At 36.1% G+C, this 120,640-nt stretch overlaps 5 protein-coding genes across 8 annotated transcripts; 1 reads left to right on the forward strand and 4 right to left on the reverse strand.

Annotated features, from left to right (window-relative positions):
• Positions 1 to 10,446: 10,446 nt before the first annotated feature.
• On the reverse strand, positions 10,447 to 28,473 carry rtn4a (reticulon 4a). Of its 3 annotated transcripts, none has more exons than XM_065293778.2 (7): positions 27,914 to 28,473; positions 22,121 to 22,328; positions 20,332 to 20,470; positions 13,961 to 14,030; positions 13,810 to 13,856; positions 13,574 to 13,632; positions 10,447 to 11,316 (listed from the first exon to the last, which is right to left on the reverse strand). In XM_065293778.2, exons 1-7 carry the CDS (start codon positions 28,305 to 28,307, stop codon positions 11,274 to 11,276), a joined length of 960 nt encoding a protein of 319 aa, XP_065149850.1. In that variant the 5' UTR covers positions 28,308 to 28,473; the 3' UTR covers positions 10,447 to 11,273. The 3 variants fall into 3 exon arrangements, with proteins under 3 accessions (XP_065149850.1, XP_065149851.1, XP_065149852.1); XM_065293779.2 differs by lacking the exon at positions 27,914 to 28,473 and adding an exon at positions 26,191 to 26,362; XM_065293780.2 differs by lacking the exon at positions 27,914 to 28,473 and adding an exon at positions 24,602 to 24,708.
• A 5,088-nt stretch (positions 28,474 to 33,561) lies between these two features.
• On the forward strand, positions 33,562 to 35,555 carry rps27a (ribosomal protein S27a). The gene is made up of 6 exons (XM_065293777.2): positions 33,562 to 33,633; positions 33,737 to 33,801; positions 34,756 to 34,810; positions 34,890 to 34,975; positions 35,087 to 35,218; positions 35,312 to 35,555. Exons 2-6 carry the CDS (start codon positions 33,754 to 33,756, stop codon positions 35,459 to 35,461), a joined length of 471 nt encoding a protein of 156 aa, XP_065149849.1. The 5' UTR covers positions 33,562 to 33,633; positions 33,737 to 33,753; the 3' UTR covers positions 35,462 to 35,555.
• Positions 35,556 to 41,163: 5,608 nt separating this feature from the next.
• mtif2 (mitochondrial translational initiation factor 2) lies at positions 41,164 to 52,054 on the reverse strand. The gene is made up of 14 exons (XM_065293775.2): positions 51,906 to 52,054; positions 51,381 to 51,531; positions 50,843 to 50,972; positions 50,423 to 50,594; positions 48,809 to 48,969; positions 48,515 to 48,691; positions 47,903 to 48,042; positions 46,531 to 46,655; positions 44,548 to 44,752; positions 44,218 to 44,470; positions 43,757 to 43,897; positions 43,154 to 43,318; positions 42,469 to 42,609; positions 41,164 to 41,370 (listed from the first exon to the last, which is right to left on the reverse strand). Exons 2-14 carry the CDS (start codon positions 51,519 to 51,521, stop codon positions 41,198 to 41,200), a joined length of 2,124 nt encoding a protein of 707 aa, XP_065149847.1. The 5' UTR covers positions 51,522 to 51,531; positions 51,906 to 52,054; the 3' UTR covers positions 41,164 to 41,197.
• Positions 52,055 to 53,835: 1,781 nt separating this feature from the next.
• Positions 53,836 to 80,370, reverse strand: ccdc88aa (coiled-coil domain containing 88Aa). Its single transcript, XM_065293774.2, has 27 exons — positions 80,068 to 80,370; positions 79,645 to 79,745; positions 78,600 to 78,705; positions 76,120 to 76,189; positions 75,702 to 75,760; positions 74,809 to 74,892; positions 74,193 to 74,333; positions 73,116 to 73,282; positions 71,896 to 71,977; positions 71,146 to 71,304; positions 70,717 to 70,863; positions 70,485 to 70,635; positions 68,551 to 69,335; positions 68,343 to 68,470; positions 68,110 to 68,251; positions 67,802 to 67,957; positions 67,530 to 67,691; positions 66,000 to 66,277; positions 64,564 to 64,707; positions 64,245 to 64,431; positions 63,692 to 63,837; positions 61,836 to 61,928; positions 61,546 to 61,757; positions 60,916 to 60,999; positions 59,006 to 59,185; positions 58,650 to 58,703; positions 53,836 to 57,057 (listed from the first exon to the last, which is right to left on the reverse strand). Exons 1-27 carry the CDS (start codon positions 80,125 to 80,127, stop codon positions 56,417 to 56,419), a joined length of 4,719 nt encoding a protein of 1,572 aa, XP_065149846.1. The 5' UTR covers positions 80,128 to 80,370; the 3' UTR covers positions 53,836 to 56,416.
• A 1,861-nt stretch (positions 80,371 to 82,231) lies between these two features.
• pld5 (phospholipase D family member 5) lies at positions 82,232 to 114,418 on the reverse strand. 2 transcript variants are annotated; one of them, XM_065260317.2, is made up of 10 exons: positions 114,075 to 114,418; positions 94,781 to 94,917; positions 92,849 to 93,032; positions 92,497 to 92,605; positions 92,077 to 92,204; positions 88,467 to 88,664; positions 86,144 to 86,292; positions 84,673 to 84,838; positions 84,468 to 84,558; positions 82,232 to 83,849 (listed from the first exon to the last, which is right to left on the reverse strand). In XM_065260317.2, the coding sequence occupies exons 1-10, from the start codon at positions 114,237 to 114,239 to the stop codon at positions 83,596 to 83,598; spliced, it is 1,581 nt and encodes a 526-aa protein (XP_065116389.2). In that variant the 5' UTR covers positions 114,240 to 114,418; the 3' UTR covers positions 82,232 to 83,595. The 2 variants fall into 2 exon arrangements, with proteins under 2 accessions (XP_065116389.2, XP_065116390.2); XM_065260318.2 differs by lacking the exon at positions 114,075 to 114,418 and adding an exon at positions 102,146 to 102,685.
• Positions 114,419 to 120,640: the final 6,222 nt, after the last annotated feature.

Raw genomic sequence — 120,640 nt, forward strand, 5'->3', positions numbered from 1 at the left:
CTGAGTTGGAAAATTTGAACTTTAGCGGATTTTCTCGCCGCGGTAACCAATCAGGAGCCTGCTTGCTGCTGTGGTGACAGCCCCACCCGGAGTCACTCATTCAGCACGAAGGCTTGATATTGTCTGTGAGCAGTCACCGGGAGCTATACGACACAAGTTCTTATTTCTATAGAGACAGGAATAAAAAGGACCTAGCTTGGAAGAGCGTCAGTGAGGACATTGGGCAACCTGGTAAGTTGTAAATACACATTTTACTTTTGAGTCATGTGACGTTTATCGACCCGCGTCGTTTATATTCCCTCTATAGTAAGGTGACTAAATACAAACTGGTCTTCGATAAATGCACAATCAACATCAGCCATCCTGCAAACAGACAACCGTATAGCACTTGCCCCTCCCACAAGAAGAAGATTTTGCCTCTGATCCGCGTCAAATGCTTGCTTTTTCCGCGCGTCTACTTCGCTCTACACGCGCAAATGCATTCAAACTGTTCAAGCGGCAAACTTGGCGCAGTAGACGCGATTTTGATGCCTGAAACGCGGTTAGTGTAAACGCAGCATTAGGCATCAAGAAATTATCACAGACACAGGAATAAACTTTTATATGATGTTTTAATGCTCAAAGATGAGTTTTAAAGCATTAAATTATCGACTACAAGGGGACTTTAACTCTCTCTCTCTCTCTCACTCGATGTGGATGTGTGATAAACAGAGAGAGCACAAATGAATTTGCTGCTAGTTATAACATTGCAGTATGCTATTAGTGCCTGTACCCCAGAGGTGCTCCTCTAATTAACTCCTGTCTCCTGCCAAGTGACACTTCCTAAAAACCTCCCTTGGATTCCACAGACCACCTTTCATCCACATTTTCATTTCCTAGGGAAAAAGAGGCTAACAGAGACAACAACACGTCTATTTTTAATAATTGAGAAAATAACTAAAACTCTTTGGGAATTAGCTATTAAGTAATACGCAAACAAATAAGACAGGTAGGTAATGTTGGGTAAAAATGTAATGAGCTTGAATGTTGAATGTCTGCTTGTTTAGCAGTCTGGTTTAAGAGGGTTTTTTTATTATTTTATTTTGTAGCATAGCTGGTCAGACTAGTTTTCGCTGTTATTTTTTCAGCAGTAAGTCAGTACATCATTACGTAACGTTACGTTACGTGTGAAAAGGAGAACAAATTTGTTAACTTTTTGTAACTTTGTTAACAATATGTGCCTGCTAATGCGTAGCATTATCGATTATGTGAATAGTTTAAATCCGTGTACAGTTATTGTTGGTTGGATTAAAAATTATCTTTATCTATGTAACGTTAATCGTGCAGCTAGTACGCGAGCAGGTTTGAACTGATGACCTTCATCTCTGGCAATCGAAAAACATTCATATTTTGTTTCAGTAAATGCACAATTCATACGATGTATATTTTCTAAAACATACCGTTGTTGTTTCATGAAGTAAACACCGTTCCAATCTAGTCTGTGTGAGTGAGCTGTCTTGGCAAAATAGGGTTGTTATTCGACTTCATGCGGCGCCGCTAGAACTGTCTGGCGGATGACGTCAAAGTGCCGCGAGATCGAGACGAAATTACACTTCGTATGATTTCACGAATCGTTCTCGCGGTACTATGAAGTCATCAGGCTGTCGGTTCTTGCAGCGCCGCATGAAGTTGAAGAAGCCTATTGAATTACGAACTGAATGAAAAAGTGATTCATTCAAATCATCTTCATTGACTCGTGCCCACTGTAAAAAAGCATCGATTCACTGATACATCAATTTTGACAGCCCTAATTTTTACCTTTTCAAACCTGTTATGTTTACAGGTTTTTCACATAGAACGTTTTTCTTCCAATGCGACGTGAATATACATGCATTAATATATATTTATTTCAAAATATACAAAAATGGTGAAAATACATTTTTGTAAACATATTTCAAAATATATTTCAGCACATAGTTTTTGACCATTTTTTATATTTCTAGTTTGAAAAAATTGGACACTAAAATAAATTCAATTCTTTTAAGATTACAAATGTTACACCCCATCACTCGTCTTATATTTCTTCTCATCAGTGCACAGATATGAAATGACAGGAGAGATGAAGCAGACATACTCTTCCTCATGCAGAGTTGTTCTCACCTGAGGTCCAGACACTGACATTCAACAGCCTACAGCACCACCCGCTGGGCAGATAGTTCAGATAGTAGTTTATAATCCCAAAATATCAAATCAGTTTATTTATTTTTTTAATGAATCATGCCCACAGCAATACACCGAACCAAGATATATTAAAACTGAGTGCAAGTGTACAAAATTTACAGTGTAGTTAATAGAAGTTGATTGACATGTGTCAATGTTTCCCTGGTTCGGCCCAAGACAAACATTGAATAGTTGGAAGTTAGTTGATAAATAAAATCTATTCATCTATAAGTGCCTAAAACAGTATTGTAGTTTCCAGGTAAGATACTTCGAGGATTATGGAGATGTTGCTAAGGGTTTTTTTTTTTCTTTTATGCTATTGGAGATATTTTCTGCCTGTTCATGTACCCGCAGTCTGACTCAGTGATGTGAGATCAGATCTCTGTGTGGCCAATACCTCATTAATCACATATCTCACTTTATTATTACAATAAATGTCAAAAAATGTGTGGTAATCTAGATTTTCCAACTGACACAATAAAGCAAAAGAGATAAATCATATAAATCTTTGGCATATAATAATATAAATCACATAAATCAAAATGCATAGATATCTGTCGGTGAAGGTGTTTTCAATTGCAGGTTAGATAACACAACAGAGCAGAGGTGAAAAGGGTTCATTTTCACTGCTGATTATGAAGTACAGGCACTGCAACACATCCCAATAGCATGTAAAAGGTTTTAGAGAGAATGACATTACAGCCCTGGGTGAGAGTGTAATACAAGCATATAACTTAATAAATACTGTGCAGTTATCCTTCAAAAATAGCATTCAATTATGGAACACTGAAACATTGTAGTCCTTAGTGACCTTATTACTTAGCATGACTGAGCATTTATCTGAGCTAGTGGCATCCATTGTAAAACGAAATGAATTTACGAATTCTAAAAGTTATTAAATTTTTATTTAAACGATGCTTTGCTGTTGCATACTTCTCATTTTGGGAAATCTGGCAGGTCATCCAAATGTAACGTGTGTATACTTTACATACTACACATATTTTAGGCAACTGCAGTATGCATATAGTGAGCTTAGTTTACACACTAGGCATATTTTAGACAACTGCAGTATGCGTAGTGAGCTTAGTTTACGCACAGATATGCACTACGTATATTTTAGGCAACTACACTACGTGTAGTGAGCTTAGTTTATGCACTACGCATATTTTAGGCAACTGCGTTACGCGTACTGAGCTTAGTTTACGCACTACACATATTTTAGACAACTACACTACGCGTAGTGAGCTTAGTTTATGCACTACCCATATTTTTAGGCAACTGCAGTACGCGTACTGTGCTTAGTTTACGCACTACACATATTTTAGGCGACTGCCGTATGCGTAGTGAGCTTAGTTTACATACTACGCATATTTTAGGCAACTGCAGTATGCGTACTGAGCATAGTTTAAGTACTACGCATATTTTAGGTACCTACAGTATGCATACTGTGCTTCGTTTACATACTACACATATTTTAGGCAACTACAGTATGCATACTGTGCTTAGTTTACATACTACACATATTTTAGACAACCGCAGTATGCGTAGTGAGCTTAGTTCACGCACTACACATATTTTAGACAACTACACTACGCGTAGTGAGCTTAGTTTATGCACTACCCATATTTTTAGGCAACTGCAGTACGCGTACTGTGCTTAGTTTACGCACTACACATATTTTAGGCGACTTCCGTATGCGTAGTGAGCTTAGTTTACATACTACGCATATTTTAGGCAACTGCAGTATGCGTATTGAGCATAGTTTAAGTACTACGCATATTTTAGGTACCTACAGTATGCATACTGTGCTTAGTTTACATACTACACATATTTTAGGCAACTGCAGTATGCATACTGTGCTTATTTTACATACTACACATATTTTAGACAACCGCAGTATGCGTAGTGAGCTTAGTTCACGCACTATGCATATTTTAGGCAACTGCAGTATGCGTAGTGAGCTTAGTTCACGCACTATGCATATTTTAGGCAAAGTATGTGTACTGAGCTTAGTTTACATACTACACATATTTTAGGCAACTGCAGTATGCATATAGTGAGCTTAGTTTACACACTAGGCATATTTTAGACAACTGCAGTATGCGTAGTGAGCTTAGTTTACGCACTACGCATATTTAAAGCAACTGCAGTAAGTGTACTGAGCTTAGTTCACGCACTATGCATATTTTAAGCAACTGCAGTATGCGTAGTGAGCTTAGTTCACGCACTATGCATATTTTAGGCAACTGCAGTATGCGTAGTGAGCTTAGTTCACGCACTATGCATATTTTAGGCAACCGCAGTATGCGTAGTGAGCTTAGTTTACGCACTACGCATATTTTAGACAACCGCAGTATGCGTAGTGAGCTTAGTTCACGCACTATGCATATTTTAGGCAACTGCAGTATGCGTAGTGAGCTTAGTTCACGCACTATGCATATTTTAGGCAACTGCAGTATGCGTAGTGAGCTTAGTTTACGCACTAGGCATATTTTAGACAACTGCAGTATGCGTAGTGAGCTTAGTTTACGCACTACGCATATTTAAAGCAAAGTATGTGTACTGAGCTTAGTTTACATACTACACATATTTTAGGCAGCTACAGTATGTGTGCTGTGCTCAGATTATGCACTTATTAAAGTTATTAAATTTTTATTTAAACGATGCTTTGCTGTTGCATACTTCTCATTTTGGGAAATCTGGCAGGTCATCCAAATGTAACGTGTATACTTTACATATTACACATATTTTAGGCAACTGCAGTATGCATATAGTGAGCTTAGTTTACACACTAGGCATATTTTAGACAACTGCAGTATGCGTAGTGAGCTTAGTTTACGCACTACGCATATTTAAGGCAACTGCAGTAAGTGTACTGAGCTTAGTTCACGCACTATGCATATTTTAAGCAACTGCAGTATGCGTAGTGAGCTTAGTTCACGCACTATGCATATTTTAGGCAACTGCAGTATGCGTAGTGAGCTTAGTTCACGCACTATGCATATTTAAGGCAACCGCAGTATGCGTAGTGAGCTTAGTTTACGCACTAGGCATATTTTAGACAACTGCAGTATGCGTAGTGAGCTTAGTTCACGCACTATGCATATTTTAGGCAACTGCAGTATGCGTAGTGAGCTTGGTTTACGCACTACGCATATTTAAAGCAAAGTATGTGTACTGAGCTTAGTTTACATACTACACATATTTTAGGCAGCTACAGTATGTGTGCTGTGCTCAGATTATGCACTACGTATATTTTAGGCAACTACACTACGTGTAGTGAGCTTAGTTTATGCACTACGCATATTTTAGGCAACTGCGTTACGCGTACTGAGCTTAGTTTACGCACTACACATATTTTAGACAACTGCAGTACGCGTACTGTGCTTAGTTTACGCACTACACATATTTTAGGCGACTGCCGTATGCGTAGTGAGCTTAGTTTACATACTACGCATATTTTAGGCAACTGCAGTATGCGTACTGAGCATAGTTTAAGTACTACACATATTTTAGGTACCTACAGTATGCATACTGTGCTTAGTTTACATACTACACATATTTTAGGCAACTGCAGTATGCATACTGTGCTTAGTTTACGCCCTACGCATATTTTAGGAAACTAAAGTATGCGTACTGTGCTTAGTTTACGTACTATGCATATTTTAGGCAACTACAGTAAGTGTACTGTGCTTAATTTACGCACTACGCATATTTTAGGCAACTGCAGTATGCATACTGAGCTTAGTTTGCGTACCACATTTTATGTAACTTCAGTAGGCCTATGCACACTTTGCTTAGTTTATGTACTACGTAGATTTTAGGCAACTTTGGTGCTTAGTTTACGTACTATGCATATTTTAGGAAACTAAAATATGCGCACTGTGCTAAGTTTATGTACTACGCATATTTTAAGCAACTACAGTATGCATACTAAGCTTAGTTTACCAACTACACATATTTTAGGCAACTGCTGTATGCATAGTGAGCTTAGTTTACGCACTAGGCATATTTTAGGAAACTAAAGTGTGCGTACTATGCTTAGTTTACGCACCATGCATATTTTAGGCAACTACACTACGCGTAGTGAGCTTAGTTTATGTACTACGTAGATTTTAAGCAACTTTGGTGCTTAGTTTACGTACTATGCATATTTTAAGCAACTAAAGTATGCATACTGTGCTTAGTTTACGTACTACACATATTTTTGGAAACTAAAGTATGCACACTTTGCTTAGTTTATGCACTACGCATATTTTAAGCAACCACAGTACGTGTAATTTTTTACGCCCTATACATATTTTATGAAACTACAGTATGCTTACTGAGTTTAGTTTACATACCACATTTTATGTTACTTCAGTAGGCCTATGCATACTTTGTGTAGTTTATGTAATACATAGATTTTAGGCAACTGCAGTATGCATATTTGAGCTTAGTTAGGCAAATATGCGTACTGAATTTAGTTTACATGCCACATTTTATGCCTAACTAAGTTTACGTACTATGCATATTTTAGGCAACTAAAGTATGCATACTGTGCTTAGTTTACGTACTACGCATATTTTAGGCAACTACAGTATGCGTAGTTTACACACTATGCGTAGTTCAGGCAACTACAGTATGGTTACTGAGCTTGGTTTACATACTTCGTAAACTTTATGTAAATACAGTATGCATACTGTGCCTAGTTTACACACGATATTTTATGCAACTATTCACAATGTGCTTAGTTTATTTATTACAGTACGCTATGCAAAGTTTACGAAAAACTAAGTAGCATGGTAGTATGCTGTTCATACCCACACACACACTATAGGGCATACAGGAAAAGAACTGACTCTCAAGTGTAGCATTACCTTTTCCTGCAAGGGGAAATTCAATACAACACAAAGTGTGTGCATGTGAAAGTCTATTACCTTAGCATCATTTTCAATTATCTGTCAGCATTGTCACAGGGAAATTAAAAGAACCCAATTTCCGCTCCTAACGCACAACCTTAATCTACTCCTCTCTCTCTCTCTCTCTCTGTCTGTGCCTATCTGAAGCCCACATATCCAGACAGCAGTAATGCGATGTTATAGCGGTCTATTTTCTCTCCTAGTACATGAAGGATCCTATTTTGCAAGTGTGAGTCAGGGCCAGAACAAGTGGCAAAATCCGGGGGTCCCGCATGAAGCCTGTGACACAAATTTATTTAATTTATGGCTTCACGTTACAAGGATTGGACAGACGGATTCCTATTACAAGAATTATCACTTAGTGGTGACACTAACATAAAGTCCTTTGCGGCTGTGAGAAATGACGCAGTACACAGAGAGAAGTCTGTTTGTGTGTTTTTAGGGATGTGTGGTGGGCCGGCTGCTGTCTGTATTCGTTTCATCATTTCGGAGAGATGCTAATCACCTCTGACAGGGGCACGTACGAGGGGTCTGTGAGGTCATGTGTTTGAAAAAGCACTATAGGAAAATTATTCACAATCATTTTGACGATTCTCTGTCAAAATCAAATTTGACAGCACATTGCTCGTGTCCTATTTCTTTTGGTTTATTTTAAAAGTTTCGTTCATCTTTTTTATATACCCAGGTAATAGAAAACATCTCAGAATACAAGCTTATGGTCTATTTTTACTGAACGTGCCATGTGAATGCTCTCCTTTAGCCCCCTGGTATTTTTCATTCGGTGTAACTTTCTAATTCATCCTGAGTAAATAGCAATCGTAATGCGAAGGGAATGAAAAGCAGGTACGAGGCGTGTGCCAGGGATAGGAAAGCGACCCTCCATGCAGCAAATTATCTTCCCAGCACGGACGCATCTGTGCTCAGCTGAGACGAGGGAAAAACAAGGCTAAAAACCCAATCAATAGAAAGTTCATTTTAGAAAAAGCAGTATGGTAATCTATTTGGCTGCACACGCACCTGTCCCTAATGATCTTTCCAGTACATCACGATGACCAATCTTTATTCAAATGAATCTTTGTGTAACGTAAATGAGATGCACACAAACACACACGGATGCAGCAAAGACAAAGCAAAGGTAAGGTAAAAGCAGTGTTGGTCATCATGGTGCATTGCTTTTGTTTAAAGTCACATGTCACAAGAGAGGGCCATCGCTAGTAAAAATCATTCCTATATTTCATTCCAACACAAGTTTATATCTCAGCTGCATGGGGTGTGTCAATTTTATTCATAATATTAATATAATTAATATTAATTAATTCCCGCCAGCCATTTTTTGAAAAGTTGCCCAACAGCATTTTTTGGGATTTTCACAAAATGCCTTCCAGGAAATATATAAACATACAAATTTATTAAATTAAAGAACAGACCCTCTGATTTCAAATAAACAATAAATAAACAAATTGAGAAAAAAAGTTTCATCCTATCTATATTTTTTTTTTTTGCTTAAAAACTAAATAGATGGGTCTTTTTCTTTAAAAAAAATAAATAAATTAGCAAAAAGCTGAAATAATTGCATTTTTGTGAAGGAATTTTGTCAGAGATCAGATTTAGAACGATTATCAAAACATACATAAAGTTTAAAATTATTAAATAACGTTTTGGCTTTAGTTTTGTATAAATCGGTGTAATAAAAGTGTGCCATCTATTGGGTAATTGCGGTATTGCAGATTAACATAAATATTCTTCACACACACATTTTTATGTAAATGTTTTTTCTTAATTGATGAGATAACTCATCAGTGGCAGGGAAAGAGTTAATATATTATAGTATAATATAAAATAATAAATTAGATTGGAATAAAACAGCTCTAGTTTTGAATGTTGATTATTCAATACACTCTTTAAAATAAACAAGAGATAGACAGTAGTTACATATTTTCACACTGGTGAAGTTGGATATACTTAAAAAAATTACTTCAAAATGACTTCAATTGTTAAAAGTTAAAAACAACTTTTTTTCTCACTTTAAGTGAAAGATTTAAGATGAAAAAAAAACTACTTTCATTGGTAACATATACTGTCAAAAAGTTATGAATTGGTAACACCTTAAAACTTGAATTTTTCCTACTTTAAGTGGAAATTTTAAAATTAAAAGGCTTATTTTTTACACTGTAAAAGTTTACTTGTTACACTTGAATTTTTAAGTTTAATCAACTTGAAAGAACTATTAACCCCAACATAACATATATTATGGTTTCTTAAAGACTAGGGAAGACGATGATAATGGATCACTGCTGTGTACATTCATTTTACACAGTAACGTTAGCTAAATGTAGTTTTTGATACACTTTAGCTATATGAACTGAGGTTATCTGCTTGTTTTTTTTTTTTTTGCTTGTTACTATTTACTCCAAAATATTGTTATTGATTCTTTGGCCGTTTCTCAATCTGAAGGCTGCAGCCTGCGGAGTTCGCATATGCAGGCTGCATACTTCAATTGTTAAAAGTAAAAAAACAAACTTACATTTTCTAACTTTAAGTCAAAGATTTAAGGTGGAAAAAAAACTTTAAAAACTACTTTCATTGGTAACATAGCCTACTGTCAAAAAGTTATCAATTGGTAACACCTTAAAAATTGAATTTTTCCTCCTTTAAGTGGAAATTTTTTAATGAAAAGGCTCAGTTAAACCTAAATAAAATTAAATCCTAATTTCTAATATTAAAGAAATTAATCTTCATTATGCTCAAAAACGCTCAAGATGTGTTTAGTGCCAAGAGAGTTCACACTAAACACCGACGATGCCTAAAGACAACATTTACTCCTAAAAAATTTATTTTTTTGTACATATGTCCTGTTTTTATCTTAATAAAATATATTCAAAAATAAATATGGATGGACATAAAACTTCTAGCCCACTAGTGTGTTCTGTATAATTTATCCAGCATTTTTTAAGGGTATGTTTATTTTGTTTCTCTCTTTAAATCAAACCTTTGCATGTTCTACACAGGAATAGATAAAAATTTCCCATTTTTGTTCAAGCAAGTTCATTGTGCATTATTTTTATATGCTTTATAAATTTAAATAAGTAAATATTTATAACAAATGAAGCGTTATTTTAAAATGTTACAATTGTACTTTTTAGACTGCATTTCTTAATGTGTACACATGACGTATTTCTTGAAAGCATTCAGGTTTAGCAAAATAAAAAACATACATGAAGCTCACATAATCATGATTTAAAAATAATAAAATCACATGACATATCCATATACTACCACTGGATGGCGCCAAAGGCACATATAGACGACACTTATGCTGTGAAAAAGTTAAGCACAAACCCAAGAACCTCGTCTACAAGCTTTATTGATATTTTATTGGCTTATATTTTCACAATGCATTCCACAGACAGTCTTCAGCAAATTTTCATCAAAACTGAATTCTCATTTACAAATGACCTGCATGAAAAACAGTGCTTGAAGTTTGAGAGTTTAAGAGCGGTTGCCGTTTCGAGTGTTCGATCGACGATGGAGACGGCGAATTCTGCAAACGATGTCGACACAACAGAAAAGTGACGAGGTGATAGGCCAACTTTAGCAAACTGCTAAAAACATCAATGAATAAACAGGTGTAACAAGATGTAACGTCCCTTTGAAGTGCGAAATAAAACTGCTTTTAAACTCCGCTACAGAATTCTAGAAGCCTCTTCACCTTTAATACGATTTCATCAATTCATCAACAGTAACACCACCACACCACTGTGCTTTATCACGCAAAGTACAAACGAAAAAAAATGAAAGAAAAGCTAAAAACAAAGACTTGTTGTGAAGGAAATGATTCAAAATGGACTTGAAACAGGTGAATGATTCACTGGGCAAATAGTGAACCAAAAACTCAAATTCCTGCTTTCACCGACATCAGTTCCTCAGACAACGTTGTGTAATGGGGTTACATAGCAGTTTTATTTATATACACTGTGAACTAGCTCTGATACGAGGTTTAAAAGGTTTCAGATTCTTGGGTTATGCTAAGATTTCAAACACTGGGGTGAGGAGAAAGTTTACATTGCATCGTCTAAGGCCTTGTTCTCAAACCAAACACGACTCTGTCCGTCATCTCTTGTTCCACCATTAATCAGATCTCACACGCAGAAAACACACACATTCAGACTTTCTTCACTCCGTCTTTGGTTTGGCTCCGGGAATCTTGGCCTGGATCCTGTTAAGGGCGGATTAAACAAAAAGGAAACATTTAGACAATAGCCCGGATAAGCATTCATGAACAATCAAATGCGCTTTCTGGAAAGCTGGCAATTTTCCCACATTGCTTATTGCATAGCTTTCATTAAAATATTAGATTTTTTTACGTCGTGAAAAATCATAAACTGCTTTCTGCAATTGCTAGCTAGAGGAAGGAGGTATATACAAGGCATTTTATATAACAAAAATACATAAGCGGAAGATGATTACTTCACTGCAAAAAAAATATTTTCAAGAAAAATCTTAGTATTTGTGTCTTGTTTTCAGTAAAAAAAATTTAAAAATTCTTAAATTAAAATGCTTTTCTTGATGAGCAAAACGACCTAAAAAAATAAGTCTAGTTCTTAGACCAAGAATATCAAATTTTAGTGATTTTGGGCATAAAACAAGCAAAAAAAAATCTGCCAATGGGGTAAGCAAATTTTTCGTGAATTTAGTGTTTAAGAAAAATGTTCAAGATTTTTTGCTTACCCCATTGGCAGATTTTTTGCTTGGTTTATGCACAAAATCACTTAAATTAGATATTTTTGGTTTAAAACTAGACTTACTATCTTGGGTCGTTTTGCTCACCAAGAAAAAGCATCTTAATTTAAGAATATTTAGATTTTTTACTGAAAATAAAGACAAAAATAATTTTTTGCAGCAGAAATATCTAAAAATTCTTAAATTAAGGCGTATTTTCTGGATAAGCTAAATTACCCAAGAAAAAAAGTCTAGTTTTTAGACAAAAACTACACAATTTAATTGAATTTGTGTTTTAAAAAAAAAAAAGCAAAAATATCTGCCAAGGGTGTGAAAAAAATCTTGAAATATTTTTTTTAAACACTTAATTCAAGCAAAAATTTCTCACTTCATTGACAGGTATTTTTTGCTTGTTTTAAGCACAAATTCACTTAAAGACCTTTTTTCTTAGTATTTTTGTCTTGTTTTTATCTTGATGAGCAAAATGACCTAAGTAAGAAAGTCATTTTTTTGCAGTTTTTTTAATATTTTCCATTACACTGCAAAAAATGATTTACAAGAAAAAATTCTTAGTATTGTCGTAATGTTTTCAGTAAAAATATAAAAAAAAATCTTAAATTAAGATGCTTTTTCTTGAGGAGCAAAACAACCCAAGAAAATAAGTCTGATATTTTTGGTCTAAAACTAAATGTAAGAAAAAAAATATGCTAATGGGGTAAGCAACTTTCTTGAATTTTTCTTGAATTTAGTGTTTAAGAAAATTTTTCACGATTTTTTGCTTACCCCATTAGCAGATTTTTTTGCGTGTTTTATGCACAAAAATCACTTAAATTTGACATTTTTGGTCTAAAAACTAGACTTATTTTCTTGGGTCGTTTTGCTCATCAAGAAAAAACATCTTAATTTTTAGATATTTTTACTGAAAATAAGACAAAAATACTAAGATTTTTTTTCAGTAGAAATATCAAAAAAATTCTTAAAATCAAGACGTATTTTCTGGATAAGCAAAATGACCTAAGGAAAAAAAGACTAGTTTTTAGACAAAAACTACACAATTTAATTGAATGTGTGCTTAAAAGAAGCAAAAATATCTGCAAATGGGGTGTGAAAAAAATCTTGAAGTTTTTTTTTCTTAAACACTTAATTCAAGCAAAAAATTCTCACCTCATTGGCAGATATTTTTTGCTTGTTTTAAGCACAAATTCACTTAAAGACTTTTTTTGGTCATTTTGCTCATCAAGATAATACAACTTGATTTAAGAATTTTTAGATATTTATACTGAAAACAAGACAAAAATACTAAGTCATTTTTTGCAGTTTTTTATATTTTCCATTACACTGCAAAAAATGATTTACAAGAAAAAAAAACTTCTGCAAATGGGGCAAGAAAAAAAATCTTGAACATTTTCTTAAACACTAAATTCAAGAAAAATTTGCTTACCCCATTGGCAATTTTTTTGCTTGTTTTATGCATAAAATCACTTATATTTGATATTTTTGGTTTAAAAACATAGACCTTTTTTCTTTTCTCATCAAGAAAAAGCATCTTAATTTAAGAATTTTTAGATATTTTTACAAAAATACTAGACAAAAATACAAAAGAAAATTTTTTCTTTAAAGCCATCGCTTTAAATATTGGCCTGCTATTTTGATCTCATACGATTCACAACATTACATTCACCGCATTAACCGTAAATCACAGACATTATTGAAAAAAGCATCAGTTATGCATTTCAGACCTAATTTCTACTTACTTTCCCACAATATCTTTGATTTGCTTGTTCACCAGTCCGTAGTAATGGTCGATTTGAGCCTGTGTTAGGAGCGATAAAGAAAGATTATGGCATTCAGGTAAACATTATAGATTTATCATGGAGCTTATTGCCACCGAGGTGCCCTTATAAATATTTTATCATCAAGCGCGACAGCTGTCTGAACCAGACGTTGAACCGTCTATGCATACCAAAAAGACAGCGCACTGCAGACCTACCTGATGTTTTTCATAGATGATTGGCCAGCTGAACGCACCAATGAAACCTAAAGGAAAACACAAAATGGGGAATTTTTTGCATGAAAACAATTGCGAGTATTATTGATATTTTTGCAGACAACGAAAGTTTGAGGCGTTGTTTTCAACATACCCAAAATGATGAGGGTCAGACCATTGAACAAGGCACCGACGTAGGTCAGGATCCACATGAGGACTGCAAACTGCAAAGAAAAGGAAGCCATATGTTTACATACAACTTACCCTTTGCATAATGCATAAAATGTTTAGCATATGTTAAACTGCAACCCATCATAAAAGTTTGTGGCGAAAGTATCTTTTTGCACGTAAAGGTATGCTAAACATTTCTGAAACTGCTATTCTCTTTAAATGCATGGTACTTCTGACGTAAAAAAATTCAAAATACAATTACGAGTCACCTCCATATTTGCACATCAAGCAAATTTCTCATTCTGCATGCAAATATTTATGTGGTAGTCTTAACGGTACGCCATTTAACTTCTGCATCTCTAGCAGCACCAAACAAAAGCTTTTGGGAATAACCAGTTTTGAAACTGGTAGTCCTGCACACCAATCCTTATTTTAATATTCATACTATCATAAATATCATAAAGCGACAAAGCACTTTTGCTGGATTCAGAGGCAAAAATACCTTGTTAATTTCAGCGAGGATAAAATGTTCACGGAAAAACCTCTGCCATGACAAAACTAAACGTGTGCAAATGTTTTGATGTCATCATTCCAAATCATTTCCCTAAATTTACATTGCATTCCATTTACACTCCAAATAGTAAACCTGAATTCGGAGTGATCTAACAAATGGCAGAACGTGTTCAAAAGCCACCGGCACGTAAACTGTGGCTCGTAATTGGACACATAACTCAATATAGTCGCCTGACGGCAGAGAGAGGGAATGCTGGGATGGAATCTATCCGCCCAGCTGTGAAAACCCTCCAGAGCTCTGAAAGGGCAGTGGGCTCTGTCTGTAACCTTATCCAGAGCCCCATAACCTCGCCCCCCTTTCTCAGGACAGTAAATCTCCTTACACGGATGGCCAGGAAAAGCCACGAGCTGCTGATTTATCATTAATGTTAGTGGTGCTTTTCCATTACGACAATCTGCGCGCTCCTTCGAGTGTCCTGCGTTTTGACGTAAGATTAAGCAGGGCTCGCCGTCTCGGGACCCTCAACATGCATTTGGCAAATCGCTGATAAGGTTATGTTGACTTTGAGACCTGTTGTTTTGCTGTTAGGGGCCTGTTGGGGCATATTTTCTGCTTAAAAAAAAATGATTGTATTAAATTGAGCTTAGAACAGCACTAGGGGCTGAACGCATTAGTCAAATTATTTTATAAAATGTCTTATTTCTGCAAACATGTGGGTGATTATTGTCATTGTCATGGATGTCACAGGCTATAACAATAATAATTTTTCAGTAAAAAAGTCACACATAGCTGAAAATTATGACAACATGTCCGAATTTGTGTCAATTCTTGAAACTCTGTTATCAGGGTAGAGTAACGGTGTTGACAGTATGTAACAAAACTGGCAGTTAGGGTTGCAACTAATGATTATTTTCATAATCGATTAATTTTAGATTTTGTTTTCGATTAAACAACTAAATCGAATAAAAACTGTTTACTCAACTCGATTTTTATTTCTTATTAAAGTTAAACATGACACTACATTAGGGTATTCATGTGTATGTGTACTTTTAAACTAATATATATTTTCCTTAGCCCTAAATAAAAAAGTTTGTGCAGCTTTCAACTAGTTAAACATCTTTAAATGTCAAAATATAAAATAAAAACCAAACTGAGTCTTCTTCAGGCTATTGAATTTTTTTGCCAAAGATTAATAAACGCATTTATTTTAATCTTCAACTTTAGACCAAACATAATAAAAGCCTGGATTTCACCCTTACTTTACAACAGATGCTTAAAAAAATGGTTTGTTACTATTTTTTGAAAACCCTACAACTAGGGATGCTAAACAATTAATCGTGATTAATCGTTAGCAGAATACAAGTTTTTGTTTACATCACATTTGTGTGTAAACTGTGTATAATAAATATGTATAAATATATAAATGTGAACACATTCATGTATAATTTTTGAAAAAAAAATGTATATATCAAGTATTTACATATAATATAAATTATACATAAATATACAAATGTATATACACATGTAAACATTTCTAAAACATATACATGCATGTGTGTACATTTATTTATACAAAGTTATTATACACAGTTCACACACATATATGATGTAAACAAAAACGTTTATTCTGCTAACGATTAATCGCGATTAATTGTTTAGCATTCCTACCTACAACAATTAAATAAATACAAACGCACTTATATTATAGGACAAAATTTAACCTTTATTAACCAGCGTTCGATGGCGCCTTTTGTTTCAGTCAATGTCCTGTCAGGGTTGCCAGATCTGCGTTACAAAACCAGCCCGATGGCCATTCAAAATTAGTCCAAAAAATCCAAATCCTTCCATCTCTAACCCGCAGAAAAACATCAACCTGCGGAAACGGTCTAAAAGATGCCCAATTCAGAACTTCGCCGAAAGGACGAGAACATGGCAATGCCGTCTTGCTTTGAACTCATTCGCCACCAGCCTTTTTTTTTTTAAGTTGCCCACCAGCATTTGTGATTTTCACAAAAGATTCCAAAAAAACTTCCAGGAACATTTTTCTTATAAAAATAAATAAACATGCAAATATATCAAATGAAATAACAAACCCTCTGCTTTCAAACAAACAATAAAAAAGGAAAAACCGTTTCATCCTATCTATATTTTTTCTCTGCTTATATGGGCATTTTTAGAGATCAGATTCAGAACGATTATCAAAACATAAACATTATGTATTATTAAACAATACGCATTGTAAAATAAATAAATAATTTTTTGCTTTAGTTTATAAATTAGGGAAGTGCCCCATCTAGTGGATAATCGCGGTATTACAGAGAACTATAAAACCTCATAAATAACAGTTTTTTTATGCAAATGTTTTCTCTTAAATGACGAGATCTCGTCAATGGCTGGGAAAGAGTTAAATAAGCTGGTTGCGCGGTGAGAAGCAGCGCCTGATAAACGTGAACCTCAGGCTGTATGAAGAAACAACACCTGACTTTATAAGTGCACAGCTCGCACGGTATGAAGCACGCATGTCCATGCTGTTTGGTGGTGTTGCGGGAGTGTGTGATGTCACAGACCAACTAATCGATAATGAAATTTATATTGATTAGTTGCAGGGTTTCCCGCAAAAATGTGTTAGTTAAGGTGGTAGGGTTGGGTGGGGGTGGCAATCAAAGGGGCGCGTCATGATGAAAATGAAAATATTTTATTTAAACACTCAAATAAAACTTAATTTTGAAGAAACTATGACAGAAAATGAACACGTACTAGATTATTAATAAATTAAATGTTTTTAACAGAACTGAAGCACAAACACAAACTTTTTTTGGATGACCTAGTTAAGGCGGTAGGGTTTCCCAGCTTAGGCGGGCCGCCCGAACTACAAAGTGCTGCAGGAAACCCTGAATTGTTGCAGCCCTACTGGAGGTCATACAGAAAAACACATACTCTCTCACCCTCTCTCTCTCTAGCTGCATTTTCATTATCCTACAAATTGCGCAAATAAAAAATACACAGTTAATGGTAACACGTCAATTTCGCAAAAAAAACACATCGCAAAAAATTTGTTACACTCGCATGTGGTGGTTTTTCAGGCAATTCAGAAAAAGTATATTTTGCAAAACTGCTATGGATTTTCAGGATTTTATTTGCATTTTCAGGTCAACTGAACAAGTCACTTTAACAAGGGATGGGCACGAGTACTCGATTGCTCGAGTACTCGAACGTGGCATCAATGATCGATCACGAAAATGATAATCATGTGGGTTTATTTATTTATTATGGATATGGCGGCATTTGGATGTCTGATTAGCGTTACAAACACATGTTGTGGTAAAGACTGGGTCTGGAGATGCGTGTTTGACATCTTGTCAAGCTACACTGACCGGCGTATGACATCAGTAAAGTTACCATGCGTGATTCAAAAACAAACAGATTCTCATTCTTCAGACCTATGGATTAATCGAATTGAAAAAAAATGACAAATGCACATCCCTAACATTAACATCAAATCTGTAATGGAAACCCTCTCGCCCTTTCTCTCACTCTTGCTCACCCTTGCTCTCACACATGACTGTCAACCCCGTTAATATACCTTGGTCCATGACAATGAGGACAAAATTATTAAAATAAAAAAAATATCCATTTGATAAAAGCACCAAATGTACCTGGAATTATATAATATACATGCTAAAAAAACACTGTAATTGGCCACTTAATGTTACAGGTGACAAAAAAAAATTTGAAACCATTCTGGCATGACTTCCATATGCCACAACATAAAGACAACAATGCATGGGTAGCGTACCAGCCTGGCATAACCACAAACAGTTCTTTGTAAACGGGTCGCTCATCTGAACCGAAACGCATTCTGCATGGCAACATCACAATTGGGGTGAAAGTGCAGTCCAGCTATTCAGGCTATTAAATTGTATTCAATACTGAACCAAGCTTAGTCACGTGCCAGAGGTCTAAAACTGTGTATCACATGACTCCAGCATTCCAGAAAAATAAAGACAGCTGATAATTTAACCCTCAACCCCTATAAAAGCAGTTTTGTGGGTTGTGAAGAGAGGTGTTTTCAATTATTTCTGTTCTGTTAGAGCTCGGTCCAAATCCTCTTAGCAACATCAACAAAGGCTGCTTTGTGGAATCGCTCGAAACCCCTACCACACTAAACATAACTAAACCCCCAAACTGGGCCGCAAGCCCTTGCTACCAAAAATAACGGGAGAGAGAGTCTCCGCTCAAAATTTCCATAGCACACAGTTGAGGAGGATACAATAATAGTGCTTGTATGAGTAGTAGACAAACCATTTATGTTCACACAACATGGTTTACTCAAAATCCGAAAACCGAATTCATGCATTCCTCAAAATTATTTCTCATCTCATGTTGGCCAACACAAACCTTTAATTTTCCAATATCAATAAATCTTTTTTTTTCAAGTTTGTCAGTTTTATTTTTTGGACAAAGTGCAGGCATTTAAGTTTGTGATTGACAACCAACACATCTGCTTGGGTGACTACTGTTGGACAATACCGCAGTCCAATAGGATATTAGCACTTTTGGTGTAGCATTCATCATATTAATAGAGAATTTCTATTAAAGGCAGGGTGTATGATTTTTGAAAACACTTTGGAAAAAGGGGTCGGGCAGACTACCAAAACACAGAAGTAAGGGGCGTGTCTACTAACAGACATCGTTGCCTGGGTTGCGTATGTGTGGGGCGTGTCTATCAAAAGAAGATTCTATTGGGGTAGGGGCGTGTTTGTTTAGGTGATTTGAAATGTCAACATTGGCTTTCATTTAAGTAAATGACTCAAAACTCATATTTATAGCACAAAAAGTACAGATTTGGTGGATAACTTTAAAGGTAGTGCTTATCAAAGGGTTTATAATTGTAAGGTGTGATTTAATATTTAACTAAAGTATTTTCCACTTTTATTGAAAATCCCAATAATTTACTCACCCCCATGTTATCAAAGATGTTTATGTCTTAATTTCTTCTCTACTGAATTTAAGGAAAACATTCCAGGATTTTTCTTCATATAGACCGTTTCATCGGGCACACGTGCGGTGACGCGATAAGCGTCTGGTCCGAACTTTACTTCCGGTTTCTGTTTGTTGAATGGTCTGACTAGTTGCTGAAACTGAACTCTTGAACAAAGACCTCATCGAAAAAAAACAAATGTTTTGCGTTCCTATGTAATCTATGTGTTGTTTATTTTGCTTGTTATATAAATAAACTACTTTAAAAAAGTACTTTGTTGTAATTTATTCTTCGCGGAGTTTACGGGATGACCACGAAAGCCGCTTGTTTATGTTGTTACTGCTGAAACCGTCTATAATGGACCTCAACAGTTTACAGTTTCAGTGCAGCTTCAAAGGGCTCTAAACCATCCCAACCGAGGCATGAGGGTCTTAACTAGCAAAACTAGCATAATTTTCACCTTACGTATAACGATCCCGTTGAAAGGTCACGCATAACATATGTGAAACACACACATTAGTATCATTTTGATACTAAACTTTAAGTTGTGGTTAAAAAGTACTTTTTTGGCAAAAATGCTGATAGTTTTGCTAGATTAGACCCCTATGTCCCGGATGGGATGGTTTAAAGCCATTTGAAGCTGTATTTAAACTGTTGAGGTCCAATAATCTGAAGTCCACTATATGGAGAAAAATCCTGTAATGTTCCTTTAAACATGTACCAGCTTTGCGAAACAAACCCAAAATATTAAGATGTATTTTTTAAACCTCATCCTGAACTTAGTCCAAAAATCAACTAAGACAGACCATAAGCTGAAAGAGTACCATCCTGAAACAAACAAACAAACAAACAAACAAACCTTAAGCGAGTCCACCAGATCCTCCACCAGGAAGAGCCGTCTCAGCTCCTTGATGCAAGCATTGATGTGCACTAAAGACATGTCACCGTACTTATGAACCATTTCCGCAGGGATTGCGATATCTTTATCCAGGTACATCCTGCATGAAGAGAAAAGTTTACTGAGCTGTGTTCCAAGCACTTGGGAACATTCTACCTAGACAGCACGTTTATGTATCGGATGAACACTGCCGACACAGCTACCCAATGAAAATGGCGCCATTGTCATTTACATGTAAAATGACAAAAGGCAAATCTGTAAAAACAAAAAGGCGACGTCATGCACATGCGAATTACGTAAGAGTCTACAGACACACGCCTCTATTAAGTTGACAAAATATATAGTCGCCTTATCGTCCATCTAAACAAAACTGTTTGATGCTTTAACCGCTTTGATTGTTTGCATTTATGATTTGATCATTAATAATTTTGACAACATTGTCATAAGTCAAAATACCTCGAAAACGCTTACATTATCATGTAGCCTAAACGTGAAATTTTTCGAAAACACTTACATCGTGGTGCGTGCGCGAAATTCTTCGAAAAAGCAAACGTCGTTGTGCATGTGTGAAATTCTTCGAAAATGCTTACGTCATCATGCGTGAGAAATTCTTCGAAAATGTTTACGTCGTTGTGCGTGTGAGAAATTCTTCGAAAATGCTTACGTCATCATGCAGGAGAAATTCGTTGAAAATGTTTACGTCGTTGTGCGTGTAAGAAATTCTTCGAAAATGTTTACGTCATCGTGCGTGAGAAATTCTTCGAAAATGCTTCCTCGTCGTGCATGTGTGAAATTCTTCGAAAATGCCTACGTCATCATGCGTGAGAAATTCTTTGAAAATGCTTACGTCATCATGCGTGAGAAACTCTTCAAAAATGCTTACGTCATCATGCGTGAGAAACTCTTCAAAAATGCTTACGTCGTTGTGCGTGAGAAATTCTCGAAAATGCTTCATCGTTGTGCGTGTGAGAAATTCTTCAAAAATGCTTACGTCATCATGCGTGACAAATTCTTTGAAAATGTTTACGTCATTGTGCGTGTGAGAAATTCTTCAAAAACGCTTACGTGGTGGTGTACAAGTAAAATTTTTCAAAAACACAATGTTAAAAGCTATTTTCATATATTTACTATAAGTTTTTTAATATATCGTTTTAGTGTAAAAGTAGCCTTAAGCCTGAAGCATAGTCCCGTTTTACGCATACCCATGGGTAAGCATACAGTGCGCATGACGCAAATTTTGTTATCAGAATAGTATGCGCACACTGTACAGGAGTATGTAATGTGTAGTCCAGGAGAGGCACGGCAATGTCAAAAATGCACTGGCGTCGAACGTCTGTGTACACACTACAAGTCATAAATCATAAACTATGCATTGCCAATCTGTGCATTCAACAGTTCACATACACATAAAACAAACTATACTCCAGGCTTTAGGTGTAACAAGGTAGCTCACTAGGTTTTTGGAACACAGCTCAGACGAGTTTACAAGGATGTTTAAGCAGACTCTCCTGCACTGCATTGCACAACAATGGCTTAAAATCTTGGCAGAGAGTCAAAACTAGCAGGGTTCAAGCATAAGCACCTCATGTTAGTCTAGCAGTTAATCTCCACAGATCGGTTTTCCGATGTGAAGTGGAACACAAACCGATCAAAGCAGGATTATGCCAACCCTTTACCAGTCAGCCGGTGTCGGTCTGAACAAAACATAACGCACACAAGGCTGATGCAAATACAAGATGTGTGTTCTCACTTGAAGGGGTGTCCATCGTCTGATTTCTGAACGGCTTGTAAGACTCCCTTGTATATTCTGAAGGAGATGGTGACGGACAGCAGGGCCAGGGCCACGTAAGAAAAGACGCTGATAACACTGCAGGCGCTGAGGGACAACAGCAGGAACAAACCGACACCAAACACCACCCCCGTCCTCTGCATGTCTCGCCAATACAGCAGGTCCACCACTGTCAAAGAGAAAAGAGGAAGGTCAGGGTGACAAAACATTCACGTGATGATTGTTGGTTATGACAGATAGCGATGACAACACGCCAGATGATGCAAAGAGTCATTACTTACATTTTGCAATTTGTTGCATGTTTGGAAATGAGAATTTATGAGTATCTGGGGGCAAGGTGGGGCCATAAAATTAGGATTTATTGATAGCAAAAACATGATCACTTAGCTGAGCACATTGGTATCTCGCATACTGTTTTATGCAAACTGAAGCTTCTACCCATTTTGCATACAAATTTTTCCATTCTATAAAAGTAGGCAATTTTAGATGCTAGATATAACTTGCTGCGTCTGAAATCTCTTACTTCCATACTACATAGTAGTAAAAAATCTGAGTAGTATGTCCGAATTTATAGTAGGGCTGCATAACAATTAATCGCGACTAATCGTTTGCAGAATAAGTTTTTGTTTATATCGTGTGCATGTATAATAATGTATGAATACCTTATACATAAAAAATTCTTACACTTCTACAAGCATGTGTTTGTATTTATATATAGATAATTATTACAAAGATACACACAAATGATGTTAACAAAACTTTTATTCTGCAAACGATTAGTTGCGATTAATCGTTATGCAGCCCTAAGAAAACAGTAGGTGAAAAGTACCCAGAAGACCTACTGCTTCCAGGCTAGGTTTTGAAGTGTCCAGTCAATGGTCACTTCACTATCCAATGAGCCACCAAAATCAAAAAGTAACAAATATAACGAATATCTATGAAACGCGTGGCTCTTTAAGTGATTTTGGTGTATGAAAAATGTATAATTATTTAATTGTTTTTGTTAAACAAAAAGTAAATAATGCTCACGATTGATTGGATTACATCTTAGGTCAAAGGACATACGGGTCACATGACAACGAAAACATGGCGGATGTAGTATGTCCGAAAATTTTTAATACTGCACTCTGCACCAACACATACTATATAAAACGTAATTACGATAAAGCAGTACTTCATCCAATTCAGTATGTACCGTCACAATACGCAATATCAGATGCAGCTACTGTCGCCAAACGCATTTCAAACTCACACAACTTTCATTGGTTGACCAAAACAGATAGTCCCGCCCTAAACTCAAGCTATTGGTCTGGCAATCGTTGTCATGTCAGGCCATGTTAATGCTGAAGTATAGTCCATTTTTTACGTGTACGCTTTAATTCGCGTGTGACACAATTTTCGTCATCAGAACATTGTGCACGTACTATATGCACACCGCCAGATTTTTTAAACACAGCGTACATTATACGTGTTGCTCAAGCATGCGCCTACATGAGATTGTCGTATGTAGCCCAAGAGATGCGCTGCATTTTGTCGCAATGCGCATGCGTCGAAACGTCTGCGTACGAGTCAAATAAACTACACTTTGCAAAGGTTTGCGTTCGACCGTGCGCGTATATTACGTGTATACGTAAAAAACAGATTATACTCCAGGCTTAAGGCTACTCAGATTGTAATTTGCACAGAAATTACACAACTTACAGTGCTGACCTGGACGAAGCACAATTTTTTTCTCCTACAAATAAAAAAGTCTGATATGAAATGTGGTATAGATTTCAATATTCAAATGACACTTGACCACAACCATCAAAAGTCCCTATAGGGATTGCATTTAACAAGGACAACATGGTCTGCCCTTAGAGGGAACGTGTTAAAGGTTACACTACAGCAAACCTTGTCCGTTAATGCTGGAAGAAGGATAAAAATAGGACAGAAACCTCAGCCATGGAGCCTATGAAGAAGCTTAATAATTAAACTCAAAACATGTTACGACATTTCAATTTAGAGATAAAGGCAAACCATGCGTACCTTATCTTCTCCTATTGCAAAGTTTAACCATGTCAACCATAAAATTCAATGAATCAATAATAAAGAACTTAGGTTTGCTCTTCTTTCCTCTTGTACCCTTGCCAACAGACCGTTGCATAAGCTTATTAAACTATCCACTTCACACATTCTCTGCATGCGCCACATTTTACGGAAATTCAGAGGTGTGTGTAAGAATTAGGTCATAAATACTCATATCATTACTGTCATGTGTCAAAATTAGGTCGCGGCCTTATCAAGACCCCCGCAATAAAATGACATTAATGCCAACCGTTTCACTTTAAATTTAGGAGACTGTTTAAAAAACCTTTGGAATTCAAGTGTACATAAATTAATAGTGATGATGAAGAAACTGTGCGATTAAATACTGTCTGAATGAATGACTGGCTAACTAACCTTGTTTGGAATCCATCTCGCTCATGCGATCAGACACACCGAGCCCGAGAACACACGCGAAGCACAGAGCGCTAATGACAAATTCTGCTTCCGGTCCAGCTCCACGATTTCAAAATAAAAGTCCGTATGACTCACAAAATAACGGCACAGCCTTGGCACATGGCTCGTTATAAATTGGCTTTTCCTTTCTTACCTTCTTTTAAACGCCATACCAGCTTCTTAGGCTATATTCATGACAAAAATAAAGTGTAATTATATAAAGTAAAACTAGAAAATATATTTAAAATTCATTTCCTCTAAAAATCGTAGAACTATGTTTGGATTCACTTGATTATAAACCTTTTCAAAAGTATCAACAGAATAAAAAAAGGTTTGATTGGCAGGTCCATATAAATGGAGAAACACTACGATTTCAAAATAAAAGTCGGCATTTTCACACGCACATCATTCACACAAAACAATGCATGTCTTTTATATAGATGTTATTTTTCATTTTTGATCCTACACATTTAATTTTCCATTTCTTGCATTGTGTTTACATTGCATGCAAGTAGCAAATAAACCTTATTCTAATTAAAGGGATAGTTCACACAAAAATATAAATTCTGTCAGAATTTTCTCACTCTTATGTTGTTACAAACCTGTATACAGTCTTTGTTCTGAAGACCAAAAAGGAAGATATTTTGAGTAATGTTTGTAACCAAACCATTCATGAGCCAGATTCACTTCCATAGTATTATTTTCTACTATGAAAGTGAATGGGGCTCATGAACGATTTGGTTTCGAACATTTCTCAGAATATCTTCCTTTTTGGTCTTCAGAACAAAGAATGTATACAGGTTTGTAACAACATGAGGGTATGTAAATATTTTTGGGTGAACTACCCCTTTAATAAAATGGAACACACACAAAAAAAACTTTCACTGAAATTATACGTAACTGACAATTGGTGGAATAAAATCTCTAAATGCCCAAAATCTGTATAACCCGCTCTAACGTCAAATTTAATGTAGGTACGTCCGTTCAGGAAATGCATTCATAAGCCAACATTAAGGGTCACAAAAGTTCAGATGATATCGGTTTCTAACATGTCACACTTCATTACATGTTCCCATCTTTAATTTCACTGGCACAGTCTGTGCATACACAAAATAAAACGGCGCACCTAAATAACAGAAAACAGCTTAATATGAGACTGAGAAAGTTTTGCATATCTAGTCAAAACAGATCATAAATTATAAGAATAACTTTAATTGTTGCTCAAACATCGATTTAGCAATGAGCTATGAATAATGGGAGAGTGCACATTCTTCTCCAAAATCTTTCCAAATACATTTAATTTAAAACATGCAGTTAGTAGCATTTTGCACCACAAACAGGCAGTTTGCCAAAAGCTGTCTCTGGCAGGAAGCTAAATGCTTGCGTTTCAATATCCTTTGTAATCAAGACACTCCATACTATTAACTGACCTAAACTCAAAGCACGTATCAAAGCAAGACCACAAAAAGAAGCTTTACACAACGCTATAGTTTAAAGGTAACTGACAAATGCAAGCAAATAGGCACATTTAAGGTGAAGCACGTATATACCCTGCTCTTTCCAATGTTTAATCTCCATCCCTGGGGTCGTCGTGTTATCTGAATTGGCATACATCACTTATACATTCCAGTCAAGCGTATTTAGCAGAGGTGATCGGGGGTGAGGATGGAGGTACGAGTCTCTGGCTGGGACCGGGCAGGACTGAAACAGACAGACACCACGGATCTCCTAGCAGGGCTGTCTGATCACGTTCTGCAGATGCCAGCAGTGCTGAGGTCAGCTGACCACATTCAAAGGTGTTGAACATGGTGTACCGAAGGGGCAGTAACATGAGGTTTTAGCACAACGTTAACTGTTGTGCAAGTACAAAGTTGGAGTTCTTAAGACCAAATATAAATGCAGTTTAAGTTTAATAGGCCGTTTTAGGTCTGGCCTTTATTAAGTACGTTTTTTTTTTTTTGCGTGCTTTGCTCTTTGTCAAGGGCTAAGCAAATAACAGTTAACAGGTTAAGTTGTTCTGACAAAGTATACGAGTCCATGGTCAAACATTAATCGGTGCTTTAGGCATTTAAAGTTTAACATTTTTGAATATGTTAATGCACTTTTCTCACACATCTTTACTGCAAATCCTTTAATGATTTTTTTAAATACAATGTTAGAACTATTATTTCTATAGCAACTTACTATTACATTACATTATTAGGTGTTCCTGTAGCTTATTTGGTAAAACTGCCTGCTGCATTGCAGCGCCAAAGGTCACGAGTTTGATCCCTGGGGAACACATATGCAGTACTGATAATGCATGCTACGTAATGAACTGTAAGTTGCTTTGGATAATGCATAAATGTAAATATTAATCAATTCTCATTGAAGGCCGCCATCAGTCATTGTGCTTTTCTGAAAACCAGTGTTTTTTCTCAGTAAACTTGACCACTTGCTAAACTTAACCGTTGCACTTTGTCCCACCGTTATATTTGCAAATGAGAGGTAATCATTAAACGCATTGAGCTCATTTGAAAGAAACACTTTGCATTGGCTTTGTGAGGGAAGCCAAATGAACATTAATAATGTAATTCTGGGTTATTAATAACAGATGCCAGCAATGTGCCATTTAAGATTAACATGGCATTAATAGTAACTTGTTACTTCTTTATAAAATGTACATGTATTTTAAGTTATTTTTGTCCTAGTTATGGATCATATAATGTGACGGTGAAGAATAAAGCATGAAATAATTTTATCACACGTGTTGCACTTACACGGTTATTCCACCAGATGGCAGTAAATGGACATCGTCGGCATGACGTTTCATTTTTTTTTTTTTAATGCTGTTGGTAAACTCAAACTTAATAAGATTATTAGATTTATTGTCATGAGACTGTGGGGTCCTACAATAATTTATGTTTACCGTCTTTTTCAATAACTGACTTACTCGACTGCAGGTATCGCACCCAATGAAAAATTAGCATGCAGTTGTTGCGAACACGACAGTTATGTTTAGAAAAATATTTGTATAAAAAAGAAAAAACAAGAAAATGAAACTCAGCATTAACTTTACGTACAAGAGAAAAGGCCACTCGTTAATAATACATGCAACTTAAATGTGAATTATTTAAACGGATCTGACGTCACGTTAATTATTCATGAAATAACATTTTATGCAGTTTACAACTTGCAGGCTTTTACAGGTTGTTTATTGTTGATGTATTTTAGTTGTTCATAACATTTGCAATGATTTTGACTGCATTGCCCACATATAAATGCAGAACTTACATGATGACGATGTTTTAGGTTTGGATGGTGTAACTGACGTTTTGTCTTCCTTCTCCTCAACTTTCGTCTGTTTTGGCGTTTCCTCACCGAACGGTTCTGGTTTGACAGCTTTGGGCTCTGGATGACCGGGGATGGGTAAAGACGATGGTTCTGGATCACTGAAGTCCAACAGTGGCTCTTCGGTAACTGTACGTGGCAATGTGGACTTGTGCCTCTCTATGGCATCTTTCGCACCTCCGGCCAGATCCAAAATATCATCATCCTCTTGTACAGCCTCAGCCTCTCTGTTACTGAGAAAATCCACTGCTTCATCCATCAGCGAGTTCACATTACTATCTTCATCCTGAAAACCGTATGACGGTGTGGTGGAGCTTATTTCCGTCTGATCATCCATGGTTTATAAACAGTTTTGTATCGCTATACGAAACGAACTCAAAAAGTGGATTGTAAGAATGCTTAAATTAATAAAATATCTTTTCAAACCTCCACATCAGCTCAAGTTCAACAGGGGCCTAAAAAGCAGAAGGGCTGCGATGGTTTGACTTGGCGCTCGGTTAAGGGAAGTGTATGTAAATTTGAGCAACTTTTTATTGGCTGAACAGTAAAAGAGGACCGTGTGGCCACGCCCACATACGCCATGACTTGCCATGCTACGCGCTTAGAAAGGGCATGTGTAAAAATGTTTGCGCGACGTCTATTGGTCGACCGATGATAGAGAGCGAGATGGCCACGCCCACAGTCCCAAGGGGAAGCTGTGGGGTGTGGTTTATAAGATGCTTTAAATTAGTTTGTGGGTTTTTTGGGGGGGAATGATGATGTAGGTAATTTTGGGTTGTTCTGGATTTCGTCAAATATTGTTAAGTAAACATATATGTCAATTATCTATTAAAAGATATACATTAATACAGAACATTACATTATATACAAAACGATTCCTGTCAACATAGAAGTAGCCTGTGTATTTTATAATAGGAAACGTATATGTATGTATATATTTTTTTTAAAATAAATTAAATGGATTTGATGACTTTACTCCACAATAAATCGCTCAAATTTTTTTCTCACTTTTGTAAGTCACTTTAGATTTAGAAGCTTAATGTTAAATGTGAATTAAATACCTTATGTTAAATAAGAAACCATTGTCAACATAAAGTAAACAGACAGGCATGCATGTACATTATTCATCTGCTTATGTCTTTTGAACAATAATAATAGTGATGCTTGTCTTAGCATTTAATTATTTAAAGGAAATATGTATTTGATAATGACAAAAATAGTACAAATTTAGGAGAATAAGCAAATTCAGATCTTCATTTATGATATCTCATTTTCCTGCAGGTGCTCATGAGCCAGTGGATATCATTGCCCACAATTCCCTGTTGTGATGCAAACAAAGGCAGATCTGAGGGATAGCTTGTCCTCCCCAGATACTGCAGTCTTTATTGTCGCACAAACGCCGATAGGGACGCAAAGTACCAAACCGGTTCTTCACAGTCTTTGTGCTGCTCTGGAGTCACGCCAGCATGTGCTGACTGATAACCTGCTCTTTGTTTTTGTGATTGATCGTAAAGATGTTCTCAGTTGTTCTCAGTTCTGCAACATCTTATCTTGTTGGGATAAAATGAGGCAATAGCTGTAAAATGTTAAGCATTTAGATGAATCCAGTAGTTAAGATTAGCTTTACTTCTTTAACTCACTAATCCATTAAGTGAATTTCACACTTTTAAATTCATTAATGATGAATCAATGGAGTGCAATACTTATTTCACTCTTAAACTTCCTAGAATACATAACCTGCCCTATACTAGTCATGCATGGTAAAGAAAAAGGGAGTCTCCAAGACCTTCCTTTCTCAAATATTTACAGCCACCTACAGGTAATCCATAAAGTGGCGTAATATTAATGTATGTTGTTTCAAAGTCAACTTTATTGTCAATTCTGCTATTTGTATATATGGTATATGAGTATTTTTGCCAATTTTATTGTCCTCATAAATAGATTATAATCTTTCAATAAACTTTGTCTTTGATTATCGAATATTCATTTACTCAATGAATATGATAAAAAATTTGATGTTATGTTGCACTTTTGGATTTATGATCAACATATAATAAAAATACAAAAAATAAACAACATAAAGGTTACTTATGTGCCTAATGTTGACAAAGAGAAATTGCAAACTGACTTGCCCTAAAGGGACTTTGAGGTATTTTAATGGCCTGTGTGACATCAACAAAGTGATATACAGGTTACACGGTTAGTGTCATAGTTGATATGTATTGCTAACTTACGCAACCCTTAAAACACCTATTGTTAACTCATTAAAAAACGTTAAATGCTCTCGCATTTGCAAGTCGCTTTGGATAAATGAATAAATGTAAAGTATATGCTTTATACGTTTAATGCTATCTCATGACAGTTTGTACATATTTTATGAGGTGGCTTTGGTGGTACGAACACATTCGTACATTTTTGTATGATTTGCCTTGACCCCTGTGATGTTGGTGTTTTGTCATAGTTTTTTATGATAATCGCATGTTTTTGCACGCTTAAATTAGCCAACTCGTAAAATATGTATGAATTCTCGTGAGATCAGGCTGGTACGTTAGAACAGCTAGACACAAAAGGATGTGTGTAACAGCCACAAGAGGATGTTATTACTTTAACACATTTGGGTGCCATAGTACAAACCCCTTTAAATGTGTAGTTCACCGAAAAAAATGAAAATTCTAAATCTAACTAGATTTTCTAAATCATTTACTCACTATCATGTACACAAAGTAAGATATTTAAACAAAAACTTCAATAACAGATCTGGGGCACCATTCACTTCCATGGTATTCTTTTTCCTACGGAAGTCAATGGTGCCCCAGATCTGCTTGGTCTTCAAAATATCTTCCTTTGTATTTATCAGAACAAAGAAATTTATAAAGGTTGAAACAAATAGTTAGACAGTAAATAATAACAAAATTTTCATTTTTGGCCTTTGTGACTTTATTTAAGAAATAGCCTAAAGAAAGGTGATGACAGAATTTTCATTTTTTTCAACGGTCCTTTTAACTATAAGCAAAATCATTGTAACTTAGGACTTTGGGATAGTAATCTGATTAATCAATAATAACTGATAGTCAAAATAAACATCCCCCACCAAATAAATCATTTATTATCCTTACTTTAAAGTGACTGTTTGGATAAAGCAGCCGATGCAGTAAATAATCCCTCTCTATGTTTCAAGATATTTCAGATTTCACATGACGTCAAGTCATGTTTATTTGGACGAATAACTGTTTCAAGAAGTCTTTTGATCTTCAGTGAAGATGTTTAATTAAACACCAGACAGTCTCTCACTCGCAGCATGGGTGTGGCTTCACTTGGCAATGAAACGACATTCACACAAACAAACCTTTCATTATCACAGTGCTCAATTTTGATTGGGATTAACTCCTTTATATAATAATTATCTTAATTAGGGATAAGAACAACCTGGATTTGATATTGTAAATGACTTATGGGATTTATGTAATAATTGCTTTGTCCTTCTTTCTTTTTTTATTTATTCTTCACACCATTCCAGCATATGGCTATATATATATATATTTATATATATAGTTAATCTATACACAGGGTAGGGCAATTTGGCATCTCCAATTTACCTAACTTGCATATTTTTAGCCTGAGGGAGGAAACCAGAGTACCCGGAGTAAACCCACGCTGACACAGGGAGAACATGCAAACTCCACACAGAAAGGCCACCAGACACCAGATATTCATGATGTTTCAATAAAAAAAATTACATTTGATAAATGATGTTAGTTAGAATATACTTTTCCATTTGCATGAGGATTTAAACAAACAAACAAAAAAATTAAGAAAAAATTACATGATAGGGAGTACATTTTGTTATTTGTTGATGTAAAACCTCAGTAAACCATTTCATCTCATAAACAGGCCTAGAGTTTAAATTGAATGTGCATGTCACCTTAACCAAAAATATGTGACCCATCTGGTGCATTTTAAAATTATCTCGCATTATCATTTGGCTGAGGTTATTCATGTAACCAAAGTTCATCTGATCACAAGAATGTTGGCAGAATGCCTGACCCCTGCTTCCTTACTGTATATCAGATTCCCTCTCTCTTTCTTTCTCTATCTCTCTTTCTCTCTCTCTCTCTTTTGAAGTGATCACGTATCATTACCATCGGGACAGAAGCGATCAAAAGTAGACAAATTAAAACATCAGACGTAAATGTGAAGGTGTCTCTCTCATCCACTTGAGGTATGATCGACCACAACACATCTTAATTCCAGGTGTAAACAGCCTTGTCATTACCATGACTCCTGACTCCACCCTTGCTTAGCAGTTGTGGTTTGTGTCTACTTGCTCCTTCCCATGAGCATTTAACACGGGCAGAGACAACCCTGTTTTTAGATTGCTACATGTCTTGACACACAGCTTGTCAAGCGAGGTATCAACAGTAAGCAGTATCTCCATCAGTAGCTACAATGTCCAATTGGCTCAGTTGTAATTTGTGCATGTTAATCAATAGGCACCAAAGTGCATTCTTTTATATACTGTAAGTGTAACGATGCGGATGACAAATGGGTTGAGAAAAACATCACGGTCACTGCTAAGCTCAAAAAAACTTGTTTCCTCAATCTCAGTGAATTCCACGGATCCACATTTTGACACACTTTTGTTATCTTTATGCCTTTAAAGAGGGCACATTTTATGATATCAAGAGATTAAATAAGTACAATGTTATGCCAAGTATTCAAGATTACACAATATTCACACAAGAACTGACATGTGTCACCAGTTTGATTCTGTAAAGTTGCCAAAGACCACGAGGTCTTACATAATACGCAAAGAGGAAGAAAACCCTTTGCATGCTTGTCAGACCATAAAGAGGACTTTCTTTAACCTTGTGTGCATGTGAAAGACTTTTGGGACCTCTTATTATTTATTGAATTGCCTTAATTCTCAAAACCTGTTGCGGACAGTTGGTATAGCGTCCCCTGGTGGTGAACACAATATATCGCCCATATTTGAACACTACAATTTCTGAATTCTAACAAATTAAGTCTTTTAAGTAAGGCTTTTACTATTATGAGGCATTTCTGAAGAGAATAAAAGCGATGAAAAACATTTCCCATATGAAAATGTAGCATAATATTAACCGTAAATTGTAGTATAGTATTATATTATAGAAATTACTACACTATTAATATATATAGCCTACTACAGTATTCTAACAATAGTAAATTGTTAATCTAGTAAATAATTAGTAAATTGTTAATCTAGTAAATACTGCCAAATTCTTTAATTACTAAAATTAAAAAAAAACTACAGCTTCTTAAGTAAAACCTAAAGTATACTAATGTAATTTGATTAAATGTGGGATTGAATATCACGTGTAACTGTGTTAACACTGCTATATTCAATATTTAAATACTATACATAATATTCTAACCGAATTTAACAGCTCCATAAATCATTGGAATAATAAATATAGCAATATGTTAAACTAGCTAGAAATCATATCCATAGTACATTAAATGCAATATTTACAGTGTTATTAAATTAACTTAGTCAAAAAAGCGGAAATAATTTTTGGGAGTTGTTTTTCTTCAGGCAGTTCGTTGGGCACCCTTGGGGTGCTGAAGAGCACGTTGCGCCTAGTGAAGGACCCTTTTCGGTTTCCGCCATCTAAGCGCTGGTGGTGAGTTACTGTTACCAACGAATAATGTCGAAATAAGTCGTTTGTTTGCACATATAGCTGTCTAAAATTGCTCCATAAACATTTATATTTGCTTTATGCACAGGTGGATTGGACATCAAGATGCAGATTTTCGTGAAAACCCTTACGGGTAAAACCATCACCCTTGAGGTGAGACACAGGCACTCGCGGCATGGCACAGTTCTAGACTATTTTTACGTTATGTTGATATTTACCTATATGGGAACTAATATTTTACTTTATTATTATGTTTAAGTATAATACGTATTATATATGTGAAATGATATAAGTGATTGTTTAGATTATTGTGCTTTAACGTAGCACTGAATAATTGGCACGTCATGTGGCTAACAAAAATGATACAGGCCGATGTATCAATAATAAATTTACTTGAAAGTTTTTTAAACATAATGTTAATTATATATTGCACAATAGACGTTAAAAATTACTTTGTTTATGTGAAGTTGTAAGACGCGATGTTAACGTGGTTTTTTTAATAGGCATAACAGTTACACTTTACCGTAATGTTTGCATAATTTTTTTTTAAACATTTGTGTCCCTTTCTGTAAAATCTACGTTAAAATCTCATATTTTAATAATAATACAATAGTTAAAAGTTTGATTTTACATTTGATTTCAATCTTGACATGACCTTAATATAATAAATATTTCAAAGTTATATTTTCATAATGTAAGATGATTTTATGTAAAAAAAAAAAAAAAATGACTTTAGCTGGTTTTTCACATACAAGATCGCATTTGCATAGGTTGCTTAGTTTTCCCCTTTATTTGATTATTATTTTAGTTAACAGTAATCATTTTTATTTTAAGCAACTAAAATATAACTGAATACTTTTATTACTCTGTAGTCTTCAACTAGAACGTTTATTACACGTTTTAAGACACAATTGTAATTTTAAATGTATGTATTTGAGTAAATCACATTACAAGCCATGATAAAATCAGTATTTGTATATGTGATTCCTGGAAACATTTCCCATGATGTTCTTTACATTTATAATGAAAGTTAATCGTACATAACTATAGATGTATTGACTTATAAAACATCTCGCACGTCTCAACTATATTTTATTGTTTTTGTAGGTTGAGCCCTCTGATACTATTGAAAATGTCAAGGCTAAGATTCAGGACAAAGAAGGTAAGGTTGTAAGTTTATGTTGGTCAAAATATCATAGATATGTTAGGAAGCAATTGAATGTTTAATGTCGTTGTTGCAGGTATTCCTCCTGACCAACAGAGGTTGATTTTTGCTGGTAAACAGCTGGAAGATGGACGCACCCTGTCTGACTACAACATTCAGAAGGTCAGTAGATCACATTATTGTATAAATTACAGTTCTGTTAACCTTAATGGCATTTGCCAGAGTTGTCCCCCAGTTTGGATGCATCGAATCTCATTGTGCTTGTTAACCCAGGAGTCCACGCTGCATCTCGTGCTGAGACTGCGCGGTGGTGCTAAGAAGAGGAAGAAGAAGTCCTACACCACTCCCAAGAAGAACAAGCACAAGAGAAAGAAGGTCAAGCTTGCTGTGCTTAAATACTACAAGGTAGGTTGACTTCATCCTGAGGAGATCCATTAATTGATAGACTGTCAGCATTATGATGACCCTTACACTGACTTCTGCTTTTGCCATCTTCAGGTGGATGAGAACGGTAAGATCCACCGTTTGAGGCGCGAGTGTCCAGCAGATGAGTGCGGTGCCGGAGTGTTCATGGCCAGCCATTTCGACCGTCATTACTGCGGGAAGTGCTGCCTTACATATTGTTTCAACAAACCTGAAGAAAAGTAAAGTACAGCCCTGACAACATGTCCTGTTCGACGCAGAAGATCGTTAATTCCGGAGTTTGTACTTTGTAAATAAACGTGCTCTGTCACTAACAAAACTTGTCTTGTTTTTTTTTGAGCCTGTGTTTTTTTTTTTAAGACTTTGTAATATAATGGGTAAGATTTAGAATAGCTTACACTTAGTTAAGCAACTGGTAATAGTTGTAGCTATAAAATGAGATGCATACAGAAATATTCACAACAATGAATTGTATCATTTGAGTTGTAATTTTTTCTATGAAGGTTATTTAGCAATAGTTTGAGATGATATCTAGATATTTCTTTTTTATAATTAGTAACTTACTTTATGGCCTTACCCGTGACATAGTTTAAACTTTAAAGGAATGGTTCAACCCCAAATTAAAATTGGCCCATATTTTACTCACCCTGAGGGGTATTGCACAAAAGCAAGATAAGGGATTAAGCTGGGATTTTCCAGTTATCCTGGCTGAATTTAGACCTGACTCGGTTGCATGAAGGAAGGCTAAATTAATCTAGATGAAGTTACTATGGAGATTTACTCTTTGCAGCTAGCCTGCTCCAGAGCAGGCTAACAACCAGGCTAAGATTAATCCTAGTGATTAATTCAATTCAAAGAACTTTATTAATCCCAGGGGGACATTGCTTTCATGTTACAATTATAGAAATAAAAAAAAGAAAGGAAATAAAAACATAATTATATGCCCATCAATGATTAAAAAATTAATAGATAAGAAATAAAAAATAATAATAAACTATAACCATATAAAAAAGGGTAAATACTTCAATAGTGAATTGTCCCAGCACTAACAAAGAGGAATTATACAGCCTAATGGCCACAGGTATAAAGGACCTTCTAAAATGCTCAGTAAGCAGTGATCAGTCTCTGACTAAATGTACTTCACTGGTTGGCCAGCACCCTGTGTAGTGAGTGAAAGGGATTGTTTAGAATTGAATTAAGTTTTGACAGTATTACAGAGTCCAGCTCCAGACCAAGTACATAGCCAGCCCCTCTAATTAATTTGTCCAGTTTATTTCTGTCTGCCACCTTCATACTAATTCCCCAACAGACCACTGCATAAAAAATGATGCTAAACACCACAGACTCATAAAACATCCACAGCATGGTATAGCAGACTATACCATTTCTGATTAATCAGCTAGTTCCTCTTTCAATCCTACTAGATATTAATGTGTTTGAGTCACTTCATGGTCCTGCATTAAAATACTAGATATACTGTAATTTATCTAAGTATGCGTACTGTTATTTTAGTTATTATGAAGACTGCTGTCAGGGGTTTGATGAATTCATTTATTAATGCAGATGTTGATATTTGCACATATAAAGGCTCTTGAAGCATGGTGTAGAAACAGCGAGTTAGAAATAAATGTGGTAAAGACAAATGAGTTACTTTTCTGCAAAAAATTAGACATAGTAAAAGAATCAGTTTTTCTTAATGGCCAAGCAGTTGAAACTGTTTTAAGTACTTAGGTACGGTTCTTGATAACCAGTTGAGTTTTAAAGATAACACAGATTATATTTTTAAGAAATGTTCACAGCGACTTAGTCTTCTTAGAAGACTGAATTGCCTGGGAGTAAGTGCACAGATTATGGAAATGGTGTATATTACACACATTGAAAGTATCTTAACCTTCCATCTCTCTGCTTGGTTTGGTCATTTAACCTGCAAATTGAAATATAAGCTTAATAGGATTGTGTCAATGGTTAGTAAAATAGTAGGAAAACCTCAAAAAAACCTGACACAAATATACACTGAAAGAATGAGGAGAAAGGCCAGGAAAATTACTGCAGATAGTACTCACCCTCTTTCTGTTCAGTTCGAGCCTCTAAAGTCTGGGAGACGCTTCAGAGTACCTATAGCTAAAAGTACTTTAAAAAAATCTTTTATCCCAAATGCTATAAGCATTCTTAATCAAACTAAGTAATAATGACAAATGAGTGGTAAGGTATTGGAGTATATTTTTATCATGACATTTCGCATTGTATTGTATTTTTACTCATGTTTAATTAATTTCTTTTTATTATATTGGTAAATGTTGTCTGTATGTTTACTGTTTTGTATGTTTAGTGAGCCAAAGAAAAATTTCCACCTTGGTGGACAATAAAGATTTATTCTATTCTATTCTATTCTATTCTAAGAAATGGCGGATGAAGTTGAAAGGCGGTTTCAATTAAGGACATATGTAGACTAGTATTAAGGCATGAGAAATATCTGACTGAGAGGTACAGATTCTCAGGTGATCTAAGAAATGTCAGTCTAGCACTGAAATCACTTCTACAAGACTGCAAGTAACAGGAACAGATAGTGTTACATTAGGGCAGTAACCGTAAAACAGGCATTATTTTGTGTTACAGCTTTCCCTATTGTCAATGGATGCAGTGGATTGCACCCCTATGCCAGATATATGACTTTTTTAATGTTAAAATTAGTAAAGACGATACAATATGTCAGCAGACACTACCTTATGTGTAGATTTATTTCTGCAATCAAGTCTCCAGCATGCAAAATGTTCTTAATCTTGATTTTCTGAAAGTGATGGATGGTCCAAATTATTATGCACATGCTATTTTTGTTTGTTTTTTAAAATAAAGTCCATAAATTTACAAATTGTATTTTAATCTCAATAGTTATATGACAGTGTGCATGTTATTCTATTTAAATACATAATTTGGCATATTTAAAATGTCAAAAGATACTTTAATACTTAAAAAATATGCAAATTATGCTTTTCCAAATTATTATGCAAAATGCACTTTATCAAAATTTAGTGTGTTAAAATAATCCACAAAACCGATATCTGTCAAATGTGCTGCATGGACACATAATGACAAAAAAACATTAAATAATTTATTTAACACAAGTTACATAATAATATATGAGCATATTTTTGACAAGACTTTAACTCTCCCATTTATTAAACTTGTAAGTCTATAGTTTCTGTCTTTATTTCGCTTGAAGATGCTAGTATTGCATCCCAGAGTTTATGTTTGAATATGAATTATAGTTCTGTCCACCTCACAGATCATTCATATAATGATGCTTCATAGACTCCTGAGACTAAGGTCAGAGGATAGTATTCATACTGTACCTTAATTTTTTTCTTATTTCATGCCCATATTTAAATAGTCAGTGTTGCTTTTTTGCAGCATGCTATAGTGTATTGTCCTGCATGAAAGTAAATAAATTTCAGAAGACATTATTCCTTTTTCCCATCTTTTAGGTACCGTACAGTACATATCTTCCAGATGTCATTTTGGCCCCCTCAAGGGACTTACCATCTTACTTCCCAATATTCCAGTCCAAACCAGCCTTGTTTGAACATGATGGCTATTCACCAACAATCCAGAATATACTATTTAGTGTATTATGGCATGTCGATGATAAAACTGTTTGAAAACTTCATGAAGGTCACAGTAAATCTAGTAATTTTGGAAGCTTTAGTTTGGGGGTGGGGTTGAAATCCATTTTTATGCACTGAAGGATCCCATATTGAGGGCTTCTTGGTATTACTGAGGAACCAGCATGTTTGCTTAGGAGGTGGCATTTTTATTGTTGCCTTTTCCTAATATTTTGCTTAAAAAAATTCTTCATTTGGTCAAATCCTGTACATAAATCTTATAATAATTCAATGATTTTGGCTTAGTTCCACCAAATATAAATCGTTATAGGAAATAAATAGCTTTCTTAAGATAATGCACACTTTTTTTGCATCAAATACTGTAGATACACATATTAGTAGTTAAGTGATTGAAGTTTCATGATGAATTTTTATGAGTTTTATCCATTTTTGCATCAGTGATTCTGTGATCGATCCTGTGGTCTGTTTAAGAATTCCGTGAACGTGCACTTATCCTAGCTGGCTAAACCTGGCTTGACATAGCTGCCCGTTCTCATCCTGGCTTAGCAATCGTGCAACAGACTTAGCCAGGATGGGCTGATTAAACTAGGTCAAGCTGGGCCTTTTCTGTTATACTGGCTTACTTAATTCTACTTTTGTGCAATACCCCCCTGAAGCCATTTCAGGTGAATATAACTCTTATTCAGCCAAATATAGTTATATATCTAGTAATATCCTGACTTGCATCAAAATTGTGCAAAAAAAACTACTGGGGTATCTTGATGTAGGATTTCTTTATCAAAAAACTCAAAATGCCACGGCACTCAAAAATATAATAGCTAAAAGGCCTTAATCTCAACAAGCCTTCAACAGGTTGTCCTGATATCCTGACTCTATTTAGCTTTATAATGGCATTGAATAGTGCCCCATTTTATTAAAAAGCACATCCATACAGTTATTAAAGAGCACATGTTATGCCCATTTTTTGCTCCTATTTGGGTGGAAGCAAAAAGCTGCGTTTTCATGTCTCTACCTTTTTGGTTTAATGGGGATTTTTTAAAAAAATTGTTAAATTAGATATAAACGTTAAAGTTTGAAATATAAATGTTTACTTACAAAAAATTGCACATCAAACAATGATAAGGATTAATTTTTGATAGATGCAGTTTTTGCAGCTTTAAAAATGGGGCATCATCCACTGCCATTAGCTGATATTTGGAGGTAAAATTTAGATCTTACAAGACACAAAAAACTTAAAATCATTTATTTCACCTTTAAGCACCTTTACAATTCTACAACGATGAGCAATTGTTTGAGAAATTACTCTTCTTTTATTCTCTCACTTATTTTAAATTACACATCTACACTTTATAGACAGTTGAGTTCTGATATTAAAGTGCACCCATTTCATTGCTGTTCTGGTGGTTTATGGTTCAAAAACACATTATTTTCCACATACCATAAATTTATGTAGCTCCAGATTTCACTTTCTTCCTGAATGGACAGATTTGAAAAGCTCTGTGTCCCTGATTGGCCAGCTAATCTGTACATTGTAATTGGCCTGAATACCTCTGATGTCAGCCGGAAATGTGACGCTCCTTACCATGTTTGAAAGATTCGGTCACAATTTAATGCTAACAGGAGTTAACTTACAGGCTGTGAGTCCGTAGCGGGAAAAAATTATGATAATGTCGGTCTTTACTACATCACCAATCCCAGGAAGTAAACTGTTGTCTACAATCAGTGTGTTTGTTGTAGTCCAAGGAAGAGATTTATGTTGGAGACGAAAACTAGCATCATCGTTTACTTTGGGGTTTGCATACCGTTAAAGCGTAACTAAACCCCTGGTCAGAGCCAGACTCCGCCCACTGGCAATATTTGAAAAATGCAAGAAAAGTGGCCAGATCCCAATGGAGATAGAGAGGACGAACTAAGCTCGTACCAAGTGTTTGGTGAGATCATAACAAGGGCGTGGTGAGCTTGAACCTGCTTACGTCACGAGTCATTTTTTGGACCCAACATCCAATAGGAAAATTCAACTGCAGTAGCCACCGTTCAACCTGAAGAGGGCAGCACTCAGACGTTTTTAGACCATATATTGTAGTATTGAAACACTTTACATCCAAATGTCAAAAAAGTTACTAAAATCAATGAACAGCACTAATAAAGCATAATTTTAACTAAAAAAAAGTTGGTTTAAGGTTTAGTTACTCTTTAACATGAACTAATACGCACTTAAACACCAAAAGAAATATGAAAGCGTGAATCAGACAATAGGTGCTCTTTAACAAATTAAAATGAAGACAATCATACGTCACTGGTAATTTATTCGTTTGTAGCGGGATTTGTGGATTATTGTCACTCAAAATCCTGGATCCCAAGATATTTTCTGTTTTGTCTCCGATTCACTGTAACACACAATTTCATCCCCGGGTCTGAATTCAAGGTCCTCATTATCCAGAGAAAGACCACACTCCATGCCTGTCTTTACTGTGGGTACGTCGTCCTTCATATGTTTCAGTGTTGTCACAGAACCTGAGGAAACATTTGAGCGTGAATCAGAAAACCAAAAGTTTGTGTAAAGTGATGTTATTTGTGTGTTCTGAGTTTGTCAAACCACAGAAAAATTTGTTATTAACCACCCAGAAATATACGGGTCGTCAGGTTTCATTTTCTCTTAAAGATCGGAAGGTGACCCTTATTTACCATATATACCCTCGCATTGGGCCCCCAATTTGCTAAATCCTCAACTGTGGATAACATAATTATGCCGCAATATTTAGTCTGTCTGGAACTAAGCTGAGTTAAACCACATCACTGTGTGACACTTCAATACATATGAACGGCTGCTACGCTAATACGATTTTGTTTTTCTCTCCCTGTCTCGTCCTCGACCCGAGGACGAGACAAACAGACCCAGTCCCGGTAGATGTGAAAGTCGGCACACCTCTGATCTACTGGCCGTCCTTCAACGTTATGCCCAGCTGATACCTGACCAACGATCACCGGCAGAACCGCTTAATCTCCGCTAAATCTCCATTTCCGTTCTCCCAAGGGTTTTTCCCTCCTAGGACTTATTTTTCCTCGGATAAAAGCCCGGGGGTTTTTTTTCTCCTAGGGGGTTTTTCACCCCGGGGAGGCAGCCTTTTTGGGCTTTACCTAGCTTCCTCTTCAATACGTTGCTTTAGTAATACGTGCAATTATAATATTGAGTCATAGCCGCAGCAAATTTAACTGCTCATGCTATCATGTATTCTGTTGTGCTATCTGTCGTTTTCTGTGCTTTTCACTGCTTCTATTTATGTAAAGCTGCTTTGAAACAATTGACTTTTGTGAAAAGCGCTATATAAATAAAATTGAATTGAATTGAATTGAATTGAATGATAAAAACCGCCAAGCAAATAAATAAATAAGCAGCATTTTCTACTTTTAAGCACTGGGGGTGTGTCCACATTCGGCGCTAAAACCTCGCCCAATCACAAGAAAGCTGCAGTCTCTCTCAACTTTCAAATTCAACTACAACCTGAATGCATGATCGCGATTGTGTTAGGGGCGGAGCCATGCTCGGTGGCCCAAGTGCGTCATCGAAAAACTAACGAAACTGAAAACAAACAAATTAGCAGTCTGGTTTACCTTCCCAGAGAACATCTCTCCCTCGAACGAGCCTGAACTTCATCTTTCTGTCCAGTTGGCCCTTCTGAACTCTACAACCAGCCACTGGGATCTTCTTTTTCCCCACCGTCACATCAAATGTGGCCAGAACAGAAGCTTCACCTTAAGAAGAAACCACAGGAGCTTTAGTCTTTCATTCACAAACACTATATGCAGCCACAGATATGTTTGCAGAAGAGGCTTGGAAAGCTACTGAACAAACATTCAGTTCATCTCTATAGTGCGTTTGCACAATAAGAATTGTGTTTCAAAGCATATTTACAAAAACATCATCAAAAGAATACATTATTGTATTAAAGGTGCATTGTGAAACTTTAAGAAGGATCTGTATATACATAACTATATTATTAGTGGTGTATAATGAACTATATTGTTTTTATTACCTTACAATAAGCCGTTTTTATCTACATACACCGCGGGTCCCCTTACATGGAAGGCGCTGCTATGTTTCTACAGTAGCCCTAAATGGACAAACTTCTCTATAGAGACCACTTCGTCACTACGTTGTCTCAGACTACTACATGTTTATCCTATAGTGGCTACCGTAGCTTCTCTATGCGTTTCAAAAGGCAGGGGTGAGATGTGGACTGAGCGGTTGGTTGCAATTCACAATCTCACCACTAGAGGCCGCTAAAAATCTACTTACCAATGATATTTTCCTCTGTGACAGGCGATAGCTTGCTGCTCAGGTCCTCTTTGAGTTCATCGATGAGTTTGTAGATAATTTTGTGAAATCTCAGGGGAATGCCCTTTTTGGCAGCCATCTGCTGAACCGATTTATTTGCAGATACATTGAATCCGTATATAGTACCTGCACAGTGATGAAGATAAAGTGCAGAACATTATACCGGATGATCCTGTAGTTAAAGGCGGGGTGCATGGTTTTTGAAAACACTTTGAAAAAGGGAGTCAGGCCGAGTACCAAAATACATTTGTAGCCAATCAGCAGTAAGGGGCGTGTCTACTAACCGACTTCGATGGATGCCTCGGTTGCGTATGTGTGGGGCGGGTCTATCAAAAGATGGTCCAGATTCTATTGGGGTAGGGGCGTGTTTGTTTAGGTGACTTCAAATGTCAATATTGGCTTTCAGAGATCATGCACCCCGCCTTTAAGAGTTGGTAGAGCTTTACGATAGCATCACAGAGGTCGGGGGTTCGAATTAAAGGGATCATATACCATTGAAAAATCTATAGCTTCGATGCACTTTAATGGTGTATGTATAGTGAAATGATAATAAAATTCACTCACCTGAGAACGTCTCTGCCAAGTGAATGTCACTCTCGGAGATGTCACCCACACCAAAATGCACCACATCCAGTTGGCACTGGTCATCAGCATCATAATTTTCCAGAATGTTCAAAATGGCCTCCACCGAGCCATCAACATCACCTGCAAAATCAGACAAGCACTGGAAATTAAACAATACGTGCATTATGGATCTGAAAAGCATTATTGCATTATTTTTCTGTTTTGATGGGATTAATATTGGTTGATATATTGGTAACTCAAACCTATATATATATATATGCCCCACACATACACAACCCAGGCAACAATGTTGGTTAGTAGACATGCCCCTTACTGCTGATTGGCTACAAGTGTGTTTTGGTACTCTGCCCGACTCCCTTTTCCAAAGTGTTTTTTAAAAATCATGCACCCCGCCTTTAATTGTCTATATTACAGATGAGATAAAGGATCCAGCGTTTCACCTTTGACAATGATGGGTAGCGTGAGTTCCTCCGTCTCAGTTTTCTCGCTGACCCTGTGGGTGAGTTTATGTTTGTTGGCTCGGTACATGGCCGCCCTCCTCTGTTTCCAGGTGAGATGGGCCGTGCTTTCCCTCTCCTTCTTGTAGACGTCCTGATGCTGTTTCTGCTTGGTTTCGATGGCTTGCTGGTCTTCTTTTAACTTGTCCTGTTCTTCAACGTAGCTGCGCCACTCCACCACCTCACGAGCCCTTTGCTGAGAGCAAGAAAAAAGGTCAAATGTGTCTGGACTGGTGGAGCAAAATGCTTCAGAAGTGTACGTTTAGTAGATACCTCGGATTCCACCTCCAGGATCTCCTCACCAGCAGAGGGAAGATCTTTCCAACCCACGATCTCCACAGGAATGCTGGGCCCGGCCTCGGTCAACGCCTGGTTATATTCATCAAACATGAAGCGTACTTTAGCCCAGCACTTTCCAGCCACCAGCGTACAGCCTTTCCTCAGGGTGCCACGCTGGATGATTGCAGTAGTAACAGGTCTGTGGATGGGCAATTGGTGATTGGAAAAAAAAAGAGAGATTTATACATCATCTGAATGTAAAAGCTTTAAAAGGAAAACACCACCATTTTTCAATATTTTACTATGTTCTTATCTAAACTTATCAACGCATCTTGAATGTGTTAGCATTTAGCCTAGCCCCATTCATTCCTATGGCTCAAAACAGGGATGAATTTAGAAGCCACCAAACACTTTCATGTTTTCCCTATTTAAAGACTGTTACATGACTGTTAATTATGGGTTTTCATTAAATAAGCTGTCTATTGATGTATGTTTGTTAGGCTAAGACAATATTTGGCTGAGAAACTATTTGAAAATCTGGAATCGGAGGGTGCAAAAAATTTAAATAAATATTGAAAAAAAAAATCGCCTTTAAATGAAGTCCTTAGGAACACATATTACTAATGATAAATACATTTTTTATATATTTAGTTTGTCCGTTAAGGGCTTCTGTAGAAACATGGTGGCACAAAATGGTGATTTCTATGTAAGGGGACCCTCGGTATGTAGATAAAAATGTCTCATTCTATAAAAACATAATGGTTCATTATGAATGGTCTGTGTATACACATCTGATAATATAGTTTTGTATATTATTTTGCATTTCTGTCAAGAAATCCTTCTAAAAATTACACACTGCACCTTTAATATCCTAAGCATTTTTTGGCATAAAAGAAATTTTGGCCCATACAATGTATTTTTTGGCTGTTGCTACAAATATACCCGTTATACTTAAGACAAGTTTTGGTATCCAGTTTAATTAAAATGTATTTATACAGCACTTTGTTTACAAAGTTGCAATTTTTTAAAGCAGCTTTAAGGGTCAGGGACAAAAAAGTGTGGTAAGAGGAGAAATAAATAAATATTTTTTTTTAACTAGTTTTAAAAGAATGCATCAGTTTTATGTCAATGCACAATGCACATTTCAATGTGTATTTATGTTAATTGTATGCAATAAAAAATACATTAGCACCATTTTTATGAAAGTTAAGACTGAATGGAGCTGAAAATGTCAAATGGTGTAACTGCCAATTGTGCCAAAGAGTGAGAAATATTAAATATTTTATCCACCTTGATGGCATGTAAGCGGAATCATAAATTTTTTTATTAAAATATAATTGTATTAGTTAAAAAATCATATTACACTAAACTAGATGATTATATTTTATTCCCTATTTTTATGAATATATTTTAATTTAAAAAAATACTAGGTAGACCAATTGACACAGAACAGTTACACCACATTGACATTTTTGATATTATCCCCCAAATTTTTTTCAAAATAAAATAAAACCAGAAATGTAAGACTTGGTCCTCAAAAAAAAAGTGAATGTATGCAAGAAATTTGCTAAATTTATTTTGAAATTTTAACATTTTGAAACTTTTACATGTAATTTATCCATATGGACATCAAGTCATTGACCCTTAAATAAAAAAATGGAAAATTAAACTACATATAAAAATATTTTTGCCTATTGTTTTATTGTAATTTTTGCAAAGTTATATATTTATATATAATTGCTCTATATATAATTTATATATAATATAATTTCAATTTTTTTATTTCTCAGATCGTGGGATCATTATAATAAAAGCAATATTAACAGAAGTTACGAACGAAATTATCAAATATTTACAAAAAACTCTAACTGTAGATACTGCTACTGCACGTGAATGATCCTTGAACTCATATAGAGAGAAGTCTCATGTGTATCCCTGAAATAAAGCCACAGTTTTTTGTGTGTTGTAGATACTCACCCTTTGCCTTTGTCAGTTCGGCTCTCTATGACCGTCCCCTCAACTAAACCGGTGGGGTCGCCCTTCAGTTCCAGGACCTCTGCCAGTGTCACTGTGGCCTCAGCCAGCTCTATTAAATTATCCCCCTGTTGAAAACCAAATTGCTATTCAATTCATACACTGAATATATCATAAAATCTATACATATAGACACTACATGGTAGATCAGATGTTAGAACATTGCATTAAAGGACAAGTTTGGTATTTTACACTTAAAGCCCTGTTTTCAGATTGTTTATGATGAAATAGAACGGTTTTGACTGAAATTTCGACATATGCGGGTGCCCTGAGATTTTTCGGATGTTTGTGTTTCACCTCACACCTCTACAATGGTGCACTGGAACAATCCTTCCTAAAATGCATTAAACTTTCGTTTACAAAGACGTGAAACTCACCGACTCACACAAAAATCGCTGCAAAAGATGCTTTCCAACAGCTGTTTTAGCATTCGTTGTTAACTTGTGGACCTATTTTTCCAAACGCCTCACACCCGTACAGTATATTCTTCCATTGAGAGCTTGAATAATAGACACTCCAGCCCAGGTGGTGGCGCTAATCCGCCATTGCCAATTGCAAGAATAGAAACAAAGTTCCCGGCGCGGAGTAATACCGTACCTCACAGGACGTCTAATACAAGTCAATGGAGTTGGCAAAAACTACAATAAAACCTGTTGGAATGCGTATTTTGCAGCGATTTTTGTGTGGGCATACCAGTGAACACCCCTGACCACTCGGTGAGTTTCACGTCTTTGTAAATGAAAGTTTAATGCATTTTAGGAAGGATTGTTCCAGTGCACCTATGCAGCCATTGTAGAGGTGGGAGGTGAAACACAAACCCCCCAAAATTCTCGGGGCAGCCGCATATGTCGAAATTTCAGTCAAAACCGTTCTATTTCATCATAAACAATCTGAAAACAGGGCTTTAAGTGTAAAATACCGAACTTGTCCTTTAACATTGCGAAAGGTTGTGGGTTCGACTTCAGGGAACATACATACTGATACAATGCATACCTTGTTTAATGCACTGCAAGTTGGGATAAAAACATCTGCCAAATGCATAAATGTAAATCTACATCATAATGCACTGTATTGCTTTGATGAACATATTTATCAAATGTAAATGATGCCTCAGTAAGCTTTCATTCAGTAGGATTTAAATAGTTTGGTTTCATATGCTGGTTTGTAGTGATAACAAAATAATGATATTAACCATACAGTAAATATTTTTTTTATTATACATTCGTAAATGCTTATATAAACATAGAGTTTTCCCATTATAGAAACAGTTGAATTAATAATATAATCTGTTGGTAATGTGTTTAGGCTGCTGTACCTTTAATGCAGATATATGGATGGCTTGGATTTCCCCTCCGAACTCCTCACAGACCACATCGTGTGCTAACAGCTCTTCTTTCACATGATGGGGGTCGGCCTGAGGTTTATCACATTTATTCACAGCCACAATAATTGGAACTGCACATACGATCACAAAGACACACAACTGTAAATCTAGCTGGATTACATCATTAAATCATGAATAGACATACAGCATTTTTATCAGTAAGGGGGCTATTATTGACACAAAATTTCCACCAGATGTAGCCATCAAGCAAAATAATGAATTCATACAAAGAAATCAGAACATTTAAGTATACAAGTTGAGTCATAATAAATAAAGTGAAATGACACAGGGAATAAGTATTATACACATAAAGAGAACAAGGTGCAAAATGGCATAGAAAGCCAGGAGATCACCTGAAATCTGTCAGTATTGAGAGAGAAACCCTGCCTCCTATCAGTACTTACTGATATCAGCTGTTTTAGTCCTAATTGTTGGCCTATAAAGGCTTCTCACAATGCACCTTTAATGTGTTTTCGAAATATAGGACACATAATCTCCCACTATGATGACATCATATATTATATTGTCCAAATTGTGTGTTACCTTTGGATTTTTTTGCATGCTGTATGGACTCGATGGTCTGTTTCATCACTCCGTCATCAGCGGCAACCACCAGAATGACTATATCCGTAACCATGGCTCCACGTGCCCGCATGGCAGAAAAGGCAGCGTGGCCCGGTGTGTCCAGAAAAGTGATCTTCTCACCTGAAGGAAGCTGAACTGAAAAAGGACAACGACTTAATTACTAGCATAAACTTTTATTTGTCGTTCAGATCAATGCTGTTTTACAGTAAATAGCAAACAGCACTGATGTCTTTGTATTTAGAGACTCATTACCCCGAAAAGCCCCAATGTGTTGCGTGATGCCCCCGGCTTCCTGAGCAGCGATTTGACTCTTCCTCAGACTGTCCAGCAGGGTGGTCTTTCCATGGTCTACGTGACCCATAATGGTTACCACCGGAGGTCGGAGTACCAACTGAGAAGGATCTGGGGGAGGCCTAAAACAATGGACGAAAAAAATTATGCATTATGCAAAGATATAAAAACATTACATTCAGCACATAGAGTGCACATACAAAGGACCAAACGTGTGAGACCACTTCAATTTAGCATAATTTTGAGCTATACAAAAGCATATAACAGCTAACCAACAATGTTGGAAATGTACAATAACTTTATGCAGTTAGCAGACCCTTTTATACAACGACTTACACATTATATACATCTTTTGCGTATATGCATTTCCGGAGATCGAACCCTTAACCTTGGCAACACTGATGCAATGATTTACTCATTGAGCCACAGGGACACAAAACAATATCTTACCTTTTTGTACAAGTAAATATCAATGACCACATTTACACGCACCCTCATAATGCAATTATAATCGGATTTGTGTAATATTGCGATTATACTTTACCTCATGTAAACGCAATATTTCGATAAAAATAATGCAATCAAGCTCTTAATCGTAGCAAGTATAATCTTATTAAAGCAACTTTAATCGCCGCAATATGTGGTCATAGAAACACTTTAATCGCATCTGTACCGCACTTACTGAAGTGCAGTGTCATAATATTTCTGTCTTCATCATGGCACTGATACAGCAAAAAATATATTTTAAATGTATTTCAAAATATTAAAAAAAGCCAAAAAATATATTTGCTGAAAATATTTTGTTTGGCCATTTTTGAAATACATTTAAAAAAATATATATATTTTAAAACATTTATTTTATATTGTGGGATATATTTGTATACTGTATATATTTAGCCCTCCATATATTTAAAACTAAGGAAATATATTTACGTCGCATTGGAAGAAAAATAACAGGTTTCAATAGGTTTAATTTAAATATATTTTCAATTTCAAAAATATACTTTATTAAAATGACCTTGTATTTAACATATATTAAAAATATATTTTGGCCAAAAATACATTTCTTGCCATATGGATTGTAAAATTAAAAATGTATTTATTTGCTCTTGAAATACATTTTAAAGGTTAAAACTAAATATATTTTCAAATCAAAAATATATTTAATTAGGTTTTACTTTCTACAAAATGTATTTTACTTTCTACAAAGCCTATTTTTGGCTAAAGCATTTTTTTTTGTGTGTCATAAGAACATATTTGTTGCATTGGGCTATGTGTGAATAATAATCATTAGTGAATAAAAAAAAAAGGAGTGAAGAGATTAGCTCCAGACATTTAAACATGGTACTGCGATTAACTCCTTACTCTGATTATTAGAAATAACCACATTATCTGTATACATGTAAACGTAGTCATTGTTATGTTTGATTAGTGCCGTAAAACTAAACATTTTTCAAAAGGGTTTGGTTTCTTTCCAGGTTTAAAATAAATACATAAAGTTTCCGTGGTCTCAGATCTTTGGGTCCCATTGTGCCCAAATGCTAAATAAATTCTGATTATTATAATCCTCCTCACTGTCTCTGGAAGTCTTTATTTTCTCTGACTTTGGTTTCCACTAGTTTGGCCCATCTGTGTTTCATTCCAGATCTCTTGACTGCCTCTTTAATCCATTTTTCCTCCAGCACCGTGTCAGGCTCCAGCTCATCTAAATCCACCTCAGTGTTGAGCAGAGCCTCGTATACGTGATCTAGACAGAGGAGATAACATTACACATACTGAAGGATTTTACTGGACAAAATCATTTTTATGCATTTGGCAGACGCTTTAATAGATTAAAGTGATCAGTATGCATGTTCCCTGACCCGGGGAATCAAACCTATGTCCTTTATATTGCTAACATAATGCTCTACCAATTAAGCAACACAAATATTTGTTAATGTTTATTAATGATGACATATTGTATAATGCATAATTTTACTGTAAGGGGAATCTCACCAATGTCTTTATTCATGGCTTTGGCGAGTTCAAAGACTGTCATCCTCTGTTTGATCTCCACTTCTTGTTTCTGTTGTTTCTCCAGTTTCACTGGCTTTAAAATCTTCTGACCTTTGAAATGGCCTTTATTCTACATCAGGAGAAACACAGACATTTAACTCAGTATTACATGCTTAAGGTAGTCTGGTCTATAATGATTGTGAATCTTGCAATGGACAGATTTAGTCGTGTAGTGAAAGGTTTTGCATTGAGAGGATGCAGTATTGTGCAAAAGTCTTAGGTCACCACCAGCTTTTTTATTAATTTTTTGCTCTTATACATAAAATACAGGACATGCTATTTTTGCAAGTGTAAGGGGAGCTTACACTAACCTATTTCAAAATGTAGCTTATAATTGTATTGTTTTTTTATACTGCATACACGTTTACGGTCTTTACTGGTTGTATTCTAATAAAGAGACTCAGGCTTTATTATATATGGACTGCATAACATTGTAAAAAAAAAGAAATCTAATGGTGGCCTAAGACTTTGATTTCACCTGTTTAGCAGCCAAGTGCCGGACTTGAGAACCGGTGTATGGAGGCCCAGGGGTCAAGACGGGCAACAAGGGCAGATTTGGGCTCCCATGGTGCCAACAGGATGAGGCGGTCCTGCCAACCAAGGCTGCAATCCGCTTCATGGCAACTTTACTGAGAAAACGCATGAAGATTTTCAGTTCACATGAGGACATGAAGATACATAACACTAACAATATAAACTTAACAATCACAAAAACATACAATTTTCATCAGTAAATATCTTAGAGATTAAACATTTTAGATTGTATAGAAATAATGATATATCATATTTATGATCATTTAAATATTTATTTAAATTGTTTATAATAAACTAACACCAGGAAAGTATGACTGTCTCTACAATAATAAATGTTATAAAAGCACACGTAAAGTAAAACTAAAGACATTATATTGCAGTAATTCAGACAGGCTGGACAACAATGTAATATATATAATACTTCCTACTTACTAAAACAATTATAAAACGCACTCGAGAAGTCACTTACGGTGTTCACTCAATAATGCATCGTGGATGGCAGAAGAATGAAGTGGAAAAAATAAACAGAAGTGAATTAAATCCTAAATCAGATGTCATTTCTACTGTAAGGGAGCCGCCATGACAGCTTGTCCCATAATGCATTGCGCATAAACTGCAGTTCAAAACTGAACCACAAGAGGGCGACGGATTAAAAATTAAACAAAAATGGCATGTGTAAATATTTTATAATTTTCTATTTTCTCCATTTATAATCTTCAATGTGTGATTTCAATTAAACCAAAATAGTGTAATATACTTTAGTATTTACTATAATAATTTTAGAATTACTATAACAAAAAACCTGTCACATATTGCATTGCGCATAAGAGCACAGACTGCAGTTCAAAACTGAAACACAAGAGGGCGAAATTGATCGCGCCTTAAAAATCAAACAAAAAAGGCATAAGCCTGTGTAAATAATAAATATCTTCTATTTTATAATCTTTTATTTTGATATTTGCTCCATTTTTAATGTTGAATGTGTCATTTCAATTCAACCCAATATACTGTAATATACTTTAGTATTTACTATAATAATAATTGTAGAAATTACTATAATAAACAAATTGTCCCATAATGCACTGCGCATACGAGCACAGACTGCAGTTCAAAATTGAAACACAAGAGGGCTAAATTTGATCGCTCATTAAAAATCTATTTTTAAAAAAAATAATTTTAGTATTTACTTAACAACTTATAACCCATAATGAATTGCGCATTAACGTGTAGACTGCAGTTCACAACTCAAACACAAGAGGGCGACATTAATCGCGCATTAAAAATCAATCAAAAAAAGCATAAGCATTCTTCTATTTTATAATCTTCTATTTTTATATTTTCTCCACTTATAATCTTCAACGTATCATTTTAATTCAACCAAAAATACTGTAATATACTTACTTTAGTATCTACTAAAATAATTTTAGTATTTACTTTAATAAACAACTTGTCCCATAACGCATAGCGCATTAACGCGTAGACTGCAGTTCAAAACTCAAACACAAGAGGGCGACATTAATCGTAAACATAAAAGGCATATGCCTGTGTAAATAATAAGTATCTTCTAATTTATAATCTTCTATTTTATATTTTCTCAATTTATAATCTTCAATGTGTCATTTAGTATACTTTAGTATTTACTTAAATAATCTGTAATAATTTGTAGCATACTGTAGTATATTAGGCTAATTACTTAACAGTTAATGTGTACTGTAGTATGAATCATAGTAAAGTAATATAGTGAAGTTGCAAATATTTACTGAGGTAAGTTTTAAAAACACTATAGTATTTAAGAATTTTACCAATTTACTATAGTAAATATTAAAGTATAATACACTATTTCTTCATGTCGGAAATTATCTAATTGTATTGATTTTTATTTCATAAGATCATCAGTATTGAGTGTTTAGATAAATTATTTTCCAAGACGTATATATTTCTCCAATAGCATTATTTTTAAATAACCCACGAAGTTGCCTATTCATGTAATCCTACATGACAAAATTACTGTAGTACACTTTTATTATTTACTAAGGTAAATTGTAGTAAGATTCAGCCTTACTATATTAAATATAGGCTACTACAGTATTATCAATGTAACAGTTAATACTAAAGAATTGTAGTAGTATACACAAACAAAGTGCATTAACTAATATGAAATACTACAATATACTATGATTTATTATAGTAAACATGTTTTTCATGTGGGATCATTTTATTTTATAAACACATCAGTCCTTTGGAATAGATTTAAACCAGTGTAGATAGGCCTATATGTTTGCCTACATAGATACCCGAGATGTGCTGTAGTGAATTATTCAGATGATTCCATGCTTATGCAACCCCGAAGAAAAAGTTTATGTTTTATAGCCAACATAGCTTAAAAAATATTATAGTAATAAAGATAGAAAATTATACAATGTTTATTTATATTATGAGATACATCTACTTAAAACAGAGGAAAAATCAACACAAAACACAACAAAATAAAATAAACAGAAAGTATTCTTAAAACATCTGAAGATACACAGGTAGTTTAAAACATTGGCTTGTTTCAACAAAAACAAGGTGCATTTTTCTCTTTATTCTGCAGGATGGCGGTACAGTTTTATCTTTTATGTACAAAAGGGCTGAGACACGTGTATCTCCACTGACTATTGTTTATGTGTCATTTGTAGAATAACACGAATTTTCAAAATTCATAACAAAGAGGATTATTTAAAGGTGCAGTGTGGGACAGAAATGGAATATAATATACATAAATATTCAGTGATGTATAAAGACCCTAAACAATGAATTGTAGGGGTGCAACGGATCACAAAACTCACGGTTCGGATCACATTACGGATTTTGAGGCACGGATCGGATCATTTTTCGGATCAGCAAAAAAAAGTATGGGAAAATTCTAATAACAAATCAAGAAATTACAAACATTTATAAAAAGAACAAGGTTGCACATTAAGTAAGGTCTAAAATCATTAGTTACAGAAATCTAATGAATAATAACACTGCATTTATTGTATTAATTAAATGTAATTATTTTTTTAAAGCTTCAGAAGTGATTTTCTCTTTGTCTTGGGTTGTTTGATTAACATTAATGACACAGACTTAAGTAGGTCAATTGAGCTTACTGTCTCTTTAAGACCAAATATGCACAGACTGCATCTCTCTGTTTGTGCACTACCGAGTCCCCTTAAACGAGCGCACAGACACAGACAGAGGGCGAATTACAGACGGCGTAGCATTATAGTCGTCCCACATAAAAACGTTACGTTGTTTTTCATTGCTCTATTAGCCAAATGTATTTTAATACACTACAGTATGAGAGAGAGTAGCGCAACTCTCTGAAGTTTACACATCAAGAGTTCTGATCTTTGAAGGATGATGTCTGACTCGAGCTGGACCGGACGCATTCAACCGCACGCGTGCGTTTGTGCGTAAAGTAAACTGATCACTTTAGCGCCGTTTTGCAGTTAAACTGTTTAAAATCACTTGAATGTTAACATTTGCAAACCTTTATAACACTTACAAATGATAAACTTTCCCTATTTAAATTTGCGTATTAATCCGCGAATCACATGCGAGCCGAACCGTGGGTCGTGATCCGTACGGATCACGGATCAACTGCGATCCGTTGCACCACTAATGAATTGTAGCCGTTAGAACCGTTTTTATCTACATACACCCCTGGGTCCCCTTATGGAAGTTGCCACCATGTTTCTACAATAGCCCTAAACGGACAAACTGCTCTTCAAAGGGCATTTTGTCTTTGCATGGTCTCAGACAACGAAATGTTTGTCCTATGGCAGCTACCATATGGGTTTTTGAAATTGAGGGGTGAGTTGTTGGTTGCAATTCGCAATCTCACCACTAGATGCCACTAAAAAAAAAACACATTGGACCTTTAACACAAACATCAAACACAAACAAAATAATTGAGATACTCTGAAACATAAACAAAAGAACATGAAAATACGAATAGACAGTTATAAGGAAAAATGAATGGTATGATACCAAATCGTTTCTGAAAAGTCTATTACAGATCAGGAGCAGTTTAAGGTAGAAGTTAAAGGGACACTATACTTTTTTGTGAAAAATACTTATTTTCCAGCTCCCATGGAGTTTTTTCTTTTGTTAATGGTTGCTTGTCACATATAGTTCACAACTGGTGACACCCCTGTCTGTGAAAACCCATCTGAAGTCCGTCTCTTTTATCATAAACCCTTTAGTCTGCAGCAGGCACTTATTTTGACAAGACGTGTGATGCACACTTGACGCGCAGAACACATATTTTGAAATTACGAACCACACAGATGACGGGCTACATACATGTTGTGACGAACTTCGCATCGTGCTCCCTCAAAAAAAGAAGTCACTGGCTGCCACTGCAACATATGGATAACCATGCTGGTCTAGGCAATAATCTCTCCAGCAGGGATTAACTTCCTTTTCCTGTAGCTCAACTGGTAGAGGACTGGAATAAAAGTTGTTGATTTGATTTCCAATGATCAAATATACTTATAAAATATAATACTTGAATGCACTGTAATGCCACATTTACATTGCATGTTGAAGTGACTCGATTCCGATTTTTTCCCTCATGTGGCACAGATCGGATTTGACCCACAAACGTATAAGCAAGCAAAAAGCGCAGATTCCGATATTCTCAGATCGGTTTCAGGCCTCATTAATATGTGGAAATAAATCGGATACATGCATTCGCGTCCGCAATGTAAGCCGACAGATCAGATTTTCCCATCTCAAGACGTACCTTGAATTGCCTTTTCAAGTGTTTAGTGTAAATGGTGATATCAGATACGAGTCGCTTTTAAAAGATGATGTAAGCGAGTCGGATAGAGACAACAAATCGGAATTTGGCATCTAGATTTGCAGTGTAAATCCAGCCTAAGTTGCTTTGGATAAAAGCATCTGCCAAATACATTAATGTATGGGGTGTTTAGATCCTGGTGTGATTGTTATTTAAGTAGACTCGCTAAAAATAGTGTTTGTAAAGACTGAATCTATGGTGAATGCAGAGTCTAAAACAATTTCTGGTTTTCTGTCCTCCTCTTCCAAGTCTGGGGTTTCTTCTAAATCGCCCTTGCTAGGCTCAGATGGAGTCATTTGAGATGCCACAGATTTCCCAGAAGTGGTGCTGTGGACGCTTGCGCGCCGACTGTTGCCCTCTGATGTGGAGATGACACAGCTGGCACGAGGTAAACTGAAAAGAGCCTGGCCCGTCTTGGGGCTTCGCATCGGAGAGACGAAGCAATTCAAACAGCCAGATACAGAGGAATGCTTTTCTTGGGTCTCGAGTTTTGGATCACCCTCCGTGCTTTGGATGCTTTGAGTTTTATACAAACCGATGCCCGATTTGTCCGGCGTATCTCCAGTAGATCTCCCACTGCTGGATCTCTGTACTCCACTCGCTGATGAACAACACTGTCTGGACTCCTCGTGACCGGGTTGAGCTGGAGAAGAGGAGATGCTGGTTCTGTGATTTTTGTAGAGTGGGTCCGGATGTGGGCTGCTGTCACTGGACCAAGCTTCATTCTCCAAACTCAAACTAAACTCGCCACTGCTCGCACTGGGGGCGCGACTTGATTTACCATTTAAACCTGCTTAAATCAACAATGAAAGATTCATCATTTTACTGTAACATACAGCTACATCAAGACCCTTGCAGTACAATTCTAAGTGTCTGGAATTATGGATATTACAATAAAAAATATAGCCATTTACGTTTATTTTTAAAAATAAAAATTATGCAATAAAGCATGTATTTTATATAAAAAACAATAAAAATGAAAATGTTTTACACTCAAAATGCTATTAAAATAAGACCATGAGTCTTAAATAGTTCTGATCCAAATTACAAGTTAAAACCACCAAAAAAATTACGTTTTTGTCCCGCTTTTAGTTGTTTTACCAATTAAGGCCACTAGGTGGCAACAGTTTGCTGCATACTCACAAAGCACAAATTAATAAATTACTGTCATCATTATTAATGAAAAAAGGTTTTAAAATATGAAAACTTCATTATAAGAGCTTTTAGTGAATAATAATGAATTATATTAACTCTTTCACCGCCAGCGTTTTTAAAAAAAGTTGCCAGCCAGCGCCAGCGTTTTTCATGATTTTCACCAAAGTTTAATGCCTTCCAGAAAATGTTCTTCTTTAAATATATAAACATACAATATACCAAATAAAAGAACAGACCCTCTGCTTTCAAACAAAAACAAACTTTCATCCTACCTTCAGTGGTTCTTTTGTAATCAGCTTTTGAATATGGGTAGGTTTCTGCAAAAACACCACATTTTGAGCAAAAAGCAGAGATAATTCCATTTTTGTGACGGACTTTTCATAGAGATCCCATTCAGAGCGATCTTTAAAACAGACACGGACATGCAGCCGCTTGCCATAGGGCAATACTTCCGGGTTTAAAAAGTTGCGGAAGGGCACCACCTGGTGGATAATAGCGGTATTGCGGAAAGACGGAAAATCTCGTCATTGGCGGGGAAGCGTTTTCTCTTAATTGACGAGATATCTCGTCAATGGCGGTGAAAGAATTAATAATATTATGAATAATAATTCGGAGGTGAGTGACATTTAACAAAATGACTGTCACTACTAAATTTCTATCATCAAATGACCTTGAAATGTGAAAACTACATTTTTAGAGCTTTCCAACAATACATAGTTTGTATAGTTTGTCAAGATTATTTAGGTTTATAGGATATCTAATAATAAACACTATCTAATGTAAAAACACCTTGGGCCCACCTATTGGCCAGTGATATTTTAGAAAATTCCTCGTACTATATCATTATTTTTGCAAAATGGTGATGAAATATGAAAACCTCAATCTGAGCCCTTCCCAATGATATATAGTCGGTCAAGATTAGTGCTGGTTAAGAATAAGAAATTATTGTTTTAATGTAATGCCAAATGTCCCACCTGTGGGACAGTGACAGTTTGAAGTACCTTGTCTTGGCATTGTAAGCAAATGCTTTAAAAAAAATGTAAATAAAAGGAATTTAAAATTATTAGTGGAATATTTTATGCATCTTTATTCGACGTTGAAGCATATTTGATCCTGCGCCCTACTAAGGGGAGTGCGCACCCGTATTGGGAACTACTGCTCCATGGCATCATTTAGCACCTATTTGTAGTCTTTGTTGGTTATTTTTGGTTTAACAGCAAAAACTCTTACCATGATTTTGGTCTTCATGGCCATTTGTAACACATTGTGGTATTGTATCTTTACCTGAAAGATCAAAGGTGCAAACATGCCGTTAGATAAAGAGGTTGTGCATTGTATTACAATTAGTGCAACATTTGCACATTAAGATGCTATGCAGTTCTCAAAGGTTTCTAAAGGCATCACCATGTTTTTATGATATTCTGGTCTTTATAGATTTGACTAAGAAAGATTGAAGACAGTGCCTAAGCTGTACAAATACAGAAAAGTTTTACTCTAGGATTTATACAAGAACTATTCCTAAGCTTTGGCAAACATCAACTACGGACAGCCCATTTCTAGTATTATGCGTAGTTTTGACTGAGTACCTTCATCGAGAACGGTTTTATGACTGTCTATGGAACAGTAATGATGTATGGATGACGGTGATGATGTGGAGTGTATTGACATGGCAATGGAGTGCTGTAATATGTTTTCTTCTGCTCGTCTCTCCGGCTGTTCAGAGTCTTCGTCCAAATCCTCCTCGGTGTTCAGTAGGTCATACATGGCTGAGATGAAACATGACAAGATAATGAAAAATGCTCTTTTCTCCAGTGGCGGCTCGTGACTGCTCATTCGAGGGGCGCAAATTCAAAATATGTGTTCGGAGAGTCATGTGTGTTGCTCGTGTTTTCAAAATATGTGTTTGTTGCGTCATGTGAACCATGTGCATCACGTGTTTTGTCAAAGTAAGTTCCTGCTGCACACGCGTCAAAACCATTTATGATAAAAGAGACGCTCACGAGATTATGCGAGTATCTGGCAAACTTTTTAATCATAAGATGCATCTGCAGCAGGCACTTATTTTGACAATGCACATAGGATCACTTGACGCGCAGAACACATATTTTGAAATTATGAACCACACACATGACGGGCTACATACATGTTGTGACTAACTTCGCATAGAGCGCCCTCGAAAAAAAAAGTCACCGGCCGCCACTGTTTTTCTCTAATGATGAACTTTGCCTTGGGGTAAAATACTATAACCAATTCTTACTTTTAAAGGGGTCATATCATACATATTTAAAATTTTTCTAAAAAAAATTACAATTACTTTTTAGACATTTTATGCTGTTTATGCTCTTTAAATAACAAAAAACACTATTGCGCCATTGACTTTAGACTATAGACCAATTTTGTTGGTCAATGGCGGAGTTTATTTTAGTTGCCTCAAAATAGCAACGCGCCAACAATGCGCCTGAACACACCTCGTTTTCAGACCAGAACGCCCATGGGCACAAAAGGGGGCGCAAATGCATTTGCTATTTAAACAACGTGGTGCTAAACGTAAAAATGATAATTGCGCAGGGTGGAAACTAGCAAAAGACACTTACGTCGCGCATTGCGCTGCATTGCACCGGGTGTAAGATAGAGCCCAGTATGTTTAGAAAAACTTTCGGGTAAAATTAACCAGTCAGTCGGTGGCTGTGGGCGGGGCTTTGTTTGTGTGACGTCACATTAACAAGAGATCAAAACGGCATTTCTAATGAGACTGCTTTTGTTTAATTAGGATTAAAAAAAGGAGAGAGTGGACTTTCATTGTATTGTTGTCGTGTTCAGACACAATTTAAATTTCTGTTAAAACCTTTGGGATAGTTCAATAATCACACTATGTGAATGCATGTGAGTCACACGCAGTGGCGGCCGGTGACTTCTTTTCAAGGGCACACGATGCAAAGCTCATCACAACATTTATTTATCCTGTCATGTGTGTGGCTCATCATGTCAAAATATGTGTTTGGCGCGTCATGTAAACTTATGTGCATCACGCGTCATGTCACGATACGGGTCTGCTGCAGATGCTTGAAGGGGTTTATGATAAGAGACACTCACATTTGCCAAATATTTACTTAATCTAATGTGTAATCAGAGTTTAGTGTGAAATTAATGTCTTGTGATTTTTTTGTGAACGTGAGCGTCTCTTTAATCATAAATCCTTTTGACGCATGTGCAGCAGGCACGCATATTGACGTGATGCAATGAACACATATTTGGAATTCTCGCCCCTTGGAAGAGAATCACCGGCCGCCATTGGTCACACGGCCATATGGGGTTTGATATGGGGACAGGGATTGATCTCATAATGATGCTAAATCAAGATACTTTATTTCAATTAATCAAAATTTTGATTGCTTTTGATACAACCCCTGAAACAGCTGGAGTTCAATGGCTAAAGCAAAGGAAATTCAGTTGTCAAATGGGAAAAAATAACAGATAGCAGCAGGTGAAGTCTTACACAGAGATCGACGGAAGAGGGACTTGGCTTTGTCTTTATCCTTTGCTCTGTTACGTTTAACATGAAACATTTTCTTTGGGATGACTTGAACACCACGATGGAAAACATGGAGACAGGAAAGGAAGGGGGAACATGAATATTAGAAAGACTGGAAACACAATCACATACACATACATCTTTTACCACCTCTACTGAGTGTTAAAGGAATCTTGTTTTTTTAATGTCATGTGTATTTACACAAAAGGTTTATCAAAAGATATATGCAAGCAACTTTAAAGGTGAAATGTGTCATTTCTGCACTATTTATGGCAGAATCAAGGCAAAAATAACACACATCACCTTTAAACAGTATGAAACACAGCATGCAAATGTTCAACACCAAACACTTAAACACATAAAATCTTCAGACATAAACCGTTTATTCAGATTGACTAGTTTCCTCTTTAAGTTCGGTGTAGCAGAAGTTTCTGGGGTTTGGGGAGCAGTAGTTGAGGATTTTTCTAATCAACACTGGTAAGTTGGCCTCCTTTCTATCCGTCTGAAGATTAAGTCCCTGCCTGACCTGATGGCTTGTTTCTGTCTGATCCAGACTGGACGACAAGCGTTTTGGGTAACTGAGGTCATACTCACTGCTGCTCTTCCTGGGGGAGAAACCATCACCATTCAGGGAGTTGGAGCCAGATTCTTCCGAGCCCTGGGAACCGGTGAAGGAACCATTGTCACGGCAACGCAGGTTATCCAGACCCTCACAGGACTCGGAGCGGAGGGGAGGTGCAGAGGAATGTTCCCGATTTCGAGTCTTCATCAGCTTCCTCATCTTCAGCGTAATCCAGTTTCCTCGTCTGCAATGACAAAGTGTTACTTTGCAATGTTGATCAAGATCATTCATTCAAATTTAAACCGTGTCTGTCGGACATTACCTGCGTGGAGGTGATGGGTCATAGAACTTATACTGGTCCATGATTTTCTCTTCCAACTTTTCCTTCTGCCTCCGAAGTTCATTCAGTTTGTCTCTGTCGAAACAGCCCTACAGTTAGGGATTCTCCGGAAAAACATACTTTTTTATTTTGTGGTTAAGTATGGTCCAAAAATAAGTATAAAATAAATGTATATATTAACTCTTTCCCCGCCAGCATTTTTTATGATTTTCACAAAATTTTAATGCCTTCCAGAAAATGCTCCTTTTTAAATATATAAACATACAATATAATAAATAGAAGAACAGATCATTTGCTTTCAAACAAAAAAATCAGTTTAATCCTACCTTCATGTGTTCTGTTTTTATCATCTCTCAAATAGGTGTAGGTTTCATCAAAAACACAAAATTTTGAGTAAAAAGCTGAGATAGTTCCATTTTTGTGAAGGACTTTTGATAGAGATCAGATGCAGAGCGATCTTTAAAACATACATGGATATACAGCTGTTTGCCCTAGTGCAATACTTCCGGGTTTTATAAGTTGTGGAATACTGGTGGATAATAGCCACCTGGTGGATAATAGCGGTACTGCAGATTGACGAGATAACTCGTCAATGGGGGGGAAAGAGTTAATACCAATTCTGATTGAATAAGATGTGTTTATTCCCAAAATCTCCTAAAATTAGCTTCATTTTTATGTTATATCATGTAATGCAACTGGCATCATAATTTAACTCTTTCCCGGCCATTGACGAATTATCTCATCAATTAAAGGTGCAGTGTGTAAATTTTAGCGGCATCTAGTGGTGAGGTTGCAAATTTCAACCAACGGCACAATCCATTGCTCACCTTTTGCTTTTGAAACGCATAGAGAAAGCTATGGTAGCCGCCACCGGAAAAACATGTCATCAACGGAGACAACATAGTTAAAAACGTTTGTCCGTTAAGGGCTTCTGTAGAAACATGGCGGCACAAAATGGCGACTTCCACGTAAGGGGACCCTCGGTGTATGTAGATTAAAACGTCTCATTCTAAGGTAATAAAAACACAGTTTATTATAAAAAGGTCTTTATACACCCCTGATAATATAGTTTTGTATATTATTTTGCATTTCTGTCAAGAGATCCTTTTAAAAATTACACACTGCACCTTTAAGAGAAAACATTTGGCTGAAAAAACGTGTTCCTGATAAGTTTTTATGGTAATCTTTAATACCACACTGTAAAAAATACTTTGCTGCCTTAAAAAACTCGGATTTACAAGTCATTTCAACTTGCTATTATTTATCTTGACTAGAGATGAGTTGTTATAACTACAGGTGAGTTGTTATAACTTAAAAAATTAAGTTGACTTTTCTCATAAGTTATGACAAAAAATTTTAAGGCAGCAATGTTTTTTTTTTTACAGTGCACGATTATCCACTAATCTTACCCAATTTATAAAAAGAAAAAAAAGAAAATTATTTGTTAATTTTACACTCCATGTATGTTTTGATAATCATTCTGAATCTGATCTTTAACAAAATTCTTTCACAAAAGATTATTTCAGCATTTTGCTCAAAATTTTGTATTTTTTAAGAAAAATACCCATATTTAAGAGTTTATAAACAGAAAAAAAAAAAAAATAGGATGAAAATTTTTCCCGTTTTGTTTGTTTGTTTATTGTTTGTTTGAAAGCAGAGGGTCTGTTCTTTCATTTGATATATTTGTATGTTTATATTTAAAGGAGAACATTCTTCTGGAAGGCATTTTGTGAAAATCACAAAAAATGCTGGCGTGCAACTTTTCCAAAAAAGGACCTTTTTAAAATTACTGTATATATTTTCTACCAGCGAATAATTTGGTAAATAATGTCTCTTACATATATTGTCTTTGTTCTACATGGAACAGGTCCTTGCTCTCCATGGTCTGATCTAGCAGGGTCCGGTTCTGCAGCATCACGCTCTGGATCTGGTCCAGCAAGTGTCGATTTTCTTCCTCCAAGTTCCCCTTCAGTTGGGTCAGCAACTAAACAAATAGAGAAGATTCATTATTGTGTAAGTGCATTCATGAAACCCTACAAATATTACTTATCTGACACTATTCAGGGTAAAGTAGGCCAAAATCACTTCCTGGCAGTAATATATCTCTTTAGCAAATACATGAAAAATGTTCTTTTCACTCTTGTTATTGACGTGTCACTTGGTCAGAGATCTGATGATATTCAAGGTAAAAATATAGACAATCAAATCTATGTGCATGACAAGTCCAGCTTCATATTCTGTAGCATTTACAGGTGAACACTATATTTGTGCTGGTCCACCAGCAAGACCAGTAATAAAGAAGGAGCAAAACCACCTCGGAAATTCATGCTGGTCAACGATGTTTGTTTTTCAACAAGAATTGGTATAGAAGCATGAAGACTGATGTTGTACCTCACACTGGTTGCTCAGTTTAATGGTGATGATGTCCAGGTGTTGGTTGTGCTCTTTGAGTTTGAAAAGCTCAGACTCCAGCTGTTTCTGCTCTAGTTTGCTGGAGTTCAGCTGACTCTTCATCTCCCTGTGCTCCGCCTGAAGTCCCTCATTTTCTGCTAACAGCTTTTGATAGGTCTGGTTCAGCCTGAGAAGATGATGAAGGTCACCGTTTGGTATTGAATTCATTGAAAGCATTATAAAAAGACCTTTTGATATTTTTACATAATTTTAACACCACTTTTACTTTACCACTCACACATGCACACACAACACTGACCAGTCCTTCTCATCTCGTAGTCTATGGCATTCTGCAGTTGTGTTTCTTTGTGTTAATATTTCATCCTGCATCTTGTGTTGTTCCTCTCTCAAAGCTCTCTCAAAACCCTCAAGGTGAGCTCTCTGATGAAGTAGGGTTTCATATCTAGAAACAGATTAACACACAATAGTTCAATTATGACTGAACTTAAGGGCCTACATGATACACTACGGTGTATACCACAGACTCAAAATCTTTAAAGGACACCTATTATGCAAAATCCACTTTTACAAGGTGTTTGGATATAAATGTGTGTTGGCAGTGTGTGAACACAACCACCATACAATGAAAAAAAATCCACTTTTTTAATCCCCATTAAACCATAGATTTTCTGGTTAACTCTTTCCACGCCAGCGTTTAAAAAAAAAGTTGCCGGCCAGCGGCAGCATTTTTCATGATTTTCACAAAAGTTTAATGCCTTCCAGAAAATGTTCTTCTTTAAAGATATAAACAAACAATTTATCAAATGAAAAAAAAAAAGAAAAAGTTTATCCTACCTTCATTAGTTCTCTTTTTATCACCTCTCAAATATGGGTAGGTTTTTTCAAAAACACCCAATTTTGAGCAAAAAGCTGAGATAATTCCATTTTTGTGAAGGACTTTTGATAGAGATCAGATGCAGATCGATCTTTAAAACATACGCAGAGTTCTTTCTCTTTCATGTGAGGCGCTACTTCCGGGTTTTCTAAGTTGCGGAAGTGCGCCACCCGGTGGATAATAGCGGTATTGTGAACAGCCGGTCATTGGCAGGGAAGCATTATCTCTTAATTGACCAGTTATCTCGTCAATGACGGCGAAAAAGAGTTAATGAGACATCACACTGATAAAGCCCGCCCACAGTCAATGAATGAAAGTACTGCATTACTATAGTTTCCGCCTTCACTGAGTTGTATGCTGTCCACCATATCTCAATAGTGATATACTATTGTCTCAGACTGTATTCACAAGAATCAGGTCTATTTTAACCAAAAACGCATAATGTTTGTTGGTAAGGGATTGAGGAGCTGTAGCTCATTTGCATTTAAAGGTACACACACGAAAACAGCGCAGAGACACATTCTAGGCACACCTGAGACTTATATTATATCTTGTAAAAATGGGCATAATAGGTGCATGTATTATGTGTAGTATTTCTTAAAAACCTGGCTCTGAAAGGGTATTGTTACCGTTTAATAGCATACAGTGTTTCTTATTCATGCTATATATTGACTATTGGTTATTCTAAGTATTTTTCTGCTTCATCTTTTATTTTATTCATTTACATATTTTAGACTTTTGTCATTTATTGTTTCTCGTGCCCTCCTACATCATCTTTCCAGAGAAGAATGGACAAAATAAGAATTTTATTGTGCAAGATACAGTTCACAATAAAGATCTTCAATCTTAAATGTACTAACCTGTCCTCCAGTGATCGGTGTTCAATCTCCAGGGTTCGATGGCCGCTCTCCAGTGTGGAGTATCTGTGTGAAAGGACCTCCAGCTCGGCCGCCTGTCTCTCGTGCAGGACGCTCAGTCTCTCGTGATCTCGCAGGAGGAGTTCATTAACGGTACGCAGATCTTCTCTTTCTTGTACCGCAGCCTCCTTCTCGGCATCTGATCTTTGATGCTCCCGCTGCAGCTGAGCATTATGGGCTATTAGAGAGGCATTCTGGGTAGACACAGTGGACTTCTCTACCTGCAAAAGACACGAATGGGAGTTTATGATGACAAACTGGCAGTACATGCAATATTACCAGTCTTCTGTCATTGTCATCAAGCGTTGGGAAGCTACGTTGTACACGTAGGCTCCCAAGGTACAAGATACTCATGAAATAGAAAAACAGTTAAAGGCACAATATGTAATTTTTGCCGCTAAATGCCAAAGTATAGCCCATTTTTATGTGTAAGCGAGGGTCCACGTACAGTGCATGTGACGCGATTTTCGTCATCAGGAGAGTACATGCGTATTGTACGCGCACCACCGGCTTTTTGAAACCTTGCATATGTTGTACGTGTGGGTCGCGTATGCGAGTATAGGAGTATGTAGGCCACAAGAGATATTGCAGTTTGTGGCAATGCCTATGGGTCGAACGTCAGCGCATGTGTATGAGTCAAATGAACTATGCTTTGCACTATGACTGTGCGCGTAACCCTCGCATATGCATAAAAAACAAACTATACCCAGGGCTTAAAGGTGCAATGTGTAACTTTTAGAAGGATCTCTTGACAGAAATGCAATATAATATACATAACTATATCATCAGTGGTGTATAAAGACCTTACATAATAAACTGTATTGTTTTTATTATCTTAGAATGAGACATTTTTATCTATATAAACCGCGCGTCCCCTTATGCTACATACACACCTGGGCATCGCGTTACTCGCTCTAGATTACTTGCGGGATTTAACTTCGTGCCATATGTTATTTTTAACTTGGGAAAAACGCGTTTGATGGGAATAGCGTGTGTTTTTTGCGGCAAACGCACCGCGCATAATGCGCCAATAGCATCGCCCCATGCGGGGATGCGTCGGATCGCGTCTTTGTATTGACTTTGTATGTAATCTACTCGTGCAAATCGTTGAACTCGCGTTTGGTGTGAATCCACAGTTACATGGAAGTCGCTGTCGTGTTTCTACAGTAGCCCTAATTGGCCCTGTCCTGTGCCAGCTACAATAGCTTCTCATTGCGTTTCGAAATTGAGGTTGATTGCAATTCGCAATCTCACCACTAGATGCCACTAAAAATACACATTACGCCTTTAAAAGTTGGCAAAAACAATGCCAGGAGGAGAGACGTTATATTAAAACAGCTAATATCTGAGACGTCTGGAATAATGCGAGTACACAAGTGAAAAAATATAAATAACCATAATTGTGTTTTTTATATTTGAATACAAAAATCGTACATATTGTGCCTAAATGATTTTATGTTCAACCTGACTCACTTGCAGTTGTGCGTTGTGCTTCTGCAGAGTTGTGTTGCTCTCTTGCAATGATGCCGCCTGCTGTTGCAATACAACTATTTGTGCTCGCAACTCATCTGACTGCGTCTGCAAGCTCTGCAGCTGAGTGTGCAATCCTTGCTTTTCTGCCAATAACGTTGCATTCTGTGCAAGAGAAAGCAAAGGTAAGCAGGCATCATCTGCATTATGTTTGAATCAAATTTAACAGTGTTTATTTTAGCTATGGATCCCATATTTGGTGCTGAAAGACTCACGTTTCTCTCCACGTCTATAAGTTGATCTTTGACCTTCAGCAACGCCCATGTGGCTTTTTGGCTCTCTCTATGCCACTCCCTCTCTGATGGAGAGCTCTGATCTGCATTCTCCTCCTCCTCCTGCCTCTTAAGCAAAGCCTCATAGTTCTGTTTGATCTGAAATAATCCCAAACCAAATTGTTTTTAATATTCCAGAAAGGCAGAATTGTGCTTCAACAGAGACATTTAAGAAGAAATACAGCTTGTATAAAGGAAAATCTTGGAGTTATGGGCTAACGTGCTTCAAAAATATTTGGGTTTTAGCTCACAGTCTTGAGATCCTGCTGTAGTTGTTGGTTTATCTTGGTTGATTCCTGCAGATGGGCCTCTAAACTGGTCATTCTCTCCTTTTTAATCTTTAGAGACTTCATCAGAGAAGACTCCAGCTCTGAATCCAACTTTTGACCCATGCTGGAAATGGAAAGAAAAAAGACCAACCATGTCAAACCTATGAGTCTGAGATGCATCACCCATGGAGTGACTAATGTGATCAGTTGCATACTTCTGGTCCAACGACTCCCGATCTCCTATTAGTGTCAGCTGCTTCAACCTCAGCTTCTCCAATTCGCAAGTCACTTTCTCAAGATCGGTCTCCTTCTGCTGAGCTTTCATCTTCTGGTCAAGCAGCTCCTGCACAAAAGAATTTGCTCCTTAAATATGGCATTAAAACGAAGAAAAATGCAAAACACAACAGTCATAACCTCTCTTACAGTGTTCAGCAACTTCTTGTTCATCGCAGTCTGCTGAAGAAGCTCTTGATTTTTCTTCTTCAAGTCTTTGTTGTTGGCATAGACCTCAGTAAGACAGTTAACCTTCTTAACCATATTACGGTTCTCTTTCTGTAAAACTGCCAATTTTAAGCCACTGCTTTCCAAAGACACCTCCTGGATCTTCACTTGCTGTCGTAGTCTCAGATTTTCCTTCTTCAAATGACTCTTTTCTGGCTCTAGATGGCCATTCTCCAGAACTTGATCTTGCTTTTCTATCTCCAGTCCTTCGTGTTTGTTGGAGACTAACTTGAATCTCTGCAACTCAAGCTTATGAAGTTCTGATTCAAGACAATGGATCTTGCCTACACTGTCTTCCAAGGATTCATGAAGATGTAGTGTGTCACTGGTAATCTGGATCTGTGCCGTCATTTGGCCATTGTGGCTGGTGGCAATGCCGAGAGAAGACTCGGTAGTCTTACAATCCGCTAAATCCATTCTGCCATTTTCCTCTGCATGTTCAGATTTAGCATCTGTTGTTCCTTCCTTCTCCCATAATTTGTGATTACTTTCATTGTCTCCTTGCTCGTTGATGTCAATCTCCAAAGCTCTTTGAGATGGGTGGTATGCAGGGCACCCCTGACTTGAATAAGAAAGTAAGCCATCTGATGAGAGTCTGGTTCCTTCAAGTTCCTCTAGAGCCTTCAGTAACCTCTGGTTCTCCTTTTCCAATTTCAGCAACCTGCTACATGTTCTTTCTGTGACCTCCTGGCCTAAAGACTTCCGCTCTGAAAAAATATTTAAAAATAAAACACCATACCAAAACATGAAAATTATCTGCATTTTATTCAAAATTCATCAAAAACTCATTTGATGTCCATTCATGGAAAGCATTGGGAGAAAGATTTTTGATTCAAGCAGCCAAACAGGTTTAGAAAAACATTACAGTCAATAAATAATATAAAGATATTTTGAAAAATTATTATTGAAATATTTCAAATACTATGGAAGTCAATGGTGCCCCAGATGAACTTGATTACAAACATTCTTTAAAATATCTTCATTGGTGTCCATAACAAAGTAATTTATATAGATTCGGAACAACTTGAGGATGAGTAAATTATGACAAAATTTAAATTTTGGGGTCAATTATCCCTATGTACAGTTTGTCCTCAAGAATACTGGGTTAAGCCAGTGTCTGGCTCGCTCACGGCATAATTGTAACATTTATTGTAGGATTTAAACTAGGGCTGGGAGAATGATTAATCACGATTAATCGAATACAAAATAAAAGTTTAAAGTGTTTCCATAATTTATAAATACACACAAGTACAAGAAAAATGTAATTTATATATAACGTTTTTAAATTAATATAAAATATAAAAATATAAATAAATATATTATGTAAATGTTTACATATACATATATTATACAAACACAAACATTTTTGTATATGATTAATCATGATTAATCATTTAACAGCACTATTTAAAACCTGCAAGTGTTCTGTCACTGGTCCAGATCTAAAGTCACATACAATGCATACATGAGCTTTACTAGTGTACATGTTAGAGCTGCCTAACGATTAGTCGCGACTAATCGTTTGCAGAATAAAAAAATTTGTTTACATATTAAATACGTGTGTAATATGTATAATAATTATGTATATATAAATGCATGCATATATTTAAGAAATATTTGCATGTGTATAAACATTTGTATATTTACATATAATTTATACCATATATAAATATAAATATTTATTATATCAATATATTTTTTCCTTAAAATTATACATAAATCTGTTTGTATTTATATTTACATAATATTTGTTGATGTACTGTGTATAATAATTATATAAACAAAACTTTTTTTCTGCAAACGAATAGTTGTGACTAATCATTAGGCAGCTCTAGTACATGTTATACAGTATTCACCTGTTACTGAATTCTGCTCAGGGTTCTTGTCAAGCTGTTCCAGCTCCCAGCCGAGACGTTGTGACTCCTCCATGGTCCGTTTGTGAGAGAGCTCCAGTTCAACGTTTCTCTCCATCAACTCCTCTATGAGTCTTCTGTCAACAGCTTGTTCCTAAAACACATTGAATCAAGCTGGTAGATAGCAATATATTGTGACAGATCTTCTTAATGAGTATCATTTCTCTTTTCTCACCTCCTCCATGTCATGAAATTTTGCTTCCAGCAGCAGGTTGTGTTTCTCCAGATGGTGCACTTTGTCAGATCGTGCTTTCATGCTCTCTAGCTGTTCCTCCAGCATGACCTTGCTTTCCATCAACACCTGATTATCCTCTTTTAACTCCTTTCAATGACAAAAAGCAAATCACAAGGCCAACTTTGTGTTAAGGTCATACCAGTTGCTGCTAAACCTTGAATATACCTTGAATATGGTCATGGTTGAAGAACACCGCTAGACATGACGCAAATTTAAGCAACATTTTTTTTAAAGAAAAATCAGGACATTGCTTATAATATGTTACTGGATGATGAGATCATAGCTGTGCTTTATTATGTATAAACCCTGGCTATGTATTGACCAATCAGCATCCAGGACTGAAACGGTTCGTTTTTGTGGTATACACACCTCTAGTTTGACCTTGTAAAAATTCATGTTGTGAAGTTTATCTCGGTAGCGTGCCACTTCACTCTCCAGTTTGTCGGCTCTGAAGGCTCTTTCTTTCATCGCGTCCAGCTCATCACGGTACATCCTGGCTGCTCGTGCATCTGTTAAAAGATGCATGTTCTGCCAAAGACGCAAAAACAAAGGAACTTTTAAAAAATGACTAAAACATACAAATGCACAAGGGAAAGATTAAAGGGCACCTATTATTCAAATTTGGCCATAAAAGTGTGTTGGCAGTGTGTGAACACAACCACAATGAATAAAATCCACCCACTCAGTCTTTTTTAATCCCCATTAAACCAAAGCAATCTCATTAGACATGCTGTTTTGATTCTGTTGTTAATTTGACATCACACTGATAAAGCCCCGCCCACGGCATTAACGTATGACTGCCCGAACACAATGTATAATGTACATATGCATTTATTTTTAATTCAGCTTCGCCCACACTGGCAATTACACTGAAGTGTGGAGGTAGGCCAATCATAACAGACTCATTTACATATGCAAGGTCTTAAAGGTACAGGAGAAAATGTAGCTGATTCTGTTAATGATCTGAAAGAAGGATAACGTTAAAATAAATTTGTAAATGTGTCCGTACGAAACCTGCAAATTTAAAAGAAAAAAGAAAAAGCAACAGTTTGTAATCTGTGCTGTTAGTGTATGTTTCAGAGCACAGTAATGTAAATACAGCATTTCAATTTTCAGTACCTCCTGCTGAAGCTTTTTAAGCTCCGCCTCCACGTTATCTAGGTCTTGTCTACAGTCCAATAGCTGTTCACTCTTCTCTTCTCTGTCAGACACAAAAACAGACATTGACAGATATAAAAATCAATACTCATATGTCTTTCATAATGGCATTGAATAGTGCCCCATTTTTAAAGATTCAAAAAATGCATCCACAGTGTAAAAAAAGTTTTGCACTTAAATTACAACTTGGATTGTTAATTTCATCTAAATTTCAACTCATTTAGTATTTCAACTTTCATTTTTTTTATGTTGACTAAAGTGATAAGTTGCTGTAACTTATAAAATAAGCCTAACTTATTACAGCTTTATATATTTAAAAATGTAAGTGCAAAAAGTATCATGGTTTAAAATAAATACTTGACATAATTATGTAGGTTTTATCACAAAACATTTTATCAATCGTACAGGTGGTGTGGCCAATTCAACAAACCTAAACTCATGACCAATTTTGAAATTGTACTTTTTTGTCCAACTTTGTTTCACAAAGTGAACTGAAGTTCCCATAAAGTAAAACATCATATGACAACAACACAGGCAAAGCTGACCTGTCAAGAGCACAGCTGCCCGAGGACATACAATATTACACAACAGAAACCGAAGAATGCAGCGGATGAAGTAGAAGAATGGGAAAGTTGATGGATAGTAAATAAATGAGTGGAAATGAAGCGGGCGGTTAACTTGCCTGGAGTATTACACTTAGAGGATCAAAGTGGGTCAGCAGAATAAGAGAGGACCCTACACTGTGCCAGTGACTGTCTATTTAATCTAGGGCAGATTTCTTTAGGAGTCCCGATGCCCTGCAGAGTTTAACAGCAAACCTAAACCAGTTAATACCACTTGAAAATTAAATTCATGGGATTACCTGACAACTCTGGGTACTAGGTGTAAGTAATGTTGGAGCTAAACTCTGGAGGACAGTAAGAACAGGACTGCACATTCCTATCTAACTAATAATTTGCACCTGATAACAAAAAAACAACTACATCCATAAAATGGGGCTATTAGATCACATCATCCAACATACAGTGCCCAACACATTACCCACATGACCTTGCCAATGCTGGCACCACGCTCTACTACAAATTGAACTACACAGTTGCCCTGGATTTATTTAAACTGAGCTGATCATTGATTATATCTGTGCATGTCTAGGTCAGCAGTGTGCCTGTGTGGGCGCTCACAGTTCCTGTCGGAGGCGTCTGATCTTGGCTTTAGCATCGCTCAGCTCCAGTGCCAGATGCTGCTGGGATAAAGGGAGGTGGCAGCCGGAGGATTCGGAGAGGGAGGGGCTTTCACAAAACACTGCAGACTGTATCATCTCATTCCCCTGCATCAGCTCCACTATGGTCTACCAGCAGAAAGAGAAAGAGACAGAGAGTAAGAAACAAGTAAAAAATAAAGAGGGATTTAAGAAGAGAGTAAAGCAGTTATGCAATTAAACTGCTTTGACTTTGGTCAACATGCATTGTTTAGATTAGGTAAAATGATAGCTAATGCAATAGACTCAATAGGTTTTATTGGAATGCACTCTTAAAATACAACTGACGGGGGTGATACCTATCCAAATTAATAATGGACAGTTTTTAAATATCATAAGCATTATTGGATATAACAAAATTGCATAGAGAAATAGATACAACATAGAATAGATGACAATGCAACGCTTAACATGACTGCTCTGGTGACTGAAGTCACGCCTTCCAGTTAAAAGAACCAATCATTAATCAATAAAGTCTGACATTTCTTTGTGGCTCTGTACAGAGTTGCGTGAGGTGCTTGCCAACCTGTGTGCATGTGCATTTTTAGCATAATTTGAGTTTAAGAAACTAAATTATATAGTTGATGTCAGGTTTAATTGTTGGTCAGAAAAATGTTGTTTATTGTGATTTTAGAGATATCTTTCTCCATTTAAGTAGAGAGGACTTTAGTCTTGCATGACTGAAATAACAGCCCCGGGGTCTGGCTAGAGGGGATACAGCTATGGCCAAATCTCGCAAATCTCTGTTGGGTTTATAAGGTTAGGTTTGGAGGTAGGATTAGGTTGAAGACCGCGCACATCCGGAAAGATTTGACAAGATTTTGGCTGTAGCTGTATCCCTTTTAACCACAACAACTGCCCGGATGCATACAATTAATGTCAGCCTGAATAATTAGTTTTTTATACTCCTAAATCTTAATAAACTTTTTTTTAAATATAAAAATCCCCGAAAAAGGTAAAGTGAGGAAAAATAATAATTTCTTAAAGTGTAAGAAGATACCTCAAACTGACGGTCTCTCTGGTCCACAAGCATTTTAAGACTAAAGGTCATATTTCTGCAAAGATTTTCCCATTCATCTGGACACAAACCCTCCATTTCCAACCAATGCAGATCGAACACGTTCTCCTGACAGTGGGTCACCTGGAGCAGAGCATTTGCAAAAAGAATTAAACGGTTCTCCCTGGGAAATCCAACTGAATTTGATTACTTGACTATCCTTTATTTTTTAATGTTGTGTCATAGTAACCAAACCATATCAAACGATATTATAGTTAACTAAAACTAACTTTATTTTTTAATATTGTGTCATAGTTACCAAACCATATCAAACGATATTAGTGTTAACTAAAACTAACTTTGTTTAAGTTGAGACACTAAAATTAAGTTTTTAAATTAAATGATAAAATCTAAGTTACTTTTAACTTAAAATAGCAACATTAGTTTGAAAAAAAAAAAAAACTAATAAAATGAAAATAGCTCATATAAAGTTACTAAAAATCGAACTAAAATAAACATAAAACTAAAAGTATAAAAAAATCATTTAAAATATTAGTAAAACTAAAATAAAAACTAAAACAACTCTGAAACTGCCTTACAAGCTCATGTATTTCAGTACCTCTTGAATATGAGCTGCGATTGCTGCTTTTGTGTCAAAATCAAGACTCTGGATCTTCTCAATATACTCTTCTTTCTTTTCACACTGTTAAACAAAACATTTAAATAACAATGATTAAAAAACATCATTGCTAACATCATGCAGCACTCCTTCATTTTAAGGTTAGTAAGAAACCGGGAAAATTATTTTTTGGGTCATTAAATCAGTTCAGCGTGTAATGATGTAAAAAAAAATTGTCTTTTTCAGATATGCATTAGCTTACATTTATGATAGAGCTTTAAAAAAATCTACTTTTTAAATGTAGTAAAGAACTCTACTAAAGAACTAGACATGTTAGTCTACATAAATCTGTCCAATATCTTTTCATAAGGCTGTTTAATTGTGGTATGTGGCAAACAGTTGCTGACTATACATTTTATTTTCCTTTCTAAAAAATTAAAACAAAAACTGAATTTAACCAGACAAAACTAGACAGATGTTTTTAACCAACACAGGCCTACAGCCACTATGCAAATCAAGTCGAAGCAAAATCACATTTAATCCAAACCGGCTGTTCACACTTAAGGCAAATTAGAAAAAATAAACTTCCAATATATTTAAAATGTTTGAGATCAGATCAGTGTTTAAGTCCTTTTCATATTATCTACAAAAAAAATCAGATTTAGACCACATTCATATCATATTCACATCTAAAACAAGACAAAAACACAGCAAACATGGAAAACCGGTAAAGAATCAGTGTGGAAACAGGAAACCAAGGTCAGAAATCAAGTTATTATTACAAAATACAAGACATATAAGACAACAATTAAGACAAACAAAACTTTTTGGCAAAAAACATGTAGTTAAACAGTTTAAAGTCTTGATTTATGATGTTTGCTTTAAAATATTACCTGTACAGCACATCCAAGTAACAGTAAGAGCAACTTGCTGATTTCTTCCAGACTTTCCTCTAAAATACAAATAAAAGTTGGACTTGCTTGTCAATACAGCCAAAATATCCTTTAAAATGAAATAAATCAGATGATCTGATGAATGTTTGTCATAAGGGTTAATTTTGAATTAATAAGCTTTTCATTGATGTATGTTTGTCAGAATAGGACAAAATTTGGCCAACTATTTGGAAATCTGGAATCTGAGGGTGCAAACAAATCTAGAAAATCGGCATTAAAGTTGTCTATATGAAGTCCTTACCAACACATATTACTAATGATAAATAAATGTTTATATATTTACGTTAGGAAAATATCTTCATGGAACATGATCTTTACTTTACATCTTTTCAAGTCTTTTTTTTAAAAGCTGACATACCACAGACTGGATTCCTGCCTAGCAGAAGCACATTGGGAGGAGAAACCATTATCAGCTGATGCAGGGTTTCCTAAATTAGAAAAGAATAGGAATAAATTCAGAAAAAAAGAGGTGAGAATCTTCATAAAAATAGACCCTCCTTTAAAAAAAAAAGCAAAAACAGACTCAACGTTTCTTTGCAACCAAGCGTTTGAGCTTTTTGCGGGCAGGATTAGGGACCAATAATTGTTCCCAGTGTTCTGGAAAAGTAATTGTCCTAAACTATCTGAAATGGTTTAGGGAACTTGTGTGCAGACCCCTGGGGGATGGTTTAAGTCAATTATTAAACTTTGATGTGGGAGCTCAAATGCTGATGTAACCAGATTCTGCGAAAACTTAATTTCCAAGAAGCACAGAGCCAGTGCAGAGGTAAGTTAGATTACATAAAACGTAAGTAATATATATAAGTGGTTAAACATACAGTAGTAGGCTGATAACTAGACAACCACAGTAGACTATTCATTACAGAGCATTTTCAATGAATGTGATAACAAAATATAAGTTTTAACGTAATAATGTAACGTTTTCTTTGGTCAGCGGAAGTCACAAAATGTCTTCAAACTGAAGGTCTGGGAACCAGCCAAGAGGCTGATACGTAAAGCAACCAATCACGCTTCGCTTTGTGCCACATCATGTTTAGGTAAGGTGACCATACGTGCCATTCTTGGCGAATGCGTCCTGGCCAGTATTTAGGGTTCGTCTTCCGGAAGTCGTATTGTCGACCGCATACGTCATAGAGGATTATTATTATTATTACAGAAAAGCAACCGTTACATTTTAAGGTAAGAATGAAACTATGATTGTATGTCTTATTTTAACTGAATGACGTATGAGGTCAACAAATACGACTTCCGGAAGACGCACCGAAATCCTGGCCAGGACGCGTCCGGGAAGAATGGCACGTATGGTCACCCTAATTTAGGGTCCAGGAAATGTCTCCACAATAATGGACTGATGTGCAACCAGTAAATCATTCAGTCACAACCATCAACATAACAAGAATGGCAAACAGATTCCAATAACTCTTTTCAAAACTCTTGCACATCTTTTAAATGCTTGATGCCATGAACCTTGCATACTTTCGACTTTTGTTGTTTCCAGGCGGACCGTTTAAAGAACATGACACGCACATATCCTTTTAATACGAATTGACAAAAGTGGTGGTGGCCTTACTCTGACTGTCACTTTTCCATATTGGAATTCATTAATGCAGATTCTAGCTCGGCCAAAATCGTTCAGACCTGCTGACTAAGTCAGACAAGTGATTGATCCTCCTGAAATTCCTCAGGCTAACAAAACTCAAGGGAGGATGGCCAAGACCAATCCGAATGGATTTTATATGAATGTGTATGGACAGCTCTTATATGACATATTAAATGATTTTTAATCTATATTAATCTAATTTAAACAGCTTTGCTTTCACTTAACAGTTAACTAAGGGTTCAACAAAACCCCAAAATCAAAGATCAATTAAAAACCAGACAGAACTAGGCAACAGGATATAACTCCATTTATTTTCTAGGGTAACCTCGTTACACTGACCACAGCATGAAAGTGAGAGAGACACGGAGAGAGAGAGACAGAGAGCTCTCATGGGATGTAAATTGGGTCATTTTCCAGCTTTGCTTTGGGCCATTGCTGTTTCCTAACTACTGATTAGACAGATGTTGGCTTGGTGGGCTCATATCTAGGCCAATCTCTTAAGAGGAGGTTTGGTGGTCTGGTGGCGAGGTTGTTTCCACAGGGACAGATGTGCAGGATGCAGACTTGGCTCTATGTGGAGGGGCTACAGACCCTGCCCTTTCTACTCAAGGGGCATCCAGTTGTGAATATACAGAACCTACTGTACCATAGTAAACTGGAATATTTAATTAAACTTAAATATGTATGAATTCAACAATTGGACACCTTTAAGCTGGTCTGAGCTTGTCAGGCTAAAAGACCAGCTGACCCACCAGCTTGACCGGGCTGGAAGCTTGTCCAACATGGCTTAACCGTTTGGCTGGTCTTAGCTAGTTTAAGATAAAAGTAGCTCTCTTTATCCCTTTCGACTGGTTTTTGCTGGTTAAGATGATCAAGCTGGTCTTCTAGCCTGGAAAAGCTGTGAGACCAGCTGACCCTCCATCTTGACCAGACTAGAAGATCATCTTGGACTTTGCCAGGCTGGAAGAACCAGCTTAAACCAGCTCCTACCAGCTAAAAAAACCCTCTAAAAACCAGCCTGATACACCAGCTGAAAGGCTTAGGATGGTTATAGCTGGTTTTTCAGTAGGGGAACCTGTCTTCAGTATACTGGACAGTGTGGTTCCTCAACTTAAATTTTGCAACTATGTTTTTCAAAACTAAATTTTGAGAGGAGAAAATAAATGGGATTTTAACATTGAACCCTACTGTTGCACTCTTTTACTAAACAAAAAACTGTGTTTCTCTTCATCCCTTACCTGGTAGTACGTTTTGATGTGGTACATGAGAACAGACAGGTTTTGAGCTCTCTGAGCGACATCATTATTTACTTTGTTTAGTCCTTGACCAGTCCCTTTGGGATTTCTGTAAGAAACAGTACAGTAAAACATTAACTTGTGACCGTAGCATGAAAATTACGAGACAACAAAGACTTCTTGTTTATTCAGACCTGTTTCGTATTTTAACCTGGGCCAAGGGCAAACCTAAAAACGGCAACAAAACACAATCTGCTCATTCATGCTTATTTTTTCCACGACTTCACTGCTCAAGTAGCCGGCAGTGAGGCAGACACACAATCAAAAAAAAAAAATTACTCCAGCATGCCATTTCTCCTTCATTCGACAGCTCTGACAAAGTGACCTCATACATCACGTTCCCATAATGCACTTGTGTCTAGGATGAAGTCTGGGTCACCCTCACTAAAAAATCTCACGACAAGCCCTAATCCAACAGCCTTCCCCAAATCCTTGGGATTACAGAGACCAGATTCATAAGAATACTACTGGTTACTGCTTCAGCATCTTTATAGATTAGTTTGCGCTGTACAGTATAAGATATTTTTATTGCTTAACACTGATTAAATGTGCAAGAGCTAAAACTACCCACCAATATATGCACCCATCCTAATTTTATCCAGGAAAAAAATTAAATGATAGACTACAAAGTCTTCCTTTATTGCCACAACAAAGCGTACAGTGTTTTGGGGTATTCTGCATGGAAAGAGTCATTTAAAAAGCTGAAACACATGTTTTCTGCAACAACTGCCCAATAATGCAACCAAACAAGAGGGGTGGTGGTAACTTTATAGTTCGATGTGACAACGTCTAGACTTGTAACACAAGGAAATGCAATCTGAGAAATTACACACACACACAGTGCTTTGAACATAAATGTCGCTTACAACATAAATGAGTGCTTAAATTGTCTGTTGTTGGTAAGATGTTTCCAAAAGCCATATTTGAAATGTAAGGAGAATAAAAAGCAATATGGTTTGTATATAGCAAAAGCATTAGATATACTTACATTTGGTCCATGACTTTGTTCAGGAATATACCGCCAACCAATTCAATGTATTCAGAGAATATGTTGCTTTCTTTGTCACCTAGCTGACCAAATGTCTTAACCTTCAGAACATAAATAAACAGATATTGATCTTGCACGTGCTACCTTGCATTATACTATGCCATATTTAATCAAAACTATTAATCTAAACAGAGATTTGTATGTAAACAAAAACTAGTATAAGAACAAATGTATAAGTATACATGTAAAAAAGTATTAAGCAAGTATGCATATATGTGAACTATTAATCAGTCAATATTTAAGATATCAAAATTATATTTTCACAGAATGATCTTTATATTATGATTCTTTGATACAATGAGATACAATGCATGATACAATATCAATTTACATCGCAACAAATAGGAAAAAACTGCAACTTACCCAAGTAACAAGAGGGCTGGTCATGAACTGCTCTAACATGACTTGAATATCAGTCTCCATACTTATACGATCATAGATTTACCTCAAAAAAATCACCGTGAAGGAAAATCAAATCCCATAAATCCAGCAGTGTTACAGTATTTTAACCCGCTGCATAGTAAATGTAGCCGCATCGTTTCAGAGTAAAAAAAACTGCAATTCACTGGAGTGTAAAGCAAGACTTCATATTCAGGCGGAGTGTATTTCCGGTCGTTTATTGTAGGCTATATCAAAAATAAACGCGGAGGGTTGTTGCCGTTTAAAATCTTCCGTCCACGACTGCCGCATCCTTCAGTCATCAAGCCCAAAGCTGCAGTGCGCGTGAGGGGTGTTGACTTCTGAAGATACATCAACTACTTACAAGTGAGAACTTAAAAAGTCCCTCAGGTAATACAAAACAAACAATTTGTTGTTTAAATAAAGTTGGAATTAGGAATTGTGCGACTTTAAGATGATGGTTGTAAAAACAGGACTTTTTATTAAAATAATAATAATAATAATAATTTTAAGTGTAAAAGTTTTCGTGAATGTTGAGCATGTTTGTCTGTGTCCCAGAAGCATTTGTCTAATCTGGACACTGTAGTAATTCAATGGCAACATCAGTTTAGTCCATCTCTGACCTTAATCTGTTACCATGACAACAGCCTTCAGCCCCTCCCCAAATCCCCTAAACAGCAGTTAAAATATAATAACAAGATTATACGGTGTAAGCTCTCGTTTTACCCCTCATTAAAATAAAGATTATAAACATATTAAGTCCCACATAAAAGTAAGATTTAAGTTTTGGTAGATGTCCTAAAATAACCTATATTTTCGTTTTTGTTTAAAGGGTGTGAAGGAAACAAAACAAGTCATTTGAACATCCCCGCAAAACAAAAAACAAAAAAAAAAAAACAGAGAAATTCTAATAGTTTTTTTTTTTTACCAATAAAACCACTATAAAATTCCTTTTTGTAGTCTGTTTCAGTAGGATTTAACTAATAGTAGCTAACACCCTCAATACAACCCATTGTAATATTTAATATAAATATATAACTAGTTAGGTCAATATGGTATTATAGTTTAGGTTCATTGCAAGTAGACTTTGTAAAAAGTTGCAGAAAATTGTGTAAAATAATAACAATATTTTAGCGCCATCTTGCGGACGGATAAATCATTTCTGTTTGGGCAGAATAGTTTTGATTATAGTCCAATCCTAAACACACGTTTAACCTAACCTTAACCTAATTCTAACTTTGGGGTGTCAGGAAGTGAGGACCATCCAGAGTGTCATTACTTCGTAGCCTTTTTTTTTAGCATATATGCATAATAGATCAAATGAAATAAAAACTTAACGCAATAAATAAATAAATAAAATACAACTTAACACATATCTTCTTTAACCCTTTTTATAAATACCTTTTTGCTTCTTACTGGTTTCAAGCTCATAATCGTTGTATACATTTAGTTTCTTTTACACAACCACACTTGTCTGTTAAACATTTCCCACACAAAAACTGTCCAAATACATTTTGACAATAGATTTTGATAATTTACTTTGCACAGCATGTGCTTTTCAGAACTAGATCAAATGTATAATATTGGAGTCTGTATTGATAACAGGAGACAGCATGTGGTTGAACTGAACTTTTACTCGTTTGTCTGCCAATGTAATAAACATGGTAACGCAATAGCGCCTCACAGCGTTCACTAAAATACATTACATGTACATATACATGCCTATTGACAGTAAGCATTGACTTTGATAGTAGGAAAACGAATGCTATGGAAATCAGTGGGTACCATCAACTGTGTGCTTATCATGTTGAATATTTACAATTTGCGACCAGAGTGACCCTGACACGTTTCCGAGCAGATTTAATCACTTTTAAAGGGTTAAATTTACTCACCCTCATGTTGTTACAAACCTGTATAATTTTCTTTGTTCAGGTGACCAAAAAAGAAGATATTTTGAGCAATGTTTGTAACCAAACCATTTTGAGCACCATTGACATCCATTATTTTTCCTAAGTTAATTGTGCTTCTGTTTCTTGCTTCATTACAAATATTTTTCTCTGTGTTCAGCAGAACAAATAAATGTACAACATGAGGGTGAGTAAATGATGACACATTAAAAAAATTTGTACTATTCTTTTAACTCGGCACATCACAAAAAAATCAGATAAAATAATCGATTCATCCCTAAAATGATCAGGAGAGCTGTTGTAAGAGGAAAAATCATCCCAAATTCGTCCGATTATCTTCTAGTGTTTAGCCATAAATGATAACAGAATTAAGATGTTTGGATAAGCTATCCCCTAAACAGATCTCTACAAATTTATGTTTGAACAAAGGCTATTTATATTTAACATCATACACGCAAAGCGAATGTGTTTTCACCTAGGACATCATTGATCCAGACTGCACTACCACTCATACATTTAAAAAACATAATGCTTCTTGATGCTGTAAAATGATGATATACTGCATTAGACTCCAAATAAATTGTTCCCTCAAGAGCGGCTAAATTGATTTAGTTTTGATAGTCATTTTCTCACAGCCTACATCAACACAGTGAGAAATCGATTGCATGTTGAATTGAATGTTGCCTATTACAACCAGCAGTCAACGTTTAATGAACTCTTTAATATTTCATTATAACAGTCAATCAGGGGTGCTATACTCGTAAAGGGATATTATTAAATTAGCATTCAATGTACAAAACCAATATCATAGGCACGTGGGAATATAACTCAGTCCAATACATTATCTATGCTACAGCAAGCAGTTTCATAATATGCATGTATTGAGTATATCATAAAATGCATTGCATAATAAGAGGTAGTCATCCTGGAAGCAACAATAGCAGTTTATAGCAGCATATATGAGGAAAAGACATGCTATAGAATCAATGTTAAAGGCGAGCAATATATAGCCTATATATAGTTTAATTACACATAGATCTACAGCTATATTTAAAGGGTGTAAGCTTTGCTTGCATTCCATATGAAAGTTTTCGTGTGCATGTGATTATTGATTCAAGGTTGAAAAAATTGTGCATGCGGTATCATGTAAACATTTTGCATATATAGGCATGTTATAATATTTAGTTAAACGACAAAGTATTTTTGTATTTTCGAAAAAAATATCTACTATTAAAAAATGCATATGTTAATAAGCTATTTAGCATTTTGATGAAAACATATTTACACAAACGTTATAAAAATTTGGCAATGTCCTTTCATGAAAATTCTCCATGAGCAGCCCAAGATCTGAATATTTTGGTTTTAGACAGTCCTCACACACTGGTTGCTTATCTAAATAAGCATGCATTATAACTGTCCTGTATTACAGGAAAACATATTAAAATTGTAAAAATGGTCCACAAAAATCCTTTAAAGATTATAATTGAGTTCCATTGAAATGTTGAGAGTCATGGCACAGGTTTTCCGAGGCAAGGTTGTGTGCTTTGCTCATTGGTCCCGCTTTAGAGAAACTCCCTCCCTCCGCTCATTTACGTTCTGTGCTCTGTGGTTTTATCTTCACTGCCTGTAGTTTCTGCCACGTGTTTGGGCTCTCTTGAAGGATGTTCCTGCCAGCCTGCAGGCTTATTGTGTAGGGTGAAAACCAGTCTCTTTCGAATACGGCAGTCATCTGCTCTACAATAGAGTTCTGCCTGTACTCAGTCTGGTTCTGGGACTCCTCAATCACCAGCCCGACTCCTGCGTTAAAGGCAAAGTCACTGCCAACCCAGTCCAGATTCCCTTGTTAATAGAGAAGATGAATATTAATGCATATAAAGTGAGTAATTAACAACGAATTGTGCATGGAAAAGTTGGTAGTCTTTATAAATGTCAGGTTGGAGCAGAGTCTTGCCTTGTTATTGGGCATGATGTCACGTGCCAATTTTATGCAATTGGTGTGTTACCTTACGTTTTTGCTGATTCATGGTGTTTAATGTTGTTTTTTAGTTTAGATTTGACTGAAAATTCCTTTAAATAACCCACAACCCCATTGTGACAACATGCCCCATATACACTCTATATAAAATATCCTGGGTCAAAAAGGACAAACCCAGCTTTCGAGTTTAATTAACCCAGAAAATGTTTTTATGTGTTAAAACAACAAACTATTTTAGGTTGATCACCCATCACTTTTTAAAGTGTAGTTGGGACTTTTCATCAGGAATGTCAATGTTTGGTTAATGAGCCATACACTTTACCTTGAGCAATGCAGAAGACATATTCTTTTGCATTTTATTTATTTATTTAATTATTTTTCAGCAGTACAAATGTGCAGTTATTTTTTATGTCAATATAACACAATAAATTGAACCTGACATTGAAAGTAAGTAGTACAGAGAAAGATTGCGACAGTCTTACCGATGTATACCGCATTGTCCGTCACCATGAATTTATTTTCATTTACTCTCTGCTGAAATCCACCCGTCTGTTCCTTGCCCTTGTAAAATCTCTGAGTCAAAACAGATATACAGGTACATATAAAGAAAAACCTTGAATATTGTATTTCGCTATATGTGTGTGCATCTAAAGATAAACAGATCAAAGCAATAGATTCTTTCCTCACCACCTCGACAGAGCAGCCGGGAAGCCCTGTGCACAGCGCCTGCATTGATGTCATAAAGTTAAATGTCAACGGGTGTGTGCGTGTCCACATGTTTATTAGGAGACGAACTTTGACCTCTCTTAGGACCGCAGCCTCCCGGAGCATCTCGTCAACTGGTGACCAGTAACTGCAAAAAACAAAATACTGTACACTGGTATTCATAAGAAGTCTTTTTTAATCTTAAAGCACTATCACATAGCAAAAATGTTATGGCTGTATATCAGTCGCAGTGATGCTGTGATGTGGTCGCGGACACAAGGCCACAGGTAATCAATTCGAATATACAAGGCCGTAACAGCACGACTGCAGGTGTAATATTGCTCTTTTATTGCCCCTATTTCAATCAGATTCAAGGACGGGAACAGATGTACAAATGGTTTGATTCATACTGCAAAAATTGCATTCTTTACCAAAGTCTATATTAATACATTTCCTAGACAGTTTGAATATTAATGCATGTCATTGTTATTGGGGCATGTTGTCACATGTTCATTTGATACAGTTGGTCTCTGTATGTTACCATTTTACGTTTGTGATATTTCATAAATTGCTCAGAATTGCTTTATAAAAATGTTTGTTCTTGTGTTCATTAAAGGGGCCATGGCATGAAAATCTGACTTTTTCCATGTTTAAGTGCTATGATTGGGTCCCCAGTGCTTCTATCAACCTAGAAAATGTGAAAAAGATCAACCAAATAACTTTGTTTTGGTAAACCATTCTCTACAAGTACATGAAAAAAATAGGTCGTTGAATTTTGGCTCTCCTTATGATGTCATAAAGAGCTCTTATTAGAATAATACCACCCCTTAATCTGCACTTTCCAACCACAGCACTGCCATTTAGTGCAGAGAAAAGCACAATTGAGTTTTAATTGCAACAAACCACCATCATTGTGATCAGTGTTTGAATTTCATCAGCTCATTTGTATTTTAAAGGACAACCCCAAAACGGCACATTTTGGCACACACCTACAAAGTGGCAATTTAACATGCTATAATAAATTATTTATATGGTATTTTGAGCTAAAACTGAGGACACCAACGATTTATTTGACATCTTAAAAAAGTCTTGTGACATGGCCCCTTTAAATGACCCATAATATGTCATTTAATTCAGGTTCCCATTGTGACAACTTGCCCCATATAGTGTGACATGAACATTATTGAGGCTTGATCCTTCATTCTTAAATTAAAGTGTCACCAGGGCAGTACCCTTTTAAAAATTACAGCTTTGCACCTCTTTTGCCTCAGAGGAACATATTTTAGGACCTTATTAAAGGATACTTTACTGCCCCAGCTGAGGTTTGACAGTGTTTTCAGGCATATCAATTTATTTATCAATATAAAACACAAGTCAGTAATATTTATTAACAGGCATATTTCACAGTAAACGAATGGAAGCGTTATTCTCTTTCTGTGAAAATCAGCATTACCTTGTCGCTAATCCTTTCAAGCTGCGGTTCAACAGGGGCAGGTAATCTGTTACGGAGATATAGATGAATCTCCTCGCCGTTTGGATCACCTGACGCATAGCATCTATATCTCTGCTTCGACCCTTTGGGCAAAAGAGCTTTGGTGACGTCTGTTAAATAAAAAAAGGGAGAAATTATATAAAAAAAGCTGATTTTAGTTTCCAAGTCGGCTCATATTTAGTTTGCTAGGTCAGAAATGCGGCAAAGTAATGAGATAGCCGTCTGTGTGCATACATCATTGTCAGAGAAAACTTTATTACTGAGCTGAAAATGACTCCCTATAGTTTATAACATTACAGCACAATTCATTAGAGCGGATGATGGATGTGTCGAGTAAACACTGTGTCACTAGAAAAAACTAAAGATTCATTACACTCAAGTTAAGAGTCAGATGCCCTGTATGAGGTGAAATCACCAAGATTAATAACCTGTGGAGTAAGTGATTTTCCTTAATCTGGTGAAACCAATGGTTTGCATGTAAATATTTGCATTAAGAATTGGTCGAATGTTTGAATGTAGAATTAGTCTTGATATGAGCAATAATATCAATATTAAATCTATCATTTTGGCTAGTGCTTTTATGAATGCATTATTTATATACATATTATTATTATTGTCAGTGGCGTAGCGTCTGGGCATGCAGGGTATGCATGTGCAAATGGGCCCGGGCCAATAGGGGGCCCGGCCCTATAGGCCCGCCCCAACTTTCAATTAAATTTTTTTTTCAATGTTATTTTTATTTGTGGCCGCAAAAAATATATTTTTGTATGCATATCATGTGTAGTGATTTCTTTTTTTTACATAATGTCTCATTTCTCCATCATTTCTTGTTTGCGTTTATTATTTTTTTGCACTCCGCGGCTGCCGTAAACTACTACGCCATCAATTTTTTAAATGACGCATCGCTGCACCAAAAAAATGAAAACACAGTGTGAGAGGTTACTATAGCGGCTATCTACATGAACATTAAGGATGGACAAATATAAACATAAAAGTGGGGCCTTAAAGAGAAGGAGGAGAAGTAAGTCACGAGTCAAAAACTACCCAAAACATTTAGTTTTTCTTTATTTAAATCTACCCTTTAAAGTAAAAATATTTGACTACCTTATTAAAAGTATATGTTGTTAACAGACCTGCGTGCCACAGTTAACAGTGCCGACGGGCAAGGTTGGGGGGGCTTTGGCTTAAGGGGGCCCGTACATTTTTTTTGCATATGGGCCCAGGACCGACTTGCTACGCCACTGAATATTATATTAATATATGCAAATCGAAGCAAGTTATAAGGAATGCCTGCAGTATTATCGGGGATATTAGGCATCCCTTGCATACACATTTTTAAATAAAGCCCTCAGGCGAGAGGCTTTAGAGTTTAATGTGAGCCGCTACAAGTTAACTTTTATACAAGAAGCTAAATGTCTCTATGCAAGTATATGTTTATTGTCTATTTATGAGGAACCAAATTTATATTATGTATTATGCATGTATTAACTTGTCTGTTGAGCACATACTGCTATTTCCCCATGTGCGATTAATAAAGCTACAAGCATTGTTCATTATGCAGACAAAATGGATTATGCTGTATTGGGAATAAATCATCACTTGGTCCATTTAGCCTCAACTCTGTTCCTAAACATAGCTTTGTAGACTAGTAACAAAATGTTTAATGTGTCTCATCTGTAATTTGCTTTGAATAAAAGCATCAGCTAAATTAATAAATGTATCATGAAAGGGGCTAGTTGTCACAAGCACTACATCTCAGATTTCAGAAAGATTTTAGTATCCATAAAATTGTTGTTTTCACTTGTTAAACTGTCATTAACAAAATTTCCAGACTAAATGTAATATTATTATACCCAACTGCATGTCTGATGGGATTATCCACACAATACTTTCACTCCTCGTATATCCGTCTCAAGGGTGTAACAATCAAAGTGAATTGAATGGAATTAAGCAGGTCAACATAATAAAACAACAATGAAGATTAACACAAGGGCCAACTGTATTAAAAGGCTATGATAGGCTTTACAATGGCAAAATCCTATTGTAACAGTGTCCCACTAATCAGACTACTGAGGCAGGTTGTCAAAATTGGCCGACATGTGTTAAATTTATCTTGGGCTTTAACGTTACCACGTTACTTGTAATGCTTTCCCCCCAACACTGTGCATCAGTACAGAAAACAAACCAAAAAACAATTAATTGTAGGTAAAAGTGTGACAACTAGCCCCAGTCTAACACAGGGAGATAATCAAAGTCAGACAAATAAGAAACCCATTGATCTCACCGACACGTATGCGGACGCGTCTGTATTGTTGAGTCTGAGCTTGAGGGGTTCATCTTTGCTGAACACGGCTGTAACTCTCTTGGACCAGATCGAAGGGATGTAGTCTCTGTACTGCAGCTGCCAATACAATGAAAAAATCCTGTGCAGGTCCAGAGCTAAACAACTGCAGTCGTACACTACAAGACCAAGCTCCTTGAGCTGAAACGGGAAACAGGAAAAACATGCAGAAAGCTTTAAAATGTTGCAGTGAAGTTTGTACTCTGTACTTGTCAGAGCATCATTGTGGCTGTCAAGATCCAAAAAGGAACATGGATAAAATTTCCATAAATGAACCTGTCACAGTTATGTTCAGTTTGGACTGTGTTTAAGTTTGTATTTTATTCATTCCTTTGTTCCTTTGCTTAGTTTCCCACCTCTTGTTAGTTTATGTCACAATGCCGAAGTCAATCGTGACTTCCTGTTCACAGGGACTTTGTCTGTCCCTGAGATTTGTGTAGATTAAACATTTTAGTGTTTGGGTCTTTACTCTGAGCCTCCGGTCTCCTTCTCTCCGCATGCACACCATGACAGAACCAAGGTAGTCTGTAGGATCTTTTACTAAATTTAATAAACCTACACTTTGAAATGAAATATAGTGCCAGACATTGGCTTGTTTAAATTCAGCCTGTTCCTCACAACAAAACTATTTTACGAGTACATGAGCTATATAAGTCATATGGACAATTTTTGCAATGATGTTTAAACATCTGGACTCAAAGTAGCTATTACTGGATATAATAAAGTCATTTCCCCATATCCATCTGTTCATAAAAGTGCCAAAGAAGAGTAATTACAAATCTACTTCATCATTTTAAGTGTGAACCTACGTGTTGTTCATGAGATTGCAAGGCCATATAAGCACTAAACTAATTTACCGCTAAAGGCTATGCAGGAAGAAACTCAATTTGAGTTTTAATGTGTCTCCCATGGGACTAAAAATGGAGGGGGGGAAATATATAAAGCAAAACATAAAGCAAGATGAGCTCCACACAGTACCCAATAAAAAGAGCTTGGCATGGATGAATATTGTTATAATAATAAACTAAATTTCTGTTGTTTTATCTCATTTTAATGCTTGTCTTGGCATATTTTAAATAATTTTAAAACATCACGAGGACCTCATTTGGATTTATAAATGCATATTTGCTCACACATATGTGACCCAAATCAAGACTAAAGTAAAAAAAAAAATCTTAGAGATAAAAAGCATCAATGTTTGATTTCACCTGCTTCTGATTTCAATCTTTAAAATGATCTTACTCAGTCAATATTATTTTTCACAGAATGGTCTTTACATTATATGGAAGAGGATTAGAGCCACTGGTGAAAAAAATTATTGAATTCTGACTTTATTCTCAGAATTCTGACTTTAATCTCAGAATTCTGACTTTAATCTCAGAATTCTGACTTTAATCTCAGAATTCCGAGTTTAAAGTCAGAATTCAAATTTTGAGATTAAAGTCAGAATTCTGAGATTAAAGTCAGAATTTAAATTTTGAGATTAAAGTCAGAATGCTGAGAATAAAGTCAGAATTCAAATTTTGAGATTAAAGTCAGAATTCTGAGATTAAAGTCAGAATTCAAATTTTGAGATTAAAGTCAGAATTCTGAGATTAAAGTCAGAATTCAAATTCTGAGATTAAAGTCAGAATTCTGAGAATAAAGTCAGAATTCAAATTCTGAGATTAAAGTCAGAATTCTGAGAATAAAGTCAGAATTCAAATTCTGAGATTAAAGTCAGAATTCTGAGAATAAAGTCAGAATTCAAATTCTGAGATTAAAGTCAGAATTCAAATTCTGAGATTAAAGTCAGAATTCTGAGAATAAAGTCAGAATTCAAATTCTGAGATTAAAGTCAGTATTCTGAGATTAAAATCAGAATTCAAAATTTAAGATTAAAGTCAGAATTCTGAGATTAAAGTCAGAATTCAAATTTTGAGATTAAAGTCAGAATTCAAATTTTGAGATTAAAGTCAGAATTCAAATTCTGAGATTAAAGTCAGTATTCTGAGATTAAAATCAGAATTCAAATTTTAAGATTAAAGTCAGAATTCTGAGATTAAAGTCAGAATTCAAATTTTGAGATTAAAGTCAGAATTCAAATTTTGAGATTAAAGTCAGAATTCAAATTCTGAGATTAAAGTCAGAATTCTGAGAATAAAGTCAGAATTCAAATTTTGAGATTAAAGTCAGAATTCAAATTCTGAGATTAAAGTCAGAATTCAAATTCTGAGATTAAAGTCAGAATTTAAATTCTGAGATTAAAGTCAGAATTCTGAGATTAAAGTCAGAATTCAAATTCCGAGTTTAAAGTCAGAATTCAAATTCTGAGATTAAAGTCAGAATTCTGAGATTAAAGTCAGAATTCAAATTTTGAGATTAAAGTCTGAGATTAAAGTCAGAATTCAAATTCTGAGATTAAAGTCAGAATTTAAATTCTGAGATTAAAGTCAGAATTCTGAGATTAAAGTCAGAATTCAAATTCCGAGTTTAAAGTCAGAATTCAAATTCTGAGATTAAAGTCAGAATTCTGAGATTAAAGTCAGAATTCAAATTTTGAGATTAAAGTCAGAATTCTGAGAATAAAGTCAGAATTCAAATTTTGAGATTAAAGTCAGAATTCTGAGATTAAAGTCAGAATTCAAATTCTGAGATTAAAGTCAGAATTCTGAGAATAAAGTCAGAATTCAAATTCTGAGATTAAAGTCAGTATTCTGAGATTAAAATCAGAATTAAAATTTTAAGATTAAAGTCAGAATTCTGAGATTAAAGTCAGAATTCTGAGATTAAAGTCAGAATTCAAATTTTGAGATTAAAGTCAGAATTCAAATTCTGAGATTAAAGTCAGAATTCTGAGAATAAAGTTAGAATTCAAATTTTGAGATTAAAGTCAGAATTCTGAGATTAAAGTCAGAATTCAAATTCTGAGATTAAAGTCAGAATTCTGAGAATACAGTCAGAATTCAAATTCTGAGATTAAAGTCAGAATTTTTTTTAATTCTGACTTTAATCTCAGAATTCTGACTTTAATCTCAGAATTCTGACTTTAATCAGAATTCTGAGATTAAAGTCAGAATTCTGAGATTAAAGTCAGAATTCTGAGATTAAAGTCAGAATTAAAAAAAAAATTCACCAGTGGCCCTAATCATCTTCCGTAACATTATGATCATTTTATGTAAAAAAAAAAAAAATAAAACAGTAAATTATAAAAAATTACTTTATTGACCATAAGACTTTAAATGAGTATATTTTTTTGAGAAACAGTATGTAGGATTGTGGCCAAAACTGGTACTGCAATCACAAAACTTGTGGCTAAAACTGGTACTGCAATCCCACAATTGGTGGCCAATACGAATGACAACATAAATATCTGTTGAGGGCTGCAACTCCACTTTTTAAATGACAATATCCTGGCCGGACCACTGTTGTCAGTGATAAAAGTATTTGAAATGAAAATGATTTCTTAATGTCTAGTGACATATCAGGGCCATTTTATGATTAATTGATATAAATTTCTTACATACTGTTCTACTAAGTGTCCTTTCTGAATCCACTATTAGAAATCAGGTACCTTGGACAGCGCCTTCCAATTCATGCCAGCACTGCCGATGTAAATGTGCTTCCTGTCCACCACCCAAAATGAGGACAGAAGTCTTCCTTTGGTGAGGGCGGTCATGTTGACATAGCGCACTTCTGCATCTGAGAGGGAAACAGACAGCCCATGTGAGCTACGACAGGTAACTGTCAACCTCTCAACCTTTGAGAAGATAACTGCCTGTCATTCAACTGGCATGCACGATATACAGGGTGCTTGACCTTGTGAGGCTAAAGCTGCAACAGGGAACAGAGTCACTTTTGACAGATGGATAAATGTGTGTGCAACTTTACGGCTTTTGCTTTGAGAGGCTTGCGATTCATTCCACAGCGGACAAAAATCAATGAATAACAAAACACATCGCAGAGAGATGTGAGTTCAGCTGAGTTCACTTACAGCGGTCTGACATGCCTTTCAGCTCAGCGGAGTTCGGCTGGTCACTGGCGATCTTTAATTTAACACCTCGAGATTTCAGACTTAGCAATCTCTGAAACAAAAACTGACCCTATGGGAAATAAATGATGATGGAATTAAAATGAGTTGTAGATTTGGTTTGGCTGAGTAATTTATGCAGATAAGAAAAATACAGTATGCCTACATTTACATTTAGGCATATAGCAGATGCTTTTAACCAAAGTGACATGGCAGAATAATGGATTTACAGTTTTTAATGCAGTCAACAAGTTAATGATGTACATAGTTTATTAAGGCCTATAATGCATGTAACTGGAAGAATGGGGTAACTTACCTGATAGGTGGAATAAAGCCGTGACCCCTGATCAGTGGATGTCAGGGCCCAGTATGGGGACACTATCTCAACTGAGAGCTTGGCTTGGTCCAAAAGATGATTGAGACCCATTGTGAGGGTGAGATGAGTTGTGCTATTGGACTTGAATGACAGCTCTCCTGGTATGTTCTCAACAAGGACAATACTAAGAGCACACAAATCATCACATATTGACTTTAAAATGCAAGCAATGCACGCTTAAGTCATTTTAAATTAATAAAAAATCTGTTTTATGAATGTAAACAACATTTTCATCATGCAATTATTTATTTGATGATGGCTGAAGGTGAAAAACAAGTGTAATGGTAATGCTCTCTGCTTAAAAGGCACCTATAGTCCGATTCACAATTTTACATTTCGTTTGGTGTGTAAATTAGTAGATGTTAACGATATGCAAAAGGTGCAAACCCCAAAGTAAACGATGATGCAAGTTATTGTCTTCAACGTAAATCTATTTTCTTGGGCTGATTGTAGGCAACAGTTTACTTCCCAGGATTGGTGATGTAGACAAGACCGACATTATCATAATTCCACCCACTTCGGACTCAGTCTGTAAGTTAACTACTGTTAGCATTGCAGTGTGAGCGAATCTTTCAAACATGGTAAGAAGTGTCACATTTCCTGCTGACTCAGAGGTTTTCAGGCCAATTAAAACGTACAGATTATATGTATAGGTATGTGGAAAAGAATGTTTTTTTTAACCATAAACCATCAATTTTAGCAATGAAATAGGTGCCCTTTAAACACTTTAAAATCAAAATAAAAAGTTAAATTACTTCTCCACTGTTAAAAAATATTTGTTGGTTCAATTAAAAAAACTGTGTTACCCGATTGCCTTAAATATTTTAGTTAATTCAATAAAAAATAATTTTTTTTACACAACTGTTTTGAGTTAACTAGTATTTTTAAGTTAAATGAACTTAAAATTTTAAGACATGCAGGTAACTTACTTTTTTAAGTTGAACCAAAACATTTTTTTACAGTGAAGAGTTTATTTACCCAAAATGATTTCCTTTAGTTGTCTTATGTATGTTTCATCACAAGACACGTGAGAACCAATGAGCTTCAATTTTATCAACTTGCCACCTTGTTTGAACCTATCGCTGATCTGTATGTTGCCATAGATACGTGAATGCTAAATAAGTTCAAAATATTATTCGTTTTTTCTCACAAATAAATTGTTTCGCCATAGAAGACTTTTATTGATGGATCATGGGTGTAGGTGCTTTACAATGTTAAGTCGCTAATAACAAAGTATAATGTCATCTTAATGTAAACTTATTTGTTTGTGTTGAGAGCATAGACTGTAAAAAAAGATGGACGACGCCTGTTCGCCCTCTTCCATTGGTGAAAAGTGAAGCTGCCAGGGTCCCGATATGGCGCTGACATCTTGGGTCTTGAGTCTGCGCAGTAGCGATTTCGGGACCAGTCCTGCGCAGTAGTGAGCAGGAAGTAAAAACGCGAAATCACGACCTCGCCCTCGCAGAATGCGCATATCACACGATATCACAGCTGTCAATCATGACGTTTTTATAAAATTAAATAACTAACTAAACACAAAACTTATTTTAAAAACAAACATTTGAATTTACATCAACGTGATAAAAACTACAGTAAATGACAGAAAACAGCTTCGGAAAAAAAGATAATTGAAGTGAAATAAATATTTTAGTTGGTCTCAAGTCCCATTGAATAACATGGGGAGGCAGGGTTTATGACCTATACTGGGACCAGTCACTGGGGGGGGGGGCGATCGAGACGTTTTGGCTTCACTTTTCAGGGCTTGTGCGGCACACTTGAGAGTCATACATCTGAGATGACCTCATGGCGAGTAAATTCTAAGTTTGAATTTTTTGATGAAATAACACGCATGTCTGTCTGCTTCATTCTTACCGACAATCTTTGCTGCAGTTCTCCTCAGTTACACCATCCTCCTCCTCTCCCCAAACATCCACAGCAGAGAAGATCAGAGCCACCAGGACAGCGAAACAGCAAACCAGCGCGAACACAGCAATGCACTTCTGCTGGGACTGCATTAGACATACGGAAACAACATTACAGGGTTGTTTATTTTTCTTATTAGATTATAAAGAAATAATTTGCCCTAAAATTGTGTCCCATATTGTTACCTAAACACTCATATGACTTTACTGTATTTCTTTATTGGGATGGTGGAAACTCCTGTAAGTCCCATATTTCCAATTTTCCGATTCATGTAATCGGTTTGGGTGAGTAACAAGTAAAGTCGGAAAACTAACTTGTGAATGAATCAGTAAGACCAACTCTGACTCAAATGACACATCAAACAAGATCGGGAGAAGCAAAATAATTGCTATGACACCACACACCAGAGGGTTTTTTGGTCCCAAAAATCGGCTGCGGTAAACACTAATCGGGTCACGCCCCCTTTCGATTGCCGAGGGTGCAAATCGGTGAGTGGCCAGCAACTGGATGACTTATAAATCCTATTGCTACATTAGTTCATGTCAACTATTAGTTCTGCATGTATGCTGTTAAATATACAATACAGAAGAGATCCTCGATTTACTAAAATAATTCAGCAAAGGTAAATAAATTAGACCTTAATAAGATAATAGTTGAATAATAAATTAGATGAAATTGTTTATTTCTTAAAATGACTACAGTCAACAATCACAAGGAACAACATTAAATTGTAATACTCTACAACACTGAACAATAAAAATGACTTTAACAAAAGACAAATATTTAATATTGTACCATCGCTGTATGACACCACATGTCTGTGTTAATAGCCAGCTTTTGTGTGACCATGTTTCCTGCTTTTAGCCCTCTGGGTACATTGCATGCATTAGCAATGGTATATGATTCGCTTTAGGGCTGGTCAGATTGAATTTTTACTGACAAAATAATGTGTATTCATATTCCCAAATATATTTTTTTAATTAGGATTTTCAAGTTATTAGACCACATCCTTACATTTGTTTCGAAAGGGCAGACACCCCCCACCTCCAAACCACTTGTAATTAGTACAGTTGTATGTTCTTCTTGTAATTGCCTAAAGAAAAACGACCAGTATAATTCTTCAATATCAGAAAGTCATGCATGTTTGGACTGAAATGAGGTTGCATAAATAAATAAGGATGAGCAAATAATGACAGAATTTCTATATTAAGTTTGGCAAGTAATTCATGAAGTTTATTTAATATAATTGGTAACATGGCAGTTAAGTCACTTATTTCCCTTTAAGGCAAATCTGTTTACTCACTGTCAATCTTCTCAGTGCCCTCAGGCAGCTTTTTCTTATGTAATATACATAAGAGACCTAGGCGCAAGTACATTTATATTTATTTGAAAGATAATTCTATAGTATAATATCAAGAAAATGTCTCCTATGTTATATCATTCAGAAAATATTTTTAAGGGTTGTTTGTTTTACTTGTGCCAGTGGTTCTCCGGAATCGAAAATTGAATCGAAATCGAATCGATTTGATAGCTTGTGAATCAAAATTGAATCAATCTGGGACATCTGAATCGATACCCAGCCCTATTGCTTATATTGTTTATTGTAGAAATGTTTTATACTTTATAGACCGAAATCTGTACCGCCACCACTATACATAGCATGTTTGTGTGTGTTCATGGAAGAATGTTAAAAGGATGTCTGCCATCTTGGTTGAGTTTACTGGAGTTCAAGGACACGAAAAGGTATAAAAGACTGAGGACTTGACTGCCACTTGGGATACTGAGACCATTAGTACTCCTGACACCCACAGGACCTGAATTGAGGACAGATTAAAGGCGTTATTGAAGTACGATATTAAAGAAAAAATGCAATGCGATAACTTGCTAAATAATGTAAAATCATTTCGAATTATAATATAATATCTGTATAACCCAGATATATAACTGTATAACTAACACTCTACAAATATCTGGGTTATTTTTGACCTATAATGGGTAAATATTAGGCAGAACACGTGCGGAGTAAAAAATTATCCCGTGCTGGGTTATTTTTGACTCATAATGAGTAAATATTGGACATGGTGAAAATGACTTTATGCTGGGTTATTTTAACTCTAAAAAAATCTGCATGGTCACATTTGTGGGAAAGTCAAGCTAAGAGAATCTCTGCTGCAAAACACAGTAGATATTTGTTACACCTACACTGTAAAAAAATTCCGTAGAAATTTCAATGTTATTGCAGCTGGGTTGCCGGTAATTTACCGTAGATTTACATTTATGTTATTTACTGGCAAGAGTTTGTTCAAAGTTAAATACATTTGAAATATTAACAAGTCTTTATCTTTACAGAATAAAACTATACAATAACAGTCTCATGCAAAGCATTCTGGGAACCAGAAATCATCATCAACCTTTTTCTGTTTTTTGCTTCAGATTTTGTTTCCCAGAATGTTTTGCTTGATGCTGTTTTTTTAGTTTTACTCTATAAAGACAAAGACTTGTAAATGTTTAATGTTCATTTAACTTTGAACAAAATGTTGCCAGTAAAAACATAAATTTAAATCTACGGTAAGTTACCGGCAACCCAGCTGGAATTTCTACGGAATTTTTTACAGTGTATGCATTGCCTTTTTGTATTTGCAAAGCGTTTTCTGTTTGTTTGCGAGTCGAGTTTTCCCTTTGCAAAGGCAGATTGAGTTTGTTGGCAACATGCTGGATTTGTTTGTTTAGTTATGGCACAAAATTCACTCCATTAGAAAGCTATACATAACATTTTAATGTTTTTAATTTTTTCGGTCATTGCGAACCATTGCAGTTTGCCACAATCCAACAATTTCAATATATTGGGCTGAGTATACAGTACCACATTTTCAGAAATAGTATGTTACAATTACAATAAATTTGATAGCATAAATCTTTAGCTTAGACCATGATTAAAAACTATTTTTGGTGTGTTTGATAAAAGACAAACAGGCAGCAGTTCCATCAAAATGAACTAAATAGTGACTTATATTCATGCAGCATTCATATCGAGTTAAGTGATATTTTGTGTGCTCATCTCGTCCGCGACAGTCTCTGTTGCGCCTATTTGACAGGTTGGATTTGCTTGATAAAGTTTAATGGCAGTCGAGATATCAATGCCTGTCTGTGATTTGGCTTTTTTCTTTAAAATAATTTCCCTCCATGTAATTACATTCTTAGACTTACAGAATGATAGAATGTAGCTGTCAAATTTCCGCCAACTTTTCCCATATGCCCTGCGCCTGTTTGTTTCTAGGGTATTAAGGTAGATAAACTGCTGTTTGGAGTGTGGGCGCTTAGCGTCTATTAACCCGCCTCTGTAAACGAACATCAGCATAAAACCCAGACAGATGTCTTTAAACATTAATGTGGCCATTGGTTAAAAAGCATTGTGTTGTGGGAGTTTCAGTTCCCCCCCAAAAAGTGCCCACTAGCAGCTTGGATTTTTGCTTAGGACTGCAACTTGCCGAGCGTTACAGTATCTCTCCTGAGAGTGTCTCATTCCATCTGTCGGCCGTCTGAATGGGGTACACAGCTGTCTGTTGAGCGACAAATACATCATTTGACTCAGAAGGAGACACGGAAAGTGAAGTTTAATTAAAGAGCGGTGGCGTACGCCTGGAAGCAAGCACATTATTACAGGGAATTACCTTCTTGCGGTGATCGATTTTGTGCTCTTTTATTACCCTAATCTTTGGCTTTATATATAGACAACAGTAGGGATGCACCGATACCGATACTGGTATCGGCCTCGATACCACATTTTCTAAAGTACTCGTACTCGTTAAAAGTCCCCCGATACCTGGAATCGATACCACGGTCTGAGAAATGTCTATGTTTGAGCGGCGTGTAAGGGGTTAAAGCCTCCTGTGTTGTCCAAAGAGGCAGAGTTTACAACAAACTGGAAAACTAGTCCTTTGTTTTTTTGTTAAATTATATGACTAAAGCTGTTACCTGTAAGTTTAAATCATGTTTTTTTATTAAGTACTCGGTATCGGCAAGTACTGAAATGCAAGTACTCATACTCGTACTCGTATTCCAAAAAAGTGGTATCGGTGCATCCCTAGACAACAGTACTGTACCGGAAGTACTGTAACATAAATTACATTTGAATATCAAGCTGAAATTTGGAGATATTAATAATTCAATGATAAAGTTTATCCCCATAATGAAAATTCTATTATGTACATCTAGAGGTCACAAAATGTTCAGAAAAAGCACATCCATCATAAAAGTAATACAAATTGGGACAACCCTCAGATAGGGGGGACCTGTCCCCCCAGCCCCCCTTGGGATTTACACCTATTTTGGTTTCAATTTTCACAAAATAAGCCCAAAATGCGAACAGTTTTCACGGCACGGCGAATCATGAACGGTGTGAGTGTCAGAGAGAGTTGAAATCAGCTCAACTTTACGGTAATGAGCTATGACGTGGTTCGGCAACAACCAATCGGAAGGCGGAAACGTTTTGGCGCAACCAATCGGAAGGCGGAAACCTCCGCTTGAGAGGATTCCTGAGAATGCAATTGAGCGCCAGAGAATCCAATAAACTTTTTCTATAGCACAGTAAGCATGTTTTCTTTATGTGACCCATCTTGTAAGAGAGAAGAAAACATGCCTTTAATATCTCAACATTTCTCCTAGACATCAATGAGATTAAATGGAGAGCAAATGGAAACTTTTGCCTAAGCCTCCTGTGTCTCAGATACATCTCACAAGTGTCTCCATTAGAGAACTATCCCTTTAATGCATTTAACAATTGTCTCATTCGTTTCTATTTTTTCTCCTAAGCAGTTTTAGTTGATACTTACAGTAAATTACTTTCTGTAAATGAAGAACTCCTTCCAATCTCCTGAGATATGAAATTGCAAACTCTGAACAAAATAAATTTCCCCCGAGCTACCAATATTTGGACTCAATCAGTCAGGACTGATTGAGTGTTGTAATAATTGTCTTTTTTATTAATATCTGCTTCAGTCAGGTGCGTAGAAGCTAAGTCACCAATGCCCAATAATGTCTTATATTTCTTGCAGTGTATTTTTTCCCACTGTCCATCCACTGGCTATTATTGGATTAAAGTTGTCAGTAAACACAGAAGGTCTTATGCTTTCCCGGCCTGAAGGGAAATATTGTCAAATTAATGCTGTGTTTGCACCGAGGTGCCTGAGCAGACACTTTGATTGACACGTCAACGTACAGCTCCTTCCAACCTTATCTGCTGTTTTTCAAAGTACAGTCCTGCCGAGTCAAGCATTTCAACATGTAATGAAAAACTCCTGACATACAGCTTAGTCAAGACTTTTACTGAAAATCTTGCTGTACCTGAGACAGTACGAGATGATGATTAATTGGGCCAAAACATTTTTAACTTTAAAACTTACACTCTAAAAAATGCTGGGTTATCATTGGTAAAAATGTGGAAAAAAATTATAGTTTACCTAGGGTGACCATACGTGCCATTCTTCCCGGACGCGTCCTGGCCAGGATTTCGGAGCGTCTTCCGGAAGTCGTATTTGTTGACTGCATACGTCATTTAGTTAAAAACATAAGACATACAATCGTAGTTTCATTCTTACCTTAAAATGTAAAGGTTGCTTTCATGTACTACTAATAATAATCCTCTATGACGTATGCGGTCGACAAATACAACTTCCGGAAGACGCACCCAAAATCCTGGACAGGACGTGTCCGGGAAGAATGGCACATGTGGTCACCCTAGTTTACCCTACTGAAAAATCCTGTTAAGGGTGCTTTCACATCTGTAGTTCGGTTTATTTGCTCCAGACCAAAAGAAAAAAAATTATATATTGTAGCTTTTTTAGCAGTATTGGTTTATTTTCACGCCACACTGCGCTGATCCGCACCAGTTGAAATGAACCAAAATGCAGTTATGTGAAAACATCAACATCACGCCTTTTAATGGGTTTTAATGCATGTAATGAATTCACTATGTTCAAATGGACAAATTGTATTGACAAGAATGTGATTGTATATGGATGAAGAAAATCGGCCACATGTCTTTGAACTTATTGTCTAAACTGCTTCTCGACTGGTCAGAATCAACGTGCGGGAAATTATGTTTGTGGTTGTTATATACTACATAGTTTGTATACAGCACTCTAGACAAACTGTTACTTTCCAGAATGAAGCACGTATGCAGCTTGAAAACAACGTTTAAATGCACTGCAAACTGCAAAAGGTCTTTTGCAAGCGTACCGAGACCACCTCTTACAAGAGGTTACTCTTACTTGTTAGGTCCGCTTTTGGTGTGCATGCGAGTTCGAATGCTGCATTCTCACCTGCCCAAACACACCACACCAAGTGAGCTATCGAACTCTGGTACGATTCAACCAAACTAAATAAGGCAGGTGTGATAGCACCCTGAGACCAGCATAAGCTGGTTTTAGCTGGTTTAAGGTGGCAGAAGCTGATCCTCCCAGCCTGGCAAGCTGGTGAGTCAGCTGATTTTCCAGCCTGACCAGCTAAGTCCAGCTAGACCAGCTTAAAAAGTGACCAGCTAGACCAGCTTGCTACACCAGCAAAACCAGCTAAACCCAAGCTGGGAGACCAGCTAAAACCAGCTCACCAGCTTATGCTGGATTTTTTCAGTAGGGTATGCTGCGATGTTTCAACCCAAAATGGTGGGTTGTTTTAACCCATTGTTGTTGGTGTAAACATTTTCTAGGTTAATTTAACCCAATGGCTTGTCCCTTTTTGACCCCAATGCTGGGTTGAAATTAGCCCAGCAATTTTTTTAAGTGTACACATTTAAAAAAAGTTTGGTCTATATTTAGACCCCCACCAAAATATCCAAAATATCTTTCATGTTGTACTTGCATGTATTTAGGACCATTAGGATGTTTCGGATTGTGACATTTCCCCCAAAACAATTACCCCTAATTTCGTAAATATAGTCATAAAAACTTTACAGTATTACATGGTAACATTGCAAAATAGTTACCAGATCACAGTCGATATTTACAACATAACGTTGTCGGTTAAAAAAAATCATTGCATTTTATTGATATTTTGGCATATAAACAACAAACACCAAAATAGTGAATTGTTTTGTTAATGCCTGGTGAAACTAAGATATGGACCAATCAGTGAAGACATTCATTTAAAAGGCACATGCATTTGAATTCAAGACCACTCCCCTTAACAAATAAATAAAACAATTCCAAAACTATCTAATGGCGCTCAATTATTCTTCATTATCTTCATGCAAGACATTATTTCTAATATTAATATGATTGAGGATTAATTTGAAGCCCAAACAAAGTTACGTCTCACCTTCATGGTGTTATCCTGAGTGGCAGAGACAGGCATAACAGCTTTAAGTTCATTCAGACTTCGGGAAACGGTGTGTAAACCGAGTGGCTAGTACAATCCATCATTTCAGTCTCCTTGGTAACGTGTCCCGCTCAGCCTCTCCCTCACGCTCATCATGGCTCTGATGGGAACGCAGGTCTCAGCGAGGAGATCTTGGTTAACAGATAATGTGCTTTTTGTTTCAGCTCATGCATCCTTCTTCTGGCTGCGTGCATGTGTGTGCGGTTTTCTCTCCTTAACTCCATAATGATTCAGGGCGTGAAAAAGAGAGAGAGGGAAAGATATGGTCCACTCCCTCTCTTCTCTCGAAACATCCAATGCTGGGCTAACATCAAACTAACCCCCTCCCATCTGCATCCTCCTCACCTGCCCTGTGAAGCACAACTCTCCTGGTACATCGAAAATGGATTTGGCTTTCTCAGAAGGACGACACAAGAAAATAACAAGCGCATAAAACATAAATCTTTGACTTCAAGCATCTGTAAGGTGCCTGTTTTCCTTCCGGCATGCTGAAGGGAGAGTCCAGCACAAGAGACTCTCTGAGCTTGACACGTCCACGGTATAAATAATTCAGCATCCTTACAACTGCCATGGCAAGCTTGTAAACTAATCTATCAAGTCAGACAGTCAGAGCAACTGGGGCAACCTTAGATTCAGAGGATCTTCCCGTAGGAAAATCAAAATCTTTTAGAATTTCCCAAGACCGGATTAAATTGAGATTTTTCTGCTTTAGATTTTTCTCCTAGCAAAATGATCCCAGTAATTCACATGGCATGCCACGAGAGTTTCAGTAGGGATCTCAACAATGTCACTACTGCACTCAGTCGGCAACCAAATGTCACTGATTTAAATATGAACTCAAACATTTCTTATCAAATTCTAGCCAGGTCAGATTTTCTGAACTATGCTATCAAGATTGTATAGACGGTTTTAGCGACAACAACCGGTTGTGGCCCTTAAATTTCGGTATTTCTAGAGTAGATTAATTCTGATATCAAGCAAAATAAATAAGTAAATAAGCTTAGTTCATATCATATGAACTATTACACTGAGCTAACATTACTGTTTAAAATAAATGTATAGAAAGTTTCATCGGACACACGTGCATTGTCATGGTTAAGCATGGTTCTCACTAAATACTTGGTGTTTCGAGTCTGTTTACAAGACGATAGCGTACTTTATGTTAAATTCTCAAACTTTAAACGTTGCTGTGGTTTGGGTTTAGGGTATAATATTTGGTATAGTATTCTGTAAGATCGAACATTACTGAAATCTTATTACTGACCGAAAATAGCGTTTTTTACGTCTTTCTCCGCTGCCATTACTGAACTACAACTCAAACTGACGCACGACCTCAACGTCATCGTTCTTAGCCACACCCCTCTGTTCACTGATTGGACCTGCAGATTTTTGCAGGAGAAAACGAAACTCTACACAACAGTCCCAGACGTACTACTGAAGCAAAATGAAAATGTAGGAGGGCGGAGCCAGGCTAGGGTTCATTGGGAACCCAAACAAGCTTAAACTTTCCTCACAAACAACAACACACTTCTTTGGTGACGTTAATTTCGTGTGAGCTATTGGTTTTCGGCTGAAGTGCCCAAATATTTTTTTTTTCTGAGACTTGTTATATAACAGATTCAGTAGTTTGGTTACACTTTATTTTAAGGCGTCACTGTTACATTGTAATTATATATTTAAGTACTAAGTAATAATCATCAACAACATGTACCTACTGTAGGGTTGGGGAAAACTGGGTTAGTCACTTCTGGTTGCCGGCATGTGCTATCGTAGTTTGTTTTCATTATTTATTACACGGCTCTCTGGAATGCTTGATTCTGATTGGTCAGTTGAGGCATTTGCAGGTTCGTTCTTTTCAAATAATAACCGCTCCAAAGTAATAACGCATAGCCGGTACTACTTGTACGATTAAAATCGCTCCGCGCCAATAAAGATTACTGTTTGGCGGCATCTTGTGACAAACACTGGACAACCACCATTAAGAATGGAATATTGACATTAATTTTAACATGTACGGAAAAAACAAAACATTTAAACAGTGGATAGAAGAACGAACAACGACAAGACACAGAGAGCTTACTGAGACTGAACTTGACAAAATAGAGCATGACAGCTACGAAGCCAACACACAAAAACATACAGGATGGGCATTAAAACTTTTCAAAGACTGGCTAAAAGAGGAAAAAAATGGAGACAGACAAGTATGAAGCAGAGGATCTTAATAAGGGATTACGATCATTTTATGCATCTGTGCAAAGTTTCGTGGAAGGATAAAAATGTTATTTTAAAACAAATATGCCAATAAAATGTTTCAAATTCATATTCATGTCCGATTTTTTTCTTATGTGGCAAGTAGCCGTGTAATAAGCGGTACATTATCCCTTACTTGTAGTATTATTATTTGTGTTCTGCTCTTTTTTATTCCAATATCTAAATGTATGATAAAATGCCTTTGTCAAAAACTATTGTGATGTCACCCTGTGATGTTTGGTTTAGGGGCGGAGTTAGGGGTGGGGTCTCATTATAATTTTTTATGTAATAATCGTACGTTTTTGTATGATTTGCTTTGTACAAATACATACAAATTAGCAAAATTTTAAAATACGTACACATACCAATTATATAAGGTTGGATTAACAGAAGAGTATCATCTATCTGGTATAGTGGTTTTTAACCAAGCATCTGCAACACAATTGAGTAATAAATGCATCATAACGCATCATAACCAGGGGGGGAAATATTATTACTCAAACGATGCTCTGTTCTTTGAATAATAATATTTCCCCCCGGTTTATCCTGTAGACACTTCTGGTACAGTAGAGGCAGAAATAAAGCACACATCACCTACAGCAGCAGATATTTCTCATCTCCCATATGCACTGTAATTACTGTCTATACTCCTGAGATACAGCTGACCTCACTCACTGGGTTTTTTATCATTGCTTAATGAGACCTCTCCCTCTTAAGCCACTGTATACTTCTCTATCCTTTATCATTACAGAACACATTACAGTGAGCTCATGTATGTTCTCATGTTTCCCTTGCATATCTTTCAGTGATCTAAATGGAACAAGAGCAAAATGGATCGGGAAATGACCCCGGTCGTATATCTGTAAGTTTGAATAGAGGTCACAGCTAGCATGAGATTCATTAGATACAGCTGAGCTCCTTGCCTAAAAACGTCATGAACCACTTCATCACCGCACAGCTGCTGAGCCTATAGACAACTGTAGGTCACCGCGCATCACGACTTTAAAACATACAGTAGAGCAAAATCCTTTACATTTGGAATAAAATGTACAATCTAATTTATTTCGTTTGTCATTAGCGCTGTATTGATTTAACACTTTAACAATACATTTCAGGAAAACAGTAAATTAATTAAATGAATGTACTGAATTTTATACTGAGAACGAAAGCGAGAGAGCTATTGGTGGCCTGCTGGCTCAGAAGGCAAAAGGTGAGTCATGTCTCAAATGCAGCAGGCAGGATGAAATATATAATAGAAACGAATGTGTCCCTCTTTCACAGAGGACTATTACTGCCAGAAGGGAAACTTATATTGGGCTTTGGCATAAGGGCTGGAACGCTGCAAATACAAAACCAATCATCTTCTGATTCTCAATTATTTCCAGGTCCAGATCTTCTAAAGATTTAGCACAGGGCACTTTCATCGAAGTAATTTAATCATTGAAATAATTGATTTCAACCTTTGGCCTTACTGGGGTTAAAACTAAGGTTATATTTCTACAGAATGTTCTTTATATTATGTAGGATGATTTTATGTAATGAAAATGGTTAAACTATGGTTACTGTAGCATAGTAACTTGTGTCGGCCTGTGACTTCTCTTCCGAGGGGCACGAATTTAAAATATGTGTTCAGAGTCTCATGTGTGACTCGTCATGTCAAAATATGTGTTCGGAGTGTTTTAACCCAACTGCTGGGTTATTATAGCATTACAACAACCCAACATTGGGTCATTTTTAACCTAGTGGTGTGTTCTGTCCAATATGTACCCATTATGGGTCAAAAATAACCCAGCCATTTTTAGAGTGTATGTGCATATGTGTTATGTCAAAATACCTGCCTGCTGCACACCCGTCTAAAGGGTTTATGATAAAAGAAATGCTCATGTTTACAAAATACTCACAAGACACTAACTTAACACTAAAATCTGATTTTACAAACTCTTTTATCACAAACCCATTCGAAGCATCTGCAGCAGGCACATATTTTGACATGATGCGTGATGCATGTAGGTTCACATGACGCGTCAAACACATATTTTGACATAACGAGCCACACACATGACCAGGCACGTGCTATACTGTAAAAACAATATCATATCAACATATATTTTTATGTTACTTTAACTTAACAAATTAAGTTAAACAATTTTAACTAGCTATGTCGAAACTTAAAAAAGTAGGTTAAATTGAATTGCATTTTTTTACAGTGTGGAATATTTGGATTTATTTGTTGCAAAACCATAATTTTCTCATTAGGGCTAAAACAGAATCAAAAAGGCATTAGTTGATTTTTCTAAAATAGCTTTGTTTGCAAAGAAGAGAATACGTATTAACCCAAAAGTTTAGGAATTCATATGCAAAACCGCTAAACGTCACCTCTGTCAAATATGGATATGAGAATATGTTTACTAGCCATATAAATGCATACAAGGCTTATTCATAAGAGGGTTCACTTAATGTAACCTAGCTTCACTGGTCCTCATGTACGCCTTGGGGGGGATCAAACCAGCAATGTTCCTGTTACCACCATAGAGCTTTATCCACTTTACCACACTCTGAGTATTTCAAAAGGGACCACAGTTAGACTTTATATCTATATTTTCACATAAAAGGTGCTGTCAAATCCATCCAGATGACATTTTGAGCATCTTTCTAGCATTTATCCAGCACAGGAGCTTAGAGCCAAATGATCTGATTGGACAGTGACACCTCCGTCAGCATCATTAAGAGACAGAGCTGAGACAGCTTCACTCCCATAAGACTCATTTGGATCGCTCTACAGTACCTGCTCCATCGTCTGCTCTCACTGTAAAATGTGAAATGAGATCTCCCATCACACCGTACACGGCATTTAGAAACCCGATCTGTCAAGCACAACACACGTTTCAATGCATTATTAATCAATATGTACAATAGCTCGATTTTACCGTAGCATTTCCAGGGTGCCGAAATATTCCTGAATGATTCCCGCCTGCTGTTGTAGACCTTGTACGAGTGTGTGCTTTAAGGTCAGTGTACAGTATGTCAGTGGCCGTCATGAGTGTTTAGTGTACGTGCTGTACTCCTATTTGCAGTCACACTTTAAACCCCAGGTAAGATCACACAGTCGGCCTGACTTTGATAAAAGGGCAGAAATAGGCCAGGGAGTTGCACTGAAACCAGCAGGAATTGATATAAATGGGGGGGGGGGTTTCCACACCAGTGACTCACACAAAGGACTGTGCTGCTATTGAAAACACAGTCCCCGCCGAGCGAGGTCTCATTATTAGACAGAAGCAAGAATGGAAAAATAATGAAAAAAAATATTAAAGGCTGGAGCGTTTTGTTGAGTGATTTATGAGGAAAAAGCACTTACCATCTTCTAAGCCCGAAAAATGCCTTGAAGTGTTCTGAATGCAATCGTTTTTACTGGATCATGAAATGAGATTGCTTTGATTCAGATCCATAGAAAGGAAAAAAAATTGATATATTAAAATCACTTTTGTTGGAACTAACTAAAAAAACCCTGATAAATTCTGGTTCGATGGCACTTTAAAGCAACTGTACATTCTGTATTGTATCAAGAAGGTATGCTGCTATATTACTTAGTGGAAGAATACTTAGTTTGATTATTATTATTGGGTATTCATTTCTATTTTAGATTAATATTATTAACCTCCTAAGACATGGAAGTCCACATACGTTGACATCAGATTTTTTTGTTGTTTGCACCATAATACTTGTTACAGAAGAGTTACATTTTAAATAGGTTATTAGATTGGTTATTTTTTAGGCGTGATGCTAATGGTCTAATCAGATTCAATGGATTATGCTAAGCTACAGTATGCTAAAAGTGGTAGCGCCAGACCCGTAGATCAGCTGAATGGATTCCAAAACGTAAGAATCAAATGTTTAAGGGGAGGTGTACACCAAAACTTTTACGCCCGCGCATGTTTTCAATTGTTTCCAATGGAAGCTCGGCGTTTTTCAAATAAGCCAGCAGCTAGCGGGTTTTTTCCGCGCTGAAAACCGGCGCTCGGCGGTTTTTCCGCGCTCGGCGCTGAGCGTCAAGAGTTGAAAGAGATTCTACTTTGGGAGAAAAGCTCCGCTCGTCAGTGTCAGTTCTCACACGGCCGCCCAATCACAGTGGAGGAGGGGCGGGACATTACCACAGGAACCAACCGGCTCGCAGCTGAAGTATCACAGCTACCAAAGCGCTCAGCTGAAGAAAGCTGGCACTCAGCTGAAAAACAGCTGGCATTCGGCGTCCTCAAGGCGTTTTCAGCCGCGTTTAAAAGTTTTGGTGTGTCCAGCCCCTAACTCTAGGGGAGCTGGAAAATGAGCATATTTTCAAAAAAAAGTGGAGTGTCCCTTTAAAATCATGCTTCTTATGGCAACTGGTAATTTAGTATGATGGTTAGTTTTAGATGGTAGTGCTTAACATCTAGTGATTTATTCATTGCTTACTCATCAAAAGTATTTTTCCATCAATAATGTTGTATTGATTTTAAAGGAGGGGCTTATGATAATTAATAATTAATTATATTAATTATTAATATTTTAAAAACATTCTCCACCATTCCAATTAAAGGAAACAAACATTAGCTCAAATTTAAAGTTCTTACAATGGATTGTAATCAATTATAAGTATGTGGATCAAATAAAGGTCTTGGGTGTCTGGCCAACACTCCTCCAGCGAATGTTTAGTAAGACACTAAACACACACTTGGCTAAGGGGATAACCATCCTAAAATTTATCCAACAGCTTTAAGAGCAGGTAGTGATACCTTAAATGATTAGTGACTCCAGATTATGAGCATGAACTACAAACAACATCATGTGTGATACAAATCAGACTTTATTCACTAACTATACTACTCTAAACATACAAACACGCACACATACAGTGATGAAAATAAGTATTTGAACACCCTGCTATTTTGCAAGTTCTCCCACTTAGAAATCATGGAGGGGCTGATATTGTCATCGTAGGTGGATGTCCACTGTGAGAGACATAATCTAAAAAAAATCTAAATAAGTATTTGAACACCTGTCTATCAGCTAGAATTCTGACCCTCAAAGACCTGTTAAAATGTCCACCTCCACTCCATTTATTATCCTTATTTAGATGCACCTGTTTGAGGTCATTAGCTGCATAAAGACACCTGTCCACCCCATACAATCAGTAAGAATCCAACCACTAATATTGCCAAGACCAAAGAGCTGTCCAAAGACACTAGAGACAAAATTGTACATCTACACAACGCTGGAAAGGTCTACGGGGAAATTGCCAAGCAGCTTGGTGAAAAAAAGTCTACTGTTGGAGCAATCATTAGAAAATGGAAGAAGCTAAACATGACTGTCAGTCTCCCTCGGCCTGGGGCTCCATGCAAGATCTCACCTTGTGGGGTCTGATCCTAAGAAAGGTGAGAAATCAGCCCAGAACTACACGGGAGGAGCTGGTCAATGACCTGAAAAGAGCTGGGACCACCGTTTCCAAGGTTACTGTTGGTAATACAATAAGATATCATGGTTTGAAATCATGCATGGCACGGAAGGTTCCCCTGCTTAAACCAGCACATGTCCAGGCCCGTCTTAAGTTTCCCAATGACCATTTGGATGATCCAGAGGAGTCATGGGAGAAAGTCATGTGGTCAGATGAGACCAAAATATAACTTTTTGGTCATAATTCCACTAAACATGTTTGGAGGAAGAAGAATGATGAGTACCATCCCAAGAACACCATCCCTACTGTGAAGCATGGGGGTGGTAGCATCATGCTTTGGGGGTGTTTTTCTGCACATGGGACAGGGCGACTGCACTGTATTAAGGAGAGGATGACCGGGGCCATGTATTGCAAGATTTTGGGGAACAACCTCCTTCCCTCAGTATCCCAAAATGCCGGATCCGTATGGACAAAACGCCAAAACGATAAAAAATGTATACGTATACAGTGATTCGCGTCTCCATGTGGACAGCCCCTAAGGCATTTCCATTATACATTTATAAGTGAATACATGCATGACTAAATAGAAAGTTTCTCTGTCTGTCACAAAATCTCTCACATTCTTTTGTGGTCATAAAACTCTAATTGATGTGTTGCCATAGTCAAAAGAGATCTTTTAAAAGCAGTAGTGGGGGTAGTGTTGCAAACCCCTGGGCTTAAGCCTGCTTTTTGGGTGAGGGTCTGCACTTATGTTTATGAAATATAAATAGCTATTGTGTGTCTGATCTGGCTCAGTCGTTACAATGTGATACAACAGTATAATTTGTAAATCTTGGGGATATTGAAACACTATGCAGATAAAAAAATGAACTGCTATGCTATTTAGTCACACAAACATCAAGAATCAGAGTATGATTCTTAACAATGGTGACAATTATATGAAAAACTTTATGCGGCAATGCATGCCGGGTAACAACAAATTACAAATATTATTCAGGACTTAACCATTGCTGAGATTAATACAAGGGTCAAGAGTCCAACTAAAACAAACACTGATCACCATAATGATGACTTAAAATGAAACAAAACATCAACATCTAAACCTAATAAGTAAATTGTATTTTCTACAGCAATAATTTGACCGAACATTCAGAAATAATGTTTTATAACATTAAGTTTTTAGAACTTTTCTCTGTGTTAGCTGGGTGGCCGATAGTGTTAAAAAATACCGGCTGTAATAAAATGACATATTAAACAGAGCAATATGTATTCCAAACTAATTTTAACATGCTGGTTCTTTTAACATGACAACACAACAGCCAGATGTTCAATAAAACCTGTAATAAAATTCAGAGCTGTTGTACTGTATAAATGTTATAAAGAATGTAGTAATAAATGCTGTATAATTGTTTAAACTACATGTGTATGCTACACATCTGTTGACAGAAAATCACTCTGTGCTTAATGGGTTTAGATCGATTTAAATCTATTATTTGCTTTTGCATTTCAGGAGATTTAATCAGTCAGAGCTGATTTACAATAGATGGACAAGTAGTCATTTATACAGTGTTCGTTTAATCAATATTATTGACCTAAGAAATATGCAAATAAGAATGTTTACCAATGTACAGTGTGAAATCCTGACACCTCCATACGAAGATTAACTAGTTCGGATAAAGAGGTAAGACAGGAATAAGATAACCCAAGATTGTGTTTGCCCATAAGGTTTATAACGGCCTAATAGCAGACTGTGTGCATGAGATCTGACTATCTGAGGACGAGTCTCTTGAGGAGAATACTTTAAACACCCACCAGCATCTCGGGCGATAAAAGATTCAGCTCAAAGTTCTCAGTCTAACCCCTAAGGCTAAGCCGAGCTCATTTCGGTGATGCTCACAGTGTGAGGAATGAAACGTCTGCTTTGATCAAATACTTTGCACCTTTGTAACAGCAAGGGTGTTTTATTCTCAAGTTGTGTAATTGGGAAAAGATGTCAAGGTTTAGGAAGTGAGAATGATTTATATTTTTATCAAAGGAACACAAGGAAAGTATCAGAGAGAAGGTAATCGATTGTTATCGGCGAATGCAGGTGCATTGCACACTTTCCTCTATCTGACTCCCATGTGGCTCATTTTACTAAGAGAGAAGGAGACAGAAAGCAATAGAGGCCCAGCTAACCAAATGAGGCCGCCTGATATATACGCACTGCAGCGTGATGAAGAAATCTCGGTTTACTGCATTAAGTTTTAGAACTGTTTACCCCATGTTCAACATATATCTGAAGACTTAAAAATATTGTCAAGTACTTATTTTCAAAACAGACTTGTAACATTTATATCATTTTGTCGCATGGAACAAAAGTAGCAATTGTTTTATTTTCCCTGTCGTGACCTATGAGTGAAATGGCTTCTGAAATAAGAATAAAAGGTAGGGCGGGACCTGATTTTGTCCAACAAGAATTGATTGGATCGTTGTAAGTTGGGTCATGTTGCTATTTGCTAATCACTGTGATCTTTTCCCGGGCCCCACTCTCCATGACAGGAGGTAAAAAAAAAATTCGAGGAGAAAAAGAGATTTGCGTTTTTGATTTAAGATTATGATTGCACATGAATTTAAAAAAATTATATGAAGCTTACAAATAAGTTCATTATAAAACAAATACCACAATATTCTTTAAAAAAGTTAATTTCTTGATGACTTTTTGCATGTTTTGGGTATTATTATTCCCATACAGCAAAACAATATTTTCAAACATAATTTTAAATATATTTCAATAAAATATATTTTGAAATTTGTGTACAAAAATGTATTTTTCAGCAATATATTTTGACCTTTTTTGTATATTTTGAAACATATTTAAAAAATAAATACATATTAAAGCATTTATATTCACTTTGCATTAGAAGAAAACACTTTTTATGTTACAAACCTGTAAACATAACAGGTTTGAAAATATATTTTCAACTGCAAAAATATACTTATCATTTTATACTTATACATTTTAAACAAACTTTTATATTACTATATTTTTTATTATTATGTAAGCTTAGAGCTGTATTTCTTGCCCTTGAAATACATTTTGAAATAAATGTTAACTAAATATAATTTCAATTTCAATATATTTAATTAAGCTTTACTTACAAAATGTATTTTGCATATAAAGTATTTAAAACATATTTTTTTTGCCATTTAGGTTATTACTTTAAATTATGTATTTATTTTGTTAATCATAATAAATATATTCATGTTTATTCACTTAGGACATGCTTTTATCCAGGAACAATTATTACTATTGTTGTCTAAAAGGAAATGCAAAAATACTACCATTAGTGTTTAAGTGCATGGGATTTATGGTTTTGCGTTACACTAATGGGAAGAGAGCTTTATTGCTGTTGTGTTATTGTCATAATAAATAGTCAGGGTTTGTTGGTAATAAAATACTTTCTTGTACTCTAGCTTTGTGTTGAGAAAAACAAAACACAAACAACCCAGCATTGAGTCAAAAGAGACAACGCACCTTTGGGTTAAAGTGCACCTATTTCATTGCTAAAAACAATGTCATTTTGTGTATTTGGTATAATGCAATGTGTTTGCGTGGTTTATGGTTAAAAACATTATTTTCCACATACCGTACATTTTTGTAGCACTAGATTTCACTCTCTTCCAGAAACGCATGGATTTGAAAAGCGCTGTGTTCCTGATTGGCCAGCTAATCTGTACATTCTGATTGGCCTGAATACCTCTGACGTCAGCCGGAAATGTGACACTCCTTACCATGTTTGAAAGATTAAAAAAACAGCATTTTTAGACAATGAGTTTGAGGTGTATTGTCGGGTTATTTGTTTGTCAAACCAATGCCTTAAACAGTAACTTTCTGCTGGGAATAGTAAAATATTATATATTTAATTTTAATATTATATTTTTATTTTGAGTTTGGAGTGAAATATGACTTTTTGGAAGGTTTTGGGAGTGTCAAGTGACATACATGAGTCTGATACTGCCTTGAACATGTAATCTTTAAAACTTGACATAACGAAAAAACATTCACTTATGTCTGACAATGGTAATGAATGAAGTTCAATGATAATGATGATGTTAATCCATCATGTTCAGGACTGTGTGTTACAGGTGGATGGTGTTAGGGGAAAAGAGCAACAGTCAGCAGTTACCATCAATATCAGTGATCAGGCTTACCCGTTCTAATTTATCTCTTCTTTTAAGCCAGATCATAGCAGAGTAATCCTGCTGTTGGTTGCCGCCGAAGATGGGATTACCCGTCCGGGTGTGAGGAGTGAAGACACCTGTTTCGGGTTGAACCTTCAACCCCGGACCCTCTGAAACGAACCTCTTATCCAGCATTTTTCCAACTCTCAAAGTATCCAAATACGTATCAGTCGTGATCTCAGAAGAATGTATGTTCCAGGGTCCCCCAACCTCCTTGTATCTGTCTAGAGAAGTCGACCCCTGAGAAAAAGGTGCCAAGTCTGTCCAAGCTCTGCTGGAGTCTGTGCTAGAATGATCCGTGTCTTGCTTGTTTGGATATCCACCACGCTGGCTGAAAGGGGTCTCCCTGTCTTGGTGGGAGGGGCTGGAAAATTCCGAGTGAGCACACTGCCTAGGCACACTGTGGGGTGGTGGATGAAGACACCCTGAACGTGCACCTGACTCCCTCCCTTGCCTTACTGTGCATATATGCTTATGTGTGTGCAAACCTCTCATGCATGACTGCAAAGGTCTTACACACACATAAAGGCATGCAGGGAAATTCAATGAAGTATACGACCTATCCTTTCAAAAACAAATGCATCCCTTTTATTGGATTAAATGAAATGAAATGATTTTGTAATAAAACTTCACACCGGAGGAAGCAGTTTTGATGATGTTTTATTGACTCATATTTTCAGTTTTGCTTAACACTTCATTTCTCCTTAGTGATGCATATCAATCTATTATGATCTGTGTCAGCTAATATTGATGGGACTCGTAAAATATTGCTGAGACAAATGTCAAGCAATGTTCATTTTTCAATAACTATTAATCTGTCGTGTTGTTTGTGCAATTGGAGAGTGACCAGTTACCAACTGCATGTGAATAAGGAAATGTCAGGAAAGTCATTATACAAATTGAAAAGGTTATTCAATTGTATTACATTCAAGTTATTTCATTATCATTTATTTGCTATTTAAGTAACTTACAATCAGTGTTGGGGAAAGTTACTTTTAAAAGAAATGCACTACAATATAACTCGCAAAACTAATTGCATTACTTAGTTACTTTTCATGGAAAGTAATGCTTACGTTACTTTTTAGTTACTTTTGCATTACTTTTTCTTGGCTGAAGCTTGATTTCTTTCAGGCCTTGCAGGTGTTTTATGACTGAAAAGTTCTGCATTCAAAAATTGCATATTTCATCACAAAAATGTCGAGCTCTGGCCTGTCATCTCAGTTTCTGACTCAAATTGAGTGCATAATGTGACTACGTTTAGTTTAATTCAGTAAAAAAAAAATAAAAAAGTAACTCAAATATTAATGTGTATATTTAAAAAGTAATGCGTTACTTTACTCGTTACTTCAGAAAAGTAATATTATTATGTAATGCACGTTACTTGTAATGCGTTACCCCAACACTGCTTCCAATGCACTCAATCTCGAGATAGAACCCGTGACTTTTTGCGATGCTAACACAATGTTCGACCATTTAAGCTACACACTTTAAAAAAAGCAAGTCAATTTAACCTACTATTTTAAGTTTTGACTTGTAATAAGATGACATAAGTTATAAAAACAAGTTGAAATTGCTAAACTTAATTTGTTTAGTTAAAGTAACATAAAAATAGGTTGAATGTTAATTTGACAAAATGCTGCATTTTTTTGCAGTGTAAAATCCTTAAAAATAAGAAAAATTGGTTTTACTTAGTATACTTTTAAACTATGGACATATTAATGAAAACAGAATCGTGTTGAATATAAGGTTTATATCAGAGTCTATTTGTTTTCCCAGTCTTAGCTACACATCTTTCCATTTTGCTATTGTAATTTCTTGGGACTGTGCTTTTCCCTGCATGCTCTGCACAGTGAATACTAATTCGTCCTCCCTTGGACTGTTAGCATAATTAAACCACTGACTCAGCACTTTGAACTATTCAACGTTCCCCTTAAATACAATCGGACCTTAGCAAGTGACTGCCCATCGACCAAATAGATAGAATATGTAAATGTGCCAACTAATTTATTATATATTTATTATACATTTGTAATACATTTATTATATATTTTATTATATATATATATATATATATATACACACACACACACACACACATATATATATATATATATATATATATATATATATATATATAAATATTTAAAATAATCTATATTAAAAATATTTTTTTTTAAATATATATAAATACAAATGCGCTCGAAATGTGCTCCATTAATTTAATTACCAAAATTAACGCCCATGGACCAAGTTTTTTGCTTAATTTGCTTTAAGGAGTCAGATTAGGTAAAGCAGACTCATTTTGCTCACCTTCCTGTTATAGCGTAGAACAATGGGGAGGATTTACGGGGGTGCTATACATCAAGACAAGATTACCGGAACTAAAGCCTCCTGGGATTCAAAACTTAATTTATTTTATGGTCTTCATGATTCAGGATGTGCAAATTCGTCTTGTGTATGTGAAGCGTATACGTGCAGGTTGATGTGGGGGGTTTTCAAGGATGAAGACTAAAAGGCAAGCTAGTTACAGTATTTAACTTGTGCGTATAGACATGATAACCAGCAGTCATCATGTGCTCAGTTTTTTTGCTAAGGCTTAACTCAGTGGTTCTCAAACTTTTCGGCGTGTAAGGTGCAGCAGCCCTTCACAGCTCCCCTCCGAAAGACAATTCATGAACAATTTAGAATTTGAAGCATATTAAATTATACAATGTAGTGCTGTTGGTTGGAAGCTATATTTTTTGAGGTTTGATTACAGAATTTATAATTATTGTATTTTAGAAAATTTCACAATAATGATCTCCCCCTGGCACTATCTCATGCCCCCCGGTTTGAGAACCAAAGGTTTAACTGATGTGTTGAAGTGTACCATGCTTCCATTAATATCAGTAATGAATCTTGAAAAATCAAAAGACATCTTGCACTCATGGATATTAAAGTTCTTTATTAAATCTGTATTTGATTTACATTCATTTGTAAACACCACTGGCATGAGGCAGACGGAGTATAACAGGAGAGAATATGTACCATGCTATCTACAGTATCTACCAACTGCATGCCCTGCGGCAACATCTTCCAAAAAATGAGCCTTTTTGAACTAGCAGAAACCCTTTATAGCACCCAATTGAAATAATAAGATGATGTTCAACATCCGCATTATCCAATAATGATATTGATAATGGGCACTTTGTTACATAACAAGCCATAATAGTGGAACATCTTGGTAAATCCACAGCCTCTTATTGGCTATCACATGGCACAGACAATTTGTAAATTCCCAACTGCATATTGTAATACAGAAACATACAAAGGAGTATTGGTAATGTAAAACATTGCAATATTTGTAGGTTTGTGTCATTAGGTGTCATGTAATGCAAGAAACAAGGAAAGTGGTGGTCAACCAAATATGATTAAAGTGCTTTAAATAGTCGACAGGTCCAAATCACATCTGGATCTTAATACTTTACAGATTAGGCTGGGCTGTTTTTAGATACGAACTCAAAACGGAGATATATAACATGTAGGATGGAGTTATACACAGTTTAGCTTTGATTTATCTTGGATTTAATGCAGGAAAACAGCTGTGAGAATGTCTTTATTACATCTTGTTAATCATTTCTGGTTTGTCAACCCCAATATATAAGACATCTGCTCCTAATTTTATAAAAATATTAGTGGAGAGATTCAATATTTGGCATGAAATGGCTTTTAGAAAACTGTTGAGGTTGAAATATTGTATGTCTAATGTTACAGTTTGGATTGCTGACTTGTAAACAGGGCCCAAAATAAATTAGAATAGATTTTTTAGAAAGTCCAAAAGCTGAAAGCAGGTCCAAGAATGCATCAAGTCACATCCAAATCCAAATTCTTGTCTACTGAGATACCTTCTTCTATCCTTCACTGCCTTTGATATCCCACAATCCTGTTCTTTGCCAGGGAAGGTGATTGATCAAGCAGGGTCAAGCTCGAAAATTAAAATGCAGTCTGAAAAAGTGGTTGCTGTATATTATCAGTGGTGTAGCCTATAAAGTACGGGTGCTCCGATAAATGCCGATACACTAATAATACGTGGCCGATAACTATTCTGAATCGCACAGCTGATATTTACAGCTATTTCATGTACTACGGCTTTTGATGAGTAAGTCCTCATCGATCTAAAATCACTTTTAGTTTGAGTCGTTTATAACGTGCATTTGAAATATCAACACTTGTCAAACAAAATCATTATACATATTCGTATCTCGTACATATCTCGTCAATCAAGAGAAAACGCTTCCCTGCCAATAACGAGATTTTCCGTCTTTCCGCAATACCGCAACTTTTTAAACCCGGAAGTATTGCCCTATGGCAAGCATCTGCATGTCCGTGTCTGTTTTAAAGATCGCTCTGAATGGGATCTCTATGAAAAGACCGTCACAAAAATGGAATTATCTCTGCTTTTTGCTCAAAATGTGGTGTTTTTGCAGAAACCTACCCATATTCAAAAGCTGATTACAAAAGAACCACTAAAGGTATGATGAAACGGTTTTTTTTTTTTTGAAAGCAGAGAGACTGTTCTTTCATTTGGTATAATGTATGTTCATATATTTAAAGAAGAACATTTTCTGGAAGGCATTAAACTTGGTGAAAATCATGAAAAACGCTGGCGCTGGCTGGCAACTTTTTAAAAAAACGCTGGCGTTGAAAGAGTTATTATAAAAAACCTGAAAAGGTTTGAAGAACAGCAATATAAATATGTGTAAGACATTTTCTAAAGCTGTGTGTCATAGCTGCGTGTGTATGGTTCTTCGTCTGAAGCGCACATTGAGTTTCTGCACAAGAGCGCCCTCTGGCATTTGGATGTAAGGGCATTTCAATTTCAATTTCAATTTTATTTATTTATATAGCGCTTTTCACAATTTGGTAATTGTATCAAAGCAGCTTTACATAATAGATGTAGTGAAAAGCACAGAAAATCGACAGATAGCATAACATAATACACGATAGCACAAGCAGCTAAATTTGCTGCGGCTATAAATCAACATTATAAGCAAACGTATTACTAATGTAACATATAGAAGTTAAGCCCAAAAAGGCTGCCTCCTCTTTTTTCAAGCATCATCAGGCGATTTATCGGAGCACCCCTAGTATAAAGAGCTTACAAAATTAATTGTATTCTTTTTATTACTATAGAATGAGCCGTTTTTATCTACATCGCGGGTCCCCTTACATGGAAGTTGCAATTTTGCGCGCTATGTTTCTACAGTAGCCCTAAACAGACAAACTGCTCTACAGAGCGCGTTTTGTCACTACGTTATCTCAGACGATGACATGTTTGTCCTGTGGCAGCTACCGTAGCTTCTCTATGCGTTTCGAAAGGGAGGGGTATAATGCCGTTTAAAATCTACACAGTAGACCTTTAAGTTTTAATTTTCACTTTCAACAAACTTTCTTTAGTCTGCACCTCTAGCATGACATTAGTATTGTAGTTTGAAAAACATTTAATTCGTTGTCAGAGCACTTTTTATTTATATTTCACATATAATTGGTGCATGTACTAAGCTTTTCCCAAACTGATCTCACAAAAAGTTGTTTTAGTCACGCAAAATTTGATACATTTATTTGTGTCCTTGGCACGAAATGTAGCTTTTTTTCCTGCCTTGAGCACGAATGTCTTTTTCGTGTAATTCGCACAAATTTCTATAAATAGTTTTTCGTCTCCGTTGCACGACTTTCTTTTTCATGTCATTTTATGTATTGTTTTCAATTTTTTTTCTGTTTTTTTACCATTGTCGCTTGGGTTCTGTTACATTTTCAGACATCCTAACCCAAACCCCAACTCTAACCCCAACTCCAGGCGGGAATAGTTTTAAAAGCGGAAGAAAAACATGTAGAAACCAATACATAAAAGTACATCCTAACCCAAACCTCAAATCTAGCCCCCGAGCGTGATGATTTAAAAATAGACAAAATGAGAAAACAATACATAAAATTACAAGAAAAATAAAGCCGTGCTCAAGGCACAAAAAAAAAAGAATTTCGTGCCATGGACACAAATAAATAAATCAAATTTTTTGTGACTATAACCTTACCTTCTGTCAGATCATGTTGCCTGCAGAGTTACTGCCTGATGCTGCGTTTATACCACCAGCGGTAGAGGCGGCAAGCGAGGGTGATTTACATGTTAAGTCAATGCAAAGACGCGATTACACGCGGATTATTAACTAATCAGGACCTTGCTGTGGTAGTGACGTGATTACAGGAAGCGAGCGGAGTGGCGGAGTCGCAGAAGCCCCTCCCATGACGCGGATTTCCTCGTGAATTTCTCGAATGACTAGAATTTCACTCACTGCTTTCACGCGTGGATTAAGCGAGTGAACTCAAATGTTCAAGCATCCAACTACACGCAAATAGCGTGTTTTTGCCGCCCCTACCACGGCTGGTGTAAACGCAACATGAGAGGGCAGCAAGTCAACTGCCTAAAAGTCTCTTTGTGTATCTGTAGAGAACCCATCACAAAACCAGAACACCTACTATGATTTAACTCCTCATATTTA

Source organism: Paramisgurnus dabryanus, chromosome 7, assembly GCF_030506205.2.
Source record: "Paramisgurnus dabryanus chromosome 7, PD_genome_1.1, whole genome shotgun sequence".
Classification (NCBI taxonomy): domain Eukaryota; kingdom Metazoa; phylum Chordata; class Actinopteri; order Cypriniformes; family Cobitidae; genus Paramisgurnus; species Paramisgurnus dabryanus.

Bases quoted from the DNA above. Each gene is read 5' to 3' on its own strand.
- rtn4a (XM_065293778.2), bottom strand. From the start codon at position 28,307: ATGGATGATCAGACGGAAATAAGCTCCACCACACCGTCATACGGTTTT. The intron at 14,031-20,331 runs GTTTGTTTGTTT...TTTTCTTTGCAG, and splicing joins ATCTGGTGGACTCGCTTAAG to TTTGCAGTCCTCATGTGGAT. The intron at 11,317-13,573 runs GTAAGTAGAAAT...CGCCCTTAACAG, and splicing joins ATCAAAGATATTGTGGGAAA to GATCCAGGCCAAGATTCCCG.
- rps27a (XM_065293777.2), top strand. From the start codon at position 33,754: ATGCAGATTTTCGTGAAAACCCTTACGGGTAAAACCATCACCCTTGAG. The intron at 33,802-34,755 runs GTGAGACACAGG...TTGTTTTTGTAG, and splicing joins GTAAAACCATCACCCTTGAG to GTTGAGCCCTCTGATACTAT. The intron at 34,976-35,086 runs GTCAGTAGATCA...TTGTTAACCCAG, and splicing joins CTGACTACAACATTCAGAAG to GAGTCCACGCTGCATCTCGT.
- mtif2 (XM_065293775.2), bottom strand. From the start codon at position 51,521: ATGAAGCGGATTGCAGCCTTGGTTGGCAGGACCGCCTCATCCTGTTGG. The intron at 48,970-50,422 runs GTGAGGAGGATT...CCATTGTTTTAG, and splicing joins AATAAAGACTTCCAGAGACA to GCCTCCCCCAGATCCTTCTC. The intron at 48,692-48,808 runs GTAATGAGTCTC...GTCCTTTTTCAG, and splicing joins ACACATTGGGGCTTTTCGGG to TTCAGCTTCCTTCAGGTGAG.
- ccdc88aa (XM_065293774.2), bottom strand. From the start codon at position 80,127: ATGGAGACTGATATTCAAGTCATGTTAGAGCAGTTCATGACCAGCCCT. The intron at 79,746-80,067 runs GTAAGTTGCAGT...TATGTTCTGAAG, and splicing joins CCAGCCCTCTTGTTACTTGG to GTTAAGACATTTGGTCAGCT. The intron at 67,692-67,801 runs GTGAGTCTTTCA...TCTCTTGCACAG, and splicing joins TTATAGACGTGGAGAGAAAC to AATGCAACGTTATTGGCAGA.
- pld5 (XM_065260317.2), bottom strand. From the start codon at position 114,239: ATGCTGGATAAGAGGTTCGTTTCAGAGGGTCCGGGGTTGAAGGTTCAA. The intron at 86,293-88,466 runs GTGAGATCAATG...TTTATTTAACAG, and splicing joins ACGCGTCCGCATACGTGTCG to ACGTCACCAAAGCTCTTTTG. The intron at 84,559-84,672 runs GTGAGGAAAGAA...GTTTTGACTCAG, and splicing joins CCGGCTGCTCTGTCGAGGTG to AGATTTTACAAGGGCAAGGA.